General features: G+C 36.9%; 9 protein-coding genes across 32 annotated transcripts; 3 read left to right on the top strand and 6 right to left on the bottom strand.

Annotated features, from left to right (window-relative positions):
* Positions 1-621: 621 nt before the first annotated feature.
* On the bottom strand, positions 622-9,316 carry l(2)gl (LLGL domain-containing protein l(2)gl). Of its 3 annotated transcripts, XM_064690450.1 has the most exons (9): positions 8,973-9,316; positions 7,834-7,962; positions 4,423-5,201; positions 3,180-4,365; positions 3,019-3,124; positions 2,319-2,961; positions 1,790-2,250; positions 1,312-1,420; positions 622-1,255 (listed from the first exon to the last, which is right to left on the bottom strand). In XM_064690450.1, the coding sequence occupies exons 2-9, from the start codon at positions 7,915-7,917 to the stop codon at positions 1,123-1,125; spliced, it is 3,501 nt and encodes a 1,166-aa protein (XP_064546520.1). In that variant the 5' UTR covers positions 7,918-7,962; positions 8,973-9,316; the 3' UTR covers positions 622-1,122. The 3 variants fall into 3 exon arrangements, with proteins under 3 accessions (XP_064546520.1, XP_064546521.1, XP_064546522.1); XM_064690452.1 differs by lacking the exons at positions 622-1,255; positions 1,312-1,420 and adding an exon at positions 1,483-1,593; XM_064690451.1 differs by lacking the exons at positions 7,834-7,962; positions 8,973-9,316.
* A 529-nt stretch (positions 9,317-9,845) lies between these two features.
* Positions 9,846-13,283, top strand: mus304 (mutagen-sensitive 304). The gene is made up of 4 exons (XM_064690441.1): positions 9,846-10,544; positions 10,595-12,131; positions 12,186-12,365; positions 12,978-13,283. The coding sequence occupies exons 1-4, from the start codon at positions 9,960-9,962 to the stop codon at positions 13,214-13,216; spliced, it is 2,541 nt and encodes an 846-aa protein (XP_064546511.1). The 5' UTR covers positions 9,846-9,959; the 3' UTR covers positions 13,217-13,283.
* Positions 13,284-13,587: 304 nt separating this feature from the next.
* Positions 13,588-23,032, bottom strand: Zir (Zizimin-related). 2 transcript variants are annotated; one of them, XM_064690439.1, is made up of 14 exons: positions 22,888-23,032; positions 22,667-22,751; positions 22,434-22,603; positions 20,811-22,378; positions 19,875-20,747; positions 19,227-19,819; positions 17,968-19,164; positions 16,764-17,495; positions 16,521-16,652; positions 16,284-16,464; positions 15,367-15,543; positions 13,870-14,242; positions 13,772-13,810; positions 13,588-13,677 (listed from the first exon to the last, which is right to left on the bottom strand). In XM_064690439.1, the coding sequence occupies exons 1-14, from the start codon at positions 22,926-22,928 to the stop codon at positions 13,656-13,658; spliced, it is 6,183 nt and encodes a 2,060-aa protein (XP_064546509.1). In that variant the 5' UTR covers positions 22,929-23,032; the 3' UTR covers positions 13,588-13,655. The 2 variants fall into 2 exon arrangements, with proteins under 2 accessions (XP_064546509.1, XP_064546510.1); XM_064690440.1 differs by having other exon boundaries at positions 13,597-13,810.
* A 15,248-nt stretch (positions 23,033-38,280) lies between these two features.
* Positions 38,281-44,690, top strand: net. The gene is made up of 2 exons (XM_064690511.1): positions 38,281-38,667; positions 42,954-44,690. Exons 1-2 carry the CDS (start codon positions 38,595-38,597, stop codon positions 43,979-43,981), a joined length of 1,101 nt encoding a protein of 366 aa, XP_064546581.1. The 5' UTR covers positions 38,281-38,594; the 3' UTR covers positions 43,982-44,690.
* Positions 44,691-54,453: 9,763 nt separating this feature from the next.
* LOC135434071 (galectin-4) lies at positions 54,454-55,926 on the bottom strand. 3 transcript variants are annotated; one of them, XM_064690437.1, is made up of 3 exons: positions 55,654-55,926; positions 54,774-55,587; positions 54,454-54,710 (listed from the first exon to the last, which is right to left on the bottom strand). In XM_064690437.1, the coding sequence occupies exons 1-3, from the start codon at positions 55,924-55,926 to the stop codon at positions 54,676-54,678; spliced, it is 1,122 nt and encodes a 373-aa protein (XP_064546507.1). In that variant the 3' UTR covers positions 54,454-54,675. The 3 variants fall into 3 exon arrangements, with proteins under 3 accessions (XP_064546507.1, XP_064546508.1, XP_064546506.1); XM_064690438.1 differs by having other exon boundaries at positions 54,774-55,477; positions 55,558-55,696; XM_064690436.1 differs by having other exon boundaries at positions 54,774-55,926.
* Positions 55,927-56,550: 624 nt separating this feature from the next.
* Positions 56,551-60,490, bottom strand: LOC135434069 (galectin-9-like). 5 transcript variants are annotated; one of them, XM_064690431.1, is made up of 3 exons: positions 60,354-60,490; positions 57,995-58,110; positions 56,551-57,935 (listed from the first exon to the last, which is right to left on the bottom strand). In XM_064690431.1, the coding sequence occupies exons 1-3, from the start codon at positions 60,438-60,440 to the stop codon at positions 56,912-56,914; spliced, it is 1,227 nt and encodes a 408-aa protein (XP_064546501.1). In that variant the 5' UTR covers positions 60,441-60,490; the 3' UTR covers positions 56,551-56,911. The 5 variants fall into 5 exon arrangements, with proteins under 5 accessions (XP_064546501.1, XP_064546500.1, XP_064546504.1 ...); XM_064690430.1 differs by lacking the exon at positions 60,354-60,490 and adding an exon at positions 59,516-59,861; XM_064690434.1 differs by lacking the exon at positions 60,354-60,490 and adding an exon at positions 59,530-59,547.
* Positions 60,491-62,029: 1,539 nt separating this feature from the next.
* On the bottom strand, positions 62,030-67,064 carry dbr (debra). Its single transcript, XM_064690429.1, has 5 exons — positions 66,419-67,064; positions 66,103-66,356; positions 65,243-65,374; positions 62,632-65,180; positions 62,030-62,572 (listed from the first exon to the last, which is right to left on the bottom strand). Exons 2-5 carry the CDS (start codon positions 66,238-66,240, stop codon positions 62,269-62,271), a joined length of 3,123 nt encoding a protein of 1,040 aa, XP_064546499.1. The 5' UTR covers positions 66,241-66,356; positions 66,419-67,064; the 3' UTR covers positions 62,030-62,268.
* Positions 67,065-75,912: 8,848 nt separating this feature from the next.
* On the top strand, positions 75,913-114,551 carry Cda5 (Chitin deacetylase-like 5). 15 transcript variants are annotated; one of them, XM_064690476.1, is made up of 13 exons: positions 75,919-76,051; positions 80,827-80,925; positions 100,416-100,966; positions 101,035-101,231; positions 104,526-105,018; positions 105,107-105,153; positions 106,629-109,478; positions 110,943-111,029; positions 111,088-111,281; positions 111,417-111,645; positions 112,290-112,727; positions 112,787-112,985; positions 113,070-114,551. In XM_064690476.1, exons 2-13 carry the CDS (start codon positions 80,835-80,837, stop codon positions 113,244-113,246), a joined length of 5,553 nt encoding a protein of 1,850 aa, XP_064546546.1. In that variant the 5' UTR covers positions 75,919-76,051; positions 80,827-80,834; the 3' UTR covers positions 113,247-114,551. The 15 variants fall into 15 exon arrangements, with proteins under 15 accessions (XP_064546549.1, XP_064546546.1, XP_064546556.1 ...); XM_064690486.1 differs by lacking the exon at positions 106,629-109,478 and adding an exon at positions 105,495-105,980 and having other exon boundaries at positions 75,919-76,043; XM_064690474.1 differs by having other exon boundaries at positions 75,919-76,043.
* Positions 114,552-116,230: 1,679 nt separating this feature from the next.
* Nhe1 (Na[+]/H[+] hydrogen exchanger 1) lies at positions 116,231-118,790 on the bottom strand. The gene is made up of 2 exons (XM_064690442.1): positions 117,981-118,790; positions 116,231-117,917 (listed from the first exon to the last, which is right to left on the bottom strand). The coding sequence occupies exons 1-2, from the start codon at positions 118,697-118,699 to the stop codon at positions 116,657-116,659; spliced, it is 1,980 nt and encodes a 659-aa protein (XP_064546512.1). The 5' UTR covers positions 118,700-118,790; the 3' UTR covers positions 116,231-116,656.
* Positions 118,791-119,810: the final 1,020 nt, after the last annotated feature.

Consider the following 119,810-nt stretch of genomic DNA (forward strand, 5'->3'; position numbering starts at 1 on the left):
ATCAAAATGGCAAGGGGTTACATCACGTTTTTTCTCAAATTCGGGTTCGGTTCGAAAATCGAAACTTTTTTGGTGATTTTTTTCGATCATCTCAGGTAAATATTGTCAGATTTTGAAATCACTACTATTAATCTGCATTCAAACATTTTAAAAATCTGTGGGTTAAAAAAAGTGGTTGACCAAAAACCGATTCGTTTGTAAAGTCAACCTTTTCTGATGATTTTTTGAATATCTTGGCCAAATAGTGTTCGATTTAGGAATTTTATACCATTTTGGACTCGTAAGGACCAGTACTTTCGATTGGCATCAAAAAAATGAAAGTCTAAATTTTGACCAAAACCGATTTTAAAATATTAAATTAAATTTTCATAAATTCAAATTAAATATTTCAAACACTCACCTGAATAACAATTAAATAACTGTTCGTTGATTTGTTCGATAGCTGCACATTGATATAGTTAAATGAGTATTTAAAAATAAATGCAACACTTGTGTAATTTTTTACATATGTTTCTAACACTGAAATTTATAAGCTGATGTATATTATTTTTATAGACCTTTTTTTTAAGGATACATATACATATATTGGGACAGGCAATCGGTGGAACGTACAAAAGCATTTGTAATTATACTTTTAATTTTTTAATACTTTTATAAAATCCGTAATAAAGAATTTTATAACATAAGGCAAATGTGTTTTATATTGTACTATTTGTCGGGTATATATGGTAATGGTATACGCTTATCCACTAGAGATTTTTAGCTATTGTAAATATTGTCATTTTAATATAAAAACATATTAATTTTTTTTAAATAGGTGTAGACAATTTAGGTGTTTCGTCTGCTCACTAGCTTATAGATAACATATTTTAATTACAAAATTTGGTAGAAAAGTGATATGAAAATTCTTTACATTTTTTAAAATGCGACAAATATGTGAAACTCAATTAAAATCGTCAGCTTGTCCAGCTGCGTCTTATGTCATATTTTAGTGTTATGTAATTAATATTTGTATTAATATATAATGAAAATTAGTATATATAGTATATGTCTTCGAACGTGAAGTTAGTTTGTTTTAACGTTTTTATAACCTGTCTTCCGGGGCTGTTTTTATAAATCTGTCTAAAATTGACTTTCCTCATGCGCTGTAGTTTTAGTCTTTGAAGTTTCGTTTTCTCCGTTTGTCTTTTCATGTGATATACTTGTTATGACAGACTTTATGACAACAGAACTAGTGCTCGTTTCCGTGGTATTACTAAAAGCAAATAAGAGTAAGATGAAATTGCAAAAGTAGCGCGATCGTTTACATACCCTTTGGACGCCAAATCGAATAAATTGGGTATATTTATATTAGGTATATCCTTTTTATTGACGCTGGTGGTGGCTTGGTTTGTTTGCGCGCTAAGCACTGACAGACGACCTATCAAATCATATTAAGAAAATGTTAATCTAATGTGTTTATAAAGATGTAAAAATATGTAATTTGGATCATATTACAAAGGTCATGCAAAAGGTAGTTTATTGTCTTGTGCCATTATAACTAAAATCGTTAAAATAATATTTAATATGTTTGCGAATTTTACTGCCGTTAACCTAGAAACAAAGGTAAATAAGTAAGTAACATGTGCGGTAAAAATGAACGTAATAAATTGATTATTATTGCATAATGACAAATAGTGTATATGAGTAAGCCACGGGGTGTTGTACAGAACATTGAAAAATATGGAGAGTAATTATTGTTAAGAACATATGTGCATTGTAAATGGTTCACACGAAGGTATTTACTTACCGACAGTTTCCTCGGTAGTTGTTGAGCATAGCGTTGTGGTAGTGGTATTTAAGTGATCACGCACAGAGTCGACAGTTATGTCACCTATAGAGCTGGTGATTGTCTCATTGGCTCGATTAGGTGAATTACCGCTGTTTAAGCCATTAGTTAGTGGAAGGCTATTGTTTTCAATGCTAAGCTCTAGCGCCTTGGCGCGTTGCTTGGCAATTGGTGGGTTGGGTATGGTTGCACTGGTACCGTTTTCGACACTATCATCGTTTGAATCAACTTCTTTATAGCTATTATCGTCTTCGTTGGTGGCCATTGTGGATTCGTTCCCTTCGGTCTCTAAAGGTTCGACCGTAACCATTCCAGTTGGCTGTACGACCCGGAAGGTGGCCAAAGCAATGCGTTGCAATTCTGAAGACGACATCATATACAATGCCTCGCCACTATTGGTAAAGCAAAGCGATGAAATACCACTACAAGCGAAATATGAATTAATATGTAAAGGCGGTAATACTTAGGCTATAATATATTTCATACGAACTTGATATCTTCACGCCTCACTGCAGCTGCATTTAATTGGCGCTTTAGCTCTGGCACTGATAACACCATGATGTCGCCCATGTTAGTCAAACAAATTAATGCCATCTCATGATAAATTTCACTATTGCAAGCTGCCGATGCTAGACTTGTATTTGCCGCTCCATCGCCACCATCATTTGATCTCGTAGATTTTGAAGGGCTGCCTCCGGTAAGACTTTGCAGAAGCTCATGTGAGACACGACAGCTAAATGAGCCAAAGTGGATGCGCCGTATACGGGCTCCTTCATGAGCCGTAAGCTTATATTTGTTTATAGGCTTTAATTGTGGTAGCGAAAAAACCTTAAACTGTTCCTCAGAAGCAATTAAGACACGATGCGGCGGTGTACCATTTTCGCCATAATTTAACTGGTCAACAGGACAACCACTTTGGTCAAATATAGAAATGCCTATCACAGGCGCACGATGCTTTAGCTGAATTTCCTTGGCCAGTTGTGCAGAAATGCGACGTGGAGACTGCGGCGTAGCATTACCACTAGCAGGTGGTCCAGTGGTGGCTGCAGTTTGTGCGGGCGGCAAGTGTAAAAGAAACACCGAAACGGTACTGGCGTTCGTTGCAGACCACAAGGTGGGGGAGGTTATATTAACTGCAAAGGGAAACGATAAGACTGGTTCAAAGCGTTAAAAATTATTATAATACACACCATTGGTTATATAGGTTTTAGCAAAGAGCAAGCAACGCACCATAGAACCCAAACCATCGTCTGTGCATCGCGCCTCTATTTGTCTCTCAACAGGTCGCGCTTCCAGCTGTATAAAAAAATATTATGTAATTATTGGCAACAATGTAAACATTGGGACTTACTGTAGTTGGCACCTGATTGCTGGGATTGTTACGAGTTGATCTGCCTTTGCGCAGCTTTCGGAATGATTCGCGAAGCGATTTCTTAAACGATTTGCGTCGTGAAAGCTGCTCGCCGGCACCAGTCAAATCGTTAGGATTCAATGTACAGCGGTGAAATACAGGCACAAAGTTTTTAAAGTCAAACAACACTAAGCCGTGCGCAGTGCCTCCGGAGACTAACCCCCAGTTGGCTTCTAACGCGAGACACGTAATACTAGCTGGTGGAAGTACTTGTAACACGCCGGTTATGTTGACGCCATTTTCACTAATTGGCAAAGCATCTTCTTCTAATAAATTTGGACGGACGTTCAGTTGATCATGACCTTTCCACACAAAACCATCGCGATCGCTAACCAAGTTCATGGAACTAAACTTTAACGTAACGTGCTCTATGGAGTCTCCGTCAAAATCTGCTATGACAATTTGTCCAGCGGTGCCACCAACAATCAAATGACCTGTTTTGGGACACAATGCAATTTTTTTTACTGCTAACCGAGGATCGTCGGAATATGGATCAAATAGACCGGATTTACGAAAAGGTGGTTCACTCTCATCAAGTTCAGTGCATTCAATTGCAGATGTTTCATCGTGATTTTCATGACCAAAAATATTTGCTGTTTTAAAATTATATATCGGTTTTAAGAGAACTCCAGAACAATCCCAGAACTTAACGGAGCCGTCTTCATGGCCAGTTAAAAGTATTTCGTACTCCTTTGCTGTTTCATTTTCATCGCTCTGTGCGACTCCTTCTGGTAGTACACCACCTGTTACGGGCCAGTCAATACTACTGAACTCGACGTCCTGTTCATCACCGGCGCGTAAAATACGCGTATACACTGACTGCGTGACTTGAGAGGCTAGGTAGTTACATGTCACCGCTGAGGCATGTACCGAATGCAGATAAGGCGCTTTAACGGCTGGAACTTTCGCATCAGTGAGATCATATGCGCAAAACTCTTCCTCAAGCAATACAACAAGCACCTGCACATCGTCGCTTTCTTCCTTGTATGTTACAAAGAAATCAATTACTTTGGACGTAAAATCAAGGCAGACTTTTTTGCCATCGCTGGCATGCACCGAAACACAGTTGTGATCACCGTAGGCCGAACGCGGCATTCCTCCAGAAAACACGATTACATCATTGACACTAAGACGAAAAAAAAGGTTGTTAAAACAGTAGACTTTAAGTAAACCAAGAACTTACCTCCGCTTGCCCTTATAAAGCCGATTAATACTTTTGCATGGATCTGGCCCATAAGGAACATAGTTAACATTTTGAGGTGGCTCCCCGCTTGCGATCAGCCAACTAGCATATGAGCCGTCTGCGTGATACCAAGTGAATTCTGTGCCAGTACTATTGACATACAGACCAACACTTTGGCCATGCCCGGGTGCGATGTAGGCACGTTCTACAGACGACGTGTCCACATCCCATAGTACACAAAGTCCGCGATTGTAAGCAATAAGTAGTTTATTGAGTGCGTTTGGCAGCTGGCGTATTGACTCAATAGCTCCTGGATTGAGCTTGTAAGTCGGTGGCACTTGTTCTAACACCACATCATGATAAATAACGGGTTCACGTATGGTAAAAGATTTTAAATCGAACTGATATATGTTGCCACCTTCGGTCCCTATCCATACAACATCTTTACTTAGCGAGCAGCATAATGAGGATACTTTTTTCAATTTTCCATCAAAAGGAAGTGTTTTAATAGGCACTAGTGTAACACCAACAGGCTCCCACAATATAAGTTGATTAGCTGCAGTTAACGAGAGAAGGCGACCACTGCCATAAACCCATTCAAGTAGTTGAACGTTCAATTCCGACGCCGAGTTATTGACTAAAGTATGTTGGGCATATAGCTCTACGCCTGGTTGACCGAATACTTTTATAGCTCCAGTTTGTGTTCCAATAGCCATAAGCTTTGATACTGGATCATACGCCAACGCAGAGGGCTTGTGTGGGAAACCATGTTGTGCGGTCTGCAAATTTATAACGAATTAAAAAAAAATTAATAAACATCGACAAATAGACGAAACACTATTAGATTAGGGGTAATTCTCTAAAATTTGTTCACATAACTTAAAATTGAAGGGAAACATTTGGCGAGCTCATATTTTCTGTAGTTTGCTTACCGAAGTTATCAATATTCTTGTGATTTTCCGTCTGTAGTTTCTTAATTTCAACCATTTAATTGCCATTTAATATTAATAATTTTGATTAGTAGAAGGATAATTTTACAGGTTACACACCTGAAGCGGGTACGATTAAAAAACCTTGACAACTTACACTCCCAATATGTGTTCTATATTTACAAATTTAGGTCATTTTATATTGTTGTATAAGGCTTTATGATTCAGCTTGATAAGATTGTAACTTACAATCAGACTACGAAAGTAAACTTGACCAAAATAAGTTTTCTGTATATAAATTGTTTAATTATAATAACGATAATAACTATTCATTCCAACTAGCAATATACCCTATCCAAAGTTCCGAGCTGCGGTAAAATACACTCGAAGCAAGCTGCGCAAATTAGACAGCGGCTGTGCTTCTTCTTCCGTCGGCCTCAAACTACTGAAAATGTATTATTGATTAACTTCTGTGTTTATTCTTGGATCATTATGAAATGGACAGGGCTTCAGGGTGGATTTAAAATGTGTGTATGTATGTAAAAAGTGCAACGCTACATTTCATATGAACATAAATTAAATTGGTTTTTCTTCCAAATTTGGTCGGAACAAGGCAAGAAAACAAAAAAGTTTAATAAATGTAATCTTTGCATTCTGTAACAAAACATATATACTGCATTTGGTGTCTCCAGCTCTTATAGTTTTCGAAATGTATTTGAAACCTTTGACACCTGAATCAGCTGCCATATGAGTTTTTAAGTCTTTAACTAAGAACATACACACTGTCGAATGGAAGATGCTTCCTTCTTCATGTGCACAAAACATTATACCGCCTCTCTTACTTAGATTCATTTTACAGGGTGTAATAGGGTAAAAGAATTTAATAAAGTTACGACCCCATTACAGGTGCAGCATTTTACACAATCGCGGTGACTGTGTTTTGAAATCTTATCAGTAAGAAATACTACGCCTATCAGTACCCGCAAACTATACTCGATATATTTCACCGTTTATGTAGAATACATAAATATTTTTTTCGACCAACCCATTTGTTCGGTTTGTACATAAAACAAACTAAGTTTATCTTATCTACTGTATACGGGCTGTGCCGACTGCATGAATTTTTTTTTGCCAGACTGCGTTATGAACACAAAATTATTATTTTGGGCTGATGAGTATAACTTTTTGTATGTGTGTTTTGCTGATAAAATATAAATATTTGAGTCTATAAAATATAACATATAGACTTTTAAAGTGTTTTGAAATTATTTCGGTTTCATTCTAAAAGTTATAATTATACTAGGATAATATGCTAATACAGCTGGAATTTTAATGGGGGTAGAAAGAAGGTATAAAGAAGTAAAAGTTATTTTAAAGAATTTATACTTATAGCTGATCATTAATATATAAAACACAGCGCATCGTATCTGTTGAAGTCAAATTTCTTTCTTTTAAAGAGCGGTAAAAGCACCGATAATGAAATATGATCTTTCATTTAGAAATACGGAAGATACGTGATATAATTTTCAAGTAATTCGAAACCGTTAGTCGATTACTCATATTGAGGCTTTACGCAATGTATATGTTTTACGGCTCAAATAATTTTTTTTAATACTGTAACGCAACAAGGTGACGTAGTCTTGGTGATGTCATTGAATCAAACGTCGCAACCAGCTACAACTAGGTGATGGCGTTGGCATTGAGCGGCACGTGCATTTCTCAGCATTTTCTTAAGGCGAGTTTCTGAACGTTTTTTTGTTGTCGTTTTCTTAATGCACAGCTAAGCTCTTAGCAACTGTTAAATAAATGAATATCATAAACTTATAATTATATACTCATCTTCAAGCTGTATCTAAAAAAACCTCAATATATGACAACTTAGGATAATTTACCAAATTTGGTGTTTGTTGCTCAAATTCTTTGAAAATGATGTTTAAAACCCTTTTATTTCAAAACCGACTTTAATCAATATTTTAAAAATGGGATAAGATTAATAAAGAATAAGGATAAGCTCGTTCTGCGTATGTTAGAGGCAAAGACGCATAAGAGCATAATAAAACTTGTTATTGCCAACAAAAATTGTTTATAAAACGTTCAGTTTAATGATATAGTTTAGTCAATAGCATTATCGAGTTTATATTTATTTTACGTAGTTTATCAGTCGGGCCAATTCTGCATGAAATACATGACCGGTAATGTACTCGTACTTACTGTTTGCACTCATATCATATCTTACCACAAACTGCAAACAGGGCAAATCCATATTGACGGTAACTTTAATGAATAATAAAATCTCTTCGTTCCGAATCAAAAATTTAAGGTGATATTCTACCTTTTAAATTCGGATTATATTGTCGCAGACATAGTAGTACACCTTAATCACTTATATTTTTTTCACATAAGGAGTCAATTTTAGTTTTTTGCTAAAATCCTACAGCTTGACTTAAGACAGATATATATATATATGTATGTAAATACATACCTTACGATATGCAAAGAGCTCCTTCTGTAGTCGCTGTCGTTCAGCTGTTGGCTGTTGACCCTTTCCACGTATAAACTTCAACATAATTGTATTTTTTTTTTATGGATTTAGGTTTGTCGATTTACGAGTCTGCAAAATGCAAAAATATATAATTATATATATATATATAAAATTTTGTAGTTTAATAAAGTGTTTCTTTAAAATAATTAGATCATATGACTCAAATTTCCTAATATTGATAGAACAGCGGCCAAATTAAACATAATTATGGATTAGTCAAACTGATGAAACTTATAGAAATTTTTTTAATTTTTGCATAAAAAACTCACAAGCCTGGGAAGATAGAAAAAACTATGTAAATATTCAAATAGCAAAAGAAAATGGTACCTCAAACCGCAACATGACCTCGACTTACCTAACTTGTTAAACAAGTTGTGCTCAGTTTAAAAACGTAAGCCTGATATTTCATGTAGGCGTAAAGGAGCTGCTTGAAGCTATACATATGTGTACATTGAAAAAAAAAGTACAATCTACTGCATAGAAGCATATCACAAAATTAGAAAACCTATGGTGAGATCATTTTTCCAGCGTCATGAATGTGTGTTTGACAAGAATGTATTAATATGGCTTTAACTGAGTAAATGAATGACTTTTACAACGATTCAATAAATAATGTTAATGAACTCCCTACTCAGCACAATGGACGAATAGAAGAAAACTTCTTTGTATAACATAAACCTATACATACGTATATTTATGAAAGTATTAGTTTACTACTAGCCAGTTTGTATAGTGTGCGTGACAGCAAGCCATCACGCATTCGAATACACTAACAAAGCACTCGTGTTTTTGTTGGCATTTGTTAGGCGACGCCCGAACATAAATTAGCATTAATTGTTTTAAAAATGTTGCTTACTGTATGCTTATAGAATTTTAGTAAATTGTATTACACGATCTACAATAACAAAATGCACATTGATGTAAAATTTTTTTTTATTTTTATTAGAATACAAGAGACACGCAATTTTCACGGAAATTATCAGAATGTACTTCTGCGAGAGAACACATATGTATACATACTTATGAACGCTACATCGGCTGAGTCATAGATATATTGGTACATAAATAATTAAACGTACTTTTTTAAATCACAATTTTGCATAAATACTGCTGTGTGTACAGGAATGTATTTTAATTTTTTTGTTGCTTTAAATTGCGCCTGTAGAGTTGCTACCACTAATCATTTGCAGTTGCGCGGTGGCGGCCGTATAGCTCCTGCTTTCATATATTTTTCTCACATTCGAGTCTGTGCGCTTGCGAACTGGCTCAAAAAAATGTTTGTTGTGGCACAGTTACCCTAAATCAAGTCAATTATATTTATAGCGGATTATTTAGAACTTATTTAACGCGTTTGGAACGGACTTATCTTTATTTCGGCACTTCGAAAAATAGTGGTCGACGCGTTCATACCGAATCCTCTCTTCAACTGTGTAAGGCTTACACAGTAAGCATCGAAAAGAAACAGACAATATATCGATATACCGCCAGGGCTGGACAGTTGACTGTAAATTACGTTGAATGTCGATTCATTACCGCAAATGAACTAATCAAACTAATCGATAATGTTAGTCTACTGTTAAGAATCTTTAAAACCCTTCTGAATCGATTTGAAGTAATCTCATGTGAAAACTTGAGCAAATTTTATAAATATTTGTTCGGTATCGCAATTATTAATTTAGAACATTTTAAATTGTCGGATAAATGATGCTTCTTTAGTGGGCACATCCTTTTCTTCTTCTTAAAGTCCAATCAGTTTAAAAGCTGAGTCAGTTCGCTCATATTGTTGAATCCGACGTTCATTTGTTGCTTATGGTTGACACTAATAATTGAATTACCGATAACTATTTTCTTTTATTCGTAGAAACTATTATAACATTGCTCTCTCAGTGGGTATAAATAAAAACCATTATTTGAATTAATTTGTATCCTATTAAACTTGTTTTTATTGATCATTTCATCGGCCAAAACAAAACATATTTACCGCCTAGTTCAGTGAGCAGCAATTTTTTGTTCGTTCATTGAAGAGCAATCATATCATTGGATTGTATTTGTGTACACCTTTAAAAATGGCCAAGCGGCTCGGTCCAATGGATAAGTTTGGGCATGCTAAAAAGATTAAATTGGACGTAAGCGTTAATCGCAGGCGGATCAGCGCGAACACTTCTAAAATATGGGAATTCTGGGCGAGTGACGACGACGATGACGTTTTGTTAGCTACTCAACAAGCAGAAGAAAAGCAGCGGCAAACTGATCGCGTGCAAAGTAGTGAGAGCCAAGTTGCCTTTAATGAATTTGTGGCTGAAGCTCATGGCAGTACGAGTACTCAGGAAATATTTGCAAATGAGCTGCTAGGGATCGATCTCCCTTCGGGCTTGAGTGTGGAAGAAATATTTGGGACTGATGAAACTTTTGTTTTCTTACCCGATGCTGGACGTGGGCAAAAAACAGCTTTAGGAGAGGTTGAAACAGGTACTGCAAACAAATGGACGGACGGTTCCTCAAATCTGGCAACGGAAACTAGACGTCAACTGGCACAAGAGCGCCAACTAAAATTTTTAATGGAACGTGTTGATGTGCTTAAAAAGGAGAATGCAAAATTGCAGAAAGACCTGTCGGATAGCAACAACCAAGCCAGCGCTAAGGATGGCGAGGTGAGTAGGTATAACATTATTTCAAACTTTAACTTATACATATTCCAAAGGTGGGTTTACTCCGCAACGAACTCCGACAAGCACGTAAACTGCTTCAAGCTAGCAAGATGGACAAGCTTACAATGGCTGAAGAAGGAGAAAAGGACTACAATGAAAAAGTTGCAAAAGCTTTTAAGCAAATGTTAGCAAAAGACGCAGAATTGAAAATTACAAATGTAGAGTTTTCCAAGCTTAAAATTAGGAATGCTACAAATAACGAGCGAAACACATTCAAAGAAAATTCAGAGCCGTCAGTCACCGATGCCGACGAATGCAGGAGTTTGCTTCGAATAGAAAATTTATCTATCGGAAGCCCTTTTGCAAAACAAAGTTCCACGAAGGTAAAAGGCCATATCTACGAGTATACGAAAGATACACGCGGTCAAAAAAAGCAACGTACTTTTTTTGAAGTCGAGTTAAAGCAACTGCTTCTTGATTACGCTCAAATACAGTCTGAGCCTGAATCTGTCGAAGCAATAACTGGCCGCATATTTATGTCTGTGGGTAGAGTCCTAACCGAGTTTTGGTCCTATACCCAAAGCTTGGAGTTACCACAAAACTGTATGCTATATCCCTATCATCATTTTGATCTACAATCAGATCAATGTACAACTATGCGCTTTTCATTGATTCAGTCTGGCGCTTTATACGACATGGAACAGGCAGTCCTTGTGCGTCGCTATATTGGCACGTTGGCGATGATTTGCCAGAAACAAAGCAGCATATCGCAAACATTGCTAACAAAACAGTATGGTAAATACTGGGTATTGCAGATACTAATTGAGGCGATTACCAATTTAAGTTACTCTTTCGAGGTGTTCGGTCATTTTGGTGTTCTTGAAGCCACTGCAGTGTTTCTGCACAGTTTGTTAAGCCATGTTAGCCAAGTAAATCAAGATACATATGGATTTCAACTTGAATTACTCTTTAATTTACTAAAACAATTGGTTTTCACTCGCCCAAGCCCATGGGTTTTTCGTGAGCTCAGTGCATGCATGTTATTATGCGCACGAAAGAGCCAACTTATGGCAAGAATGTGTGTTAATAGTCCAAGTAATTGCTTTGTATCAGATCGCGTTCGTTCGTTTTACCGTTTTGCTCCCAAGTCGTGTTTAATACAGGTATACGCAGGGCTGCTCGAGGTGTGCTTTTGCAGCGATCTGCCTATCCAACCTAGTCACTTCAAGCTTTTGCTTGCGATATGCGAGAATCATGTGCGCTTTGTTTACCAATGCTTCACAGCAACACCTGAATTCATACTGAAAATGGTTTTATTTCAATCATTTACTGATGACGAAAAGGAAGACAACGAGGACATGTTTTCTAAAGTCGTCGGATTGAATTCTGATGTAACGATTAATAATACTACAGAAACTTTTCATGGGTCAGCGCATAACCCAACCAACATGTCCAAGATTTCTTCAATTCCTGTGCAGGACAAGGTTTCACAAGAAATTCAATGCGAATGCTATGTAAAACTTTGTCTAAGCGTTGTTACAATCGTTTATCAAATGATGTATCAGTGGATGCTTCAAGACAAAAAGTCAGGTAAGTGAATAATAAATGTACCAAATGCACTATATATTTTAAATGTTTATGCAGATATCTTACAAGTTGGAGAAATCTCACAGATTTCATTGCATTTATTTACACTTATCTTTCGTGAATATTACCTCACCTGCATTTTCCGAGACTCTGAAGAAACAACAAAACATTATCTATATTTATTGTGTAACTGGTGGCAGAGTCAGGCGCAGCTGTTGAATTTCCAGGACGTACATTGTAAGTATAATTTGGTACGCAATTATATAATCTGTATTCATAAGCCAATTGAATAAAAATCCTTAAGCCAATTAAGTAATTCTTATCTGTCCGTCTGTGCAAAAAATCTACGATATCATTTTATTAATTACAAAGTACATTATTGAAATGTTAAAATAATGCGCATCAAATATATCATTTTCTGTTGTGATAAGCAAAAATAGGTCAAGGATCCGTTTTGGGACAAACACGTACATAATACCACATATAAGTATATTATTGCTAGAAAATGAGCCATTTCCAATGTATCTAATATTGGGAAATCTCTAAGCGCACTTATTATATAACTGAGTTTGAAGCCGATCCGATGGTAAAGAAATAAGTTGCATGCAAGCGTTTTCCGCTACGCTGAAACACGTATTCAAATCGGTCAAAACTCTCAGAAACAACACCCACCAAATCTTTAATTTCTATTTACACCACGGAGGGATGGCACCTCTTAAATAAATTTGACAAATAGTTATATATATAGAGATTGTTATTTAATAATTTACGTTTGTAAAATATTTGCAGGATAATTAAAGTTGATGCTTGCCGAAGTGCTATGTTTCATCTAACTTTTTATATTTTCAGTACGCTTTTTGAAACAATTGCAGGACTTGCAGTTTATGTTAAAGCCTTTACACCAAGAAGCAAACCATACAAATCCAAATGACGACTTGGCCGAGTGGACACGAATTGTGAGCAATGCAGACGAAAATGTACCAGAATATGTTCAGAAAAGTGATCCATTGAATTCAGAAACTCTTTTCTCATTTAGTACTAGTGACTTCTTCAATGGCGTGAAAACGATAGCTTATAATTTTGAATAAGTTAATAATAATTTGGTCTATACTTATGTAATTGTATATACTAACAGCTTTATTTATACAAATTAGTTCAATAAAAACTATATCAAAATTCGGAAAAAATCATATTGATTGATTTCGCGTTTGATATATAAATTCATAAAAACCTAAATGGATTCAGTATACCAATATTTAGTAAAACTGTGAATCGGACAATATAATAAATAATTAATTATGTATATTATGTTATATTTATAATTAAAAAATTATCAGTACTTCATTGCGTAGGACTATAATTATAATTACGAATATGGCAATATTCTAAATGGATAATATGATAATTATTTTGATATATTTATAGCCATAGAAGTATGCATTTATAGAATATTATATTATAAATATATTATGTATAAATGTAATTGTGTTGAATTTAAATCGCTTTGGATATTGTGTGCATAAAAACTTACTTAAAATAATCCGACACACTAGGCATGTAAAAAATGTGTAAAAATTGGGTTATTAAAGATCAAATTATTTTCATTGTAATTAATATAAATTAATTTGGAGCGTATAAGTTACCATTTTAATGGTGTGCTTTTATTTTGATAAGCATTGGCTCTGCAAATAGTAAACCATATTTAAATTTCAATTAATTTTGTAGTTTAATTTCAACTTACTTTATAACACCTTGTGTTTGTACTGAAGTAAGTGTGATAAGCGGCGTTAGACGTTCCACAAAGCGCTCATAGTTACGTTCAAGTTCCCGCTGATAATCTTTTTGATCCGATAATATCAGATTTCTATTCTTCTTTAAAGCATCCGCACACCGTTTCGAAAATTCGCGAAAACACAATCGTAATTTATTTTGGTGCTTCGTTGGTATGGTCGCGCCATCGGATAAGTTTGACAGAAATACACTAGCCATTTCCATTGGACCTTGGTTGACGGTAGTACCAATGCAGCCCTGTAAAACCATTTGCAATATTTTTGGGTCGGCTGGCTCTTGATTGGTAGCTGCAGCTAATTCCAGTGTTTTCTTTTGGATGTCCTCTATGATTGGATACATTAAAAAAAATGTTAATAATAATTGATTTAAACCTTTTCTTGGTGGAGAGCTTCGTATTCCATTTGAAATATGTTCCATATTTATTTTTTTTTATTCTTCTTAAAGCATATTCTATATCTCTATATATATAAAACTGTTTGTCCTGACTGACTGACTGAATGACTGACTGACAGAATGACTGACCGAATGACTGACTGATTGGTGATCAACGCACAGCCGTTGAACCGTAAGAGCTAGGAAGCTTAAAAGATTGTATGAACCTTTTTATACCCTTGCAGAGGGTATTAAAATTTTGTCGTGAAATGTATAACGCATAGAAGGAGACACCTCCGACCCCATAAAGTATATATATTCTTGATCAGTATCAACAGTCGAGTCGATATAGCCATGTCCGTTTGTCGGTCGAAAAGTAGGTTCTTGTATGAAAAACATTTTTGTTTATAAAGATATCTTGATTAAACTCGGCATTTATTTGTTTTACTATGCTCCTCATATATATGCAGATCGGACCACTATATTATATAGCTGCCATGCACACATATGTACATACATACATACATATTTACATACATACATATGTACATACAGACATGCAGACATATATATGTACACACGCATCACATACATATAAACGACATACATACATATAAAACAACATCAAAAACAATAAAAATAAACAACAACAAAAAAGACCAAAAAAAATACTACACTACTAGCTAAGCATAAAAAACTGCAGACCCTACTTGAATTCTTGAGAATCGAGGAGTAGAGCACCTGGTAAAAATTCGTTTTATTTAAATTTGCAGCAGAGCGTCAAATATGCTTGGTCTGCGTTTGGTATTAGAAAACAAACATGCATGCACACATATACATACATACATGCATGCATACACTAACACACAGACGCACACACACACATATAATATTTATATGCCTTCGTACAAAATACCAAAGAGACTTCTGTGTCACACCCAAATGTAATGTTCCATTTTAATATACGTATATATATATATATATCAAAGTTATTTTGTTTAAGCCCATGGAAAATATTTTTTTTAATAAGATGAAGTCACTCTACTATTTAGGTGAACTTATTTTAATTACTTACCTATTGCCACTTCAATCGGCTCCAATTGAAATTGCGCTCTACTGATTACTTGGATACGAGTTTTAACGTAAGGGAAGTGGTTAGCTGTTGTTAAAATTGTTTTTCGTTTACATTGCTCATGTAATTCTCCGTGAGCTTTTCCGCTTTTAGTGAAAGGTGTTGCAAATATAAAACGTTCTAAGGGAGAAAGGATAAATTAATTAAATGAAATTAAACTCAAGGGAAGTGGTTAGCTGTTGGTAAAATTGATTATCGATTACATTGCTCATGTAATTGTGCATAAGCCTTTCCGCTTTTTGTGAAAGGTGTTGCAAATATTAAACATTCTAAGGGCAAAAGTAGAATTTAGTGGTATGATTTTAAATTCCGTCAGTATACTTGCATGGTAAAATACATTCATACACCCAAAGCGAGCATGTTTCATTTTAGGCAGCCCCACAGTTTGGTAGCTTCTGCGTTTGTTACCTTATGACTTTATATTTGTAGGTCGAATAAGATGGTGTTTGTGAGTATTCCAAATCAATAAAATCTCAAACTGCGTTTTATAATTTTGTTACAAATGAGAATGTGGAGGTGCTTGTAGGGAAGGTACCCAAAACCTAAATTAGAAAAGGAGCTTATGCGCTTGAAAGTAATAAGATTGATATGTAAGCAGACGAATATGGTCTAATCAACTGTGCTGCTGATGTTGCTCAACAATTAGTGTACTATTTTGCGTTTGCATACATCCGAATACAAAGCATACCCACTTCACCAATATTGCACACAAAAACACAATTTCAAACAAAAAATAATTATTTCTTACGGAAACAGACAAACGGACGAGTCTTAATCAAGAAAGCTTATTGGTTTGTCCAAAAACAAACATGCATGTAGCTGAGAATAAAAAAAAAAAACAAAAGATAAAAATGACATACTTATATTAAAATTTCGCTCAAAGTAAGTCTCACGATGACGCATTTCATAGGTTTCGAAGTAGGGTTCGACATAAGTGATTTGTATATACGCCTTTTCTGGATCCAATGTGTTTGTATCAAAATTATTTGAGTCCTTAATAATATGCACCGATTCAGGACCAAACCTATCCGCATAGAAGTTCTAAATGAGATAATGATTAAATGGTATAAAATTTCATCATATCAATATTAGAGTACCTGAAGTCGGCTAAATATTTCTGGCAACTTCGTTAATGTGGGTTCTTTGTAAATGAATTCTTGCTGGTCCAGATCTCCAAATTTGGCACCATAGAAACCAACGCGAAAATACGTTCCAAACACCCTTTTACCCTATAAAAAGTAAGAATGTAGCAGTGTATGATTTGATCGACGATTAAGTTCTGACTGAAATTTTGTATATCAGACTTGCATACCGGCAGGAGTTTTGCATTTCGCACTTACCTGTAACTGTGCAATTCGATTAAACGCTTCTTGCAGCTTGCCATGAATTTTGCCGAGCTTGTGAAACTCACGGTTCGCCTCACAGATAGGAACTAATACTTTATATACTTCGTTCATAGCTTCATACATTCCTGCCACTTGAAAAGAATTAGAAGCCTCTTCGAGCAATGCTTTTAATCCAGTCTCAGTAAAGTGGTTGCCCAGACAGATGCCGTCCTCACCTGGACTAAGAACATCATCCGATACCGCAGACTCCATAAACGTATTTGGTGAAATGCGCTGAAAACTTACCGCACCGACTGGCAAATGTGTTTGGGATTCCAGCATACTAAGGTATTCTGCAACTAGGGCAGCACCATGTATATAACACATGGCCGCCTCGGTGTGATTAGCGCGTTCACGGTGCTTTTTAGCCATGTTTTCTAGCCATGTTAGCCGTAAGTCTGGATTGTTTTGATAGCCTTTTGCTATGCGGTTCATTAGGTCAAGTAACATTTCTGGGTCCTCCTGGTATTCTTTCATTTTGACAGTATCTGAGAGGATCATATGCAGATTGAACAGTAAATCTTGCACTTGTTCTGGAAAAGAAGTTTCCTGCAAGTCTGCATCGGACTCGGCGTAGACTAAAATTGTTTTTAACGCACGACGAAGCGACTGTTCGCTAAAAGATGCACTAGTCCCCACTAGAGAGCTTAGTGACATAGTTACCTGCATTTTGACGCGTGCGAAGTTCTAAAATGGAAGATGTGGATACATATACTTCTGTTCATAAAAAAAGGTATTTACCCGCTTTGTCTGAGCCAAGATTTTTCTCTATGTCTCAGCAACTATTATACTCAACTGATTTTCCGCCCATCTGAAAATTAAACTTAGCCCATATTTCTTTAAAAGCTCATTCCATTGGTGAAGTACATTTAAAATGTGATTTGAAATAGATAATTGAAATGGAATATGAATTAGCCCGATATAAAACAAAAAAAATCAACACTTTTTTCAACCTATTTCCCAATCATTTTAATGTAGAGTATTGAAGCCGAACGGACAAACATTGAATTTTCCACACCTCCGTCTCAGCGTAAACGTAATTACTGTACAAATTTACGGATTGGTCTGTATTTTAATCAGCAACCAGTCAGTCAGTTAGTCACTCAGCCATGGCAAATAGTTATACATTACTTGGTTTAATTATTATTTATATACTTACATTTCCAATTTCAAAGTTTTGTCTCATTAGCAAGTACAACGATGCAGCTGCCTGTGAACGAATGCCTGGCAATTGTGATGCGCAATGCTTTAACAGTAAGAGGCATAAATCTGCGCATATATCGGTTTCTTCTTCAAACAGAAGATTTGGAAATTTAAAGATCAACGCACGTTGAGAAGCAAATAAATTTTGCAATGCCAGGGTCGATTGATTGCGAGATAAACTATGCAGGAGCACTTTTAGTACTGTCCCTAGAAGATTATGATGTAGATTGGTAGCCACATGAACTATTATTTCTAAGGAATCCAGAATGATAAGTGCAATTTCAGTAGAAAGCGAACCCTCAATAAAATGACTTAATTCGAGTTCTGGTTCGCTTTTTGTAACTGTTTCACTGTACTGCGACCGGTATGGCATGTGTTCCTTGCGCCATCGAAGTTTTTCCGTTGAATTTCGATCTTTGCGACGATTAATCAAATCATAACGTGCCGAATTTGTTCCTCTAATGCATTCTTCTAATTTTTCTTTAACATCAGTTGGCGCTGTTTTACGAAAGCTATGAGTATTAGCCCGTTTTAGAGTGGGCATCCTTTTTTGACCCGAATATTCAAAAGCTTTTAAACATGTGTTAAGTACTTGAAGCATTTGGTGCACACGATGCGGGCTTAAGCCGAGTAGCCAGCGATAAAGTACCGTGCGTTCCAAATTTTTCAGCACCCAAAGGAAACAAGCCAGCAGGTGACGTGTATTCTCTGCGTTCAAGGGAACCTTGTTTTTCGATTGTTCCGCCATGTAAGAGTATACACGACTACCAGAGATAGCATATGCTACTTCTGGGCTTATAGTGGCCGTGGCTATGGTCTGGTGAGGTCCTTGATAATCTTCAAGTTGACCTATCTGCTGCAAGCGATCGTGATCTTGAGCATCTGATAGATATTGATATAGTTGTGAAAAAGTATCCATGACTATCGAAAGCAGCGGTATATAGAGTGAAGCTACTCGCGAGCGTATTTCCGCATCGTACCGTGAGTCATGTGAAGTTAAAAGATTTCGTACGCAGTTAATTGCTTTTCCGTGCACTTGAGGATTGGGCACTTCCATGACAGTGGCCAAATCGCTTAGCACAAGACCGATGAGAAAGTGCTGTTGACGAAATTCAGTACTAAGGTCGGCGTGCAACGCCCGTTCAATGGATCCCTGAGCAAAGAAATGTAAAATCGTAAAATGTAAAGCGAAATTTGAATAGTTATAATACGTACATATGAACTCTGGCTAGTGTTTGATGTAGTGCTGGGAGTTGGGCTGCAAGGCGCTGAGATGGTCGTGTAAGAAGTACCGAAAGGAAAATTTAACGCTACAAAGTGTTCGTGACTGCATACAATTCGGTGAAAGTCCAGTTTATAGTTCATCAAATCAGGTACTAACGCATTTCTTGATGTTAAAAGCTTCGAGTATATTTTAATTAAGCCAAACACAAATCCCCGATCCATAATGCTCAGTAGATCAAAAATCAAAAAGCCTAAACTTGCATTCAATGACTGAGCTAATCTTGGGTCTGTGCTATGGTATTCAATTACTTTGTTAGTTACAACTGCGACAAGCGAGGCTACGTCTTCGTTAAACTGGTGTGGAAACCGCTGTTTACGTGGAGCATTCAAGGTGCCTGAATTATCTAAGTGTTCTACCATAGATTTGACAATAAGCTCAAAGAGAAACCATGAATTACTCATAGCAATATCTGCCACTCTCCCACTGGACAGGGTGTACTGCAAGACGAGCTCTTCGTGTAGCAAACGTATATGACTGGCGTTCGATTCTAGTCCCACACTTGGATGTGGGCCAACTTCAAGAGCTATAAGAAGGTAAACTTAATAAGAGTACTTGATAATAATTTTTTGGTAACCTACCAGCAGTATGAGTGTTTGAATCATTATCATAAATGCTACAGTTTTCCATTGATAAGATGTGGTTGACGCAGTGCTTAGTATTGAAGGGGCGTGGTATTTTGCATTGGAACTGCACATAAGTGGAAAACAAGCTCTGGCGTCCATATTGGTCTACGTCGCTTAGGATGGACAGTTGTGCTGAAACTAAGCACAGCACCTCGAACACAGTCGAGCCCAAAGACATAACTTGGCCTCCTATTTTATGTGTAGTTACCAACAATTCAATAAGCTTGTCCAACACAAGAGGCAGATGCCTAACAAGTGATTCACGACTGGCATGATCTATATCCAGTAGGCACCTTTTTAACTCGGCTTCCATATTACACTCGCCAATGTGAGAAGGAATGTTGCGGGTGTCCAAATATTCGCAGATCAAAAAAAAACGATCAAGATGTGCATCCAAAGTGTGAACTGAAGTCACAGCATCCACATTAATGGAAAATACAGCGCGATGGTTGTCGAGCCATTTTATTCCAGGAAGATGTACATTTGGTGGGATAAAAGAGTAGTTCTCCGGGGGTGTTTCCACCATAACAGGCAGATTGAATTCCCCAACTTTTAGTTTTCCATCCTCCAGAAGTGGTAACCAAGTGTAGCCGATGGGAGTTTCCACTGAAATTTGCAAATCGTGCGGCTTTTTTTGGCATGATACGTGGTAGATGGTGAACAATAAATGATGGTGCTGTTTGATGAAAGCGGGCAGAGCAATCTTAATCTCGTCATAGAATGATGGACACTTGTTATGGTAATTGACACATGTAAATGCTTCAGTCGTAAATTCTGGACACGACGATTTCCCAAAGATGGCATTGACTGCGTCATTAGGTGTTTCTCCTACGTAGTTATTAAAAAAAAAGATTATTTAATTATTTTTTTAATTTGGTATCATTGCCTTACCTGCCATCAACTGTACACGAATGGCAATGTTACGAGCCGAACCGGCACGTGATGAAAAATTTAACTCTTTGGGAGACACAAATAGTAAATTACGATAGCTATAGTGGGGATTATAAATGGGTAGCGGGGGAAATTCCAATATTTCTTTAACTGGGCGTGGTTTGTCGCCATTATGTGGCTCGATTTTGGCCAATTCCGGTGTTAATGCATTCGCAACATCTTCAACACAAGGTGATATTTCCAATTTTATGGATCCCGGAATACATTTATACTTTTTTATAACCGTACTTGGCCTTTTAAGCTCGGGTAAAATTTTATATAAGTCTTCATCTTTCATTTTATCTGCCTCTTGCTTAAAAAAGCTTGGCACAGTTAAAGTAATTGGACGAAAACTCTCAACAACGTTGGCGAAGTCATCTGGTGACCAAGAGCGACGTTTTTCTTTGCGTTCCAATGAGCCCCGCCTTGTTAGTGTACCGCTCATATCGTTAGCTTTTCGTCGCAGCTGATCAAAACTACTAGTTGAAGACTTACGATCTAAGCTATTTGAGCTTGCGGCAGAACCCAAAATAGCACTGCCACTGCTGTTCGAAGAATCTTTCTCACCAACGCAAGAGTCCTTATTTTCAAAGTTGTCCCCATTAAAAACGTTCGTTAAGTATATAGCAGTCCAAGCGAAAGGCATACGATATTTTCCGAGGCGCTCACAATAATCCATTGCATTTGACTTTACTTTCTCTCGGTACTTGTCTTTGTCCTCTTTGAGATAAGGCTCCACAGAATTATTAATGTCACCCTGAAGAACTTTCTCCAGTCGTATAACGAGAAATAAATCATTACTTGGATAGGAAATTTCAAATATAGCTGAGCGACTTTGCGTGCTAACATCGGCACATCGAACATGGGTTGATAACATATGTTTCAGATTGTCCGAATTCATATCAAAGTAAAAATTTTCAGATACTTTTAGTCGCTCTTTTGCATCGTAAATGGCCATTGATGCGAATATAGGCTCTACTTCTAACTCCAACTTTAGTTGCAGACACTTAACTTGTATGCGATGCCCAATATGTTCTACTGGAACATCAGCGGGCACCCTGCGCTCAATAACTTCTTCAGTTTCAATATCCGGATAAAGGGAAAAGAAGGCCTCTTGACGATCCTCCTGCCGCCGCGTGTCATTTAATTGATCAATTTGTTCTGGCGGAACATTATCCAATAAATTTGGAATAAGAGGGTCATTAACAGAGCGTCTTAAATCAAAACTTGCCCAAGAACTGCGAGGAGTTAGCGTATCCGTACAAGAACTAACCGAGGCTAAACTGGCTATAGATTGTCTAGAGCTAGGTGTGCAGCTTTCGCTCTTATCGGTGAATGATTCGTCAAAGGAGGAAAAGTCTTTATCAATCTCGAACTCTTGCTGGTAGGCTGAAGGGCTAATAGTTTCACGATCAATACGCTCTCGTGCACAACACGAGCTTGAGTAATGGCGCTGTGCATATTCTACAACTTTCCAAGGACGCGTATAGCAATGAATGCTTTCCTGTACATGCTTGGGTAAGTCAGAGCTGCAAAATAGAATCAAAATAAATAAATAATATCACTGAAATGGGCGTTGCTTACATATTCCCTTTAGGTATAATGTGATCGACAGTGCGAATCTTTCTCGGAATTGTTTTAACTGACACATCGCCTTGAGGAAAATCCAAAATGTGTTTTAATGGATCCCGGTTAATAATATTGATGTTTTGAATAAGAAATTCTTCATAATCAAGGGGTTCGGTGAGAGAGAGCTAAACGATATTTAACTGTAAATAAATTGTATGCAAACAAATTGAAAGACCAAAAACAATTACCGTAGATGAGCACACTGATATGCAGTTGGTGGTCTTCGACTTCATATGCATAGTAATGTTTTTGCGCACATCAGCGGCTGGTTGCCTGTTGAAAAATTAGGTGTACAAATTTGTTGCTATTAATGGGACCAACAACTATGGAATGATTTTTGTGCCGACAAACGAATTAAAAGGGCGCGGCTATTACAAATGCAGGTTCCTTCAACTTTTTTTGTACGTACTTTGAGACTTTTTGAACAAACGACCTCTGTGCGGTCGACATTTTTGCACACTAATATATAGCAAATATAATACAAATATTTCTTCCCAAATTGAAAATCAAACAATGGGCAAAATGAAAGAAATTATAGAGCTGAGAGTGCACTACCCGATAACTGACCGATAAATTGTGGTGGCTAGCTGATTAACATTTTTTGCCAGGCTGTGGTGTGGTAGTTTTTCAAAATTAATCCCAACCTACTTTGAAACTTAAGTATCTCAACGTTGTTCCATGATATTTGGGTCAAATCACTTACAAATAAATATTAATTTATTAGTCTGAATTGTTTAACAAATTAATCAATTGGGTACGTATTTCAGTATTTTTAAATAATAAAGTGTAAAAGTAAAAACATGAATTGAATTTATAACTGTTCAATATTTTTTGTATCTTTCAACACTAAAGAGGTTGCGGTCATGCCGAGAAGGTAGTGTCCCCTAACTGACCAAAGAAGATTTAAAGAGTTCAGAACGCGTCATTAATACGAATTCCCAGCCAACTGATTAATTCTATGCAATTCGTTCACAATTATCAGAGTCTGTTTAATAAGAAAAATAAAAATAAACGCTGATTGCATTTACTCAAGATTTGACAATTTATGGATGCAGTCGAAGCGGTCCAGCGTTAACGGCCAATAAGGCACAACCCTGGGTTAAAAAGCGCATAAACAAATGTGAGGGTGACATTGCTGGTTGTCTGCATGGCAGTGTGAATGTGCACACGAGTGAAATTATTATCCACACTTTGTCATAATTTGTCGACGAACTCGTCAGCGGGTGAGAAAAGGCAGAAAAATGCTGTGCAGCAGGCGGCCGCGACCAAAGCGCGACGACCATATATTTCAACAGCACATAAAAACAGATTAAGACACAATTAATTTGTAATTTTAATTGTTTACGAATACATTAAAATTGTCGCAATTTTCTACTTGAACGTATATGTATACAGATTTATTAAAAACCATTATATAAGAGCCTACAAACAATTCAAAAGTCGTCCAAGTACACACGTACGCTAAATAAACGGCAGTATGTTTGTAACGTTTAAGATTTTAATTTTAGTTAAAGTATCTTTTGTGAAATTATTGGCTTGCGGCTAACTAGGGGTAATAGATCTCTTTGAATTTACTTTTCAGTACATATTTACATATGTGTTCACTCACGAAATAGCTTGCTGACAAAACGAGGAGAGTTCTTTTCTACTATGCACGATCCAACGTATATATGTATATACCATATATATAACCCACCCCATTATTTTTGTTCAACACCCACAAACCAAAACCAGAACTGTCTCCCTGACACCCAAGCTCCTAATGTGGTGATCATAGCATGTTGAAGCTTGTAGGAAATGGAAATATGTACAGTGTGTTCCATATTTATAAAAATCTCCGCAGCAGCTGCCAGCTGTGGGTGAAAGTGAAAACTTATGGCCCAGCCACAGCCGTTTTGCCGGAAACGCATGCAAATTAAAATAAACTACCATGTGGCTCCATTTTTGAAGAGTTCATATCACTTGTGTTTCTCGGTGACGAAACGATCGCCGCCACAGTGGAAATAAGGTCGAAAAAGAATTACTATATTAAGCGCCACTAAAATGCAATACTCTTGCTCGCCCTCCAAGACTAGCTCTAGGCTCTAGTCGAGAGTCGGACATGGCTAGATCGACTCGGCTATTGATACTGATCAATAATATACAGTACGTCAAGAAATTGTTTTGACAAAGCGAAAAATTCACATTTTCCAGATTAAGGTGCACTTTAAACAACATTAATTTAATGTTATAATGTCTTTTATATTTTATACCGATTTATTATTTTTTTAAGAACTAGTTAAAACAAGTAACAAACAAGTAGAGGATACCATGAACCTCTTCTTCCAAAAGGCGATAGGTATAAAATGAAAAATACTTGATATATATATACGATTCTAGAAGCTACATGTCAAGTTTGGTTACTAATATTATTTGCCGAAATTTGTCAAATAAGAGGATTTCGATATCGATTTTTATCGATTACTTGGAAACGGGGCAAGTTATCGTATATCGGAAACAAACTCGATCTGCGCGGGGACTAGGAGGACCTACAGCTAAAATTTGAAGCTAGCTCTAATAGGTTCTGATATCCTTGCGTTCATACATATGGACAGACGGACGGACGGACAGACGGACGGACGGACGGACAGACAGACGGACAGATCGACTAGATCGACTCAGCTATTGATGCTGATCAAGAATATATATACTTTATGGGGCTGGCGATGCTTCCTTCTGCCTGTTACAAATATTTCTAAAAAAAAACATTATACCCTTTTTAACCATTTTCAATGGGTTCACGGTATAAAAATACTTACTTTAAACTGTATCATAAATTTGACACATATCTGGAAGGTTATTAAGTAATCGGCGCCCATTTCGGTAATTTTTATTTCCTACTACACTTATTACTTTAGCTGTCGATCTTGTAATTGGCCTCACCCTATTAATAATGTGCATAAACCGAAAGTCGTATTAAAAATGTTTCTTTCATAGCAGATTAACAAAAATTTTTCACAAATTTTTCATAACAAATGGTAATTGGATTTACAAAAATGAACTTGCAATTGAACTTTTGTGCCAGATAATATAGATGCTATTTAATTTTCATTTGATGCCAACTCTTTAACGACAGATGAGACTGCATTTAGAGACAACTAAGCCGCCTAGTTAGTCGCCAGAATTACATTGCCAATAATATAGGCTGCGAACAAAGTCCACTTGGTGACATTCTGAAAATCTGTTGCTCGGATTCTCGTGTATCGTTTGTTACACAAACTTTTGTACACCTTATATATGTTCATTGCTCATGTATTTGTCTTTGTGTATACAAATTCATTAAGAATACAAAGTGAATCAGTTTGCTTTTTACCGCATATTTCTGTTCGATTGGCGCCAACTATTTTTTGAAGGAGCATATGCCTGTTCGATGGGTATTTTTTGACTTTGAGATACCCTGTTCTTTATATAAAAGTTACAAATGTATTTGTATTACATAAGGGAATATTTGTTATAGTATGTTATTTAGTTTACTTCGATATCTTGATAAAACTTGGTATATTTTCTTCTTTTGCTGCGGACGGTACATATATTGTAGTTGACCTGGTCGAAACACTAATAACGGCGATTTGGCTAGTTAGTATGAAAAACCTTATTAACAACACATCCATATAAATTAGATTCGCACGAGGTTGATCCCAAAAGATTATAGAATATTATCTATTGTATTTTTTGGAGGAATAGCGATAATTTATATGAAGTAAAATTAACATAAGTTACCATTAGATATTTTTCAAACAATTTTGGTACCACTTTCATTTTCAACATTATTCATTTGAGCCTGGTGACGACAGGTAATTTTAATACCCTGAACCCATTAAAAGTGGGTAAAAAGGGTATAATGCATTTGTGCAAATGTATGTAACAAGCAGAAGGAAGCATCTCCGACCCCATAAAGTATATATATTCTTGATCAGCATCAACAGCCGAGTCGATCTAGCCATGTCTGTCTGTCTGTCCGTCTGTCCGTCTGTCCGTCCGTGCGTCCGTCCGTCCGTCCGTCTGTCCGTATGTATGAACGCAAGGATCTCAGAACCTATAAGAGCTAGAGACTTGAATAAATAATAAGAGCTAGAGTCACCAAACTTGACATGTAGCTTCCAGAATAGTATTTATATATCAAGTATCTTTCATTTTTTACCTATCGCCTGTCGGAAGAAGAGGGTTCAGGGTATCCCCTAGTCGGGAGCTCCCGACTAGAACCTCTTACTTGTTTATATATGTAACAAATAAAACAGCGAAAATGTCGCCGTTGCTTCTGTTTTATTATTACTTTGATAAATGAAAAAATTGATAAGAATGCGCTGAAGGGACAGAGGTGCATGATTGTATAGATGCGTGGTAAGAATCCGAAATGTATAAAGCCTTTTACACCAAATATACAGAATAATCTCAATACTATTTGTATTGCTTTTGTAAAATCGGAAGTAGTCAATGTGGAAAAGTAATTGACCGAGGTTATAGAAAGGTTTTATTTGTACAGCCGTAAGCATAGACATTGCATTCTTTATCTTTGAATATTTTGCTGTATTACCAGATGTGGGCTTTTTCTGTTGATTGGTGACAACGCTGAAACCAAAGTTAACTGCAAAGAATAAATAGCAGCTGTTTTGATACAATACAATTGCTAAGGTCGAAATAAAGAGCTATAGCGCAACTCTATAGCTTTTAAACTGAGATGAAACAGATTTTCTTCTATCAAGGTGGAGTTTAAAAACGAGCTTAAAAGTCACTGTGAAACAAACAGCCGAAAGACATGTGCATCTTCTCTCCCTCAACCACTCACAATGCAGTAGAATGGAATGTAATTCGCCCATTCAACCTTTGACCCGCACACTTCCGGGTGGAATTTGCCAAAACCCCGACTTAGCGTGCATCTCCATCACATAAGTTATCTTAGCTCTTACTTGGGCTGTGCACTGATCAGTACAATGCAAAGAGTACAATAGTATTGGGCAACTATAACATACACATGTAACAGGCAGAAAGAATCTTATCCGACTCAGCATGAACAGCCAAGTCGGTCTTGCCATGTTTTTCTGGCTGACAATTCGTCCGTCGGTCTATATGTATATAGGCATCGATCTCCGAGACTATAAAAACCAGGGTTCTACAATTATAAACGTTCGTCCTACAAGTTCCCACGTTGATAAATTTGTTTTTTAATCATCGATTACTTGCGTAGTTTCTATGAAAATGATAGGAACCGAAATAAAAATCCGGTTGTTTAAGTAAATCTGGGAGCCTATAAGAGCTAGAGACACCAAAGTTGGTATGTAAATTCTCAGACATAGATCCACAATATTTCACCCACACATTTGGGTGCTACATTTATTTAATACGATCGATATTTTTCCCTGTTTCCATGCAATCGATAAAAATCGATATGGAAATGTGTATATTTTTGCAATTTATGAATATGCAATTTTTGAATATTGAGTATGTATGTATGTTTGTATGTATGTATGTGCATTAGTATGCCAGAAATAATGAAAATAAATACCTATACATTTTCAAATCAAATTAACATAACAAACATTATGCGAAACGCCAGTTGATATATTCGACAATTATACCCTGAACCTATTGGATTAGTTTTGTTTCAAATCATCAATAGCTTTTTACAAGCAGTCGAACTAAAAAATCAATATCTCTGCATTAGAGCCAACGACACATCCAATATCCTGTTGCTTAGTCTTAAAAGGCAATGTATGTATATGCCTTGTAGCTTGTAATAATTGATATACATATGGATTATTGTCTGTAAAACTATTTACATAAATCAATAAATTCCTATAATTTTTATTTAAACTCCATCCGGTTACTTCCACTCACATTGGCTCAGTAACGGCTATGAGGTGCTAGCACAATTACCGATAAATAACGCATATAATTTTTGACAAAAAGAACAAGTAAGAGGTTCTAGTCGGGAGCTCCCGACTAGGGGATACCCTGAACCCTCTTCTTCCGATAGTCGATAGGTATAAAATGAAAAATACTACATATATATACACCTAAGTCTGTTTTTACACGGTCTTTTTTTACACGGTTTTGATACACGTTTGAAAATTGAATATTTTTAATTTTTTTACACGATTTTATTCCATTTAGCACGATTTGAAATTTTATGTACATACTTAAATTTTTTTTGTCAAATTTAATTTTTGCGAAGTATGTTTATATCACAAAAAAGTATTTATGAAAGAAAAAAGTCTGAAACCATCGATAGTATATAACGAATAACTGATGACGACAGCAATTAAATTTATGTTGCTGTATTTATGATTATCACTTATTTTATTTTATTTTATTTTATTTTATTTTATTTTTTACCTTAAAAATTGAATAACCTATTCTTTTCGTTCACAACATAGTTGTTTAGTTCCTGAACTTGCCATACATTTAATTTATATTATGTACTTTTAAGATTAGAGTGCATATCTTTTTTATCATTAATTACTATGCTTGTGAAAATAAGCATTATATATTTGATTTAATAAAATAAACATGAATTCTTGTTCTTAAAAATTCTTGTTTTTCACTAATTTTAATAGGTTTTAGAGATTAGGAACAAATCACCCATTTTTGTATACGATCAATGTCTTTTTTTACACGGTTTTTTTTACACGGCTTCTTCTGGAACCAATCTACCGTGTAAAAACAGACTTAGGTGTATATACTATTCTAGAAGCTACATGTCAAGTTTGGTAACTCTAGCTCATATTATTCGCCGAAATTGCTCAAAAAACAGGATTTCGATATCGATTTTTATCGATTACTTGGAAACGGGGCAAGTTATCGAATATCGGAAACAAACTCGATCTGCGCATGGACTAGGAGGACCTATAGCTACATTTTCGAGTTTCTAGCTCTTATAGGTTCTGAGATCCTTGCGTTCATACTTACAGACGGAGGGACAGACGGACAGACAGACAGACGGACATGGCTAGATCGACTCGTCTATTGATGCTGATCAAGAATATATACACTTAATGGGGCCTGAGATGCTTCCTTCTGCCTGTTACATACATTTGCACGAATACAATATACCCTGTTTACCCATTTTTAATGGGTTCAGGGTATAAAAAAATTAAACTAGCGGCTTATAAAAGTCTGTTGCCGATCAATTCTTCTGTGAACTAGCGCAGACCGATTTACATAATGCTTATGCACTGTTTCAGTAAACGACCTATGCTAAAACACCTGACAGGCCAACCGCATTCGGCAATTAGTTTGGGCAAGACGACGTCGAGTGGCCGAGACGGCATATCAAGAGTGGCAGTTGTTATGCACCTTTCGATTGACACGATCCAAAGGGGACACAGGCCATCTGAGCACATCTTGCAGTTTTAGCACAACAAAAGGTGTACCAAGAAAGTAGACATACAAACGCTAAGATACAGATGTGTGAGTATCAGATCGTCCAGCACGCAAATTAAGAATTCAAACCAGTTGTAGCCACGACGACAAGTGGCAAAGGCAAAGGACGGGCCAATGGACCGGTATACTCGTTTTGTGGCATGTGTCAACAACAAGGCGCGGCCACTGGGACGCATCTGGCTCGGGCTGGCAACATTTTTTGATGGTACTTCGGCATGGTGGTTGCTTAACTTGACATTCTGCCGTCTGTTACACATACAAAGTACTCATTTGGCGCCAAAATGAAATGCGAATATGCGCCAAACCTTTACGTGTATTGAGAAATGTTTTCGATTGTCATTGCAACTGTGACCTAGCTGTTTCATACTTTATCTGTCTACTTTTGAGGTTACCTACTGTGCGTATGGCGCCAGCTAAAAAGTCCTGTGTGTGACTAATCACTGCAAAATATAAAGAAAACTGTTTAACAAAAGGGAAATAGACAAATGCCATTTTATGACAAGGACAATAGACAATGCCCGAATGGCCAAAAACGAGGAAGCAAACGAATTGTACAACTCTATAACAGGTACAACAAATTTAGCGATTTACCGACAGGTATATTTGCCAAGTCATGTCATTTAGGCTGTTGATACTCAAAGCTTGCTATGCCATCGAATTCAAATTTATATGATTGATTTGTATTAAAAAGGCAGCAGTACATAGATTGGTAAGGTAAATATGAATTCAACAAAAAAATCGTATGAGTTCTAAGGCACGAACCCAAAGCAATGGATTGAGGTGTCGATTGAGTCCCACATACAAAAATATATGCGTCATTTTAGGACTCAACTTTTTATTTACTGGCAGTTTCAGCCCAAAGCGATCTCGTTTTTCGTATTAACAAATTTACTGCTGTATTGCTGCTGTTCAATTTAAAATTGACTTGAAGGCACACAGTAGCCGATATAGCAAGGTAGAATGTTTGTCGGCATGTCGTTTATGAAAAGTGCAAAGGATTTGCCTCATTTTCTCTTTTCTGCTAATAAGCTTGGGGGTGTTTTCCGTACTAAAAGCGTGGGAAATAATCAACTTTTGGCCTTATGAACGAGTATTTCGACATCAGCACATTGCGTGCTAAGCTTCTGCAAAACCAAGCTGGTGCGATACCTACCTACGGGTTGAAAATTTTTGAAAAATAATAGCGTACATTTTGGTATCTAATTGTGTATCGGGGCGGCGGTCGCATGCATTTGATTGCCGCAGTTACTCTGGAACTTGGCTTGAGGCTGTCACGTTGTTCAGAGGAGCTTCTGCTTGTTCCTAATATATGCGTGCGATTTCACAATGAGCGTCTGATATATTTAATTAATTGATTGAGGCATGCCGTATATGCCTGTCAGACATAGGATTCAGATTGCAGCTGTACGCGTTTTGCTTCAAAACCAATTCTTCGACTTGGTTAGTCGCCTGCAAACTATCTTGACTTGTACTAGAAAACCTAAAGTAATAACTTAACACATGTGCTTAAGCCATTTCCCAACCGGACAAATTGAAACCGAAATTTCCAAACAATATTCTCACGCCTGGCTTGAGTGTGCTCGTCAAAAAAAAAAAAATGAACATATTTTGCGTGCATTCTGTAAGGTCGTAGGTACATACATATATGTAAGTACACTTTCTTTTCTGGTTCTGGTCACCATATGTGCCATCAGTTGCCGACTGTGCAATTTCCATGAAAAATCGCAAGAGTCAAGCTGACGCCGCCTGAAGGTCTCAAGGCGCGGACATGTGTTCTTTGTCGTTCCCATCCCCGCGCATATACTACATAGATACATACATTTGAACGTGACGCAGGGAATATACAAATACATATATATATATTAAAATATTGTCGCCATCCTGTCTCTACGTAAATAAGCTGATTCACATTCTCATACTTAAGAGAATTCAATATATTTGGCATAATATTTCAATGTATTTTAAATTCATATTAAGTTTGTCACCAGTTGTTGCTCGAAATAATCGTGTAAGGCTTTTAAGGCTTTGCTCACAATCGTTTAATTACTGGCAAATTTAACAAGAGTGCCGGCTTCGAACTCGAAACTATCTTCAACGACAGAGCTTGAGGTCACACATCATACCCCACAGCCACACAAAAATATGAGTAATACTTGTATAGTATACAATCAAAATGCCAAATTTGGTGACTTTATCTCTCAAAACCAAAGAGATTTTATCAAAAAATTGGAATTCGACTTTTGCTGACTAAGAGATTTTCTCAAAAATTAGGATTTCGACTTGCTGATTAAGAATACATATACTTTTTTGGAGTCGAAGATGCTTCCTTCTGCTTGTTATATATAATTTGCCCAAAAGCATTATAATCTTCATACTCATTTTTTATCCCACTAAAAAAATGAGGTTGCTTGAAACAGGCAAATTGAGACGTAACCAATCTCATGAAGTATCAAGATTAATTCGATTTACATTTTCCACACCCTCTACAATATTTGTAATGATTTTGCTTTAGCATTAAGTCCCACAACACAAAACTGAAATCGGTCGAAAATTGGCTTGATTTTTATCAGCGTGCACGGCAGCTGGCATCATACACGTTGCACTCGTTTAGTATAACTGACAATGTTGCTACAACTGCTTGCAACGTATTTGAGCAAGTTGCACTGTGTGTCTTGTACAAGTTGTCGATGCCTACAAACGGGTGCTATGTTTGCCGCGAGTTTTTTGTGTATAGAGTGTATAGATACTGCGTATCTTAAGGTAAATCACTTTGTGAGGTTATCCTTCTTCGACGAAACGTTGTCGTCGAAATTATGTGTAGGGATTGAGAAACAAGCTTACTCAAATTAAATGTTTGCCGTACGGGAAATAATAAACTTTTGCAAATTTAGAAGAAGACATATGCGCTTTGGCTTCAGGGGTGCATATCGTTGCAGTTATTTTGGCTTGATCTTTCCTGAATGACATAGGCAGTCCTTCTGCCAAGCGAAACCTTCTCAGAGACTGAACCTTTGGTGGCTTTCAACTGGGCGTAAAAAAAAATTGAACACTTTGACAATTAAACAAAGTCAACCGAGGGTCATTAGCCGTTAACATAACCTTGCGAATCCATTTTATTTAATACTCAGCTAAATATCATGCAAATGGCTTTTGTCTAAAATTCGGGATGATGCTGGAAGATGATATGACACGTGAGCCAGATGGTTGCCAGACTGTTGCAGAGCTCTTAGCTGCACGTAACATATAAACCCCCCCCCCCCCCCCCCTTGCGACACATAACGATATTTATAAGTGTACATAGTTATCAATAAAATACACACCTGGGGCTCCCAGTTGAATACGTTCGGTTGGTAGCTTAAATAGCTTTGTAGCCAGCCATGTGGGCTGCGCACCTCACCTTCTTCTCCCACTGTCATCATCACGAACTGGTGTCTTTATTTTTGAGTACCTTGTTGCCTAAGAGGACGCAATGTGGTTGTTATAACTAAACTTAGTTAGTTTATATCTGCATAGTTATTGTTATAATTGGTTCACAAATTGAAGAAAAGTATTATGTGCAATGTCCGTCTTGCTGTTTATGTGAACCCAATTTCGTATGACACAATTTATTAAAAATTTATTCATTTTAATCTGCTTCAGATGAAATATTTACATTTTTTGGCCACGCTTCTAAGAGGCAAGCATGCCGGAGCCACACCTGTTGGTGTGTTAAAGATCAAGTTGGTTAACTTTATGTAAATTACTGAGCAATTACAAAAAGACTTTTCCAGCCAATTAAAAAAAAAAAAGAATTATGAACGAGAGTAAATTGGTGCAGTATCGGTGCATCATTTACGTGCACCATTGAGTTCCGAAACGGAAAGCTATAAACGTTTCGCAAAAAGGTGCACAAAAGTCATTAGAGGTGCACAATAAAGAAAATCAAAAGGAAAACAAGTGCAAATTGATTATGGAAATTCTAAGAAGTCACTTCTACCTGAATTCTAAGTTCTTAGTTGCATGACCGGGTAAAACCCGGAAAATATCAATTGGTCGGTTCGCTAGACTTGCAAACAGTCGACAGTAATTATATTAAGCAGACTAAAAGCAATTAGCGTCTGAGACCTGGCCGAAATAATATATGTGACGACTGCGTCTGGCACAGGTCTGGTTGGGAGTCAGGTAGTCGACTGTTTATAGATTAAACTGCAATGGTTGAATGCTAAATATAATAAATATAAAGAGACGGCAACATTTCGTATATTTGATGTTGTGCAAAAAGTATTGTGTCAGCAGTGGTTACCCCAAATACAAATTAATAACATAAATATAAAATGCAATATAAAGGCAGCTAGAAGAAAATGATTTGGAGTTCATAATTTTAGCAAGTCGCTGCAAGGTATAACAAGATGATGTTTTAGTAATTCTAGATGGGTTCAACAAGAAATTGATTTTTTTAGGCCAGACGATTAAATTACACAAACAACTTTTGGAAGACTTGTATGAGATATCCTTGAACTTGCAGCTTGACAAAAGAAATGAGCTAAAAAGCTTTGTCGCGCCCACAGCTTAAACGGCCGTGCGGGTTGCGTTTTCTGTGGCGTCTGGCCAAAGCAACAGGTAAACAGGTTAGCCGGCAGTCGAATCTTCCATACATTTACAGAAAGCCATAGGTTAAAAAAATTTAAAAAAAAGTAAGAGTGCAATTCCGGAATGGCCGACTAGGAGTTGACCTACAGTTGGTGTATATAGGTCAAGAGATAACACATATAAAATATATTTAGGGAATTTTGCAGTTTTTTTTTTTTAGTTATATACAGGTTTGAACAACTTTTAGAAATCACTCTTGGCTGTTTTCGGTGTAGGGTATATATTAAAGTCATAAATTAAAAGGTATTCGGCGCGACATCAAGAGACTCGTTCACAATGAACATCTGCCAAGAACTGATTGGGTAGCACGGTTAACTGAGGGGCTAAGAAACCAGAAAGAGCGTCTACGATATTAGTGGCTCGTTCCTAAAGTTCGGTTGCACGGCGGCATGATCATGTGAAACATTAAAGTTTTCCTAGAAATATTTATTGGCCTTTTTCTGTACTGCCTTCATTGGTCCCTCCCTTGCGCCTAAACTTGTCGTTGCCTATACCCTGTGCCTTTGAAATTGACAAAAAATATATATAGGTACTTTGTATGAAATCAACAGGAGAGGGGATATCAGCTTCAACAGCCACATTCATTTATCCAAGATCGTCTGTTTTTGAAAGTTCCGTCCCTCCATTGTTCAATATAAAACATATATACTCTTGATGTGGAGAACTTGCTGAGATACATTTTAAGATTTGAGTCGTTTAGAAATAAATATAATTATACCCTGAACCCATTGAAAATGGGTAAAGTGGGTATAATGTATTTGTGCAAATGTATGTAACAGGCAGAAGGAAGCATCTCCGACCCCATAAAGTATATATATATTCCTGATCAGCATCAACAGCCGAGTCGATCTAGCCATGTCTGTCTGTCTGTCCGTTCGTCCGTCTGTCCGTCCGTCCGTCTGTCCGTATGTATGAACGCAAGGATCTCAGAACCTATAAGAGCTAGAGACTTGAAATTTTAGCTGTAGGTCCTCCTAGTCCCTGCGCGGGGTTTGTTTCCGATATTCGATAACTTGCCCCGATTCCAAGTAATCGATAAAAATCGATATCGAAATCCTGTTTTTTGGGCAATTTCGGTAAATAATATGAGCTAGAGCCACCAAACTTGACATGTAGCTTCCAGAAAACTATATATATATCAAGTATCTTTCATTTTATACCTATCGCCTGATGGAAGAAGAGGGTTCAGGGTATCCCCTAGTTCGGAGCTCCCGACTAGAACGTCTTACTTGTTTTTTTATTAAACCTTCTGTAAATTGGAGAACTTTCTTTTTGTGATACTTAGTCTAGGTTAATGACGCCAATACCCACCGCGTAGTTTTCATCACAACCGCAGCAACATCCCATCAGTATAACGCATGACGCATTTGCCACCAACTGCGAGTGTGTATGTCTCCGTATAAAATAAAAAATTGAAAGAGTTTTCCAGGCGCGCTGCGAATGACAGCATGCAACTCACACTTATCGCCTCTGAGTCAAATAGCTGCCGCGTGGGCAGTCCGTGTGGCACAGCTACATGTAACAGTGTTGGCTGCTCACTGCCAACGTCATGGACAATCATAGACTTGGGCGGCTGTGTGGCTTGTGTGGAGCATCCTCAACGCAAGCGCTTTTACATGCATCTTGATAATAAAAAAAAAAAATGAAGAGTCGAGCCGCCATTGCCAGCGCCTGAGATTTATGTAAACAGCACACGGCAATACAAGCTGCTGTTGTTACGGACGTTGGCTGTGCTGCAAACGTTGCAAAACTGCTGCAAAGAAGTGGGGAAATGACCAATTGTGTGGAATTCCACATGGCAGCGTTAAAACTGACTGGCTATTCAAGAGGCAGCATCCATAGTCGCAGCATCCATCCACACCACGGACTCATTATAATTCACTTCACACTAAGCGCACAATGTGCCCGCATTATTGCAACGGTTGGTCGATCGAGTTAAGTTTGGGGTTGGACTAAGATTGCGAAGCTAAGGCCCCAGAAATCCGCACAATTCAATCTGTTTAAAGAATGCCGCCTAAAGCATACAGAATTCACTTTTCTTTTAGGCAAGCGTAGTACCGCCGAACAAAACAAAACAACAACACCAAACACGATGACAACCCGACAACTGGCACAAAAGTCGGTTTAGTAACAACTCGTTTGCATGTGGCATCATCATCATCAGCCGCCGACCAGAGTCAGCCCAGAGGGCAGACGTTATGCCAGTGCTGCCATAATATGTATGTCTACCAGTCCCAGTCGCGGACTCCCTTCGTTATAAGCATATAGAACTGCAGATGCTGCAATTCAAAAGTCAGTTGAAAATATGACACAGCTGGCGCCACCGCAGTAACAGACACAGTACAATTTTACCCCACCTCTGCGCATATGTATACTCCGAGACATTTGAGCAACTATACATACATTTGTTTATATTGTGACATTTTTGGTGGTCGCCAAAAAAAATTTTATAGAAATAATAATAAGTATAATTATTATTATTAACTGCATATATTTCAGTTTTCAGGCAAAGCAAGTGTATTAACGTATTGAATGAATTATAAATTTAATTGACATTTTACTTTTAATTAAGTATTTGTATTTGTTTAATTAATAATTCATTAACTTAATGCACATAAATATCTTAGTATATACGTTTTGCAGATTCTGTAATTTGATTCTCCAATATCAGAACATATTCTGTACATAATACTAATGGCAAAAACATTCATGCGCAACTAGGAGAAACACTGAACCTTTTGCTATATAGCTTCATTCATAAACACAACGATAAGACGTCGCATCGAACATGTTTGACGGCGCGATGTGCATATGGAAAATGATAATCTAACTACATATACATTAATTAGAGAATGACGCGTGAAGCTTTAGTTCACGGAAAAATTCAAAAAGCAGTCCCCGGTCAATGAATTGACCCAGACATTCAGGCAACTGAACAGTAAGGTTGATCATTTTACCTATGATCTTAAAAACAACATGTATTCAAAATACATGTAAATGTGCATTGATGTACGGATTGTTTCGATTGTGCTGTAACTTTTAAAATGTAAGACCAATATATAATTCTGCTAAATTCACATAAATTGCCAGCTCCAAATAAGAAAAAATCCGTAGATTCTTGTACACGTACAAAAATTCAGGCTGCTATTATTATTAAATTGAAAATTTCACTTTTGAATCACTATTGAGTTCATTATCTTATCGTTTTTTTTTTTAATTTTATATGTTTAGGGTATTTTCCAAATACCAAGGTTCAAGCTCTCATACTGAGTGTTTTAAGCATTAAATATATTTTAAACGAGATTCAATTGAATTGGCTCAGGCTCTTTAAATGTTCAAGATATCGTTAGACGGATATATATTCTTGTATAAAAGTATACAAGAATTTTTACCAAAAAATGCTTATATTTTAAATTCTTTATGATCCATGCATTCATTCAAGCAGACAGGCGAGCATTGTTAAATTTAATCAAAATGTAAATGCTTCTTTCTGTCTTCCGTCAACTTTTTCCCCCAATAATAATGAACAGTTGCTTGGGTTAATAAATAATACTCTTAATATCATTTTCATAGCACTTATATACGGAACTATCGGTAAGAAATGTTACTTTTTTCATACGATTCGAACTGAATAGTTTGACACGCACTCACCTCTACTTGCAACGCAACCGGTTCGACCGCGTGTTGCTTTTAGTATGAAGCGAGCGTGTTTGGTCCTCGCAAAACGAAATATACTCCCGTGGTTATTAGACGTGCTGTGTTTCTGACTGTCGGACGTGTTCTGAAAGAATGCGGTATAAAGTGAAAACAATTTGAAAAGTGTTTAATATATATTGTAAATGTATTTACGTCTACAAAAATTGTAAAGCGTTGCAAAGTTTTATCTGGAGTTTATTCACAACCAATTACTGCAATTTTTAATTAGATATCATTTATTGCATTGATATCTTATCAATTTCTGTGTTACCATAAAGGAAGAGAAATAGTTTACAATAAATAATTTACAAACTCGTTCTGTGGATTACGCGTTCCCCCAAACATATATTGAGAAATTCCCTCATTTTAAATATGGAAGTCGTCGCAACAGACAAACTATACATGCAACTAAACACAGCGGAGCTGGAAGCTATCATCAAAAAAGGTACGATACTGACAATTCTGCATACTGTATATATATATATAAGTATATATAAGACAATACCACCTGTTGCCTATACAGAACGTAAAAAAGGAACATATCTTAAAGTTATTTTTACCCAATTTTAAACTAATTAACTTGTTTGTTTGGCGATGAATTATTTATTTATAAAGTTACTGTTACTGTTGATTTTAGAAAAAAAATTAAATAATTTAGGTTGATATATTTGAACTGTTCCCGTATGTCACAGACCGTTTTATACTTTTTTAAGTTAACGCGTTCTTGGACAAGGAATTTTTCTAAAAGAGGCCTGGATTATTCTATGCGTTCAGTCAGTCAGTCAGGCTAAAATGTTTTACATATTATGTAAAAGATTCAACAAATACTACATTTAATATTATTTTTTAAGCACAAACCTTTTTTTATCATATGCCTTATTGACGGTCTTGTTTTCCTGCGCAAATGCGCAATCCTTAATAGCAAACACAGTACAAACGTATTACAATAGTTTTAATAAAAAAGCTTGCAAAAACATGGTTAATGGCAATTTACAAAATAAACCTCAAAACAGCTGCTAAAATATTGTTTCAAAAGCGCTGAAGCAGTGGCAATCCACTGGCCATTTAAATTCGCCACGTATAACTTATGGCCAGCTAATAACTCTCGGAAAAAAAAATGTAACAAGGAAAAATATCGCTTGGTAAGCGGATACCATAAATTTAGCTGTGTACAAACAGTAAATATATTATTTTATAATATATATAAGTCACTCTCTAGTTATAATTGAAGATATATAGAAACTAATTAATTGAAGTGTCTCCTAATGCGTTCCCTTCTCATAATATTGATAACATTGATAACAAAGTATAAGGTTTTTATTTAAACATCTACTTAGACGCGTAACTTATTTTAAAGCATTGTCTTAACTTAACTAAAAAGTGGAAGTATTTCTATGTAGGAATTGTATTGCAGAATTCAAATATTGCACCAATTCCGATTTTGTGGACTATAATTCAAGGTTTTTTTAACCACTGCTTACAAGGCGAATCATCGCTCTCGCTTAACTATTTTTATATTTTTGCCTTACATTGTTTACCAGTACCAGTCGGACGAGCATCATTGTAACCGCCGGCGCCAGCCGAAAGGGGCGCCGTTTGGCAATCACATTTAGTTTTGGGGGTTCAGTTGTCTGTCGCCTCGTGAAATCGCCCTATCCCCCTCAAGCCACCCGGCCCTTGACTGCAGCGCATCAGAGTGGGGGGGTGGTAGACTGTGGACTGCTGGCGTCGTTACGCGTCGCGACAATGCAGCTATGGCAGCCTCTCAGATACATTTGAGCGATTTTCTGCAATTAATCCGATTTGACCAGCAGTTACCAGCTGTAGCTTTGACTCGGCTGCGAGTCTATTTGTATATTATATACATACATACATATATATTATCGATTACGCTGACAATTGACATCTCAGAGTTACAAATGATAAAACAATATTTGAGTAGTAAAACATCTGCTGTCGATTCGATTTACGGGACCGCATCTACCATATTTCTTTAACTACAGCATGCAAATATTTAGTCAACACATTTTGCGATCAACTAAATGCATCTGAGAGGGTTTGAAGAGGCGGAACAATCGAATTAAACTGCCAGATAATTAGTTTCACAATTGAAGAACTATTGCGCATGTTAAATGTAACATTAGTGCAATATAGAGAGAGGGGCATCATGTGAAATGTTCTCGAATTAAGATATATAGTTCAGGTGCACTTTTATTTAGAGTACGTTTAAAAATAATGTATTTACCTTAATATTCGTTTTTAATTTGTTTCATTCATAAAAATGACACGTCATGTTACTATAACAAACACAAGATCATATTCGAATGCGCCTATACTTCGCGCGTAGACCTCTGGTGATAACCGCACGCTTCCCACACACGGAACCCTGACAGCAGTCCAACAGGCAGTCAGTGTAGGGCAGACGACTTTGTCTGATAACCTTTGGCTGACATTTACTATGAGCACAGAGTTTTTGCAGTCTCATATATTTGAAATGTGCCTTTTTAAAATAGGTTTCACTCGCAGTCATTCATTCTTGGAAATAAAGGCCAATTATATCCAAACGGATGAAATTTATTTCGCAAAAATCACAAGACAAGCTTTGTAGTTGAGAAGCGCAACATTTGCATATAAAACAACTCAATATTGTTATATAAAAGAATCTGATAGAAACGTATATAGATATTAACTAAAATAATGTTTTCTCCTAACTTTTAGATAAGCGACAATCACACCACACAACTTTAGTTGAAGACGATGAAATATTTTCCCTTTATCTTACAGATTCAAAAGTGACAGCAATTCTTTTTGAAAATATTATTCTATGCCATTATTTCACTTGATGCGATGTCCAAGATTACACTAAATACAGGTGTTTTCACTTGGACGTCGACGTTGAGCTCGAAATTTGTTTATCTAAGTACACAATACATGCAAACGTATGTGTGTACTTATTTAGCTACTGTTATTTGTACAGCCTGTCTCTGCAGTTGCTTTAAATTCGCTCTGCCGTTTTCTGGTCTAAAATTAGCTAAGATAGCAAAATAATATGGTTATAAATAGTTGAGTCAACATGCTAAAAAAATTAAATAAAAAAAACACAGTCACATGTGTCTGTGCGTGCGGCTGCTTTAGTAGAAATATAGTGTATTAGTGTGAAAATGGGAAGCTTAAAAATCTGCGAAACGCAATGTATGTATGTATGCTTTTTAGTAATGTTTCTTTGGTTCACGAATTCATTAACTTTGAGCTCGAGTATGTCACTCAGCCTCTTTGTAAAGTTAATTAAGGTTCCAGGATTCGCCAGTAATAAGCTAATCTAATGGGAACGTCAATAAGCTATCCGGCGATAGTAATCTATAGACGTACTGAGGTGATTGCCTCTGAATTTGAACTTCGTTTTTCTCCAGGCTCCCAAGAAATGCAGTAAACTGTGCCTAAACTTTTTTAAGTAAATTGTGGAGGTCAGTGGGAGATCGAATGGACTGGTGAAAACTGGTTTATTTTCGTTTGCGATGAATAACTTGAATTTAACAATTTTTGAGCTTTATTTATTTTTACTCGCTTGTCCGACTGACTGAAATATGACACAGTTGCTTGCGTTTTCGGAATTTACCAATTGAACAAAGACAGGCAAGCATATTTATAAGAGCTTGCATTGAAATATGTTTGTTCGAAAAATATAACACAAACAGTAACTAATTAATCTCCAAACAAGTAAGAGGTTCTAGTCGGGAGCTCCCGACTAGGGGATACCCTGAACCCTCTTCCTCCGATAGTCGATAAGTATAAAATGAAAAATACTACATATATATATATACTGTTCTAGAAGATACATGTCAAGTTTGGTGACTCTAGCTCATATTATTTGCAGAAATTGCTCAAAAAACAGGATTTCGATATCGATTTTTATCGATTATTTGGAAACGGGGCGAGTTATCGAATATCGGAAACAAACTCGATCTGTGCGGGGACTAGGAGGACCTACAACTAAAATTTCAAGTCTCTAGCTCTTATAGGTTCTGAGATCCTTGCGTTCATACATACGGACGGACAGACAGACAGACAGGCGGACAGACAGACAGACAGACGGACAGACAGACAGACAGGCAGACAGACAGACAGACAGACAGACGGACATGGCTAGATCGACTCGGCTATTGATGCTGATCAAGAATATATATACTTTATGGTGTCGGAGATGCTTCCTTCTGCCTGTTACATACATTTGCACAAATAGATAATACCCTGTTTACCCATTTTTAATGGGTTCAGGCTATAAAAATGCACCAGAAAATGTGCGACCTGCACGATTGCTTCATAGTCAAAACTATATTGTATTACTTATTTGATTTTAAATATTTATATACACATAGGAACCCCGCGATCGAGTACCACAAGCTGCTCAATATTCGGTCATCAGTGTAATAAAAGTTTATTAAGAATGGATAATAGATTTGTTGAATATTGAGACGTAGTGCCTTAAAGCAAATGGATCTACAGAGAGGCGAAAAGGCAATATGATCTTAGTTTTCCAAAAGGTTTCGAGGCTAATAACACAATTTTTATGCCCATGCAGTAGGTATACAATCCTTTCAGGATTCTGATAAAAGTACTTAAGCTATATTATAAAGAGAAATTATATTGGTAACTTCGAACCTAGAAAGTCGATATCATATAAGTGCCTACTGTGAATAAGATTATAGATTTCGTTGTCTCGTTTACTTTTAGATTCACCCAGTTCCAACGATCGCGACGCTGGCTTTTGTTCGGCTAGCTCAGAAAGCGAAGGCGGTGATGACCTAGCGCTAGAACATGCCCTGCAACGTGCCAGATCTCTTATTGGATCGACGGATGAATATGGCGCAGTCAAAGAAGAGAGTTCCGCTCTGCTGGTCCGCAATAAACGAAAGAGTATGGAGCCATCGAAAGTCGTGGATCCAACCTTGGCGTCAACTAATTTTGCCTCATCTTTAGCCATTAGTTCATGTTTATCAGCGTCGGGTCCGCCTAAAAAGCGAATACGTTATTCCTCTTCAGCTGACTCCGCGGTTATGTTGACGCCACCAGCACTCTTGTCACCGCCCCAAATCAACCATCATACCAATTTATCTACGGCACACGTGTGTAACCCTAGTCAAATGCTACCACATGATATAATGCCAAATCCTGCGCACATTTTTGTGCGTCATCCCGGTGTTACTACACTTCATCGCGCATTCGCCCTCACAACGCAGCCAGAACAACAAGAACCATTGGCATTGATAGCAAGAAAACCGCAATCCAATGACGTTGAAACCAGTGTACGGCAGGAAAATCCAAATCGCCAGTCTGAAAAGAAAACCTTGACCCATAAAAAAGAACACGACGCATGCAACGATACTACTCTAGAGCAAAATATTGAGGACATATGCAAAGCTGATCACAGTGATTCCCATTCAAGACCGCAGCAACGGAACTATAAAAATATGACACGCGAGCGCCGAATTGAGGCAAACGCTCGTGAACGAACTCGGGTTCATACAATTTCTGCCGCCTATGAGACATTACGGCACGCTGTGCCAGCATATGCTAGCTCCCAAAAACTATCCAAGCTATCGGTATTGCGTGTAGCCTGTTCCTACATACTCACGTTAAGTCGCATGGCTGGCAAAGATTACAGCTCTGACCAATCCGAGCCGACAATTGCTGAGTGTATCGAGGCTATCACTTCAACTATTCAAACAGAAGGAAAGGTTAAGCGGAAGAAAGACGAGTAAAGTGGCTTTTAATTTTCAACTGTGGAAAGACTTTAATGTGACTTAAGAATATTTAGTGAATTTCTTAAGTGTCATCCTAAACGTTCCTATGCCGGAAATTAAGTCCATATACGGCATATAACACAATATAAGTTGAAGTCACATTTAAACCAAAACAGCTTTACAAATTTTTTAAGCTAGATTTATAACAAAAATGTTGCGCTCTGGGGTGATTTTCATAATTGTACATATATAACACACCATAATAAAATGATATTTGTAGAATATAAAACCAGCTATGTGATCCTATTTTAAACTAGCTTCTAATTCTTAAAGTCTATAGTTATTAAGGCCAAATCATGTTCCGTAGTACAAACTGTAAATAAAAATATATTCAAAAGTTTTTAAAAGACAATAAATGTAAACAATCGAAATGAGAAAAATCTATGACAATAATTGTGCGACTTGTCAAAAAATAAAACAATGTTATACATTTGTACGAAATATTTTGACATCAAGCATGCGAGAAATAAAAATGTAATATTAATATATACAAAATGTTCGCGTCAAACGACAAAAGTTTACATTTTATTGACTTGTATAATAGAGCAGAAAAAAAAAGAAGAATTAAACTGTATATTGCGTAAGGGAGACATTTTGGTAACTTATTCCTGTGTAAAAAAAAAACACTCTATGCATTACCGATAATCTCATTTTCTATATGTTTTAAGTGCCATAATAGCAGAAAGCTGAAATACAAAAAAACTGAATACAAAATTGAATATCATATGAAATAGATGTGTTTGCATATGGTTGGGACTGACCCATTACTAACTTTAGTGCGAGCGCACCCAACAAAAATTTGATTCAAACTTCGATAGACATGTAGGGGTTATATATTTTTATATACCTATTAATCTAATCAGACCGCAACATGATGGAATAACAGAAGAGAGCGGGAAAGAGAGCTTTTGGGCAACAGGTGCGCTCAGAACGGCAGTCGGTCGGTTCAACTGCACCTAGTTCTCGTAAGTTGTTTTGGGGCGCTAGAACTAGCCAGCGACCCCTTATCATTCACAAAAGTCCTACATACATTATATATATATTTGTAGCTTATCTGTTAGCCAAGCAAGTATTACGATATCGCACTCGTGTGCGTTGGTGCATGCGCACTTATCGAACAACAATTATTAAAGAGATGCAGTTTATCTTTCTTAATCATCCATCTACTTGACCTAGTGTGCAATAGCCGGTTTAAATTACATCAGCTTTAGAGCAGGTTTATTAGAGCAGGCAGGCGGCTTGTCCAATTTCCGCAAACGTTGTTTTATAGTCACTTTCATTTAATTATAATATACATTATCGTTGTAGGTTTAAGAATAAAGGCTTAGATTGGTATATTTTCTAAATTTATATTATCAAAAATCTGTTAATTATGCTGAGCGTAAACATCGCATGCCATCAAGCCAAAAGTACACAAATAAACGAAATATTGTACTTTAATAGGTAATTTTTTGGGTTTATTTTTCTGCTAACTCCCTTGTTTTGATAAACGGAAAAAAAAGATTTATAGAATTGTTTCGCAGCAATATTTTCACTTAACGGGAATACATTATTTTTATATATATAAATGTAGTTCGCACTTACAGTTTTATATATAGAATGGTGTTATCTACGATCATGACTAAGTCATTAAATAATTTTAAAAACATGACACTTGCTATTAAGATAGATAGTTAGAGCAGGCATATTATTTTTTATTTTTGGGGCGATATAGTTCTTGTTTCTATTTAGCGGGCATTTATATACAGAATATTACTTATCTTTGAGTTTCCACTTTTAAACAGAGCCTCTTATTTTACAATAGTTTTCATTTGCTGCTTAGCTTTCTAGTTCATTTGAATAAAGTATATTTTATATATTTAACATAAACTTTAGCTGATGTAATTGCCGTATTCGATTGCTGTACTCGATTGGCCGATGCTAAATAATAATTAATACTTGTAAAAAGAATTACAAAGGTCTGAATATCGCGCAAAAATACAAAACAATATAATAATAATAATGGCATGTTCATAGAGTGAAACAGAGTTTTTACATATTATGAAAATGGTTATGAAAGGATGTTAAGATTTTGGGAAAATCTATGTTTTGTGCTTAAATTTTAGATATAACTTGTTCATTTAGTATCTTGAACTCCACGCCTAAGGTTATATTTTTTTGCACAGATATTGAAAATAAGTATAAGAACAAAAAGTTTTAAATAACAGGGTTTTGCTCAAGTTAGTCTTGTGGTGAGAGTCTTAAATATTACGTTACATTAAACCATTGATACGTATTGTAAAAGTGAAAGCGACCCGACAAGAGTATGAGATGAAAGTTCGGCGTTTTACTTATGTTTAAAACAATTCATTAGACCCCTTTAAATATTTAATTTTATAGAATATATGAGTATATGTGGACAATTTCTCAAAAGAAACAAATACGCAAAGTTAACTGAACCAATTTTCAGGCTTTAGTCAACATTTTTCAATTAGAAGATTCCCTGTGCCCGAATCCACAGCGTATTACTTGGGTTCATGGATTTATTCGAGAATATTCTACATCAAGCATCGGCCATTTAAGATCTGTTAATTAAGATCATTTCACTCTATCAAACTTCAAACTGTGTTTCAAATGCTTGCATGTACAACACTGTTGGAATACGCTTAAATTTATTTAAAAGCTAATATAAAAAACAAGTAAGAGGTTCTAGTCGGGAGCTCCCGACTAGGGGATACCCTGAACCCTCTTCTTCCGACAGGCGATAGGTATAAAATGAAAAATACTACATATATATATATATACTATTCTAGAAGCTACATGTCAAGTTTGGTAACTCTAGCTTATATTATTTGCCGAAATTGGTCAAAAAACAGGATTTCGATATCGATTTTTATCGATTACTTAGAAACGGGGCAAGTTATCGAATATCGATCTGCGCGGGGACTAGGAGGACCTGCAGCTAAAATTTCAATTTCTCTAGCTCTTATAGGTTCTGAGATCCTTGCGTTCATACATACGGACGGACGGACAGACGGACATGGCTAGATCGACTCGGCTATTGATGCTGATCAAGAATATATATACTTTATGGGGTCGGAGATGCTTCCTTCTGCCTGTTAGATACACTTGCACAAATACAATATACCCTGTTTACCGATTTTAAATGGGTTCAGGGTATACAAATCATGAAATAATTGTAGCAGTCACCAAAAGACATTAAGATGAATGCATTGCATTTAAAATGCTTAAAAACTAATTTATATTCCGTCAGCGCCACGAGTGAAGAGAACATCACGGTCAGAGAGTTCACTGAGTAAAACAAATGCATTCGCACGCCGTTTCTTACCTACATATATGAAAAGACATTCAAAACTCCTTCATACTCGTACAAACTGTTTTCTTGCAATCAAAAGATTTCATATATATTGAAGCCTACAAACTTCATATATTTTTACGGTGATTCCAATGTTATCTAAATAAATTAGCATTTGTATAAACAACTGAAACAAAAAATATGACAGGTCGCTAGATCACATGCCAAGCGGGCTTAGCAGCAGAGAATCGAGATGATTTTGCACAAATAAAAAGCAAATATTGCCTAAAAATAGCTATATCAATGGTTGCGGTATTTTAGAGCTACAAATAGAGGAACAGCGTAATTCGCTCGATTTTTTGATCTACAGCGCGTTCCATCGCCTTTAGAAGAACGGGGGCGGAATCATCCTGGTATCACATGTGGACAATGTGAACGTGAGTTTTCAGTTAACGCAACTTGCAGTAGCTTCTTGTTCATATGAAAAAGCTGAAAATAACACTAAATGACTCGTAGTTGAATTCAAATCGAGCTATAAAAACTTACTAATTATTTTTATTATCATCAAGCTAAGCTTCAAATTATGTGGAGCTATCTGTAATATGAATGTTTATGATGTGAGTGATCAAAAAAATATGCACCTACAAAGTACACGAAGGTGGTTTTTGTAACCGTATTTTCGGCGTTTCAGATTTGATAGGTCAAATTAATTAAAAAAAAGGGAAAATCGTTTCTATAGCGCATGCCCAAAAAACATAGCATGAAAACAAAATTAAATTGCAAAAGAATTCTTACGCCTAAAACATGCGAACACATTTGAATGTGCAACGTTCAAATACATACAAGTATATAGCCGTGTGTATGCGTGTGTATGGCGGGCCAACAGCTGGTGTCGCTGCAGTTAAAAACAACGCAAAAGCAAATTATTTGCATACTGACGCTAAATTGCACGCCAAGTGAAAACAGCCCGGTCAGGGGGGAAGGGGGGGGGGGCTAGACAGTAGTGGGGATAGAGCCGGCTTGTGCATCGGAACGCACGAACCATTGGCGCCCGCAAGCAATGCACAAGTGACATTCTTAAAATAAACCGAATGCGAATGCTCTTGCAGTGCGCCTCGGACCGGCATCTACCCTATATCGTCAATATCAATAATGCTTCACATTATTAAACGAATCTGTTTTATGGTAAACTCCCCTGCCTTTGACTCGATTCTATTTTCTTTATATTTGTTTTAAGCTAATACACTGGTTTATGGTTTTTGTTGAATGTCTATTAAAAACGTTCTTACTATTTCATTATACCCCTTTTGATCGGTGATGGGTACAAATCGGCCTGAGGCCGACTGAAAGAGTCGTTGCCTTGCAATTTTTGACCAAGCGATCCAATACGAAAAAAAAAACGACGTCTTTAGCTATTTTTTGTTTAGAGTATCCCAAATTTATGAACACAAAGCTATCCCATTCCACCTGCCGCTGCATCTATTTGGCGAAAATGGGAGTATTTAAAGCAGCCCTTATTGAAATTCGCCTTAAAAACATTCATCTTGCAAATGAAGCCCGGCAATAAACCAGAAATAAAGTTTTGCCGATAAGTATGGTTTTAATTGGGTGTACGGCAGAATAGTGGATAACTGTGACATTTCAGACTCAAGCGCCAAGTGTAGCCCCGCTGCCATCAGAATTTCGTCATGAACCCCACACTGTGCCCAATTATCACAAAATTGCCTGCAATCTACTAGCATCGCCTTCTTAGACTTGTTGCATTTTTATACCCTGAACCCATTGAAAATGGGTAAAAAGGGTATAATGTATTTGTGCAAATGAATGTAACAGGCAGAAGGAAGCATCTCCGACACCATAAAGTATATATATTCTTGATCAGCATCAACAGCCGAGTCGATCTAGCCATGCCCGTCTGTCTGTCCGTCCGTCTGTCCGCCTGTCCGTTTGTCCGTATGTATGAACGCAAGGATCTCAGAACCTATAAGAGCTAGAGACTTGAAATTTTAGCTGTAGGTCCTCCTAGTCCCAGCGCAGATCGAGTTTGTTTCCGATATTCGATAACTTGCCCCGTCTCCAGTAATCGATAAAAATCATAATCGAAATCCTGTTATTTGAGCAATTTCGGCAAATCATATGAGCTAGAGTCACCAAACTTGCCATGTAGCTTCTAGAATAGTATATGTGTATTAAGTATCTTTCATTTTATACCTATCGCCTGATGGAAGAAGAGGGTTTAGGGTATCCCCTAGTCGGGAGCTCCCGACTAGAACCTCTTACTTGTTCCGTTTGTGACTGGCGTTGCAGACAGGAACTCAATTTGAGATTTGTGTAAATAGGAGGTGAGCATGCGCGCAGACACAAGACAGATGTAGCTTTGTCGCCAGCTATCTTGACTATGCCACAATTAATTGCCAGTTCATCCATCAATGTGTAAATGATGGTTGGCGCCAATATTTCGCATTAAACTGAATAAGCAGAGGCCTCTAAACATTTTGCATTTTACTAAAACAAGTATTCGAAATACTTTCATATAGTATATACAATTTCTACGAATTAAACATTTTAAGGAGCGTGTGTACTGTTCGTCATAAAAAACTTGTGCAGTCTATTTAGTATGCGTCCTGATCGTCGCCCGCTTGAGTTAGGTATACACAAGGAATTTATAGCCATAAGTAAAACGATTGTAACACCAAGTCACTGGCGCCTCTTCAGTTATAGCTAGCATTAACCCTGTGCCGACAACTTTGCGAATTGCTGGTCATCAATTTTGCCGAACAGCCAACGCCAGACCAAAACCACCGCGCCGGGACTACTAATTGTGCGAGAGCAACACCTGGTTGCCCCGTCAACCACCAGAACGTAAATGTACCTGTACCACGCAGGTAAATGCACAATACCGGAGCACTCAATCGCAGCATGGATTAAGATTCCACCCACATAGTACATACTTCTGCCCTTATTGCATAACCAACGAGTATTGTCGAGGCGAGCCAAAAGATGCCTATCAGCGACCCATAATTTACACGTCTACGCTGCTGCCAGCTGTGGCCAGTTGCTTCTATCCGTACCTGGCTGGTCCAAATGGCATCCTAGTCGCAGCAGAGAAGACATGCACAGTCAATTGGCGCCTGGTTTCAGTGTGTCCACGCAACATGCCACAGCTTAAGCCCAACCTTCGGTGTTTTCCCCCCCCTATATATATGTGGCACTTCGCAAATGAAATATAGTATGAGAAGCTTGGCAGAGTTAAGGTTTCTTATTTTCCTATTTTTGTTGGATGTATGCAATTAGTAGCGATATTATGTAGGTTCGTTAAATGAAAATTATTATTTACCTACGGATTGACAGACAATCTCAAAAGCACTTTAAGGATCAGCAGGTTTTTTCAATGTTATTTTTGAAAAATTGCACAATCAGGAACGTAACAGCTTCAGTTTAACTAATACTTTAAAGTAAAACCATATTGAGACCAATTTACGTTTCTTGATCAACTTACACATTTGGCAATGTCATATGGACAAGGGCATATTGAGAAACGGATTTGACATTAGCTAACACGTTATGGATATACAAATTCAACCAGAAGCTGACATGCACAACACAAGTGTTAAAAACTCACATTATACTCATGGGCTAAATAAAGCAAGCAAAATCAAAGCGAAAAAAATCAATAAAACAATGTTGTCGCATCGAAATCGCTGGAATATTTGTTTCATCCTGAACCGAAAATAAAGGCATACGAATGTTCAAATCGTTTAACTTCGACTTGAAGATACCTAAAAACTCTGGTAATTGTTAAGTATATGAGAGATTACTTATTAAATTTGGTCAACTTTTACTTATATTCTGACCAAGAAAATATTTGTATAGTATATATACATTATCGGGAATTCACATATTAGCTATTAAACATAATGCGCCTTGGCAATGTTATGGTTACAGGGTATATGAAAAAGAGAGACGTGGTAAAGAAAAACACAGAAACAGCGACTAGTTGCTGGCGGGCGAAACGCCGAAAAAGGATGCGAACGATGTGCCCAACTACCATATAAAAATATGCAATCAGACGAGTGAAAGATTGATCTCGAGCGATATTCCAAGAAACCGGGAGCTTGAGCAGCAGTCGACGCTGTCGTTCCCTTCGACCTACACACTAATGCAATGATTTTTGAAACGTTGCAGGATCAGACTCAAAGTTTGCAGCAGGGAACAAGTTTCAGACCGTATTGTGAATTTATCGCTTACACGAAAAGGCAACTTTAGCAGTAGCTTTCGTTAGGCTTCAGAAGCGGCACAATTTAATTCTGTTTTAATGTTGCTGAATCGATGTAGCCATCCGCAGTTCTGGGTTACGGCTATGGGATACTCTGTTTCCATTGTAACACTTAAAATCGGGCTAAAAAGGTTTTTCGAAGCGTTAGCAAGTTTGTTCGTTAAGACTATGAGACTTGATCGGGCGCAGGTAAACTCGTATATTAACGAACACATATCAAAAATTTGCCTTAATTGTATTTGTTCTTACTGAGAAGCAAGCAGAAATGCACCAAACGAATACACTAAAGAATTGAGAACAAAAATGGGTAAAAAAAAGGGGCAAGGAAATACTGGTTTTTAGCGTCCTTCATCTTCAATTTGCTAGTTGATTGTCTTCTAAATTTGAAAGTGTCAGCTTTCCACCGGGCAGGTGAGATTTTTGGTAAACAATTAAGCCAAACATTTTCTGATAGTGTACATTAAATTCTCGCGGTCCGCACGGGCCACAGTTGTCTAACCAAAATACTCAGTTATACCCGCGGTAGACGTGGCGGAGGGAGGCCCAAATATGTAAGTCTCAAATTCCACAAACACAAAACTTGGAATAATTTACTTATGAACTGCTTTGAAGATCGAGTCGCAAATATTCAGACAACGTCCAAGTCAGAAAATCCTATATTTCACACAGTTTAAATAAATTTACAATTGAGATTTTATATTTAATGATTAATAATTCTCCTACAAATGTTTTCATTAACCAACTAATTAGTAAGGCCTACCAATATTTGTGTCCTTGAATCTTCCGCATTTGTTAGTTAGCACGTTATTAGTTCTGACAGTTTCTGAAATTTACTCACTATGGGTAAAGAAGAGCGCACCGTTGAGTCGAGGGGATAAGAACACGACTGCAAGACTCACATCACAAAAACTGATTGATTTAATGTGCTTTTTTATTTTTATTTTTTTATACCGCAGGTATGGGTATAGATGCCGCTTCTCTCAAATATCTGCGCACCCATGCCGGACAGTTTTTCGATGACTTGTTGTTTATTTTTTTGGACGGCTTGCAATTTGGTCGGAAAGTGGCTATTATTTAAGACTGGGAAACAAGTTGCATTCCGATGACCATTTCAAACAATTGACAGAAGCAGCTACTGGTGCGGCACCAGAGAGCGAAACCTCAATTGAGGTTTCATTTAGAATGTGGCCGGCGGTGCCGCACTGCAGAGAGGCATTGATTGTACCGCGTTCGGTGAGATGGACACAGATGGAATATTGATAAGCCCTTGACCAAGCAAATAATGGTAACACCGACTAACTTTTGCGTCTGGCTGGCTAATCGTAGGCCATTGACCACAGGTGACGACGACAACATGCAGTCATCTGTCGCACAGCCAATTTAGTTTAATATACACATGTATTAATTATTATATGTAGCTACTCAAAGTCCCAGTCCAAAACGGCGTACATTCAAATTTGAGGTATTACTACCTATTTAACTGCAGTGTAAATTCGCACACTCTGAAGTGAGTCATCAACATAACACAGAGTCAAGCTTCGATCAATGCAGCTAATAACGTCATCAGTAGTGACAAATTACAGCGATGACCGGAGCTATGTACAAAATGCGAAAACGGATCAGGAAAACTTATCAGACGGTGTCTTGCATCATAAAAAGCATTAAAAAAAACAAAACAGTTCATAATTAATAACATCTCGAAACAACAACAACAAAAAAAAGGTTCATCAGTCGCTGCACAGTCAATACTCGGCAAACGAAACCTGCAGTAATTGAAACAAGCACGGGACGATCATCGAACGGACAGTTGTGTCGAGCTGTTGCCCGATTTCGACATACATACATACACATAATTTCATTCGCGCGACGACATTTTCATTGCAGAGGCGGCAAAGCGAACAACATTTTTAAAGGTAGCAGCGGTTGAGTTTTTTTGGCCTCTGCCAACCCATAAACGCCTAATTAATTCAGAGTTTGATTAATTACAACAACAGCAACAACGAAAAAATGGTTGCCGTCAGCAAACCTACCTGACGACCGTAATCGCCGGCAAGTCCATCAGGTGTAGTCGAGACATTACCGATCGATTTCGGGAATTTTAATATGCAGTACTTTATGCAAAAAGTCGAAGCCTAAATTGCCTGTCAAATGTACTTGCCCAAGTAATATTCAATATATCCTTGTTATATATATCTTTATACGATTGCTTGAGCCGCGCTGCAAAAAAAAAAATATAAATGATTTGACCAGGTAAAGAAGAACGTATAGAACGTATATAGTAGTCGGAGCGTTTAATTAAGCAAATACTAAAGCCAAGGCAGACCGCTGACGGCTGCACTCATTGGACTGGCAGTGATCCACTTCATTACCAAAACAGACGAAAAATGCGTGGCACGTTCGAACTTGAACCATAAATAATATTGCATTTTTTTTTGTTCCCAGCGACAAAGCAGCGACTTCCTTTGGCAACCTTGGAAAATATTTACCGTCTCTACTTGACGTTTTCGGCTTTGCCCATTTTGATACCACTTTTTGCTGTACATGCCTAAACAATGTCAACTGTCGTGCTCAACACATGCAGACATAAACGTCAGCGTCAGTTAAACGCAGCAGGGCCCAGAGACACAGCATCAGCAAACTGGCAGGAGGCGTCCTTAATCGATTATCATTTTTAATAATCAATTGAATCTACAGTCCACCTGCATTCTTATTATGGGCTGCGGTCGACTTGACAGCACGTTGACATTTATGAGTGGAAGAAGCGCCCTGCAGTTGCACCAGGCCCGTTTTGAAGTGCGCTGTGCTATTTGCTGTTTTAATTGCAGATAAAAAATATGTGGCAAGAATGTTAGGTAATGATTTAAATTATAAATTTTCGCTCATTTGGGGCTGGTGTTTATTTAGTGAATGTGCTTAGTTACGGCTCGTAAGAGAGTAATAATAATCAGTAGGTCCTTTTAACATTTTATCGATACTGCAAGTAGCGTTTGTCCTCTTGAGCTGAACACGTATGTATACCGCGTACAATATTTAAAACTCTTTTGAAGTGGATCCAAATACAATTTGAGGGCCATTTTTTAATCATATAAAACGACTAACGCTGACAATAGAACGAGCTGTTGGCAAATCAGATAGCAAAATCAAATTATGTATATAAATATTTAACACATTGAACTCACTGGGAGGCCTCGCCGGCAGCTTGACCCGTTCAACGACAACATTCCAGAGCTTAACGTCACCCCGAATGTTAACCATATCAATATCTTCGGGATTCATCTGATGTTTAAATGTCAGTAGCGAATAGCTGTTGACAAATAACTCGTAAAAATTCTTCCGACAGGCGATTATGAGAACAAACGCCTTGCCTGGACCCAAATGTGTATGTAACCGTGAGACTTCACGATTCACCCACGTACCATTTATATAGGCGCTCCTAGTAATAATAGCCTTGCCCACTTTGGCACGACTGCTTCGTAGGAAATTGGGACTAAAAAATAATGATACTGTTGGCTGCGGCCAGATATTGTGACCACGCTGTAATGTCACGCTAAAACTTTGGGGCATAATACGAACGCGACCTTCGATACGCAGCACATGGCCATCGGTCAATTTTTCGTCATTTTGCATTCGACCATAGAATGGTACGGTTAACTGAGCCCGAGGATTGCGGTCATGCTTGAGAAATTTGGGTGGAGCATTAATATGCAGCCAATCGAGCGGCATGCTGCTATCACCATCAAGCATAAGATCCCGAAAAGGTTCGTTGATATATTTTATAACGTTGGCCCCACTACGGCTGACACGAATTGGATATTCCGTCACATAGAAGATATCGATGACCATGTCAGATACATCACCGCGCACATCTACCCCGGTTAGCCACCTGTATGGCATACGGTAGATATATTGTGCGAAGTGAAAGCCATTTACCGATATATAAAATGAATTGTCTGTCAGAAGCACCTGCATCCAAAAGGTTTTGCCACGTTTCAGCTGAAATGGTAAATTTGATGAATTTTCTTCTGGGCCCCACTTGCCCATTAATCGCGAATTGCGTACAATATAGTTTTGTGGAAGGCGGACCCCGATCTGCAAAACAACATCGCAGTCATCACATCGTTCGCTTTTCCGCTTTGACAAAAAGTCCATAACAAAGTGCTCGCAGTCGCTAAGAATTAGTCCGTGAAAGAAAAAGCAAAGCCCGGGCACTGCTGGCTGAACCAGCTTGAATTGTTTCCGTCGACTGGCAGCGCTGCGTTCCTCATAGAATATGGACATAGCGTCCAGGTCACGCCGTAGGGCAATGCTGCGCGCGCCCTCGTAGATATCCATGGCCTTGCAGCCGCCTGCGACTGTTATGCATGCTCAAATAACGGCCTCTCTAAAAGTAGCTTGGTGGGTTTTAAATGTTTTACCGGAATAATTTTGTCAAGTGTCATGTGAAACAGTTTAAGTCAAATAACCAAGCAATAATATAAGGCAACATTTTTTGATTTACAAATGCTTTTCTTTTTTTGCTAAGGAGGTCCTTAATGTGAAAGTTAAGTTTAGATTTGAAAAACATACAACATTTTATTGAAAAATGTTAAATTGAAGCACAGTATAGTAAGTATTTGATAAGCTTTGTATCATATTCATAACAAAATTATTATAATTATTGTTTATAACTTTAACGATGCAGCTTAGTACGTCGGAGGAGTTTAAACAAAGTAAACCGAAAATTGCAAAGCAATAAGATTTTAAGAAACAATGCCAAGAACCAATATGCAGGAGCTAAATTAAATTTGTAATAAAAGTAAATATGTTCAAATATTATTCACAATATGCACAAATATGCACACATCAAGATTTTTCCCCACAACTTATGTACTTTCCTTCATGTGCATCATAATGATAATATGCAAATTAATAAAGGTACCAGGATCCTCTAATGTCAATTATTTTTAAAACAATATATACTGGTTATTTGTGTTTTAATTCTTAAAACTAGATTTGGTGTTACTTTCACAAGTTAAATGATAACAGTATTAACAAGGAGTACCGATTGTTTCAAATCTTATTCATAATTCACAATTTAAGTAAAATAAAAAGATTAGCGAATTGCTGGTTAATATTGATATTCTGGCTCACATAACAAATTTTACTAACATCCTTACACATTGCTTTTTTTACACACATTTTGCTTAGATAATTTTATTTAAAAATACATTTTCGAAATGGTTCAAAATCTTATTATTGTCACTAAAGGCAACTGGTATAACTTAGGCTTTTGAAGGAAAAAACAAAAAAGGTTCAGACGTGCCACATATTTCATAACCTAATACTCTTCTGTATAAATAGGATTATGATAGATACGCACATTTTTGCCCTTAATCATTGGATTTGGTTCTAGTGTCACATTCCAGAGCTTTAAATCACCCTGAATGTATACCGTATCCACAATATCTGGCTTAACATGGAACTTAAATTCAGTAATAAACTTATGGTTAACATAGACTTCAAAAGAATCCTTGGAGCAGACAATTGCTAAGCTGAATGTGCGGCCCGGTCTTAAATTTGTGTCCAGCTCGGACCGTTCTTCTTGAGCCCAACTTCCATCATACCAAGCGTTACGGCAGACTACCGCCTTGCCTATGGCACCACTGCTTGTTTGCGAAAAGCGTGGATTCAAATGGAATGCAATAACGGGATGTGGCCAAATATTCTGACCTTGCTGCAAATTGATGTAAAATGAATGTGGCAACAGACGTACACGGCCCTCAATCTTTAAGCAACGGCCTTCTTTTAATGATTTTGGTGTAATTGCTCCGTAATATGGAAGCGTAAGACCTTGATCTGCAGAATCGTGGCTGGTTTTTGATGAATTGTCCGACATTTTAGCGGGCGCGCTAATTAAACACCACTCGTGGGGTATACTAATAATCTCCTCAGCATTGGCATCAACCTCGTCCATTTCTGCAGAAAGATGCTCCTCTATAACTCTTGCCGCCGATTCTTTCAGACGTTGCGGGTAAGTCTGAACTATAGTACGCTGCATTTCCACATCCTCCACGTCACCTTTGACTTCAAGATGTTTAACACCGCTGTAGGGTACGCGGTGCGAGTATTCAGTAAAATGATGACCATTTATCGATATCATGTAACAAGCGTCCGTAATGAATACTTGAATAGCAAATCTATCGCCACGGCGGAGTAAAAACGGCAGCGCTGAGGACACTTCCTCACGGCCCCAAACATCATGGACTTTGGTGTTGCGTACAATATAGTTTTGAGGAAGGCGGGGGTTGATGTGTAATGCGACATCCCGCGTCTCATTTTTGTACATAAAATTAATGGAAAATCTGTGGGTATATATTATTTTAGTATAACGACAGACGTATGATTTATCCTAGTCAGTCACCGCTCGCAGTTGATGGCAATTTTTCCGGTAAAGGTAAAGCTAACGCCTTCGCAGAGTTGGCCAATTTCATCGGTACAATACTTGGGCTGCGCATCGGAGTATTCATAAAAGGAAGCCTGAAGTGAATATTAAATTATGTATTGTTAATATTTAAATTATCTACATTACAATGATGTCTAGCTGTTCACTTTTGCGTTCAAAGCTGAATATATCAAAAATAGATAACATCGACATTTCAACAATTCAATGTGCAAAACAAAAAAAATGCCTACTGTGGGATCTTAAAAGTACTTATTATTATAGTGAGCGGATAGAACTTAAATCCGTTCAAGGGTTTAACGTATGTCTATACCTGCACAAATTGGTTTAATAATAAAAATTACTGTATTGTTGTCAAAGTAAATACTATATATGATATGAATGACATATGTATTTTTAATTTATAACAGTTTTAAGCTTGATAAACAGAGCACAGAGTTGTTCGTTTGCAAGATGCACACATTTACAGAATATTCTAAATATATTATAATTATCTTTTAAAAGCTAGTCCTTGACTCACTGCTTACCTCATTCAAACCACCCTTCCTTCCAGAATGACAACAACTAAACAGTTTTCTGCACAAAGTCTTAAAGCACATCTCATAAATTGTTTAGTTATAATCACAGCCAGACTTAGTACAATTGGCTAACGCTTTATGGATTTTATGATGTATATATACTATACATAGACGTACATATATGTTATTATAGTCTTAATGAGGTTTTCCCGTTTTAAGTAAACAGAGTTGTACAAAAGTAAAAACAACTTTTTGTATACGAGGTCAGCGAAGCCAAAGTTCGTATATAATATTAAAATTTATAATATCACAGTTATTATTTTGCTTCACATATTTTGTTACAATCCCACTACATATATTTTTTAGTTTGTTTATCGAATATCCACTGCTATAGCAATTGTTTCTACTTATTATAATGTCACACATTACGCTGGGTCTCGCCCAAAATGAGAGACTTTAAGCAAAAGCGCAGTGTTGAAAAGCTTATTCATATATATGTATGTACATACGTAGATTGAACATGAAGACGTGAGTAGAAAATTAATAAACGATGACAATATTGTTTAATAAAATAATATAATATAAAAATATGCATAAATATTAGAAAATAAAAGTGCAAGCCCTTACATGAGCGTAATGACAACAACGTAGGGTGGGACTATTGTGTATGCCACAACTGTAAAACAGCTGTGCAAAAGCTCACAAGCTTCTCTCCGTTAAAATGAGAAGGAGAATAGGTGACAGAAAGCCCGATAAATGTCAAACAAAAACGCAACCACTGAAAGTTGCTCTCATCTAAACTCGGACAATCTCTGACAGACATTTTCAATATAACAAATTGAATACGTAATTGAAGAATGAGAAGTCTCAACGGAGACCATTACAATAGCATATGTATGTACGCATACATATATACTACTTATTTAGTAAACACAAGAAATGCTTACGCTTGCGTCTTACGTACATTAAAATCCATACCATTTACTATTTCGATATCATTCAAATAATCCGCTTGCTGATGGTCGAAATTTTCAATGGCTTGGTAACTCGTCGTCGCTTCAATGGCTGCAAAATCGATGTCCCTTGTCGCAGCATGTTGCATGCTTTCTATTGCGTTATAGCCCGATAGGCTTGTATACTGACGCAACCAGTGTTCGCGACAGTAAAACAAAAACAATCGCAGTCGACGCTTTGTATTGTAATATTGTAAGCTTCGTGCGAAATTAAATTCGTTATGCCAAAATGCATCCGACAGATCGTAGAGTTCGCGTATTAACAGCGTGATTGCAGTCATACTAACCGGTTGACAGCAACACACGACAAAAGTTCTCGCTTTTGAGATGCTTAGAGCTTGCACTCAATGTGTTCGCTCTGCCTCTTTTTCTCTCTCTCTCTCTCTCTCACTTTCTGCTTATTCCTTTTCGAGCAAACGTTTGAATTGAATGTATGTATGTAAGTTAACACATATGTATGTATTTTTAAATTTATATGTATATCTCTCTGGATTTTTGCTGAACACAAGCAAACGTGCTGTGTTGGGTACTCTCTAGATTGATCTTAGTAAAAACTACACGGCTCTCTAACAAGGTACTACACACTACACACTAAAGTTATCGACTGTTTCATACTTATGATAGTCCATACATAAATATGTTGTTTTTCGCCGATAACGCCCACACACGGATTTATATAAATAAAATATGTGTACATATTTAACGTATTGCTAGATTTTTACAAGATATTCTCTACACTTGGCGATAAATTAGTATATTTTACTATACATATTGTGCTGATATACTTACATCATTAGAGTTTACATGTAAATAATTCTCTTCATCACTACTGTTACAATCCGCTACACGTTTGCGTTTCCCACAGCAGCAGCTCATTGAATCGCCTACACCGTCCACTCTTTCCAAAAAGTATTACTATCGAATGTTATCAAAATACATAAGTCTCTTATCTGTGGCAAAAGCAACTTGAAGTAATAAGACAAATAGTAGATAAATGATTCAATGTGTGTAAGAATGAGAACATTTGAATGTATAAATATGGGCGCGTATATGTGCAACGTAACATTACAATATTATACTACGGTTCCCTCTAAATAAAACGTTAAAATAAATTCAGTTAATAGTCACATTTAATTTTGAATTTCCCTCGTTTCTATACAACCGCTGCTACTCGCGAATAATGTTCAACTGATGTTTTGCTTATAATTATTTTGTCATTATGCATATGTACATTTTGACATACATACAAAACACAACGCTAAAATCTACTCACGGGTTCTTGCGAGGCCGTGAGATCATATACATACAGCCGTGAATTATTCTTTCTCTTTATTTATTTCATTTGTTGCGGTACACCTGCGATATCGGGGAAAATGCAAAGATAGCTTGCGAAACAACTGATATACGTCATGCCGAAATTTAAATACCCTTGTTAACATAGCAAATATGTGGTATATTATAAAAAAATTTGCATATATATTTAAAAGTGCTTTCATATAAAAACTCGTTATCTGTCCGATTGATTTTGTAGGAGCTATGTGCTACAGTTCGACGATAATATTTTGAAGATCTCATTTGCCTGTTTACATCTTAACAGACAAAATACTTATATTGTATATATATCCCGGCCTTATCCAGTCCAAGTTTATGGCTTAAAATTTAAGAAGAATTTTGAAACTCCACACCCAAAGTAATATTTTATATAGATATCGAACACAGAAGCAGGAATCAACGTTTTTTATCCAAGAGGTTTGGATTTTGGGTAAAAAAAGTATGAAGTAGATAGCACAAAATTAAAACTTGGCCCGAAATATCTTTGATGTGAAACGCATCTCAAATTACTCTTCGTGATTTTTCATACTTGCGGGGCGAATTACCCAAAAGCCCGTCTTAGCGTACACCTCCATTACTTAACTACAGTTAAAACTTCACTTTCCGAGCTCTCACTCAGTCAGGGCAAACAGTTCTATATATATATATTTTTGGTGACTGGGACTTAATGAGGGAAGGATAATTCAATCAGGTATCAAACTAATCAAACAAAGCCTAACAAATCTTGAACCTCTCTGCCGATAAATATTCAAAGTTTTAAGTCTTAAGCTTTCATAGTAGCAAAAAACAAACGGCAGCAAAAGGAGATTGCAAAACGTTAATATACTCTACTCCTCTTAACAGAGTATGAAAATTAAACTTTGCAACAATATACATTAGTTGTTAGTCTATAATAAACTAAACTATAACATGTAATTAAGCAATTAATACCAGTCTAAATAAATTTGCTGGTTCTGAATAAAAATTGATTTGAACAACAACGGGTTATTTTACTGGTAATTATTAAACATTGATGGCATTGCCCATATTATTTTTAACCATGTTTTCTGTATAAAACGAACTTAAAAATTATCGCTAAATTGGACAATTGGAATATACCCATTTCCGTTTTGCAATAGCATTTTGTTAGGAAATTAATAATGCCAAAGAAAAACACATTTTAATATTTTCATATAACGTGATTGCTTATAAGGACAATTCATATATTCAACTCTTGTTGAATAATAGTTAAACTATTTACGAATAAAGTACGTATATACTGTGTACACTGCGTCTTAAAGAAATATGAAAAGTGTTAACAATATCTGCGCATATTTTATATGTCAGACGAGAGCGCGAACAGTTTATAATTAAAACTGGCATGCTCAACAATTTAACGGTGCCTGGTTGATCGCCTTCCCATAGCATGTTGTGACTTTGGAGTCGACAAAGCTTTGTCGCCCCCAGGAGACTTATAATACTTGGACATGGTTTTGCTTGTTCGCGTTGGACGATTAACATGCTCCGTGCTTTTTTCTGATTCTGTTTTTAATGGTAAATCATCGTCTTCATCCCATCGGTCACTTTTCCTTTCTTCAGCACCAGAGTCTTCGTCATTGCCATCAGTTTTTGATTTATTACGATTTCTACGGTTTCGTGACGACGAAGAGCTTACATCCGTGCGTTCCGATTTCTCACTAAAATTATATTTACATTGTTAAAAAATAAGGAGAATGGGAGCAGTTGTTATACTTACTCCTTGACCGAAAAACTGTTTTTTTCAGCATTCTTTGTTTTGCGCTTTAATAATGCCAATTCGCGCTCAGCAATAGCCTTTTTGTGTTCCTCGGAAGAGTCACCGGCAACCGGTTTTGTAGTCGAATCCGCCATCTGCTTTACGGGCTCCTCTTGTTTGACGCGCTTTAGCTGTTGCTGCTGTTCTTGGGCCTGTTTCAACGATCGCTTTAATGCACTGCGCAACGTGTCACGGGAACTTTCCGTTGGGGCATCTTTGCCAGGCTGCGGCAAACCAATAGCTTCCAAAAGTTTTTGGCCTAGCGCAGACTTAACATTTGTTTTACGTGTGCTTGCATTCGTTGGTTTGGCGATGTTGCCAGCTGTGCCTTCAGTAGCACTGCCCAGTTCTAGATTACTGCTGTTAATGGGTATAGCTTCCGGAACTGTGCTAGAAGGTGCTTGTGGTGCTTCCATTGCGTGCTCGTTAGTAGAAGTTTCAATGATCGGAGAACGATCGGCAGTGCAGATAGTCTCTTCTGTGACCTTGTGTTGTTCACCCTCAGTCTTACAAGTATCTTCATCTGTTTTAGGTATGGAAATCTCTTCTCTGCTTTTGGTTTTTGGACAATTTTGCTTCGACGCTTGCACAACGGCCTTGCGACGCTTGATGATGGGCCGAGTTACAGGAGGAGGTTCAGATAATTGGAGTGGCATCGGGAAGGTCGAAATATCACCATCAGGTGCTGGTGGACTCTCCAGTAATGGTTGTGGTTCAACAAGAACAATATCTTCTAAATTCAGGGGAGTGCTTGTCGAAGCACTTCGGCGACGCCGAATCGCACGCTGGCTTTTCGATGCCTGCTGTTGCTTTAACATAGAAATAAGCGCTTCGTTAATGACATCAGCTGGATTTTGGCCAAATTGTGAGATTAACATGGCGTTAATGTTGAGCAATTCGTTGGTAACATGTGCGGCATTTGATGTGGTTGCAATGTCTGCAGTGTCCATTTTCTGTCCATTTTCACCCAATTCACGCATACGTGACTTTCGCTGCGGTCGCTTTAGGTGAGAGTCCACTGGTTTATTTGTTAATGTCTGTGGGTGGTCCGAATCTGTTGGACTGGATGGCACCAATTGTACCGAAGTTTCTGGTGGTAATTTATATGGCATCGTGCAGTCTCCTATCGTCTGTAGTTCAGTTGTTACTGACGGACTCGTGCGTGGTGAAGGAGTCTTATTAGAATTAGCGGACGGATTTGGACGCTGTTGCTGCACAATAGCCATCATTGGACCTAGGTATGGGCCCAGTAGCTGTGTCAGATCGTTATCTTGCAAAAGGTTGTTGTCCGACATAATCACCGCAAATTTCGAGTTTTTCAGTCTCGCCATTTGCTCTTCACAATTATCAGTTGTGACTGGCCATTTGAGGGCCTTAAGTATTAGCTTCAGTAGGTCTGGATCTCGAATGACATTACCCAGAGAAATAGCGTCGGTAAGGCTGCTCATGCTTGGTAGTGTTTTAGATTTAGCAGCTGGTAAAGGATCTGGCATTGGACTGACGTCGCAAGGTGCTCGCAAAGATTTTGAAATTTTTTGTAACTTCGGTGGACCTGCTGAGCGGGCTAGAGTAGCAGGCTCCTCCTTTTTCTTCTTGGGTGCAGCTATAATGATATGTTCTGGAAGCGCCTCCTCCACAGACGGTTCTACTCCATACAGCGATTGGTGTGGCACCACAGTGGTTGTGACAAGGGGTCTAATATCGATATCTTCCACAGTATGGCGTTGATGAGCTGATTTTAAAAGGGATACCTGCCCGTCGCGTATGGCATTGATGTTGTTCAGGGCGTTTTTAAGATTCCGTCGCTTTTGTTGAAGCACGCTATTGGGTAGAATAGGTACGCCAGCGCTGCTGACACTCTGAGCGGCAGAAGAAGCCTGAGGCTTTTTGACATGCATGGAGCTACTATTAGCAGCACTGTATCCCTTATTAGTTACACTTGTGGTGATTGTAGGTGCACTGCCTGTGATGCGCCCATGAGTCTGTATGAAGTTAATTACACCTGCTGGTGAATTTCTCTTTTCTGGGCTACTCTTCGTGGCCTTGGAAATAGACACCTCAGAATGTAAAGGTGCTAAGCATGGCGGCAGTTGCATTGAACGCTGTGCTATTGACATCGGTGCTGAACTGTATCGCATGTCCACAAATACGCTGTTCCGTCGAGTCGGGAGCATTAGATTATTAATTTTAGCGTTGCTACGACTATTAGGATATTCATTCGGTTCGCGTTGTTGCTTCTGCTGACGCCGCATCTCATTGTCTTTATTGGTCAAACTGATTACAACGTCGTCATGTGTTTGATTCCCTGCCAATTGATGCGAATTCGATGCAATGGTCGTCTCCGGCGGACGAGTTAATAATATAGGATGAAATGCATTGTTGTTCAAATTGCTGTTGTGGCGCGCAATATTGTTGTCGCGATGGTTGGTTTCACTTATATCCTGAATAGGCGCTGACACCACCGGGGATTCGTTAACTTGAGTTGCTGTCGCTTGGCGAGTATGTTTGGGCTGCAAAAATGGAAAATCATTAATTTCTCTTTAAATGTTTTAAGCCAAAATATATTTTGTACCACTGTGCTTAGCAAAAAGTCTCGAAACACGCGCTGGGTGTGCTTCGCTATGTTAGAAAGTGATGCGGTCGCTTCCACCTGCCGATAACAGGATTTGCAGAGCACTTTAGGCAGAGGGTCATCTTCGGCAACCTGTAAATATATAGTAGATTAACATTATATAGTACCTAACATTATATACCTAACATGCTAACTGTTTTAACAAATGTATATACATCATTTTTAGTTTAATGTCATAGATACATTTGGGCGTACATAAATGTATCACAATATAAAAACATAAACATGTACATACATGCACAGTAAGATGCAAGCAGGAGGTAAACTCACGCAGCTTGTTTTTTCTCTTTCGTCGTTTTCTGAAATTACCATTGCACGTATTTCGAATATACAAGCACACGGACACAAGCTTGGTAAACTTGTATTGGTACGACTAAACGAGATTTTTTTTTTTGCTGTTTGCCGTTTCTCGTTATTTTCTAGAAAAATTTTCTTTGCCTACTTTGCTCAACCGACATATTCGCCCACACGCAAATACAATCAAATAATGCAATGGTATGCGTGTATATATATATTATATATACATATGTGCGTATACGAATTTCTTTGAGTGTATGCACGTTGTAGTTGTAGTTGTTCTTCTTAGTAAGTAGATTTTTTACAAACACAGACAAACCTTCAGCCATATGTTTGTACATGCATACATACATACATATAATTTTATAGGTTACGTTATGGGACATATAAAGTTAAAAAGAAACTTTCAGACAACGTATCATCTTAGTGGTTATATGGTACATAGGCGTCTAGATATGCTTGTACATACATATGTATGTTCATCTTAAGGTTGTTTTACTTACATTCAGGAAGAGATGACGAGCTATTTTATCCTGCAAGCCATTTGTTTTGAAAATAAAAACACTTTCTACCACAGAATTGTTTTTACATTTCGTGTTAGCCGCACAAATGCGACACAAGTGCTCAAATTGTGCATCCATTTTTTGGACAGCAATGGCTTGCGTTGAAGGCTTAAGAGTATATATATTGGTGTGTATATGTATGTGTATATTTATGTATAGAGTAAGCTCAGCTGAAATCCGTTATTCCTGACATGCTGAAAGAAGAATATTTAAGCATTCTTTTTATATTTATATAATGTGAAATAAATAAGCTTACCTGAGATTTGGAGATAGCATTTATAAATTTAAATCAGATTCTTGTTATATGCATATATGTATGTATGTATATGAATTAATGTATATGTACACATTTATTTTTAACTGCACTTTTTACGAAAACGCTGCAAATTCGTCAAACTTATTTCATTGCACCCGATTTACGCGCTGCTCACTTCACACACGCTTCGTTGTCATCAATTTGCGCACATACACACTTATACGAAGACGGTCACTACTATAATGTGGCTTGCCTTGTTTACTATATTTTTTATTTTTTATTTTTATTTTGTGGTGCTATTACAGTTTCGTGAAAGTCGCGACCGCGTGAGAGTGTGAGAGAGAGAAAGAGAGAGAGAGTGAAAAATGGCAAAATAAAACACTAATCATAACAATTTCAATGAGCATGTGAAGCAGTCGGTGATCGAAAGAGGCAGAGAGAGAGAGAGACAGAAGAGAGTATTTTGTTTCTTCTTCTTTGAATACTATCATACAGGCGATTAAAGTTTGTTTATTATTTTGTTGCAGAAAGTGCAATAATCTAAATTTGAAATTATACTTTCTATAAGAAATGAACAGGTTGTATTAGTTCCTTCTGTCCTTTCAAGAAACAACGCGTCGTAACCTCACCAACACTTGCGTTTCGACGAACGAACGAAAAGAAACTGAAAGAAAAATGAAAAAAACATATACATATACCCTACGACGGCTTGCCACACATACACTCTTGCACTGCAATTTCACGTTGTTTTTGTTGTGCACGCTTTGCGTGTTGGGTCGCTGACTGTATGCGTGCGTGTCTGACTGTTGTTTTTATTACACACATACACACGCATTTTATTTTGTGCTGTTCGTCGCATTCATGATATTTTGCTGCTGTGTTCGTATGGGTGAGCGTCTGTGTTGCAGACATTTTGATGGCGTACAGCCAGTTTTCCGCTGATGTGGGATTGTGTTGATACTTGTATGTATACACACACATAGAAATATATATATAGCACTATATATATATATATATGTTCACACACACACAAACACACATACATATGTATATAATATGTATCTAAATATGTATGCTCGCAATTCTAAGTATGTATTCCCCGCTGTTTTAGTATTTTAGTGGGGTTTTTATTTTCATAATAAAACTTGTTCTCGTAGCGTACATTTTATTCCGTTGTACATTCTCTTGCGCACACCATTCGCTATCACCTTGTGTGTGTGTGTCAACATGTATGTCTGTGATCTTTATTTTCTGCTTTGCTTCTCTTTTCTGTTTTTTCTTGCCTCACCGACAGTCACCAACACTACTTAAACAACACACACAGACACAAATATTATTTATTTTGTGTAGCATTCCTTTCGCTGCTGTTTTTTTTTTATTTTTTTTTGCCAATTGTTATTTAAGCTTATTTTTTTGTTTAAATGCTCAATAAATGACCACAATAAATAAATAACAATAAATACCCAATAGAAATGCAGTCAACTAAATACATTCAATATACAAATGTATATGCACACATACTTGAATAAAATGTACGCATGTGTATGTAAATTAATATAAGTGTGGATTTACTAATGCTTGTAAATGAAATTCAATTTTAAGGTTGTATCTCGCTTACCAGCTTTATATAGTGATATTTTAGGGATTAACCAGAGAGTTGGTTAATTAAGATTTAAGGCATCTATATGTCTTGTATATAACAGTTTGCATGCACGCAATGCATTTCTCATTAGCAGGTATTTTGACACAATTATATTAACGTGTACTTTCATATATATATGCACACATACATCAATATGCTTATTTGAGTATTTGAAGAAAATGTATGACAAAGAAGCCATCTTTTATAAAACACGTATACATGTATAAATTTGTTCGCATACATATACATTCCAAAGTATGCAATAAAAACTGATTTAAGGAATAAGGAAATTAATAAAATTTAAAAAAAATTTTAACGGAATTTCAAAATATATATGGGAAACTTGTTGTTTTAATTTTCGTATTAATTTTTTTGGTGAGTTGGGTTTGGTAACAGGTAAAAATATCGAACTTGGCTTGGCACCGTGTTTTCGGCAGGTTTAAATTGAGTCGCATGAAAGTATGCAATACCTAAAGTATACGAGTTCCTGGAAAATTCTTATCCCGTTTCATTTGTTGCGATTCGTAATTTTGGTCTGTATGCAAATGACCCAAGCCGAAATCTGAACCATTTTCAAGATTACTTTAAAGAAAGGTACATTTGTAATAAATACTAGATAATAGAAAGTTAATAACATGGAAAACTTTCTATATTTATGAGCTGAGTATAGCTACGTAATGGAACTGCTATAACCCGCGAAATTAGTTTTCGTGTTAATTCAGGTTCCGGCTCATGAGTCATAGGACTCTAATAAATTTAGTTAGTTTTCTTCGAAAGCTGAATGCTCTTCTTTTTGAATCTTTATCGCTTATCCATCAATTCCTTAATAATAAACTAAGTCAGAGAGGCTAGTAGATGTTAATGACGTTTGGGAGCGACCCATTAAGTAGCTCGCATACGAGGGCCATTTTAGTATTGGCATCTCAGTTAATACAACGAAATATTTGGCATACCACGAGGCTGCTCCAAAAAATCTATGAGCAGCTGCGAAATAAATTTCCATTGTATAAATTACAGCTAACTAATATATTGCGGTTAATTGCTTAAGTATTTTTTCTGAATCTTGAAACATTCAATAACAATAGCCGATAGGTTTTCATTCATTTATATTTAGTGTTAACTAATCATGCATACAATACCAAATTGCCACCTTAATGTTGGCATTTCAGCTTTACCAACAAAATAGATGGCATACTTTTCGGCTGGTATTTAAATAAAGGGATAAATATACATGCAGTCAGTGAGCGCCTTCGGTATTATTGTTAATTTCCCCTTAAGTAAAGAAATATAAATATACTATGCATTCCTCCTTGGGGGAAATGGGGGTCATAGATTTGACAGACATATATTCAAAGCTCTACATAAGAACTTTATGAATAACTGTTTCAGCGAAAATTCGCCAGCAGCACTGGTAAATTGGCTTACCGTCCGATCGGTTAAAAACTCATTTTCAAAGATGATCTATTATAGATAAAGTTCGAAAATTCCCCCTCCGATACAGTGGTCAAAACTCATAACTCGGTCAAATCTCATCCGATTTTCAAAAGGTTTGGCTTTTTGGTCATAGTTTGACCCCTAGATCAATTTGGCATCTAAATCTGGAAACATTAATTTTAGTCCAAATTCATGTGAAAATGGTACCTTCAAATATCCTATATAGACATAGGTCAAAATTACCCACCCCCATAACTCAGTCAAATCTCATCCAATTTTCATATGGTTTGGCTTTTTGTACATGGTTTGACCCCTAGATCAAATTGGCATCTAAGTTTGGAAACATTATTTGAAGTCCAAATTCATGTGAAAATGGTACCTTCAAATAACCTATATAGACATAGGTCAAAATTACACAACCCCATAACTCAATCAAATCTCATCCAATTTTCATATGGTTTGGCTTTTTGGTCATAGTTTGACCCCTAGATCAAATTGGCATCTAAATCTGGAAACATTAATTTTAGTCAAAATTCATGTGAAAATGGTACCTTCAAATATCCTATATAGACATAGGTCAAAATTACCCACCCCCATAACTTGGTCACATCTCATCCGATTTTCATATGGTTTGGCTTTTTGTTTATGGTTTGAACTCTAGATCAATTACGCATCTAAATCTGGGAACATTATTCTTGGTAAAAATTCATGTGAAAATGGTTCCCTCAAATATTCTATATAGAAATAAGTCAAAGTTACCCACCCCCATAACTCGATTAAAACTCAACCGATTTTCATAAGGTTTGGTTTCTTGTTCATGGTTTGACCTCTAGATCAATTTGTCATCTAAGTCTGGACACATTATTTTAAGTCCAAATTCATGTGAAAATGGGACCCTCAAATATCCTATAAAGACATAGGTCAAAATTTCCCACCCCCATAACTCGGTCAAAACTCAACCAATTTTCATATGGTTTGGCTTTTTGGTAATAGTTTGACCCCTAGATCAAATTGGCATCTAAGTTTGGATACATGAATTTTAGTCAAAATTCATGTGAAAATGGTACCCTCAAATATCCTATATAGACATAGGTCAAAATTACACAACCCCATAACTCAGTCAAATCTCATCCAATTTTCATATGGTTTGGCTTTTTGGTCATAGTTTGACCCCTAGATCAAATTGGCATCTGAATCTGGAAACATCAATTTTAGTCAAAATTCATGTGAAAATGGTACCCTCAAATATCCTATATAGACATAGGTCAAAATTACCCACCCCCATAGCTCGGTCAAATCTCATCCGATTTTCATATGGTTTGGCTTTTTGCTTATGGTTTGACCCCTAGATCAATTTGGCATCTAAGTTTGGATACATGAATTTTAGTCAAAATTCATGTGAAAATGGTACCCTCAAATATCCTATATAGACATAGGTCAAAATTACCCACCCCCATAACTCGGTCAAAACTCAACCAATTTTCATATGGTTTGGCTTTTTGGTAATAGTTTGACCCCTAGATCAAATTGGCATCTAAGTTTGGAAACATTATTTTAAGTCCAAATTCATGTGAAAATGGTACCTTTAAATATCCTATATAGACTGAGGTCAAAAATGCCCACCCCCATAACTCGGTCAAAACTCCGCTGATTTTCATATGGTTTGGCTTTTTGTTAATGGTTTGACCTCTAGATCAATTACGCATCTACATCTGGGAACATTATTCTCGGTAAAAATTCATGTGAAAATGGTACCCTCAAATATTCTATATAGGTATATATCCTATAAGTCAAAATTATCTACCCCCATAACTCAGTAAAATCTCATCCGATTTTCACGAGGTTTGGCTCTTTGTTCATGGATTGCCCTCTGGGTCAATTCGGTATCTTAATATGGCAACATTATTCTTGTTTTTAGGTTTTATCCGATTTGCTTCAAATTTATATTCAAAGCTCCACATAACAACCTAATAAATACGTGTTTCAGAGATTTGGGAAATTTTGCCCGCAGCACTGGTAAATTGGCTTACCGTCCGATCGATTTCAAACTCGTTTTCAAAGATCTTTGAGAGAATTTATTTTATACCCGCTAGAATATATATATGACAAAATTGTATAGGCTATTATAAAGATCTTTGACATCCATATATTTATATATATATATAAATATATGGATGTCAAAGATCTTTATAATAGCCTATACAATTTTGTCATTACCAAGTAAAGTACATATGTATATATCAACAGCCGAGTTGAGAAACATGTCAGTCTGTCTGTTTCTATGCCAACTGGTGTAGAAACGATCGTTCGAAAATTAAGTTCTTATATATATATTCTAGCGGGTATAAAATAAATTCTCTCAAAGATCTTTGAAAACGAGTTTGAAATCGATCGGACGGTAAGCCAATTTACCAGTGCTGCGGGCAAAATTTCCCAAATCTCTGAAACACGTATTTATTAGGTTGTTATGTGGAGCTTTGAATATAAATTTGAAGCAAATCGGATAAAACCTAAAAACAAGAATAATGTTGCCATATTAAGATACCGAATTGACCCAGAGGGCAATCCATGAACAAAGAGCCAAACCTCGTGAAAATCGGATGAGATTTTACTGAGTTATGGGGGTAGATAATTTTGACCTATGTCTATATAGGATATTTGAAGGTACCATTTTCACATGAATTTTGACTAAAATTAATGTTTCCAGATTTAGATGCCAATTTGATCTAGGGGTCAAACTATGACCAAAAAGCCAAACCATATGAAAATTGGATGAGATTTGATTGAGTTATGGGGTTGTGTAATTTTGACCTATGTCTTTATAGGATATTTGAGGGTCCCATTTTCACATGAATTTTGACTAAAAATAATGTTTGCAGACTTAGATGCTAAATTGATCTAGAGGTCAAACCATGTACAAAAAGCCAAACCATATGAAAATTGGATGAGATTTGACTGAGTTATGGGGGTGGGTAATTTTGACCTATGTCTATATAGGATATTTGAAGGTACCATTTTCACATGAATTTGGACTAAAATTAATGTTTCCAGATTTAGATGCCAAATTGATCTAGGGGTCAAACTATGACCAAAAAGCCAAACCTTTTGAAAATCGGATGAGATTTGACCGAGTTATGAGTTTTGACCACTGTATCGGAGGGGGAATTTTCGAACTTTATCTATAATAGATCATCTTTGAAAATGAGTTTTTAACCGATCGGACGGTAAGCCAATTTACCAGTGCTGCTGGCGAATTTTCGCTGAAACAGTTATTCATAAAGTTCTTATGTAGAGCTTTGAATATATGTCTGTCAAATCTATGACCCCCATTTCCCCCAAGGAGGAATGCATAGTATATTTATATTTCTTTACTTAAGGGGAAATTAACAATAATACCGAAGGCGCTCACTGCATGTATATTTATCCCTTTATTTAAATACCAGCCGAAAAGTATGCCATCTATTTTGTTGGTAAAGCTGAAATGCCAACATTAAGGTGGCAATTTGGTATTGTATGCATGATTAGTTAACACTAAATATAAATGAATGAAAACCTATCGGCTATTGTTATTGAATGTTTCAAGATTCAGAAAAAATACTTAAGCAATTAACCGCAATATATTAGTTAGCTGTAATTTGTACAATGGAAATTTATTTCGCAGCTGCTCATAGATTTTTTGGAGCAGCCTCGTGGTATGCCAAATATTTCGTTGTATTAACTGAGATGCCAATACTAAAATGGCCCTCGTATGCGAGCTACTTAATGGGTCGCTCCCAAACGTCATTAACATCTACTAGCCTCTCTGACTTAGTTTATTATTAAGGAATTGATGGATAAGCGATAAAGATTCAAAAAGAAGAGCATTCAGCTTTCGAAGAAAACTAACTAAATTTATTAGAGTCCTATGACTCATGAGCCGGAACCTGAATTAACACGAAAACTAATTTCGCGGGTTATAGCAGTTCCATTACGTAGCTATACTCAGCTCATAAATATAGAAAGTTTTCCATGTTATTAACTTTCTATTATCTAGTATTTATTACAAATGTACCTTTCTTTAAAGTAATCTTGAAAATGGTTCAGATTTCGGCTTGGGTCATTTGCATACAGACCAAAATTACGAATCGCAACAAATGAAACGGGATAAGAATTTTCCAGGAACTCGTATACTTTAGGTATTGCATACTTTCATGCGACTCAATTTAAACCTGCCGAAAACACGGTGCCAAGCCAAGTTCGATATTTTTACCTGTTACCAAACCCAACTCACCAAAAAAATTAATACGAAAATTAAAACAACAAGTTTCCCATATATATTTTGAAATTCCGTTAAAATTTTTTTTAAATTTTATTAATTTCTTTGAGAGAATTTATTTTATACCCGCTAGAATATATATATAAGAACTTAATTTTCGAACGATCGTTTCTACACCAGTTGGCATAGAAACAGACAGACTGACATGTTTCTCAACTCGGCTGTTGATATATACATATGTACTTTACTTGGTAATGACAAAATTGTATAGGCTATTATAAAGATCTTTGACATCCATATATTTATATATATATATAAATAGTCATGAATATAATTTCAATTTTATTCTTGTGCAGAAAAACTAAAATTACTCTTTGCCGACTTGCATTTGTTGTATTACCAACTGAGACAAATACATATCTACAAAAACTGCATTCGATACTCAGTCGGCTGTAAATAAAGGAAAAAACTGGTTTTTAAATTGATCCAGTTACTCATTAAGGCAAATAACACGCGTCAAAACGACAGCCCCACTTTAATAATCTGTACTCATAATACAAATAAGTAAGAATGTATATTCATATCTACATGCACTTAAATACGTTTATGTTTCTGAATATGTACAATTAATTACTAAATAATGATCTTTGTGTATTTTCTGCATAAATACACTTCTCTCATAGAGCAAAGGATGCCTTCATAGGGTATCTCGAAGTCAAGAACTCTCGACAAAAGTATTAATACCGATTTTGATTTAAAATATAAATCAAGCGTTATGAAAATTCTTATGTTCTTATATTCCAACTTAAGAAATATATCCTGGGCGTGTCACCCAACTGCAAAATGCCAACTTATTGCAGAATATATTAGGGTCACAGCTGCAAGCACTATTGACGATTTATTGACATTTAAGGTAAGTGACAAATATTTCTCAGTGTGCTTGTCGAAAATCATTAGCAGAAACTAAGTCACAGTAATAGTTTGAGTTCCGATTATTTGGCTGTCAAATGTTCAACCCAAGTACTTTTACTTTTTGGCACTTAAGCAAATATAATGAAAACTGCCATTGTCAAAGTTATTTGACTAGAGGATACCCTCTACGGAGCTTTGAAATGCTTGCAAATAGAAAAGTATTTATTTTACAGTAAAAGTTTGAGTTCCGGTTATTTGGTTGTCAATTGTTCAGCTCAAGTACTTTTACTTTTTGGCACTTAATTATAAATAATGCAAACTAAAACAATTTGGAGTGCTATTGTCAAACTTATTTGACTAGGAGATACCCTCTACACAGGTTTGAGTTTCTGCAAAATACACCAAGTATTTATTTCTCTACGAACATACGTAATAAGCATACTTTTTGTCATCTGTTCACTTTGGACCGCAGTTCTTCCTTTAAGCAAGGCTATACAAAGTTTAAGTAGAACATGTAGCATTATAATACGCTTATAAGCTTTTCGAAAATCAATATATTTTTTCTGTTAATTAATTGCATTGTATTAATTGTATTTGAATTGTGTTTAAACAACGCATTTAAGAGTAGAGTCATATTTTTATCGTTTATGAACAAGCTCTTGTATGTGCTATGACAAGAGCACAGCTGGCTTGAATTTGTACTAATTAATAAAATATCGGTGGGCTAATTAACAACATTCAATTGGGCTTTTGTGAAAAACACATTTACTTCCGCATTGCAAGCTTTTTGCCGGAACTAGATCCTGTTTCGATTGGGCTTTTGGGATTGAGTTCATGGCATATAATAGACTAATTGTTTGTGCTTCTACAAATGTAAAATTTCCATTCTGATGTACATATGTTTGGTATCTGTCCAATATGTAACTACCAGATATTACTATAAAATAAACAAAAATTAACTATCCATAGTCATACTTGGGAAAAGCTATCAGGCAAGGCGTGGTTGGTCAGCTGGCTATACTGTGCAGCTGCCGTAATATTTTGCTCTGGAGCATTTGTATTAAGTATTAGCCGGTTATCGTAAATTCTAGTTTCTAGGTGCCACAATTTAAATGGCGCGGTCGTGCTCGTTCGCCTGCTTGTATATGCATAAAAATTGCAGCACCCGCCTCGGCGTCTATGGGCCCCAATATAGCAATTGTAACGTTCAAAAGCCGCCCAGTCGGTAATTGCGAAACAGTCACTCCAAGGCGTGGAGAAGGTCAGCAAGTCGGTTGCTGCTACCTTTGTTGTCGTTGCATTCACATTGTTGCCGTTGTTTCTGTCACTGTTCTGATTTCGAATTTTTTAGCTGTGGCTGTAAAGTTTGCTCTGCTGCCTTGGTGAGTGGGTGCGTCTTATATAAACGGAAACTCATATATACTATACCATATATACTGCATATAAGTTTTCCTCGGTAATTATTTCGTATTAAAGGAGATCTCAAATTTTTGCGTAAACTATATATATAAATATTATATTTTGTCCATTTTGTCTACATTTTAACATTTTAAAAATAAATTGTATTGGAATAGATAATTACTATAACTAATTGTATTATTGACCAATTGCCAATTGTTTCCCTTAAGTTATTCAGTTCGATAAGGATACAAAATCTAAAAAGTTTTCGTTGAATATATTGTTTTACTCATATAATAAGAAAACTTTAAAAACATGTACGGTTTAATTAATTGAGGCTTTTAGCCTTTTCACAAAAGCTTTTTCAACCACCAGGGCCATTAGATCGTAAGCTTTTCTTCATGGCAGCACTCCCATTTTTGGCCAAGCTGCGAGTACAATAGATCGGTTTTTCGACCACAGCAAGTAGATACAATGTACAATCTGCCGTGAAGGCCGTTACAAATGTAGATCTGGGCATGTATGCTTGTATTGGCTTTTGGGCTTACAATAGACTGTTTGGTATACGCATTAATAGGGAAGTTATCAAGGCTGAATACTTAACGGTTTAATGTACACACTCAAAATTGAGGTATTTTTTGTCAATGTGCAATATAGAGTTAAATTGATTGTGTATTATTATAAATATGCTACCAGGGACTGCTGTGCTCGCATTGCCCTAGCTCTTGCTCCAATCGGCTTATAGTGTAGTACTTTTGAGCACATACTTTTAAATTATATACACAGAGAGCGGAGAGGATATATAAATATAAATATATATATATATGAATGGATACTGCGTGTCATATCCTCATATGTATTAATTTCTTTAATACATATACATACTACACATATGTACATATATATATATATATAAAATTATATAAACGCATACATATGTTTTGATGTAGTTTTCTACATATGACCTAAGCAGCAGGTAATACATTTGCACAATTTTATTTTACCCTCTCTACCTCATTTAATGAGTACAAGGTATGATAATAGTTTGACACGGCAACAAGATTGTTATAACTTGATATATTATTGCCGCCCATTTGTGAAGTGAATGGCAAACATTTTAGGGGCGCCGCCTGAACCTTTTGCAACGGCATATGGATTCGAAAAATTTGACAAAAACTTTTGGTAACATTAACACAAATTTAAAGCGTCAATTGTCGGTTGAGTTTTATAATTAAGACATTGTGGCGCAATAGATTAATTTGTTTATGAAAATGTACGTTAACTTAATAACTTTTTGGCGTAACTATGACATATTTGTACAGTTAAGCCATTATAACTAACTGACCAGGTGTTTAAATTTTACATACTTCACATAGCAGTTAACCCAGATACCTATGCATCCACTTTAGTCTTGCCGACATTCTTATATTTAGTTTTAAACATGTTCCAAACTATGAAGACGCAAAATGCATTTATTCGGATGGTCTAAATGGTCTTGTGTAAAAGTATGTAACAGGCAGAAGGAATCAAAAGGTCGATTTAGTTGGTCATCAATTGCGTGCTGCCCTGTTTTCTCTTAGTAGTGGCTCACATAGGTTGGAACAGAGAATAGAGTATAGTGGGGTCTTTTTACCTAAGTATTGTTGAAGTCGCTGTTGTTGTTTACTAAGACTATTAGTCTTTTATAAAGAAAGTGAGTATTATTACAGGGTTTTGTGAATTTCATCTGCACTATGTTTTTGTACGCTATTTCCTATCAAATTGGTTTTATATCTTTATAAATTCATGAGGATGGCCCGTGCTAAGATCCGAAACCACCTCAATATGTATTCCTATTTTTATATACGTAATGTAAATATGCACTTACCCAAAAATTCTCTATATCACACTCGGTTATTTTATTTCCTTTTATATCATATCACTAAAATAAAAGAAGAAGAGAGAGAATTGTAACAAGAGCAAGAGAAAGACAGGATAGAAAAAAATTAGCACGCATACAGTTCATTAGATTGCTATGCAAAGTTGGTAGTAAATAAACTACGTAGAATCAACGTATAAAAACCTTTAAGTCTTAGTTTTACTCATAAGAGCCGGGGAAACATTTCAATAGGTAAAAACGTTGGCTTTATGAAAATGGACCATCTCCGATCCCATTATATTCTTACTAAGTGACAATAGCCGAGTCCGTCTGTTTGTCCATCTGTTTGACCGTCTGTCTGTTCGTGAGTTGGTCTCAAAACCTTTAAAATAACTTGACCCGTTTAAAGTAATCGATAATATTCGATATTGAGATACTGTTTTAGAGCATATATTTCAGGATTTAAGAGCGATAGTCTCAAAACTTAACATGTTGTTTCTCGTATAGCATCTTTATTTCTTTATATTTAGACTTGCCTCACATCTGCCTCAATTCGAATTTTGCTGTTCGGTTCGCCGAAGTTTAAGCATTTATCGGCGATGGTTTCATGTTTTGATGCTCATTTGCCTATCGAAATAGGAAAACTAGCATGTATTTAATAATTTTACCAAATCTGCATACAGACAAAACTTTGTAAATACATAAATATATATGCATACAAGATGATTGGATTGCCAACAGAACTTGTTAATAAAGCACTTATATTCAAAGAATAAAAGACTACTTTTTACATGAACTCATGAGAATTGCAAAGTAGGGCGATATATAAAGATATGCTCTTTCAATTAACAGTGCTGCAAGGAAGTTATCAAAACAGTTAATTAAACCTGGTTTGCCTTCGTTATAAGAGAATTTAAATACGCACTCACACCTGCAAAAAATAATTGTTAACTAGTTCTGTCTTTGGTATAGTAGAAAGTACATAGAGGATATTATCCGGCCTTGTCCGGCCAATACTTTATTTATGTTTTAAATATTACGTTTGCGCCAATGTCCAGCCCTTGGAAGAATTAAATTTGTCCGCTACTACAGAAAACCCCATTTACATTCGGAATAATCGGTGAATTACGTTTCAAATCGCAATTAGATAGGGGTTTAAATTGAGACGGAACTCGATCGAGTAAAGTAAAAAAAGTTGTAGCCAATCGTTGAAACTCGTGTTTGTTATTTAAAGATGTGCTGGATAAAAATAAAAATCGGATAAACAGCGTCAATAAACGTGTAAGCCAATATTTAACTTTATAGCCCTTAAGGTGTAAATACACATATGTATATATCAAATGAAATACTTATCGTAACCGCGTGCGGGGTTAAGATAGGTATTTGATTTGATTTGATTTCTTATAGACTATAGATATTTGTAAATAAAATGCCCAAATTTAACATTTGAATACCCCGTGCGTACAATCCCTAATAAAACTATTAGCCAAGTGGCTAGTGGCATTTAAGATCGATGTGTTTTTAAAATACAACACATAAAAATAATTAAAATTAAGCCATCAAATTCGCAGAGCCATATCAATTCACAGTCTACCAGCAAATATTAATAGCTAAAGAGTAACATGAACTAGCCGCCAGTTAATAACAAAAGCTTTTGTGAGTCAGACAGGTTTTACTCTTACTTTCAAAAGCTTAAGAGATACCGTCGAAGCAAACGGCATTGCGCGGAGCAGACCAAGACAACAGCAACATTAACAGGGGTACTGTTAACTAACAGCCAACGACAACGCAGGCCAAGCTTGGCGTGGAAATCTGGCTTGGTTTGGGCCAGCTGACTTACTTGAAGCACTTGCTGTGCACAGTCGCGTTGGTTAGGTGTTTCGATTAGGACGTGTTCCCTTCAGCGCACGGTAAGAAGTGTTTTGGCTGTTAGAATTGGTGAAGTGCAATAAACTGTTGCTCAAGAACCCCGTGTGCAAAGTTCAAAACGGTTTCAAGCATTACAATAAAACGCATATCAATGTGTTTATAAACCTGTAAGCCTCGACCTGTTAAATTCGTGACTATTACACTCAACTAACTTACGTATAGAAAGCAGCCACAACTGCATTTTATAGTTCAAGAAACGAGCATGTGTGCGCGAAAAAGCTAAAGCAAACGTATTCGGACTGGCTTTACGTCAAAAAGAAAGTTTTGCCAAGAAAAACATCAACAAAAACAAAAACTCTCAAGCCTGGCTGTTTGTTTATTTTAATTCGCTTCACATTTTCTTAGCATATATTTTTTCGGTTTTCTTTAGTGCGATAGCGAAAAGCGCGTGAAAAATTTAAATCTTACCGCTAAGCAGGCAATCTTTGTTTCTGTATTTTTACCAACACATATGTAACGTCATTTATTTATTTAAAGTGCTTTTATTAAAAATATTTTTGTCGGAACTATAGGTGCAGCTTCTCGGAAAGAAAATCCAAAGTAATAATTTTCTAAAAAAAAATAAGTAAAACTTCATTTTGCAATTAAAGTGTGTGTGTGAACAAAGTTGTGATTATAACTAATGAATGTGCGAATAATAGGCAGTAATAACTGCAACCACACATTGAAAAATAGAAACAAAACTGAATCAAAGTGCACCCACAGTCAAGAAAAATACAAACAGTTCAAGAAAACTGTAACACAAAAGCTTGAAAACGAAAAAAAATCTAAATTGAAAGATTACGACACTGTTTTTTTTCTACATACTTATGTGTCTACATACAAACGAAAATACATCAAGCCTTTGTTTGCAGTAAAGACTGGCATTTTTTTTGGCTGCTGTTGCCGTGCCGTTTGAATGTCGGCCTGTGCTTGCATTTTGGTATTTCGAATTCTGTGAATTAACCTAAAAAACGCAACTGCATCAAGAAAATTTACAGTTACAGTGATGCGCAATACCAACAGCAACATGCAGTTTTCAACACATCGACGTAGTTTATACTGGCTTCTGGGATTATGTCTATTGTTATTCGAAACAGGTGAGTTCGTATTTGAATGCATATTAAAAAACAAAATCAAATGACTTAAGACACAAACTTGCTGCTAAGTAGGTTTCGTATCTTGCTGACTTGAGCTAACTATCAAGCTATCAACCATATATGCAAATCAAATCAGCTTACATAAACACTGCACTAGTTGAAAAAAATGTTCTAAAAGCTCACAAAAAGTACGAGGCAGGATTTTGTAGGTATTAGGTATAGTCATTGGATGAGACCATTCACTTTGAACTGTAAGCTATGCTGAAAAGTGCATCAGAGGAATAAAGTTCAATTTTAACAGCTCGAATTTTTTTATAACATTTTTTCATTACTTGAAATAGTTTATGATTAAGATGTGTTGTTTAAATTTTAGCACAGTGTGTAAGTCAAATCGAATGATATAGTATTATAATATGTTAATAAGACCACGCTTTTGGACTCTTTAAATAATCATGGTACTCATGGATGCATTTATAAATAGCACTGAACTAATGTGCAGCAAACTGCGCAATTTACAATGTTCTAGCTTAAAAATATGTTTCTTGCAATTTTGGGAATGGGCGAGGTATCTAAACGTGGAAAATTCCTTATGAGCGTATACTATACGAGAGCCCACATACCGAAGTTGGTCTATCTATCTATTATGGCTTTTAAGTTATGTTTAAAAATCAATTTTTATCCACATTTTAGAAATTTTATATAGATAAGAAAAAGGTGGACCATCCATTTAAATAAAATCAACATACACTTTTTTACACATTTTCAATAGGTACAGGGTTGTTTTGATTTAGGTAAATTTGACTTGCATTATCCTAAGTTGTTCAGAAGTAATTCGATCAATTATCGCAAAAACTTGTTAGTTTAAGACATGTATATAATTATATGCTAAGACTTTCATTAGGCTCGACCCTTAATGAAATCAATTGCAAAGCCAATACCGTGTTTACACAATAAACAATTCATTTCTTACAGAAGGCCGTTTGGAGATACTCAAATATGTTGGCTTGCTTGATCTATTTACCTAACATACATACATTCAAACGAATAATATGTAACATAATCATTTTCAAGCATAACAACGAACCAGGCGATTGGCCAGCTCGCACTGTCCACTTAACAAAACACAAGATATCGGGCTTATGTAAGCTATGCCAATCAGTTAGCTCGCTTATGGCACAGATATTAATTACATGCAAGACTTGAGTGCCGTGAACGATATATGTTACCAAACAAATTGCGGTTATAATAACTGTAAATAATTTGCAAACACAGCTCACTTAAATATTTTCTAAACTTTTGAACTGTCGAAATAATAATTTTACTAAATTCAATTAGTAAAAGTATATACACTATGTAGCAGTAGTAGTAATTGTGTATTCGTTTACATTAGAATGTTCGTTGGGTTAAGAAGCAATCTTACAGCTCACCTACAATGTAAAAGTATATAAGATTTTATATAAAATTTTTTACTGGAGGCAATAATAAAATACACTCGTACAGGCAATCTAATATTACGTGCACGTATTATTTTCCTTCGCTAAATTTGCCTTCATTGAACTATCAGCGGTGGCGCGCTGCATATTCCACTTTCATTTTCCGAAAACTGTTATGGTATATCGCTTGTTACAATGCATACATATACACGAAGTAAAAATTGCTTTGCCACGTTGTTTGCGTTTTTGGCTGTTTATTATTGTCAGTCGTTTGTATGTATTGAGAAAAGATTTGGTAATTGTTAATTATTTATTGGCAATGGAATTAAAATGCACTGGCCGCAAAAAGAAATCAACCTAGTCCAGCTTATGGCCCGTGGGGTCAGGTGTTAATGCATATAATTACAACATATTGATGGCATAAGTAATACATAAGCATGACATAGTGAAGGCGAAAATAATGACACGTTGGTTGGTAGCCCTAAAAACTGTATATGATAAGTGACATTTTTATTGTGAAAGCCAGCACGTGCAAGTAAATTTATTTTCATTCGTGCACTGATAATTATCACTTATAATTGTCTAAGGTTGGCAAAGCTATTTTTTTTAGTGACTTTTTAGACAGGTGTCCATTCGGACGCCATATAAAATATTGTCGGTTACTCAAAAAACCAAAAAGAAAAGCCAACAAGAGTAAGTTATGTGTTTATACAAGATGACAAAAGTAGTATGTTTATAGATCACTATGTTAGCATAAAAGTTTTACTGCCACTAACTCCTAATTCAATGGTTTTTTTTTTTACCTGTTTTAGCTGGTGTTATACGAAACACACAATTGAACACAATTGAAATGTTCTCACTTGTCTAAAAATGAACTAAATGCAGTTAATATGGAGGAAGCACAGCTAAACAAAAGGTGTCTTCGATTTTCAAGTTCAAGTTTATTTACCGTGTTAATTTACAATCATTGCAAGGGTTTTGAGCTGAACACCCAAAATATAATTTTTCCTTCCATTTTATGAAAAAATATCAATGCCAAATGAAGTTCAAAAAAATCACATAAACGAGAACTGTACAATTACTTCACGACTAAAGACAGTGTCAATGCACATCGTGCGAAACAGTTGGCACACGCGGAAGGGCATCATTAAATTATTAGACTAGTTGACATGCCTGTCTTGCTTTTACTCTTAAACTATTGTAATCTGAGAGTTGTGCCTTTGTGCATGCATATGGCGTAACACAGCTTATAGCGCTTGTAGCTGCTGTACACTTTCGTTTTTCCCACTTGCAGCTGAGCGCAACAAAGGCAACACGCGCCCGGCGAACATTCATAAATATGAATAAAGTAGATATGTATGTAGTATATATGCATATGTAGTGCAAATATTGCGATAGGTTAGGGTCCATGACATCTTACAATTAACAATAATGGAAAATTGAATTAAATTTTTATTTGTAACATGGGTGGAATAATGAATAATCGCATCGATGAAATTTTGGTACGCATACGTCAACGACACCTAGCTTAACAAAAACCATCAAATCCGATTTATTATATTTTATACAATTAATTTTTTTGATGGCGTAACCTACCTTGAATTACTTGTCTTTCCTTCTCATTGTGTCCACACACAACAAGTACACATTGCCGGCTGCAGACAAAATTATTTTCAATGTGCAATGAGCATGGCTGCACTCTCACAACAAGCAAATATAAATATATAAAACTTTTGACATCTCTATAAATCGTCTCGTGAAATAGCAACAAGTTGCCTTGACTGGCACGTCTGCTCTAGTTAACAGCGTCACACTTGCCTCTGCCCCAGACTTAGCGTCCAGAGTGCTTTTTCTCACTCACGGTGTGTAGCTAATGGTTGAATGCCCGGTTAGGATTGCGTAAAACTCTTCATTTTTATGATTATTTTATTCGTGTTTCACATTTACGGCTCGTTGCCTATAGAGCATACACTCACTGACACAGGCAGGCAACCGTAACGCTAGCATATGAACTAAGGCGACTTCGCACCGTATCTTTGTAATTGATTGAACAGACTACAGACCGACATTCTATTCGCTTACTTATAATAACCAAATCAAAATATGTATGGTAGATACAATTATGTAAGCTGAAGCGGAAAAGTGTGTGGCAATCATAATTAATGGACAGTCATATATCCATACATCATTGCCATAGAGTGATATACATTCATAATTAGAACAACAAACTTATTCACTTTCTTTATAAATGAGTTTTCTATTAGCTTTATCGTATTATGTCATAACTATCGTTTGCTGCAAATCAAAATTTTGGTACCAGATGTGTTTACCACTTATATCTGATAATCTATGAGATAATCCGTAAAAGATAGTGACAGTTTGAACATTCATAATGTGCAAATCAAAGTGTCAGTCTAGAAGAATCCAAAAAAGTAAACTTAACTTTGTCTGTGTTTGATATAAGAGAACAACTTACATCGCAGATATGACTTGGCCTTGCTCGGGTTAAGTTTTAGAGCGAAACACTTCTTCAATGAATTTTGACAAAGATTAAAGCTATTCGGATAGAATATATAATATTGTATAGTTCCGATTCCCATTAACTTTCCACAGAAACGCCACTTAAGGTTTGGTATCTATATATTTTAATGAAATACAACACTTGGCTTAATACCCACAAATCTACAAATCTAACTTTGTTTGACATGCCTTTAGAATGCTTATGACATTCCCTAACATTGCTTATACCTAATATTTATTTAGGAATCCCTACATTTTTTAACTCATCCACTACCCACCGTATATAAGTACTTGTGTAGTGCAATTACGTGCATACAGTGGCAGTTACAGCCATAAAGAGAAGTAGACAGCAAATAATTCAAGGCTGTAACTACACACAACTGCACAACAATTTAGAAAGGCAGTCATGCTAAATGATTTTGACACCGTCATGGGTCTTGGGCGTACAAACGATGCAAGGACACAGTCCAATTTAAACGACGTACCATGCCTGGCCCCGTAGTGGAAGCTTATGCTTGTAAAAACATATAAGTAAAGGCTGCTTGGTATACTTGCAAGTTGCAATACTAATCCATACAATGGTGCAGTAATTAATATTTGGCCCTCATAAGCTATGGCTGATTGAGAATCGACTTTTGTATGGTATTCAATTGAATTTTAAAATATTTATGCTTACATTCAACAGATTTACCAGCTACCATTTTGTGAGTGCAAGGCTCGTTGGCCTTAAAGACCATGTATTTCATTCTCGCCTGTGTAAATTGGCAAACTTATAAACTGGATTCACGCAGATGTTCAACGACCTTGCAGCTTATATTTTTTTGTTGTTATTGTTTTCATGTGTTTTCCGTTAAGTCAGCTTCATCGTTCAAGGCCATCAAGGGCAACTTTTCAGATGCAGGCAGTAACCACATCTTCCCTGGCTACGCACTAGCAACTTATTATCTTGCGCATAATTTTTCAAATATTTTTTATGCAGCTTGTGCATGGTGCTAACCTTTCACTTTCACTGGCCAGCAACGCATACTAGTTACAGCTGTTTTAGCCGACGACGCGACGTCGGCACCACAATGACAAAGTACTTATCGATTAACGATGCTAGAGTCCATTATATAAGGTACCGACTGCCGTCCGTATGTCAGTGAGCTGCTCCAATAAGTGAAGAAAATGTAATGATTTGTAGAGTGAACTGATTACGAGTTTATGCCTTTCGGTTTTCAACATGCAGTGGACGATTAATCATCCAAAGAGCCTGGGCTGTCACGTTAGTCAATCGAAGCTATCTATGCAACGCATTTGTCGAAATTGTGTCAGATGCTGGATCATCAAAAGTTTATTCACACTACAAATTTGAACTGTAGGTCTTTATCAGCACACAGCTGGTCGAAGTTGGTGATTTTCTTGTAATTGCCATATAAGTCAATTACCTGATGCAGCCATTCATGTTTTCGGTTAGTGGTTTGGCTTATTGCAGCAACGCTGCCAATTTGGTTAATCACAGCGGGAACCTGATGTGGCCCGCCACATTTTCAATACCACCAAAGCATTGAAGGCGAGGAACAAAAAAAAAAAAAAAAAAAAACACTTAGTAACTGGTTCCAATTACAAAGTAAAGTTTGATGACATTATGTTTAGTCGCTTGCGCCTCTTTATTTGTTATAAAATAAATTTATTGACGCAGTTTTACTGCTTCATGCCACTGGCCAGACGAGCTTCAACTCAGCTACCAAAGGCCACTTGGCATTAAAAGCTGTAGGTGAATGTTGCACTGTAGTCCATACAGCATATACATTATCAAGTTTAGACTAAGTCATTGAACTTTTTGGTCGTTTCTAACAATTATTTACAACAAAATTTGTTTATATGCAATAAAATGTATAAGTTATACATATATTTAAAGCGCACATATTAATTAAAATTATCCACCACATGTAAAAAAACTTGAGATTGAATTCGAAAATATACCGTATTATTTGCCTTGCTAATACAGATTTAACATTAAAGCTTCTTACTTCTGTTTAATATACCTATTTAATTATCTCATTTAATTTTTTTGTTTTTATATCGGAGAGGATCAAGTTTATTTAACGGTATTTAATGGAATGACATGTTTAACTCGTTTGCATACAAAAAGTCGACAAATAAAATTTGGATGACATTTTAATTTTAATTTAAAATTGTAGATCCAATTGAACAACTGAGCAATACTCCATATTTAATATGAACCAACTAAAATATTATTCTATTCACAAATTATGAAAGTAATAATTCGACTGGCTCGTCCCCACTCTTAAGGTTACTCACGCTGATTGTTGTAAGCATGGGGGAAAGCTTATTTGTTTTTACACAAAGAAATTTTAAAAATTTAAAAAAAAAACTAGATGTTAAAGCGAATTTGTTTTAGAATAATATAGTTTATAAGGTGGTTAAGTTGGGAGTAGATATAAGTTAAGTCAAACTATATTTATTAATCAAGCTATAACAAATATGATAGAAATTCTGTTGGACTTGACAGTTATAAATCAAGTTATCTGCATAATATGAGAAATAAATATATTAACCGAATTTTGTTTTTTATTATAAAAATGCTATAAATTTGTATTGTCTGGCAGGGTACATTGGAAATTCCACAGGTATCCGACGCGTCATCAACAATGCGTAGGATTCGCTGGCAATGTACTATATCACTTTTGTAGCGTCAGTCGCAAACAAGGCTTACCACTTAGCCTCGATGCCTTTATAGATCCAGCAACTGCTGTCTAGAGAACGCCTTCTTGCACTTTACGAGATGCTTTTGTGCTGATTGCATGCCAACAATAATTCTTAACATGTTCATTGTTCTCTATCCCGCCTAAGTTGTCTACTTTATGTCCTGGCATTGTAGCATAAGCTGTGTAACACATAGTTAAAAATGGTAGATGTGACACGGATAAGTCGCACGTGTACATACATTTTGTGTGGAGACTGACTGGCAAAATAGTGTGTGGGTTTTTAAATATATTTAAAATTTGTATTTTTGGATGATATCGACAGACGACAGACAGACGATTTTAGTTTTACACTGTACACACACACAATATTTTGGCCATTGAATTATTAAAGAGGTATTAACCAAAAACAAAGGTCTATCGTAGCCTAAGGTGTAAATTTATATTATGGATATTTCCAGGCGGCTTTGATTGACCCATGATCAGATATTGGCCTTCAATTTTTTGTCAGTATCTATTTATAAAAGTATCAGTTGACGCTACTCTTTCTTAACTAATTTTTCTCGCCAAAAAATCTCAATAATTGTTAGACGTACACATACAATCATAAAAAACCGGATAAAAGTCCAACAGCAAACAATTTTGAACAAATAATATCCGCTTAAGCGATCGCGATGCGAAACATGTTATTAGTCATCGCATTATTAACAGAAATAACATAATAAAACTCAAACAAAACAACATGTTCTCAGGGAGACAAGCATTGTCTCGGTTATGCAAGTGATATAACTTAGCAGACAGCCATCGGAAGTATTCGGTCTACTTAACGCATTTATGTATTAACTCTTGTTGGTTGCGTATTTTAAAGAACACGCGTTAAAGTCCCAGAGAGATAGCGAATCGAGTTCCCAAGCTCAAATTTACCCTACTTCTGGTAAAGACAAACACACAAAACCTTGACTTTGGTTTTTCACACGCCTGTTTGGCTCAGCTTTCAATCAAGCTAACAAGGGGCTTTGTATAAATACATACTCATATATTCGACATATGTATATAGATAGCAGGTTTTAAAAAAAAATTTTGAGTTACTTGATTTATGTTGCTACTTTTTTTTTTGTCTATGCTAAATTTAGGTAGGACTGTATCTCACTTTGTTCACCATTGCAGATAATATTAAAAAACTACTCTTTATACCATGCTTATGAAATATCACATGTGTTTCCGACAAATTTTCGATCAATGGCTGATTCTTATATGAGCAGATTATATCATTTCGTTGATATACACGCAAACTCACAAATTATACGAAAACAAATCTGCAATATGTCTCCCAGGGTATTAAATACTCGGCACCCCGAAACTAAAAGTGATTTCTGGTTTTTTAATTAGGTGTTTAATTTAGCTGTGACTGCACAGTTGTGGCCTTTATAATATTTGCTTTGACTATTAGACAGTTTTATTAAAAGCTTTTTATGAGGAGTTTTCGTAAGCGAACGAAAAAAAAAACATACACAATACACGCATAAGTACAAACATGTGTGATAACTTGTATTTTATCAGGTTAATGTGTAATTTGTTAAAATATTTATTAAACATTTGGCAGTCAGCGTGACCAAGCTATCAACAATGTTACGAACAGGAAAATTGGGCAATTTTAAATCGCTTTGTTTTTACCTATTTTGAAATCACTCATAAAATTTTGAAAAAATCTCTCCTTTTTTATTATTAATAACATAATATGTATCATTTATAATAAACAAATAAATGGATATAGTTTGTGCTCCCATTCTTTGGTATATAAGTTCCTGTAGCCGTCCAAGGTACATACATAGCTAGTTCGACTAAGCTAAAATACGAATTTCGCGATTTTCTGTACTACCTGTATCAATGACACCGCTGTCTACGGTCTTTGCAATAAACATTACTTATTGGGAATTGCTTTTTACTTGTCTTGCTTTACAAAGAATCTCAATTTGTTGCTTAACTACTGTGCCTAAAAGCCTTTTCAGATTAGTTTCAATGGACTGCAATTTATTCTTCAAACCATATTGATGATCAGGGGGGACTGAATACAACACATAGGCTTTGTCTCAGCGTTTTAAAAAACAAAAACTTTCGATTGATAGAATTAACACGGTTAACGATAAGGGCTCTAAAAGAGTTTAAGATAAATTTTCATGAGATATACCCGAAAGGAAATAAACGACCACCGCGAAACGCCTGTAGTATTATTGGTGACTATACGAGATGAACCCGAGTCCACCGTTCAATTGGAAATAATTTAACGCCTTAATTCACTTGTGAATAAATTTTGTGTATTTTTTGCCAAGTTAGCTGCTTTTGCTTTTACTTCCAATATGCGTGGCATCTGCTCAAGTTCAACGTCAAAGACGACAAACAGGCACGGCTTGTTCGTCTACAGACTTACGCTTTGCTCCGAGCAGTCCAAGTTTGCATTTCAACTCAACCTGTAAGTAACCACTTTCCTTGTTTAAAAATAGTATACCCAATATGCACATTTGTTAGACAAAAATAAAGTTGAAACATTGAAACTGTGAGATACCATGCAGGGGCATTACCACTTGAATACTAAATGTTGTTGTTTCATGTGACCCAAATGATGTTTGGTGCGGATTGTTTTGATTACATATTTGATTTCATTTAAATTTTTAGTAGTTCATTGTTTCCCTATCTTGACTGAATGACCAAGGTGGAGGCTATTTGCTGATTTTAATTTAAGGTATGTACCGATCGCTAGCTGGACTGGGTCTAATATCGGATTACCAAGTTTGTTGCTTGAGTCATTCGTTTTTCCGGTAACTTATGAAATATAGAGGTTTCAATATTCTTTATGTTCCATTTAAAAAAGTAAATAGTAAGTAAAATCTTTTTTTTTTACAAACTTAGTATTTATCAATTGCTGAAAATTATACAATTTACTATGCTGCTGAAATTCAATTGAATATTACAAAGAATCGTTGGGCCCGCCTTTTACGTGAATAGGTTATTAGTCATCTAGTCTATGTTGCCTATGAGGATGACATTTTTGACTGTTTCAAGATTAGCCTGCTAATTTATTTTAAAATTAAATATATAAGATATCTTCCATTCCCTGCAGTTGTTTGTGGCATCTCAAGCTGCCAATAGAAACCTCTTTGGTCAATTGAGATTAGCAAATTTTACCGTTTAAACTGCGTTTCAGTTGTTATTATTAGCTTTTTTCTCCGAAAAAAAAAAAACTGGCTAAGCTTGGGGCTTTTATGACGCTGTTAGTACGCTACCGACTGACTGTAAAACAATTATTGTTTTGTATGTATATTTTTTTTTGCCTGTTGGCGTCAAACTTTTGCGCAATAGCAGCAACCGTCGCGCCGGTTCGCCTTTTATAGGCGGCAGCTGTCTTGCTAAGTCGTTTAATGACCCTGAATTGGTTTTTAGCTCGGGCTTTGAGAACGCAAACCGAACTAATTGTACATACATTATTAAAATGTCATTTAATTCGCTGGGTCTGGCACTACGAAACACAATTCTGACTGTGTAGTTGATTTTTATATTTCTACCTTTTAATAATGATTATTGCAATGGCTAATCAAGCCACACAAATTGTTTGGATATGATCACCGAACAATTCAAATCAGAACGCCGTACAATAATTAAAGTGTGGGATACCTTTTATATCCCATATGCCACGAGTTTAACTTCTAATTTTTTCTCGACGGCGCACCCAAAATGTCGGTGCCACTAAAATCTGTAAGCGCAAGACCGGACCCAGTCAAGCAAACGACAAGAGCTCCGTTCACTTTTCAATTCTAATGCCAGTCAGCAAAATTTTGCCTGAAGTACATGAACAAAAACAAGAAGGAAGGTATTTACGGTTCGCATACCCTGTTTACTGTGTCACATTAGCCAAGAACTGGTCAATTGTTTTGGTCTCAATTATCGGATTGGCGAGTGTAACCTTAGTTAATAAATTGAAGTTGCTCGATTAAATGATTCTATCCCTTATCAATTTTACTCCTGATTTTAAGCTGAGAGTCCCTAGCAATTCAATTGTTGCTAAATCCCAATAGACTTTTTTTATATTTAAACATATAACATTTATATGCTGGCAGCCAACAGATTAAGGGAAACAATCTATCTTGAACTATACCGTAATCCCTATTCAAGTAATTGATGCTTAACAAAATGTTTGTGGTATTTACTCTGAATTTGCAGAAATCGGATGGGCGTGGGCTTGCGGCTTGCTCGTTCTCTCGTTTTCGGGGTGCTTTACAGGTGGGTGCCGCCTTTGTTTAACTTTTGGCATTTGGTATAGGGAGTGGATTACCCCATTGTCAATGGTTGCATTGTGAGTGAAGTACAAAATGCGATGTGAACCATACATAATGTACAATTTTGCAATGCACCTTGTGTAGTTCCGTTATAAAAATGAAAACTATGAATAAATAATTATTAGCTTATTAAGTGTAGCGTTCGAATTGTGGACAACGGAAAGTGAAGGCAAATTACTTGAATTTTCTGCATGCATAGCATGAGAAATGCATACTGACAAAGCTATGCGACTGTCTGTGCATTTTGCGTGAAATACAAAAAAAAATTTGAATTTCAAATATGTTTTCCTAAACGTAAGCCTAGCAACTGCAAAAGCCACTGGGAAATGTTAATTAAAAACTACATTTTAATATCGTGTACTAGGAGTAAAAGCAATTGCTTATACTCGTTGCTTATATAACGATAACCGATTTTTGCTAAGATCTACCATATTTACAGCATGCAGCAATCATTTAATAGTAGCCTTCAGGACTGTACCTGACAGACACTGGGGTAAGCAAAACATAACCACGCACTATGTGTTACATCAGTACCACAATGAAGCTGAAAAAGAGTCACGATCAAATCTCCCAGATTTGTGTGTACCTGTATGCCACAACAACCCAATTTTTAAAAGAGATTTTTTGTCTTGCAGTCATGCCTATTTAAACTGGCTTTTTATTTCCCTTGTCGATGCGCATTCATATTTTTATTGTTTATGACACTAAAACGGACAACGACAATCGATCGCCATTTCTTTTCAATACGGAATATTTTATATTTTGAATTTAGTGCGCATATTATTGTTTTCTTTTGAAGTATGCTTGTATTTTTGCTCCAAATGAAATACGTAATCGTGCGTGGTATGGACGCACACAAGTGACTTGGGTTCGATGATGGGTTCAAAATCGGTGTCAATCAGACGAAACATTCAATTCAATTGTCGATAGGTACATAGTGAAAGTACAAACATATATATAACATACCTTTTTCGATCAAACCCATTCGTTTTGTAAGCAGGAATATAATAAGTTTTAAAAAAATCTTCAACATTATAAAGCGTTTAATCAGCAGTATCTTTACCAAAAATATTGAGTAAAAAAGAGGTTTTTCCACTGCCGGTTTTCGAGTTGTCTATTTTATGCATGTCGACTGCTGACTCAATTCTGTTCGCAGACTCATGCTGCGTGGTTTTCACAAAGCACCATAATAATCAGGTTCAAGTAGACCCCACTACAAATCTTAACACGTTGTTCGTCGGATCGTAAATAAATTTAACGGCTGCCACAAAAATTTTAAATTTACCATGCAGAAAACTTATTTTCCGATACGCATAGACTTAAGATGTAGAATCGGTCATGGGCAAAATACCCGCAATCATCAAAATCGGTTAAGTTTTGGCAAAGTTAGGGAACTGGGGGACTAGAGACTTTGTTAGTCAACACTATTCGCATTTTACAGAAAAGTGGACCCCTCAGAATCTTTTTTAAAGTAGGATCCGTTAGATTAGATAAAAACTACAATCTTGAGATTCCAACTCCAAAAAAAATGATTCCCAAATGAGAAAATAAATTTTACCACTTACACAAATAAAATTTTTTCGCATTTTTGTCATAATTTATGACCAAACATTTTTTTTTTACCTATTTTATCACATAATCGATTAACAAAATTGTTATATATTCCAATTCAAAAAACAATTATTCCATAGGGTGCATCATATTTATTACCAATAAAAGTTAGAAAAACTATTTTGATTCCATCGAAAATAAATTATAAATGCATTTATAACAGGCAGATGAAAGCCTCTCTATTTATTTCTTGGGTTGTGTGCTCTACAAAAACGTAGAAGTAAGATAAATGGAATTTTAGTTATTTATTGTGCCTCAATGATTAACTGACACGTACTGACATATAGGATTCTGATAGGTTGCAGCACTAAGCATACAATATAACGACCCTCTTTCTATTGTATGCTGAGTGGTCGCAGCCTGAGAGCCGATTAACCGATTAACTTAATATATATAAAACTCATGGGAGCAGTTTACACAGACATAAAGGCTCTGCACTTGTCATTGCATTCACTCTTTAGTACCCCATTAAACTTTATTTCCAACGCAGGCAGACTTCCGCGCACCTGCAAAAACAATACTCAAATATGCAAACGCATTTGCACGGCTTTTGTCGTTTGACTGTTTCGATGACCAGTTTGACACCCGCACACATGCTTTCGGATATGTAAATTGCCGTAACGGTTTCTGAAGACAATAATCACGCTTTGTAAATTTCCATTAGTATAACGATTGTGCGTAGAGATATTATTATTTCACGTGAATGTTTTTCACACTGTATGTTTAATGTGCATGAATGTTTTTGGGTAATTCAAAAAGGCATTCGGTTTTAAAAAATGTATATACATACGTATATATCGCCATACATATAAATATAAATATAAATTGAAGGCACACACATTGATTTAACGTCATATGTATGTGTGTAACAACATTTGAAAACCAGCAGCATCCGGCGTTTCTACAAAGTGCCAATAATAAATGCTTCACAAAATAAGTACAGCAGCAAATCGCACGAAAAGCTGGGACTGCCACTGGCAACATCAACCGTGTCAGCAGCAGCGAAGAGGCCACAAGCACCACAGACAGATATGAGCACCTTGACCTCTCAGCCGCTGGAGTCAATGGGGCGTTTTTCTTCGAAATTTAATTGAACTGAAAAATGAGCGTCATGGCCGTGGAACGGCAGTTGCGGTAACTGCAGTCCGCTGATGCTAAGATTGTTTTCAGTATGATAATACAGAAATTGTTTTGTACATTTTGTATGTAAATTTTGGTTGTCACACTCTGCGAACTATAAGTGTATTATTCATATTTGCTTCATCTTTCAGTCGAAATTTGCTACCTTATTTTTGAGTAACAGGCCTTTCAACATTGTAGCGTGCTATACATTGACCTCCGTTGCTATAGACAGTCTCTCAAATTTGCATGCATTTTGATGTGTAACCATTATCTACTCTGAATAGTATAGGTTATTCGCATTACTCAAGTAGTCAAGTACATACTAACATACAGGTTTGTTAAGAAGTTGTATAGAATTCATATTTTGCGGGGTATACAATGATGAAATATAAACATATATCAAATATATTTTGATACATATCTTAAAAGGGTTTCTCACAAACACTGTTTTACTGCTGCAAGCAATATAATCCCGTGATTTGGAAAATGAATATTATGGACATACTCTAGGGCATACAAATTCACATAAGACCTTACCAATATTAGTGTAGCATATCACTCGATCTTGCAGTCTGGGTAGATTCCGCATTACACTCTCGCAATGGCGACATCTGTAGAGCTGCAACATGACGGACCAAGACGGAGAGCAAAAAACTAATTCGATGCAGGCATTTCTGCTAACTCATTGCAAATGCGACACTCGAACTCAAATCGTCAAAAATTGCACCGTATAAAGTGGCAAGCAACATTCGCGCTGTTGTGGCAGCTGGCTGGCTGGCTGGCTGGTTCGATTTACAAGTATGCGAAAGTGATCGATTTTAAGGCAGGCGTGGCTCGCCGCATTTAAAATGCGCTTTGCAAGCCTTGCGCCACACTGTGCCGTGGTTGTCTTTGTCGCTTTGGTTGTCGTTGGCAGAAATGTCGACGTCGCGTGGTCTAGTTGCTGCAACTAGCAGCAAGATTTGAAATAGCTTGTCTCTGTGTGTATGTTGGTGAGTGTTGTGTCTACATCTTATGCAATATTCTCAGTTTGACCCACTTTTCGTGCTAGTTGTGTTTTACTTTTTGCTGTGGTCGAAGTTGGCGTTGCTCGGCAACATTCACTGTGACCAAAAACAATTTAATCGTAGCACGTTGGAGTATATATCAAAGTACATATATATGGGTATATAACATATACATATGTCTATTTGTTCTATCATATCTCAGTTATATCTGGAATAAAGAAATATATTTTGTTTTGGCGGGTATAACAAAATGTTATCTTATAACAAACATTAAAGATACACAAAGCATGTACAAACTTTTTACCTATGAGAGAGTATACAATTCTGGAAACTACTACAACTACAGTAAGAACTGCAAGTTTGCTCAAATCAAATGCCACAAGTTTCATATTGCCTGTCACAGTCAAGCAAGCACTTAACGACTAAGAGGGGCCGTTACCATTCTTCCTCATGTGATGTGTGCTTAATATTAAAGGTTCTTGGCCGACGTTTGTTAACACATACAGGAGGCTGTCCTTTTCATCTTAAGCGATCTAATTGATCGACATGGCAACGCCAAGGCTATAAGCAAATTTGGCTGTGCATTCAGTTTATATTTTTTCAATATCACTTTACTCTATGGTTTTTTTTTTAATTTAAAACCAAGAACGAAATTATTAATTTGGAAGGCTTAATAGAAAGCATCTAAGCACGTTGATGTGCATTCGATCATAGTCATACAAAAACTTTGTAAAACTTGGAGTATTTGAAATATTTGTAATAGTAAATCGTTGTTAAGGTAGCGTACAAATTGAATAATTTTTAGGCACACATTTGAAAACATAGACAAACAGAAAATGTATATGAATGTGGCAATTCAATGCTAGCCAGGAGCCTTGTTACATAACTACCAAAAACTTGTACGGCTCTAGTGCAGCCAATGTTTTGAGAGGGACTCACAGCTGACCGTAGCAACTGTAGTAATAAGTCGAAAACCAGGCGAGTGTTGCATAGTTGTGTATTTCCTGTTTGTGGTGCATAAAATAGTGGGTTCCAATATACATAGCTCTCACTTTTGCGGTTGGCACATACCATTGCATATCAGCGTCATTTTCAGGTATCGAAACGAAAGGCAACTGAACTGTACTACTTTTGCTTTAAGGCATGGTTAGCAGCTTTTGGGCACTTTCCCGAATATTCTTGTAGCGATTCCACTCGTCAGATTATAGATATTTATTGGCACCTAATTAAAATATCGCAAAGAAGCTCAAGTAAACCATAGCTAGGTTTGCAATTCAGAGACGCATAAATCTTTAATTATAACAAAACCCGCCGCGAGATGCAAATCAATAACGTAATTTATTGGCTATCACACGATAATAAAATTTATTGGTTGAACATACATTTAAGCTGAATATTTATTGCGCTTATATTTAACCTGAACTTTTCTTATATTCATAACAGCATTAACCGATTTTTAGATAATTGAATCTGCTACCGAAGTACAAACATATATTACTCAAAAATATTTGTTCGCAATGTAAACTAGTATATATAAAATTTAGTCATCGGTTGAGTTCCTCAATTTTGAGCTTCTTAGGTTAATAATATGTGTGAAGGCATTTAATGTAGCCTTGTACCCAGGAAGTGACTGTAACGTTGGTATATTAGAAAGGAAAATCCCAACTGCCGGTCACAAATTTTCTGCGCGCATGCAAAGTAATCGCTGGTCAGCTCTCAAATGTTGGTAACAAAAGAAACAGCAACAGCGTAAACTGTAGCAAAACTTGGGTTACTCGCCGAAATTGTGCCTTGAGGTCTCTGATACGCCTTCCCGTTGAATTGTGCAATCGATTAAAAACTGAAAGCTGACCAATGGTTGTTTTCAATTTATAAAGTGTGCGTTTAATTGTGAACCGCACCTAGCGAGCTAGACGACTCTAGACAAAAAAAATTAGCTGGCAGGCGATTTCATATTTAATTTGTAATTCTTAGTCGAATTATTTCGCACTTCTATCAAATGACACTAATCAGCGACAAATTTAAATAGCACTTATAAAGAGCATTAGTATATTGCTGTGCAGAATCAACCGCAGTTGTATTTTATTAAATATATAGAATTTAAACCTATATATCAGAGTATATAGTTTATTTCTCAACAAACTAAAAGAAAAAAATTGTCGTTTTTAATTTGTTTGGATAAGGGTGTGGACTTATTTTAAACGTTTTAAATTAAACTCATAAGTTAATGACCTAAATAGCAAAATTAGTGCCCGGAAGCCGTAAGTTCGCTGTATTAAAGCAACATAAATTTGCGCAAATTGACAGAAAAGCGTATCAATAGATAGTATGTACAATTCAAATTGTCCGAGTATTTGTGGGGTTGCCTTTTTATGTGCAGTATAGTACTTCACTTTCAATAAAGTCGCGTAATGTGCTGCTCTTATTTTTGAACAAGTAGAGCAGCAAAAAGCGAAGCAATCGACAAACGGCGAACAAACTCACAAAAAAAAAAAAAAAAAGCCAATCAGGCTTATGGCCGAATTACTGTACATTGCATAACAACCCAGCCACGCTCTAACTCTGGCTAAGCAAATCCACGTAGACACTTTGTTTAGTGGAGCAGAAAGTACAAACAGCAACAATGAGTCGACAGTTGTGTTGCCAAGTGTGTACTGGCACTGGCTAAGACAAATGTCATCCCAGGCGATGGCGGCTTTATACTTTTGCATGGCCGATTGCCATTGGCACGTGATTAGCTTACATTTTGCGGCACTGCCAGCCAACAGCATATATCACTCAGATAGTCGGTCAGTGCTGCGTTTGTCAGGCGAGACCGAAAGCTTTTGCTCGATAATTGTACAATTTGTGGTGCGTGCTGCATGCTAAATAGATCTTATCTACCAGCCTTGACATGATTGCTCACATTAGAAAAACAAACACATAAACAAAATAGAGCACTATGGGAGGCCTGCGCCTACCTATGAGATGCTCATCCATTTTTATCAATTATTTAATATACAGGCATCTCACTCAAAAAAATTCATGTACCAAAAACTACGGCCTTTTATCCTAGTTTTGAAATAGGAGACCAATATTTAAAATAAATCTAAAATTTTTTTTTCTGCGTTTGATATGGTAGTGTCAACTTACTATGTTTTGTTGTCTCTTGTTTCTTTTTATATATTGATATCATGGCATTCAAATAAATGGGCCGGCATTAGTTACTGTGCTATTGATGCTGATCCAAACGTGGTCCCCTTTTTTTAATGGGTTCAAAGAAGAAATGGCTATATTCGGGAATCGTCCCATCTGATAGTAATTAGATGTCTATATGTATTTAGAAAGACGCATTATTATTGATCAACATGGAATCAACGATTCATGTACGCCCAATTATAATAATGATGAAATGCCTAACGCGGTAATTGTAGCCATATCTGGCTTAGAAACTATTAATGGGTACAATAGAAAAGTGAATGTAAATTTGTTTGGGAAAAGGTGTCTCTATCAGGCCAAATATATTGTATTACTTGAAAAATATAAGGTGCCTCTCGTGCCGTTTCATGGCTGGTCAAAAGTGCAACTTAACTTCGAGTAACCATAACTTGTTTTTGTTTGTAAAATGCTCACGTCGCAATTAAAGTGTAGCATTATAATGCTCAGTTGCAGTCCGGCGCTTGTGTTTATAAGTCAGTGTAGGTGGGTCATAAAGCGATTGGGTAAAGGCTCCGCAGCACTGTCCCAAGAAAACCAAGATTTATATGTATATATAAATATATATATGTATATATATAAAAATAATAATAAAACAATTTTGTCGATTGCATAGCTATGGTTTACATTCTAAGCATAAGGTTTTAAACCAAAACCGAATTGAAATCGAAGGTTGACTGATATCGTGTCGAAACGGACTCCTTGCATAAATTTACTATGTTGCAATTCGGTTAATTTATTAGCTGTGGTTTTGAGCTGTCAGTACAAAAATATTGCAAAGCAAGATATATGCCCAAAATGCTAAGCAATAAGAGCAAAAACAACTTCCGCCCCAATTACTAAATTGCGCCCATAGCTTGGGCGAGCCACTCAAATTGGTCGCACCATTGGCTTAAGGCTGTGTCTCAGTTATTTTAGCTTTGTTTAAAATTTCGTATGACTTTGATTGCAACGAATTGGTTTCAATTCGAATTCAGCTTCAATTGTTTGAATTGCTAATCAGTTTTAGTATTTGGTTATATTTTTTTAACGATAAATGGAACCGTGTGGGCTTGCGACTGGTTTTCTGCGCAAAAGGTTATTTTATATATATACTCTGTTCTCAAGGGAAGACGAGTATATTAGTGTTGAACTATATAGATTTGTTGAGACATTGTTTAAAAAAAATTTTTATTTTATTTTAAAGCTAGTAAAGGATTTGACCAAAAATAATTTATTTTGGCCAAAATCATATTTTAACTCCAAAACAATTTACAGGAAAATAATGGTTAAACTCACATTTTTGTATGGAATCGGTCATATTTTTGAAGGTTCATTAAACCATGAACAGAAATAGAATTTGAAAATTCTTTCTCTTAATAAAACTGAACCGCCAGACAGAATCTGTTGTTTACTTTGATCTGAACAGCTGAGACTTAATTCTAACCAAATCAGTCGGATTAGGGAAGTAAAAATAGAACTAAAAACAGCAAGTTAATTTTACCAGATATAACAACTATAAATGTTGAATTAAAAAATATGTATGTACTAAATTATAAATATCTTGTGTTTTATCCTTTGCAGGATTGACGAATGCACAAAGCAAACGGGCCCCACGCGTCACCAATTCACGCAGTTTTGGCACCAATGTTAAGTCAACCAGTTCAAATGGTGTTAGCTTTGACTGTCCCGAAGAGTTTGGGTATTACCCTCATCCCACGGACTGCACACAGTATTACGTATGCGTATTCGGTGGTGCGTTACTCGAGAGCTGCACTGGAGGTCTAATGTATTCGCATGAACTGCAGACTTGTGATTGGCCCAGAAACGTGGGTTGCGAACTGGTGGACAGTGGCACGTCGGCCACCTCTACCGAAGTAGGTGGCGCCTCACGTAATAAGCCACAGCAACATGTTCCCAGCCGCATTCGCTTTGGGGCCGCCTTCACCAGCCCTGCAGCTACACAAAAGACAATCACAGTTCCCCCACAGTATCATCGTTCACCTCCACAAATCATACAAGCGCAGGTTCAGCACATACCACCGCCACCAGAACTGGCCGTATCACCAAATCCGGTGGTCACGTCACGAGGACAGCCAAAATCGCTTCTGGACTCGCAGGAGGAAATAGCTAAGGTAAACCACGGCCAAAAGGCAGCAACGTGAGCTCAAATGGTTTTTTTTTATATCTATATACCATACAGCTCTATGCCGATGCACAAGAAACACTGCCACCAGTTGAAGAGGAGGAAAGCGATCGTCAGCAACGTGTTTATCGTGGCCAGCCGAGTACTGTAAGCCAGGTACAGCGGGACCGCGATGGCATCCTACACCAAGCCAGCATAAATGCTATACCCAATCATGGAAAAATTGGGTCCTACACGTTCGGAACAGTTTACAGGTAAGTTCTGTGCCATTTAAATTCCGCTCAAATGTAGTGCTTCATCTGCCGTCGCTTAAAAACTAAATTTATTGTCTATTGATGGTAATTTACTTTTTGCTTTATTTTCAAAAATGCATAACTGATTTTAAATTCTTTTCAACCCATTTTACTGCTCTTTTTTCTTATAAAATGCATACTGCACTATTTCTATATTTTACTTCAAATGACACAACAACCGACTGAATATGATTTTTGGCTAAACTCTGTACGCAAACAGCGAAAGCTTGGACGACGACGTGACAATCGAACACGAACTGTCACATAATCGACTTGATGTAGACAGACGACGCAAACGACGCGATGTTAGTGGGTTAATGTCAACTACGCCAGAGGAAACAGCTGCCTCTACTACTGAAATGTCCAACGATTCAAATACCTCTAGCGAGGTTATGGAGCCCGATAGTGCCAACAGTACCCAACTGGGCAGTGGCGAAGCGACGAATAATTCCAATAACTCGAATAACTCACAAGAGCAGTATGACGAGGCAGTGCCATTGGTCTCTCAACTGCAAAAGTACTCATCAAAAATCAGTCAATCTGAGATTGGCTTTCCTAATACGGACGCTGACTACAGTGAACTTGTCGAAGACAACAATGATACTGCAACAGGAGAATCAAAGCGACGAGCTCGTCAATTGCGGCCTTATCCTCATCCAATTGCTAAGTGGCCGGCGCATAACTACCGATCCGTTGACACACCAGTTCAGCAGCCCTATATTCAGAAAAATAGCTACAGTTTCGGTAGCTACAATCCCTATCTCACTCCACCAAGCCAGCAAACTCACACCAATCAAAACTATAATAAACCAAACCCAGGTCCGGGATATAAGGCTTATCCACAGCAGCTACAACAGCCGGAACCTGCTGAGCCGTATGGAAAAAAACCAACTTTGGTCTACACAGGTTATAATTTGTCACTACCGCCGCCTCCGTTGGAAGATGACTTTCGACCCATTGCGGGTAACTACTATGGTGCAGCCAGCTCAACAAGCTCAAGGCCGCCAGGTGGTTACCAAGAGCAAACGAGCCAAGCCGATTTACTACCCTACCTTATACAACAGCTTAAAGAGATCAAAGAACGCAGAAAACAAATACAAACTGAAAACTTTGCCTACTTTCATTTGGACAATCAACCTATTGCCCCCACCGCGCACAGCACCACCCCACGGCCGTCATTCGAGTACTTTTCCACGACTAAGTCGACGCCCCAAGTAACACCAAACAGTCCATATGCGCAATACAGCACCATGGGTGGATTTTACAATAACAAACCGGATTATGTGCCAAGCACGTCAAACTATTCTGGCAAACTGATATCTCAGTACAGCATTACTCAAAGTCCGGAGCCACAGAGTACGACAGAGAGCAATTACTTTCAGTATAATATTATTGCAAATCAAAAGATGAAGGGCGTATACAATACTGCCAAGCTGAATCAACTAGAGCATGCCGCAGTAAAGGTGCGACCACCAGTCACGCCACTGCAGGTGACACCCAACTTTAATATCGTTTCGGCGCCTAATTTAGCTTACAACAAGCCTAATGTCCTGCAGCAAATACCTTTCCGAGATTTGTCACATTTGCCAATCGGAATCAGCTATGCTTCAAATACTTCCATACCAGAATCATATCAGACTTTTACCAAATCTATCAGCTCCACTGTGCCTCCAAAGCCGCCGACAACTACCAAGCCTCAGATGACAAATTTTCAATTTAATATTAATGAATTTATGGCAAACCTAAAAGCTAGTGATCTGGCAAGTTTTAATCCGGCTGTAAACCCATTAATTAAGTACTTTAAGCAGGTAAGCAATGATGGAAGTGGCAATGTTCGCAATGCCTTGATTCTTCGCCGACCCGTCAGCAGTTCGACGCCAACTAGCACAATTACAACCCGACCTCCTTTCAAATCCAATCCGACGCCTGCAAAAGCGTCGATTAGCTCAACTACACAAGCGTCGACTACACCCATTCTTAAAGGTTATAAGATTTTCGTAAAGAATACGCAAAATCAGATTAACAAACAAATGTCTGAACCAAATCAATCAACGACAACCAGCACACCACGTCCACGGAGCAGTGGCAGCAGAACGACCACCACTCAGAAAACTGTTGAATACTACGACGAGGATTACGATGATGGGGTTGACGAAGACATGCTGCCACCGTCACGCATGCCCCCCTACATGCCCATGTCAGAGACTATGGCACCACCTCGTCCACAAGTCACAACTAATGTGCCACCCACGACAACGCCGAGCAAAATTCGCCCCAATGTACAAACAGGATTTATGGAAGCCACAACAACGCGCCGACCCTTTCCAAATTTTTCGCAACTCAATCAGCCCAACACAGGCAATGGAGTTCCTGCGTTCATCAGCTTTCCCAGTGACATATTTCAAGAATTGAAGCAGCGACTGCCACAGTTGCAAGGATCAACAGCCGCCAACACTCAATCTACACTCCGCGTTCGCGTTACCAGCACAACAAGCACTACAACGCCTACAACCCCAACAAGAATCCGATACACCGTGCGACCACCACAGCGCATGCGCGGACAGCAGAAGTGGCAGGCCCAAGCTGTGAATAGCACTGACGGATTAGAGCGCACGCAAAATGAAACCGGCCGAGGGGCTGCCTACGCCAAGCCAAGTTCAAGCAATGGTGGTTTGGGCGGCCAGCACTTGAACTCGATACATATCAGCTCAAATACGGAAAGACAAAGGTAGTTATAAAAGTCGCCGAAAATATGCTGTTCAATTATTTGGTGCCGCTACACAAATACACATAAATACGGCGGTTACATGTACATAATTATAAATATAAATGCCACTGCCCTTTAAGGCGCTACTGTTTATACTGTTTATACGTTTACGTTCAGACCTTACCCATAACTAAGAAATCTAAACAGATGGAACTTACCAAAGATGTACAGTTGACTAAACAAATTTTGTAGGGACTGGGCCAATCTAACCGAAATTTCAACCGCTTAACTTCAACTTAACTCATCCTTTATAACTAATACTTTAAGCTACTAAACGATTCCACAAAATATAAAAACCACACAGATTTAATTATTTTTTGATTTCGTTTTGCATTTCTCTCCCCCTTGTAATATATGTAAATTACCATTGTCTTTACACACATACATATGTATTATATAATGACATCAATAATTTAAACTATTTAAATTATACTTGTTAATGTAAATAACTTGCGCCGCATATTCTTCCCACATAATTGTGTGTAAAGAGTTGAGTCATCTTCCCCGTCATCGCTGACGGCGCAAACTTCCGATAACATATTTCTACAACCAAGCTCACAAGCTTCACCGCCACAGTTTGCATCCAATCGTAACTACTACAACACATCCATATTCAATCATGGGGGTGGCTACCAAACACCACAGCAGCCACAGGCGCAACAACAACAACCGTCACCATTTCAACAACAACCGCAACAACAACAGCAACAGGCACATGCCTTACCAAACCCCTATGATTCATCATACTATTCTGTTTACGACGACGATATTGATTTATATAGGGATATTGAGTATCAACAGCAGCAAGAACAGCATCAGCAAAAGTCTCAGCCATACCAGTCTTCAGTGCGTCAACAACAGCAATCAACTTATAGACCGCTAGAAATATTGACGACGCCGACACCACCCCAAAGACCAAGCTACAGCAGCCAGCCCACTTTAGGCTATAATACAGACTATGATGAGGATCTCAATGCACAGGTAACCGTTATTAATGATAAGAACATGTTCGTTTATCTTGACAGTTAGTCTTATTGTTATGCTTAACAACTAATCGTTCATTCAACAGATCGAACAGGATAATGTGTACGATCAACCTACGCGAACTCCGCAACGGTAAGTACTCTCTTCTCGTTTTTAATCGCAATTCAAACTGAAATTCGGTAGCATCTTGTTGAATATATTACATTTCATGCCTCATATAAGTTAACTAGCTTTCAGACAAATTGTAATAACAAAAATTTCAAAATGTTTTGTACCAAATCTATATAATGTTCTTGAGAAATTAAGCTCAATAGCTTGAAAACACCATAAGTTTAGTTAGCTAGCGTGTTCTCGAAAAGTACAAAAGTCATACAACACAAAAACAAGTACAACATACACCAAATGCATCAAAATTGACATACATTTTCATTTTTTAACTGCAACTGCTACACGTAAAGGCTTCTCTCTACCAGGGCCGAAGCGGTGACCATACAAGCCCTGGATACGAGGGCAACTGCCTCGACGACTTCAAAACCAGCTGCTAGGCCTGATGGGCGCAATTACTACGACACATTTACCACGCCTAATACGAACTATGAAGAGGTCGATTACAGCTATTCCAGCTCAGCAGAGTATGCCCAAAATTCACCCGCGGACTACTATCAAAGCGAGCAAACTCATGTGAAGACTAGGCCAAGCACTCAAGCTCCCAAATCAAAAATTACGGACGATTATTATCTGATTGCCAATGATGTCGCACATTCTACTTCAGCTTTTAAAGTAGATCCGACTAAGAAGTACACGACAATGACACCCACACGTCTTCCGATTTCAAAGTCATCTTCAGTACCAATCAGGAATACAAACAAGATTACCACAACAACCACACAAACCGTCACAAAGCCCCCTGCAACCACTACAACAACAACAACAACAACAACTACATTGCACCCTTCCAGGTACTTTCTACACCACAATTAGTGAAATGTCTTACTTCATTTATAAATACCTAGACCTTCTAGCTCTTTATAAAAACCTTTATTTGGCCCACCAATGCCTTATTGGCTTTTAGATGATAAATATTTATAAGCTTCCCATTTCATCAAATCATATGATATTCGATTACCCCGATTACACATAGTTCCGAAATGCAAATCGAGTTGGCTTTAGTAGCACTTATTTATTTAAATACGCGAAACCGAAGCAAAATTCGTCAGTTAGACTTTGATGTTTATTTTAGGCTACAACTTGGCTATATTTCACCCTTTCACACTAGTTTTCTTTGTGTTCTCTGATAGTGTAGTGCAAAATATTCCATAAGATACGAACGCTCAAATTCATTGCATGATCTTCATACACAATATCATGTATGCTTGCATATAATGTAGCAATTAGGTATTTCGCGTATGGCTTCGTGAAGTTCGCATGGCATGCGCTTTATAATAAGATCTAGGGAAGTGATTCAGCGAATACCAGTCCAATAATGAAAACCAAAAGATTCAGATTTATCGTTATATTGTAAAAACATACACATACATACAAATCAATGTGGATATGATACTAACACTAATTTGATTGTTTATTATAAATACACATATCTTCAACAGCTCAAAAACGCATGCAAATAAAAACCTTAAGCAAAATGTTATAATCAAATTAAAGACAACCACATCACCACGTACCACACAAGCACCCAGTACAACAACCCCAACGACCAGCACCATAAAGCAACCTTCACTTCCCACATATGACTCCAATCCCTTTCTCAAATCCAAGCTACAATTTCTGGCCAAGTCCCTGATCAGTGCTGTGGCTGGCAGTCAAAGTCAAAATATCAATGACACAAAAACTCTGACCCAAGTCCAAACTACAGTCACACCTCCAATCAGCGAATCGTGGGCGTCGGTAAATGACAGTGCAAATAGTAGTAGTACTCAAAAGTATGTTGAGACAGTTTACGATGAAAGCCAGAATGTGCACGTCCAGACGGGGGAGATATCTAGTAGTCGTACTTTTGAAACAAGCACTTCGCCCAAGTTTCTGGATTTCATCAATGCCGCAGCTTATGGAGCCAGCAACTTAGTGCGCGCGCCCACAGAGAAGTCATTTAAGACTGTATACACAAGGGAAAATATAAACAACGGCTTTGAAAAAGACAAAACAATATCCACCGAGCAAAATCAAAGCAAACGTATACAAAGCTATGTTCTCTCCGATGTTAAACCCCAAAGCTTTAGGGCGATTACAAACAACACGCCAAGGGCTGCGTCATCGGACCTGTTAGATAGCTCGAGTACAGCAAGACCCAACAAAGCATACGAGTATAGTCTGGAAAGCGGTTCTCACGGATTTACCTTAAGGGCTAAGGAATCATTAAACGAGGAAAACGCGTCTGAACCACTGTTTGAACGTCCTGAAAATGGCCAACGTCTTAAGCCCAACACAACAACAACCCGTTTACCACTTACATTAATCAATCATGTTAGCACGGAGATTGAAGATATTATACCAACAACATATGCCCCGTTACGTATTTGGCGCAACGGTCGTCCAACTATCAAGCAAGCTCATAGAAAACCGACGAAAATGCCAACATTGAGCGTCACTGAACTGCCCAGCACTACTGCGAAAGCAACCACCACAACAATAAGAGCACCTAGTACTTTAGGTACTAGTACCGAACGAGCGAGCTCTGGACAAAGTTTTACATCCCGTGCAAATATCTTCAAGGATAACCTTAACCGTGCTACGAGCAACCCAGGAATGAGATTTGTTTCGCCATATAAGAGCCTTGAAAGTTTGCTGCAAGACGAACGGCTGCCACACAACAGCCTCAGAACAACAACAAGAACGCGCTATGCTCCAGCCTCAATACCGTTTCTCCAAACAACGCCAAAGTCAACACAGAATAACTTTCCTCCTCTGAACACTATTCAAAATAATGCCACCCAATTTGTCATTGAAGCTATGACAAACAGCAATACCCGCAACTTCAGCATAAGTGATGTAATTCTGAGCACCTTCAGTCCCCAAAGACCAGCTCCAAGCATGCCGCGTGCAACCACAACGACCACAACCAGAACCACAACCACAAATAAAATACAAACGGAGGCAGCACTTACTACTACAATTTTAGAACCAACCGTAGCTACTGTAGTGACATCGCCCTCAATCCAGGTGTCTGAAATCGCAGTGCGTGCACGTGGCCGGTCGCGGTACACTGCGGCTACGGTCAGCTATAATTTAGATAGTGTCGACGAGCCGACCACCTACGCCCCCAAATTTAAGATACCCAATAGCTATGAACTGAGGAGCTCCACATCTAAACCATTTTTAAGACGCAAAGCGCATCGTGGTCGAGTTGCTAGCAGCCTCCGGCAAACGATATCCGAACCGACGGCTAAGTCTGGTGAAAAATATGAAACTTATAAGGCAGGTCAAAAGGCCAAGGAGACCGTTTATAGGTATCAAATATCCCCGTCCTCTGCCAAACCGATAACTGCTGAGGAAACAAGTTTACCGAAACGTAACCCAAATGAAAATGAAGCCTCAATCTCAGATAACCCGCGTGCAGAAGCCCTAATTGCACAGCAGCCACTCGAAAATAAACATAACAATAGCATAGAACAGAGCATAAGCACAGATACATCTGCCAGTTCTATCCAAGATGTTCATGTTATATCCGACCGCCCACCTGTTAAGTATCTATTTTCGAACAAATATCGGCAGCAAACGGCAGAGCGTACACTGGCGGAGAGTCTGCAGAATGCCGGCTACATAACGACGGCAAATGGACGAACCAAGTTTCGTGCTAACAATGTGCTGGAGCAACTGCAACATTTTCTTTCCGCCAGCGACAGTGATGAGAGCGGTTCACCGCAATTCGTTGATGAAATTTATGGTTCAGAAATAAAAGCTTCGGTTAATGAGATTAAACCGGGCGTTTCAACAAGCCGAAGTGCTACGACTACAATGAGATCCACTTCTACCATGTCTGCATCACTGCCAACCACACGCGTCCCACTTTTTGCATTTAAGTCGACAGGAAACCCATCCAAATCATATACCCCAACCCCTACTATTAGCATATTAGACACAGATGCAACAAAGGCTAACATTAGCACCCCAGATATTAGTACTGAACCTGTCCCTTCAACAACGACTGCCTATCCCTCTGTAACTATAAATTCTCCACCAACAACACGAGTTTCGAGGGTAAATAACGCCTTGAAGTCGTCAATTGCCGCTGCTGCCGCCCAATCATCTAGCCCGGTCTCTACCTCATCCACCTATCAAATGCCAGGGGGTAGAGCTAACAAATTCCAATATGGCCTTACCTCCAACAGTAACAACAACAACCAACACCAATACAACAACAACAATGCCGCTGTCGCTGCTGTCTCGGTGAAGTGCTCCGATAGCACACTGAGCCCCAAGTGCAACGAAATCCCCTCAAGGTATAAATAGCGATTTCTAATTAACGCTCTGTAGTAGCTGTCACCTCTGCATTATCACTCTCCTGTCTTTTTATACAAATTCACCGTAATTTTGTTTTGAACACAGATCTAGTCTCCTAAAACCAACCCAACAACTGTACTTTTATGTAGTTTTCTTTTCTCATTACCCACATTCACCCACTTTTGTAGAACTCTGGTTGTTTGTTGGCTTTCTAGTATGCCTTTAATTTTTATTAAATTAAACAACCAACTGGCAAAATGTCGGAAATTTTTTCAGACCAAAATAATGCCAAGATCCATTTAAACTACATAGTTTTCGCCTTGTACGTTTTCGTAGATTTTTAGATTTTTAGTGCAAAGATACATAAATACTAAATATTAGCTGCTCTGTAAAATGTTGCAACAATGTACAAAACGGTGAGCATAAGTACGTAAACAAATTGTAACCGTTAGGTGGTGGCCAGTTTAACTCTTCATATATTTTTGTCTATTATTATTGTGATCTTTTCATTTTGATTTAATTATGATATTATTGGCGCACTTTTTATTTTTATTTATACGTAAACGATTATAATTAATACATACCGATGAAAATATGTATGTATGTATGTACAAGTCACAATTATGTATGAACTGAAAAGTAAAAAATTTGAAATTTGAAAATTTTGATTTCACATTTACATAATTTTCTCTCTAATGCGAAGCATGTAAGTATATGGCTCGTAAATAAATAGCTGGATACAAAAAAATTAAATTCCACTAAAAGAGATTCATTACAGCTATAAAGTTATTGAATTTTGATGTCAATCTGCATTTGCACATTTTACTGAGCTTTAATATAGTATTTCTGTTTCTAATTAGCGTTGAGCAAAGCGTGGAAGTTTTAAGAGGCTTTTTTTTAATTTGCCCTAAAATTTCGAATGTGTTCCGCATTAAACAAGTTAAGCATTTGTTTGAGCTAAACCAAGCAGTTCCGCCCCCAAACATGCTACAGAAATTATGAATCCTGTTTTGAAGAAGTCATACAAAGTAAATTATTCATATTTTACAGCGGTCTACAAAGTGAATCAACATCAACTTTAATTATAATGTCTATTATTCTCAGCTTAGGTTTACAGCCCAATCCCGCTACACATACACATAAGTATACTATACATTTCCGGTTCTCACTTTATATAATCGAATTGGCTGCTGATATGAAATGCTATTTTATTCACGTGTACATATATATATATACATATATATAAATACTTACATACTTTTCGAATACATGGGTTACGCGAGGTTTTTTATTAAATAACACTAACCAAGCACATAAATAATCTTAATGTATTATCTTTAACTTTTTTGTGTAACAATAGCCCTTTAAATAATTGGTTGGCAACCCGTACAATTAAAACTATGTACTGTTTAAATACTTTTTTAAACAATTTTTTAAATATTTTTTAATACAATAAAATGTAGAAACAACAATAGAAACCGTGGCAGTGCAATATACACGAATCAGGATCGTGATACTGCTGCCGCTCCTAACAGAGGGACTCATCCACCGTAAGTACCTTGGATCCTTAAATAAAGCAAACATTTTACAAATGATAAACACCCACAGACGGACGCGTCCAACGCTTAAGCCGGCTGGCACAATAGTCTCAAAGGCCCAAGAGTTTGTGGACATTTACAGATATCCGCCAACCCGACCGGATCCAGTATACCCACAGCCCACGCCGGATAAGACGGCTGCCAAGTGCCGTAAGGATGTTTGTTTACTGCCCGATTGCTATTGCGGTGGCAGGGACATACCCGGTAAGTTCTAATTTACGGATTAGCTAGATCGTTGACTACTAATACATTAGGCAAGTCGAAGCTAGCTTGGTTCTTTTTACCTATTTGGCTATGAAAAATGTCTTAAAAATAAATTCATTGCCTAACAAAACATAGGAGGTTTGAATGTATCGGACATCCCACAAATTGTTTTAATTACGTTTGATGATGCCATCAGCACAATTAATATTGATCTCTATGATGAGTTATTTAATAACAAGTCGCATAAGAACCCCAACGGATGTCCTTGGCGTGCCACTTTCTACTTATCCCATGAATGGACGGATTATGGCATGGTCCAGGATCTGTACTCTGATGGACATGAAATGGCTTCGCATACGGTTTCGTAAGTTGCGATTGTCTTTCGCTTCTGGCAGGTCATTTTAACCTAAGAGACATCAACTACATGCGGCAATCATAGTCTTTTATCTCCTTAGCTCTATGTATCTGCTTGGTTTTTATTCATATCATGAACTTTCTATTTTTCTCTACATTCCATCACCCACCACTTCATCAATATTGTCGTCATGGTTGCTAGGCGAACTACCTGCTGAAAGCATACCTCAAATCGTACTGTTGACCTTCGATGATTCCGTAAATGATTTAAATAAACAATTGTATACGGATCTTTTTGAGAAGGGACGTGTCAACCCTAATGGCTGCCCAATAACAGCGACGTTCTATGTCTCCCACGAATGGACTGATTACAGTCAAGTGCAGAATCTCTACTCCGATGGACATGAAATGGCATCGCACACAGTTTCGTAAGTAGCAGACTCTCAGACCCTGAGACAAACACACACGGCGACATAACACAAACACGAAGAACACCAATACAACGTAGTTAACTTAAACGGCAACCTATTTAAAACTTCTAAAAAGCCCCTATTCCATACTCACAGACATCAGTCATCAAATGGCCATGGTTCTTTTCTAAATCTTACTTTCAAAAATAGCTAGTCAAAATTAGGTTACTTTTTTTGTCCACAGTCACAGCTTTGGCGAGCAGTTCTCACAAAAGAAATGGACTCGGGAAATAGCTGGTCAACGCGAAATACTCGCTGCCTATGGTGGCGTCAAGCTATCTGACGTACGGGGTATGCGTGCTCCTTTCCTCTCGGTTGGTGGTAACAAAATGTACAAAATGCTGTATGACTCAAATTTCACCTACGACTCGTCGATGCCGGTCTATGAAAATCGTCCTCCCTCGTGGCCGTACACTCTTGATTATAAGATCTTCCACGATTGTATGATACCGCCCTGCCCGACACGAAGCTATCCGGGTGTTTGGCAAGTTCCCATGGTTATGTGGCAGGATTTGAACGGCGGACGTTGCTCTATGGGAGATGCCTGCTCAAATCCAAGTGATGCAGAGGGTGTGACCAAAATGATAATGAAGAATTTCGAGCGTCATTATACCACCAATAGGTAAAGAGGCAAGATTTTTAATAATACTTCTAGGTGTTAAGGAATACTATTTTATACAGGGCACCGTTTGGATTGTTTTATCATGCCGCTTGGTTTACACAGCCGCATCACAAGGAAGGGTTTATAAAGTTCCTCGATGCCATAAACGCCATGCAAGATGTTTGGATCATAACAAATTGGCAGGCTCTACAATGGGTGCGCGATCCAACACCTACGTCTAGGATCAATTCGTTCCAGCCATTCCAGTGCGATTACTCGGTAAGTGTTAATCAATATCCTAGTACAAATACGCTTGTCTATTCAAGAACCCTTTATGAAACTTAAATTTGTAACACACTTTAGGACCGACCCAAACGTTGCAATAATCCAAAAGTCTGCAATCTCTGGCACAAATCTGGAGTTCGATACATGAAAACATGTCAGCCCTGCCCCGACATCTACCCATGGACTGGAAAATCCGGCATACGTTCATCACGCATCGACAACGAAGTTGTTGAAGAACCTTCGGCACAAAACTGAGGATTTTCAATCTAAACACGCCAGTTAAACCACGCCTATGCTATTAGTAAACTACTGTTCGTCTAGATGTGAGCTTTATACACAGAGGAACAATTGGTATGCAATAGTAGATATTGTCATAAGTAATAGCCCAAAATACGGTATTCACTCGTTGAAATGTTCTTCATATTATATTTATACTATAGCCAATTTGTTGAAGGGCATCGAAAAATGTATTTAATATTTTGATGACATGTTACTTAAATTTATTTATTCCCTTATGATAGACTTATGTATGTGTACTGTATATTCCTATAGTTTGCTACTCCCATGGAAATTTGTATAAGTACTTTCAAAATGCAATATTAGTATAAGTCCTTGTATATGTAAAAGTTACTAACGTAATTGTAGACTCCCATTTAAATTAAAAAAAATGAAAAGCGCGTGTTTCAGGACATTATAAAACTGAGGGTCCATACTCTTTTTTGTGGTTGATTTAATTTGTGATATATATTTTCATCTAAATATGTATCTCTATATATGCCAATAATTATCTGAAACCAGGCAACAAATAATTATAAAATTTTAATAAAAAAATGTATCTAAGCATGTTTTTTTATCTTCAACCTTGTATATAACATTTTATTTAGAATCCGGTGAAGGGGCCTAATACTTTTGGGTATATTTATCACTCTTTATTTCCTAAATATGATTTAATTTCGAGAAAATTCGTATCGTACTATTATAAAACTAAAGATTTTATGTGCTATCCATAATACAATATCAACAGCTCACAAAATCATATGAATATATATAATATCATTTCTGAATTTATAACATTTCTCGCTACATTCTAGTTTATAGCATTTTAACTAACGGTACTAGATAAAGAGCCTAAACTATATGAATTTACGTCATGAACAAACTTTTCAGACACTTAAAGAAATTAATGATCCAATTAATGACCCATTTGTAACGGGAACGGCAGAAAAAAAATCAAATCATAACGTCAAACTAGACATCGTAAATCCATGCAAAGGAAAAGTTTTAAGCAAAATGCGAGCCTAGCGAATATTTTAACATTTAAGCTGTTAGTACTCATACGAAAGTATTAGATGGATTTGTAACGCTGCAAACTCAAAAAGGAAAAATCATTAAGATAAATTAATATTTAATTTAAGTATATTGTATGTATGTGCACACACAAAAAATTTTAAAGCTGAACGCAGTTCAAAAAAATTTAATTTTACCAACGAGTGAATTATGTATTTTGTGCTAATAATTGTAAAACATGTAAAATAAAAAAAAAACAACGTAAGTCAGAAATATATGCATTTTGAATTTCCAACCGATAGGTAAAACTGTTTGTCCTGAAAAAAAAATTTCCAAGAAGTTTGGCAAATTTGCATCGACATCTGGGAACATTATTCTTGGTCAAAATTCATGTGAAAATGGTACCCTCAAATATCCTAAATAGAAATAATTTCCTTTCTATATGGACATGGGTCAAAATTTCCCACCCCCATAACTCGGTCAATTCAATTTGGCATCAAATGTTTGCAACATTATTCTTGTTTTTCTGTTTTGGTACATTTTCTTACAGTCCGATCGGTTTCAAACTCATTTTCAAAGATCGTTAAGTGAATTTATTTTATTCGTACCACGGGCAAGGCCGTGATATATTCGCTAGTAAATATTTAAATGTACACATATGCATACATACCAGTGTGTTTCATAGACGCGCAGTGTCAATGGCTTTCTTTCGTTTACTCTATCCTTCTTACACACAGTTGCTTCCTCAAAAACGCCGTTATAAATGCAAATATGCATGAACTTCGGGCTCAAGGCACTGCAGGCTGCTTATTAATAATACACACACACACACTAACACTGTGAAGTCGGATCTGCGCTCATTTACACAATTATTTCGTTTAAATGCTTAATGGCGCACATTACTTCACTCACAAAAAAAAAAACAGCTTCTAACGCGTAGCAGCATTACTTCACTCTTTTTTGCACAAAAATTTCTAAATAAAGCCGGTCAGATTGATTGACGAATTGCCACTCCGTTATACAAATACATACATACGTATATATGTACATATGTAATTCCACTCAACAGAAATATTTCGGTTAAATATTTAGTTAATCTTAGGCACACAAAAAAAAAAGAAAAAAAACTACTAACGCGTAGCAGCATTACTTCACTCCATTTTGCACAAAAATAATATTACACATTTATATCAAGCCGATTTGCATTTATAAGTAAAGCCGGTCAGATTGATGGACGAATTGACGCTCCGTTATACATACATATACATACGTATGTATGTAGCTCGACTTAACAGAATTTTTTCGTTTCAATTTTTAGGTAATCTTTTAACACAAAACAAACAGTTACTAACGCGCAGCAGCAACATTCACTCTTTTTGGCAGAAAAGTAATATCAAATTTGTATCAATTTGATTTGCATTCATATTTAAAGCCGGGCAGAATGATGGACGGATATAAACACCGTTATAAATATACAAGCAAACGTATGAGGTTAGACTCGAGTCGACGCGGCGCTTGGTGCTGATGTAAAATTCACACACAATATGAGAACGGATTTACACACATGTCTGTTATACGCATTGCATTTAAAAACCGGTGCAATTAAATATGCCCCCAGAAACTAAAACATTAAATAAATACACTTTTATTTTGGAACATAAACGGCAGCGCTTAAAAGGAATCAAACGAACCGAAGGCAACTGCTTGGTTTCGATAACTGCAAACATATTTTCTATTTGCAGGCTGGTCACTCTAATGTGCTGCTACGGTTTTATGCGATGAAACAGCTGGCTTATTATCTATAAATCGATTAACCGCCAATCGTGATCCACAATAATCGCTGTTGTAAATCAAAGGCGCAAATGTTCAAAAATATAAAACATATCTTTATTCAATTTTAAGCAACCCAAACCTTTAAAAACGACTCATCATTATTATGAACTATCAAAACGTAATTGTGTTGAATTTATTATATCACAATTTATTTTGTATGAGATACAAATATTTTACTCTTACAAAATTTTCACACAACGTATTACATTTAATAAAACAAAACTACCGATTTGTATAAATCTACAACTTCTTCCTGCTTGGATCACTTTCGTGATTACAAAAATGGCGAATTATTAAAATCAATAATAAATAAAATACTGCTCAAAGCGCAACAACTATAAATACCTAAATATAAAAAACTACAACGAGATACACCACCACCGTCACACACAATAAATATACACATTTGGTAAATAAAATTTCAATACAGGGTATAGGAATATGAATAGCTTATCTGCGAGAACGCAATTCCTTAAATACACTAAATACTTTGGACACTTAGATGTTTTTACACAGCCAGCTAGTTAGCCGTTGAACAGCTTCATTTATGATCGCGCCAGATTACTTTGGCTTGTATTGGCCGATAGCCCAATCTCATCATCCGACTCGTCCGAGTCCAAGGGGCTGATGCGTATGGCCTGATACCATTTGTTAGTTAAGTCGGCCATTTGAGACTTGCATTCGTGCAGCTCCTGGCTGTTGAAGCGACGTGTAAAAAAGGGTATAAAATACTTGCGGTCCAAACGGCCGAAGCGATCACGTGCTTGCGTAAATGAGACATCCTCCTCCTCTGTTAGTTCGGACAAGTGCTCTGAATCGATTGCCTGTCCCCACTCTCGAGTCTTAGATAGAGATATTGACTTGCTGCGCTTTCGATGTGTGTTGTGCGAACTGCCGTCTGAGGAGCGTACAGATCCACGTGTTCGGCGTTTTTTACCAGGCTTCAGGTATTTTAGTAGCGGCATAGTTGAGCCACCCAAAACGAGCGTTGTGAAGAGAACTATAATCAGCGTAGTAGTAATAATGACGTGCCGTTTCTCCTGACTATCCAGATGTAAATGAAGAGACAGGGCATATGAAATAGCACCTCGCAGACCCGAGAACCACATAATAAACTGCATCTTATTGTTAATTTTGTGTTCACGAAACTTATTCACCAAATAAGCCAGCGGAAAAATGTTGCAGGCACGTCCGATCAGGCAGAGCACTATCGACCATATGACGAAGGACAATTCCACTTGGTGCTTGAATGAAAAAATTGCCAGTCCCAGGTAGGCAAATACGCATGTCTCTGCTATAAAGGCCAATGTACGCATAGTCTGCTGCATGGTAATTTGCGTGACAGTCGACAAATTAAAATGCGTATAATGTGACATAACGATTCCACAAAAGAGTATAGCCATGATTCCACTCAAATGTATACCTTCAGCTAAAACGTAAGGTGCATATGTAAACATTAGCATTATAGCGAACTCCAATGAAGGATGTTTGCGCAGATCGATGTGCTTCAGAAGTAATGCCGATATAAGAGCGAAGATAACACCTATGCCAGCCGAAGCGAAAAACATCTCGCAGAACGTTTTTAACGCGCTCATCATTGCCTCGCCCGTGCCTGCGTCAGCATTAGCGTTAATGGTTATGGATGCTGTCAACACAATTGATACGGCATCATTAAGAATGCTTTCACCAAAAACCAACATGTTTAAAATTGGATCGACATCGAGGGCATGAAAGATAGCTACCGTAGCCACGGGATCCACCGCCGAGATAAGGGAACCAAATGCAAATGATTCGGAAAAATTGAGCCTAGAAGCGAAAAAAGGAAAAGGATAAGATCATTTGCTGGTTAACTTAGAATTACATACGCACCGATAGGCCACCTCAGCCATTCCCAACAAGTATATGCCAGCGCCAATCACCAGGGCAGATATAGTTGTGCCAAAAATTGCAAAGACCAGTATAGAGCCAATGTTTTGGAAAAAGTTGCCCTTGTGTAAATTGTATCCAGACTCAAAGATAATTGGTGGCAAAAGCACGAGGAAGAAGCCCGTCGGTGAGAAGACCTCCTCTCGTTTCCAGCTGCCGTTTTCGCCAGACATTACATTCAGCGAAAGGCCAATAAGTGCACCTAAAAACACCACCACAATGGACTCGGGCAAATATTGAAAGCCAGTCTGAAGCATCGAATGTATCAAAAGTATTCCCAGCATTATAACGCAAATAACAAAGAATAACGATAGCGAGGAATTGTGCTCCTGTTCAACGGCGTGTGGATCAATCAACGACGGCTCCGTGACTGTCGTGGTCGCGTTTTTAGATACATTCATATTTTGTTGACCGACTGAAGCTGAGCTCGATTCAACTGGCGTCAAGCTGGCGTTGATGCTGATATCACTAGTCGTCCTATTACTTATATTTACAATAGGTCCATTAACTACTGTAGTTGTGTTGTTCTCCGATGTGTCAACTGGTTTCCCGATACTCTCCCCCGCAGCTGCTATGTCGTTTGGTGCGTCCAGCGCTGTCGTTTTTTGTGTTAAGAAAATGATTATGGCTATTGCACATAGCGCCTTCAATTTCCCCTTCATTTTGAAACTAAAAGAACACAGTGCAAGCGAATTGCTGCGATTTTTTTCTTATGTTAACGAACCACAAACACGTCATGAACAGCTGTTTTATCAATGGACTGCGTCTGTTGTTACTTTACCACACTGGTTTTGGGCATCTAAACAAGGGTATGCCAGAAATAACGCAGAATATTGGTATAAATCACTCGCCTAAACGGTCTCGATTAAGCCATATATCTCATCCCGTGGTCCAAGGCTTAGATAGTGATAATCGTTATGATCATTAAGTTAGAGAGCCGTTGTCTGGATAACTAGAAATCCTGTATTAATGTAAGCCATTAACATTTGTACAAATGGTAGCGTACGAAAAAGTTAATTTTATTTGCGCGCAACCAACAAATCTATCCTGGGGGTCAACATCATTTGAAAGATAATGAGGCTTGTTATTTCAGCTATTTTCAATAGATTTTTGTATTTATTATGCAGAAAGCAGATTACCGATCGCCTTGATCTTGGGCGACCTTGTTTGTGATTAGCATGACACGATCTTTCTATGGTTCTTTGTTATTTTAAAATACCGAAATTGTTGTCGGGCGCATGCTAGTGACGCATCTTCTTTTAAAAGGCTCGTGTTTTTTCAAAATTGTCGATTGATATAGTTCTTAGAAATAAATCATTAGTTTTTTAACATACAAACTAAACCAGGTGTTACACTTGATGCTCAACATCGTTGGGCACACAGGCACTTACTATACATACATATGAATTCACTCGATTCTTATGTAAAGTTAAAGCAACTACCCAGGGTGTTTTAATATTTCATCAACCCATTTGTGCTTTAATAATGATAAGCCCTTAATTTCGCCTAATCATCTTTTCGGATTGAGCCACAAATTTTTATAAATACATTCAATTTCCTTAAAAATTCACAGTTAGAAGCTGTTCGAGCAATTGTCAACAGTAAAAAGTTATAACAAATTGCAATTCTTAACAGTAAAATTACGACGTAAGTTCTGGCTTATTAAAATAGTATATTTTGTTGTTCTGTTTTTAAAAATACATAAACAGAGTGGCAACGCTAAGCCACCCACGGCAGTGCGAAACAGCTGTTTTTACGAACAGCCGTGAAAAA

The sequence above is a fragment of the Drosophila montana genome, unplaced genomic scaffold (genome assembly GCF_035044405.1).
Source record: "Drosophila montana isolate Dmon_TW-CO22-7 unplaced genomic scaffold, ASM3504440v1 contig_3266_1, whole genome shotgun sequence".
NCBI lineage: Eukaryota > Metazoa > Arthropoda > Insecta > Diptera > Drosophilidae > Drosophila > Drosophila montana.

Bases quoted from the DNA above. Each gene is read 5' to 3' on its own strand.
- mus304 (XM_064690441.1), top strand. From the start codon at position 9,960: ATGGCCAAGCGGCTCGGTCCAATGGATAAGTTTGGGCATGCTAAAAAG. The intron at 12,132-12,185 runs GTAAGTGAATAA...ATGTTTATGCAG, and splicing joins GCTTCAAGACAAAAAGTCAG to ATATCTTACAAGTTGGAGAA. The intron at 12,366-12,977 runs GTAAGTATAATT...TTATATTTTCAG, and splicing joins GAATTTCCAGGACGTACATT to TACGCTTTTTGAAACAATTG.
- LOC135434069 (XM_064690430.1), bottom strand. From the start codon at position 59,845: ATGACTGCAATCACGCTGTTAATACGCGAACTCTACGATCTGTCGGAT. The intron at 58,111-59,515 runs GTACGTAAGACG...TATTCACTTCAG, and splicing joins TAAATGGTATGGATTTTAAT to GCTTCCTTTTATGAATACTC. The intron at 57,936-57,994 runs GTGACTGACTAG...ATATACCCACAG, and splicing joins ATTGCCATCAACTGCGAGCG to ATTTTCCATTAATTTTATGT.
- Zir (XM_064690439.1), bottom strand. From the start codon at position 22,928: ATGTCGACCGCACAGAGGTCGTTTGTTCAAAAAGTCTCAAA. The intron at 19,820-19,874 runs GTAGGTTACCAA...ACCTTCTTATAG, and splicing joins TTCAAACACTCATACTGCTG to CTCTTGAAGTTGGCCCACAT. The intron at 17,496-17,967 runs GTAAGTATATAA...CTTCCATTTTAG, and splicing joins AAAACTTTGAAATTGGAAAT to AACTTCGCACGCGTCAAAAT.
- LOC135434071 (XM_064690436.1), bottom strand. From the start codon at position 55,926: ATGGATATCTACGAGGGCGCGCGCAGCATTGCCCTACGGCGTGACCTG. The intron at 54,711-54,773 runs GTGAGTTCAATG...ATTTGCCAACAG, and splicing joins GCTGCCGGCGAGGCCTCCCA to CTCGTTCTATTGTCAGCGTT.
- Nhe1 (XM_064690442.1), bottom strand. From the start codon at position 118,699: ATGAAGGGGAAATTGAAGGCGCTATGTGCAATAGCCATAATCATTTTC. The intron at 117,918-117,980 runs GTGCGTATGTAA...TTTCGCTTCTAG, and splicing joins ATGGCTGAGGTGGCCTATCG to GCTCAATTTTTCCGAATCAT.
- Cda5 (XM_064690472.1), top strand. From the start codon at position 101,588: ATGTCAACTACGCCAGAGGAAACAGCTGCCTCTACTACTGAAATGTCC. The intron at 103,999-104,819 runs GTAGTTATAAAA...TGATTTATATAG, and splicing joins TCAAATACGGAAAGACAAAG to GGATATTGAGTATCAACAGC. The intron at 105,154-106,628 runs GTAAGTACTCTC...TATCTTCAACAG, and splicing joins CCTACGCGAACTCCGCAACG to CTCAAAAACGCATGCAAATA.
- dbr (XM_064690429.1), bottom strand. From the start codon at position 66,240: ATGGATGCACAATTTGAGCACTTGTGTCGCATTTGTGCGGCTAACACG. The intron at 65,375-66,102 runs GTAAGTAAAACA...ATATATTTACAG, and splicing joins CTCGTCATCTCTTCCTGAAT to GTTGCCGAAGATGACCCTCT. The intron at 62,573-62,631 runs GTAAGTATAACA...ATATAATTTTAG, and splicing joins AACAGTTTTTCGGTCAAGGA to TGAGAAATCGGAACGCACGG.
- net (XM_064690511.1), top strand. From the start codon at position 38,595: ATGGAAGTCGTCGCAACAGACAAACTATACATGCAACTAAACACAGCG. The intron at 38,668-42,953 runs GTACGATACTGA...GTTTACTTTTAG, and splicing joins GGAAGCTATCATCAAAAAAG to ATTCACCCAGTTCCAACGAT.